Source organism: Dromiciops gliroides, chromosome 2 (assembly GCF_019393635.1).
Source record: "Dromiciops gliroides isolate mDroGli1 chromosome 2, mDroGli1.pri, whole genome shotgun sequence".
NCBI classification, from domain to species: domain Eukaryota; kingdom Metazoa; phylum Chordata; class Mammalia; order Microbiotheria; family Microbiotheriidae; genus Dromiciops; species Dromiciops gliroides.
The window spans coordinates 374,829,866-374,947,307 of record NC_057862.1 but is presented as its reverse complement, the minus strand read 5'-3'; the positions used below and the strand labels follow the sequence as shown (position 1 = coordinate 374,947,307).

Sequence of the window (117,442 nt, the reverse complement as noted above, 5' to 3'; positions counted from 1 at the left end):
GGTAGCTGCTAAATCAGTGATCATCCCTGCTCTACTCCTGGGGTCCAAAGACTCATGCTTTCAATATATAGCCTATGACCATTCTTCACCCCTTAGTGTAAAGCCCTAGGTCAAGGTACCCTCCTCATTCTGCCCTAGATCTGTGCCCTAAAACTAAGTGGTGAGGGGCAGCTAGGTGGCGCAATGGATAGAGCACTGGCCCTGGAGTCAGGAGTACCTGAGTTAAAATTCGGCCTCAGACACTTAACACTTACTAGCTGTGTGACCCTGGGCAAGTCACTTAACCCCAATTGCCTCACTAAAAACAAACAAACAAACAAACAAAAACTAAGTGGTAAACAAACAGACCTGCTGAATGACAACTGGTCCAGCACCCTGCATTGGTTTGGGGAGCCCTTGGTGCCACTTCCTGCCACAGTATATGACCCAGTCCTCTTTCAGTCTCTGGGCACTGGAATGCTCCACAGAGTTTCACTCCTGGCCAGACCTCAATCCCGGTGTTCACAGACCTTTCTTTCTGTCTCCTTATGCCAACCTTGGCTGTTTTTTTTTCCCTTGAATTTCCCTATCAGGATTTAATCTGTTCCATTTTCTAAATCTTTGTGGAGAGGTTGTGTTGGGGGAGTTTGGCTGAACTTCCTATGACTCTGCCATCTTGGCTACACCTTTTCTACAACTTGGCTCAATTTTGATGAGACATTTTATTTCCTGAAGGTCCTGACCTCTCACAAGCCTCTGGAGCATCAATTAAAGTTTAATTTTCTGGTAGTTTTCTGATCTGATTTCTAGCATTGCAACCCAGGGGCTAAGGAAGGACACTGTGTTCTCTTCTACAGACTTCAGTAATAACAGCTCACATTCCTGTGATGCTTTGCCGTTTTTTTGCAAAGAGTTTTCATTACAGTACCACTGGAAGATGAATAATAAAAGTGTTATCTCCATCTTACAGATGGGGAAGTTGGTTTAGAGAAAGGAAATGATGATTTACATGGCTTTAAAATGGTCAATCTAGGAATAAAACCCAGATCTCCTGACTCCCAGTCCAGTGCTCTTTCTACTGCACTGTGATGTTTACCATATCCTAAGATAATTCTCCACTCTAGAAAATGTGACAAAATCACACTAGTTTTCTAGGTCCTTAGAGCAGAGCAGGATGTTCTTCCAGGCAGGCAAATCCAAAATGGTTAAATTGTCTGCCTCTATTATTTGCACAGTGCATTTTCCAATACAGCTTGATGTTTGTGGAGAGCACTGGATGCGGTCAGGATAATGAGTTCAAAGCCTACTTCTGAAGCTTGCTTCCTGTTTTCTCATCTGTAAAACAGATTAGATAGCGACTGAGATCCCTCTAGGTCTGAGTGAAGGCTGTGTTCCCATCCCAGCTCTGATGGTTACTACCTGTTTGTGATTAGGTCATTGAAGTCATTTCATTTCTCTGGGCCTCAGTTTTCTTATCAGTAAAACGAGGGGAGTTGGACTAGATGAACTTTAAAGTCCTTCGCAGCTCTGTCTGTTGTTCCTCTATAATTCTAGCAGCAAGAAGGAGGCACACTAAGTAACTCTCATTAATTCTGCACCACCACCGCTATGCCACCTTTCCCCAGGGCTTTCACACCAAATATAGATCAAACAAAGGCTCTTCCCCAGAGGGGAGAACTAAGACTGATGTGTAAAAGTTATGGGAGTCAGACATCGCTATAAGAAGGAATTTCTAACAAGTTGTCTCACGAGGGAATGTGTGGTAGTAGTCACCTCTCTGTTACTGCAGGGTCTTCAAGGAGAAGCTGGATAACAGCTTCTGGGAAATGGAGAAAAGTCTCCTATTCAGGCATGAAATGGACTAGAGCCTTTCCAAATATCTCATTCTATAATTCAAGATCTATGCTGGGGGCGTGAGGGGGGCGGGGAATGGGGGTGGCGCAGTGGATAAAGCACTGGCCCTGGATTCAGGAGGACCTAAGTTCAAATGTGACCGTAGACACTTGACACTTACTAGCTGTGTGACCCTGGGCAAGTCACTTAACCCTCATTGCCCTGCAAATAAATAGATAGATAGATGGTTGGATGGATGGATGGATGAATAAATAAATAAATAAATGAAAATAAAGATCTATGCAGGGAGTTTTGAAGTCCCTGGCAATTCACATGCCCAATTTTCCCTATCACCTTTGACTAGGGGTGTGCTAACATCAGTTTGACCTGCCTTATGAAGGCCAATTGTTAAATTCTCAACATGAGCATCTACACGTGAGAAATCAGCAAAATCAGGGCTAAAAACACTATAAACCAGGGCAAGCTAGGTGGCGCAGTGGATAAAACACTGGACTTGGATTCAGGAGGACCTGAGTTCAAATCCAGCCTCAGACACTTGGCACCTACTAGCTGTGTGACCCTGGGCAAGTCACTTAACCCTCTTTGCCCTGCAATTGATAGATAGATAGATAGATGATAGAAAGAAATTAAAAAATAAAAATGCTATAAATCAGGACTTGGTTTACTGTTTTGTTGATTGTCCAGAGTTAAGAAAGTGATAGAGAAAATGTTAATAATGTGAATTAAAAGTATGTTCTGTGTACATTTTCCCCGGAAATGTTAAACAATTACCAACACACTGCTGCTTTCACCCCAATATTTTCACAGAACTATAGGACATCAGAACTACAAGTGACCATAGCTAACCCCCTTAATTTTGCAGAGAAGAAAACAAGCCAAGAGCAGAAGTGACTTGCTCAGGTCACCCAGTGAGTTGGTGGCAGAGCTGAAGGTGTTGCTACATCTCCTGGTATCAATGAGAGAAGCTTGGTTTTTTCCTACCTATTTGCTTTCCTTCTGTCATTCTTCCTCCATTATTCCCATGCTCTTCAGTTCACTGTTATTATCAAACTAGGCCCTCCTTTCCTGATGGGTTTCCCTTTTCAGGGCTATAAGCATTTTTTAGAAAGGGAGATAAGACAAAGCAATGCTTCAACTAAAGGAAGGAAAAGACAAGGGAGCAATTTCAAGTATCCTGCCTGTGAGACAGATGGGGCTTAACTGGAAGGAGGAGGTGAGCAGGGCTTGATTTATGGATGAACCTGTTCTGAGCTCTTGTCAGGTTTCTATGGCCTCCAAAACAGAACACTAAATCCTCTATTTTTTCTCTACTCTAGCCATAATAATTGGGAGGTAAGACTGAGACAAGGTCTTCCATCGAGGAAGGCCCTGACAATCTGGGCCCATCTCTCACAGTCCAGAAAGAGGCCAAAATCCCAAAGCTTTGTGCTGACCTCTCCCACCACTCCTAACCTGTGTAATGTTGTAGCTGTCTGATGAAAGAGTGACTCCCTCCTCAGCTCACTTCTTCCAACAAACAGGAAAAAAGGAAAAATGTTTGGGAAAGCACCATGGAGTCCAGATAGGTACAATGGGAAAGAAGTGGCAGAATTTGCCTGACATGCCCTGCACCCACCGAAACACATATCTCTGACTCAGTCACCACATCCCACATTAGTTCTTCAGTCCTTTTGGTTATACCTTGCCCTCTTCCAGCAATTCTTTTAAGATGCAAATCTCACTGGGAAGAAGAAGAAAAATGTATTTCCTCCATGATATCTAAAGCAGGCAGGTCAAGAGGAAAGAAAAGGAAGGGTCAACCTGAGGACACCATGATTCAGAAAGGTTAAATACAACATAGGTATTAAGTCACCATGCAAAGATCTGAACTGAGGTCCACTGACTCATAATCCAGGTCACTTTCCACTGCCCCATACATTCTTTCTCAATTAATACAGTTGGTTTCATCATTTATCCAAAAGCACAAAGAAATACCTGTAATGTCTATAACACATCATTGTCCAATGAGAGCCAGAACCTGGGAACATGTGCTTGAGGCTCCATGTAGATGACTAGTGAGCCTGCTTCTGGAAGGTCACGATGATGTGCAGGCACAAATATTCTCTGATTGTTTCCTGCCTGCTCACTGCACAGTGAATAAAAGACTTTCTGATTGGCTGCTGATCTAAAACAGAGAGTACAAGAAAGTATGCCTTCCCTTTCCTCTGGTCACAAGTTAATAAGGACAACTCTTTGTGCTCCAAAGGACTAGATAGGAGATGCCCTTCAATTTCCTAAGCAAGCCTGTGTCTAGGATGAGACCAGCTCCTGTTTGTGTTTACTCTGATGCACAGTTTTGTGAGATCTCAAAAAGTTGTGAAAGTGGGGCAGCTAGGTAGCACAGTGGATAAAGCATTGGCCTTGGATTCAGGAGGACCTGAGTTCAAATCGAGCCTCAGACACTTAACACTTGCTAGCTGTGTGACCCTGGGCAAGTCACTTAACCCTCATTGCCCCACAAAAAAACAAACAAACAAACCACAAACAAACAAAAAAGTCAAGAAAGTGTAGTCTGTGCAAGAATTTGCCAGCAGCCAAGCCCAGGGAGGAGAAACCATCAGCACCCAGGTCAGTAGTGGATTAAAGGAAGCAGTTCTAGAAGCAAGGGAGCAATTCATTCCATTGGTTTTCTCATATTTGGAAGGGAATTGGTGGGAGGAAGAATTTGTTACAACCACATTAAGCCTGAACCCACTGTCCTCAAAGACTGATGTGGTAGAGGACGGAATATGTCCTTGATTCTGGGGAAATGTTTTATTTATTTAGGTCTTTGCTCTATCTTTTCAGCAAATATCCTTCTATAAAAGCTAATTGATGTTAGTTGTTTAATTGATATTAAAGAGATATTGGGGCAGCTAAGTGGTTCAGTGGATAAAGCACCAGCCCTGGATTCAGGAGAACCTGAGTCAGACACTTGACACGTACTAGCTGTGTGACCCTGGGCAAGGCACTTAACCCTCATTGCCCAGCAAAAATAATAATAATGATATTAAAGATAAATTAACTGATAATTGATACTAAGAAATCACACCGGAATAAGGACTCAAGGTGATGTCATTAGAAAGACATCCCCAGCCCTTCAATGGTACCCCTGGAACCCTGAGGGAAAACAGTAGCCTTGCTCTGGGGACTCAACCAGCCAATAAAGGAGCTGGGGTTGGTAAAAGGACTCCCAGAGTTTATTCTCAAAACATATCATTTTGTCCAATAGTGCATATGATGAACACAAGCAAAATGAATGCAATGAAAATTTGAAAATAATTAAAATGTATGTGCCAGTTTATGTTGCAGAGAATGAAAAAGTAAAATAAAGTTATGAAGAATTTGATAAGATCCTTCAAAGTAAGTCTATATATGTATATACATACACATATTTACATATACATACACACACATATATAGATATTGGTTAGCTTCAATGAAAAGTGAGCTGGAAGGAATTAGTAAAAGCTCTATTGGACAATATAATTCAGGATTAAGAACTGAAAGAGGTCAAAGGCTTATAGACTACTCATAAAATTCATGTTTCCTTCAAGAAGACAACCAAAAAATGTTGAAGTGCTAAACATACCAAGCACTGAACTATAACACCAAAAAATGAAATGGACTTTCTTTTCTTTTCTTTTTTTGTGGGGCAATGAGAGTTAAGTGAATTGCCCAGGGTCACACAGCTAGTGTCAAGTATCTGAGGCTGGATTTGAACTCAGGTCCTCCTGAATCCAGGGCCAGTGCCTTATTCACTGCACCACCTAGCTGCCCCCTGGACTTTATTTTCACAAAAAAATTGGTGACTGCCAGCAGAGTCATTTCTGAATCAGCTTTCTGTGTAAAATCAGACCAAAGATCAAGACTGACACCCATTTAAAAGAAAGGATATTCAAAAACAAGAAGAAAAAGAAAAGAAATTATAAAAATAAGAAGATGCTGCAGACACCTCCATAAAGCTCCAACCCGATCTATTCAGAGGAAGTTTTGACTCCAAAAGATGGTCCTTCTTTTAATATCACCATTTCTTACACAAGCTTAACTAGTATAAAAGAAATCACTACAACAATTATGTGAAAAATAGTCCAGAAACTACTTCAGCTAACAAAATAATTGATCTCTTCCCAAGTGGAAAAATATGGCAGCCAAAGGCAATACCAATTTAGAATACAAATACATTGGTAAAATGTCATAGAGGAGGATTGTGAGAGATTATGAGCAGTATCATCTCAGAAACCAACTAAAGGTAGTAGAGTTTCAGAACATTGACTGCAGAAAATGAATCTACAGAAAGCTTGACAGGAGACCCAGCTAGGCCATATTATCCCAATAGGATTTATAGATAAAACTGGGAGAAGGGCATCACACAGAAGGAAAATGCAACATATTTGTTAATATTTATATAATGGGGCAACTAGGTGGCGCAGTGGATAGAGTACCAGCCCTGGATTCAGGAGTACCTGAGTTCAAATCTGGCCTCAGACATTTAACACTTACTAGCTGTGTGACTCTGGGCAAGTCACTTAACCCCAATTGCCTCCCTTAAAAAAAAATTTATATAATGACCTATTTCTTCATTGATGACAGTGGAGCTACCATATTTCAACTCTGATACTCAGTATCCTATATGAGGAAGTAGAAATGGCCATTCAAAAAGATGAAATCAAGAAAAGCAATTGGAGCAGACCTAATACACACAAAAGAAATCTGTTGTGAAGGTGATGCAATTTTGTGGTGGCTGTTCTTTTCATTTACATTGTTGTCATTATGTATATTGTTTACTTGGTTCTCTAATTATCTATTTGACCACTCCTCAGTCTCTCTTTTTTTTTTTTAGTGAGGCAATTGGGGTTAAGTGACTTGCCCAGGGTCACACAGCTAGTAAGTGTTAAGTGTCTGAGGCCATATTTGAACTCAGGTACTCCTGAATCCAGGGCCCGTGCTCTATCCACTGTGCCACCTAGCCGCCCTATGAAGGTGATGCAATTTTGAAAGTTCAAATGAATCAATTTTCAAGGTACTTGAAAAAAGGGATGAGTAATTTAATGAATGGGAAAAAATGATAGGCAGAATCATTGCCCCCCTCCTCACCAATAAAAGATGATTAAAGATATCAGCAAGTGCCCCATACTTTATTTTCACATCTTTATATAACAAAAATATAGGGTCTGGGGTCTGACTACCCACTCACTATTCACACTTAATTTATAGCCTGCCCTGATTCTCTCATTTACTTAAATCCTCCTAAGTTCTTTAGTAAACTATGGGTATATTCTGATAATTTATTTCTCATTAATAAACTTCAAATCTCTTTCTCCTCAGTTAATTAAATAAATAATAATTATTTGGCAAACTGGAGAAATGACCTATCTCAACAGTTATTACTTTTATCTGTAATTAACAAAATATTAAAATCAATAAACATATATAATTTATTACCAAACGAAAATAATCACAAAGCAGCAATAACTGTTTACTATACTTTGGGTATATTTTGAGATGACTGAGTCATCTCAAGCCCTCAGTGCAATAGTGGATGACTCCTCTGCTCTTATCTGGAAACTCAGGCTCTCAACATTCATTTCATTTTATATACTGATTAAAGTCTCTTAAGAATGTTCCTCATATTTCATCTCAAGATAGTAGTTAAAATGATCTATGGCAAATTGGAAGGAGTCCTGCTGAAAAAATGCTATCTACCTCCAGATCAAAAACTGATGAATGGGGCAGCTAGGTGGCGCAGTGGATAGAGCACCAGCTCTGGATTTAGGAGTACCTGAGTTCAAATACGGCCTCAGACACTTAACACTTACTAGCTGTGTGACCCTGGGCAAGTCACTTAACCCCAATTGCCTCATTAAAAAAAAAAAAACAACTGATGAACTCTGAGTACAAATTGAAGCATATTTTTTTCTCTTTATTTTTCTTGCTTTTTTTGACAACAAGGTTAATGTGGAAATGTATTTTGCATGACTTCATATAATGGTTATCATATTTCTCATCTTCTCAATGGATAGGGGAGAGGGAAGAGGGAGGGAGAGAAATTGGAACTGAAAATTTTAGAAAAGGAAAAAAAAGAGTTAAGTTATCTCTCCAGAAAAGAGCTGGAGTAGTCAGAAACAATCTTTCCAAAATATATTCCACTTGCCAGCTCCTCACAGACTCTTCATATAATTTCTTTACAAGACCACAGACAAAACATATCCAATAAGGGAAATGTTTCTCCTAACCTTCCTTTATCTCTTCTACAAATTCCTCTTAGTTCACAGACAAAATAAGCACTTTCTCGCTAACTCCACAGAGAGAAGCATTTAATAGTCAGACATTTCTCAAGTGGCCTCTAAACTGCCAGCCCAAACTGCTTTTCCCCATGCTGTATTTGCTTTTTCTTTGCTCTTAAAGAGACAGTCACCATCTCTATAGTGTCTTTAAGGGATGCATTCAAAACGGAGAGCTTTCTCATCTCTATAGAAGATGAGATTGAGCTACACATGTATGGATGAAAATATGAGAAGGAAATGACTAGGCTTTTTTGCACAAGGTTTTCTACTGCAGACTGCATCTTTTCATAATCACATGAATGTATCCAGAGTACAAGAACCTGATGTGTTTATTGTTTGTTGATTACCAAAAGATTATTTGATGCAATGATCAGTCTCGTCCTCCCCACCCGCCCCCACCCAGAACACATAATGAAAGACAATTCCCTTCTCTTGGTAGACCAGTGGAGCAGAAGGAACTTCAGTTTAAGATGATAATGTGAAGGATTATGGAAGATTTCAGATCTCCCACATACAGAGCTCTGCTCTTCCATTAGACTGTGTGCTAGCTACTCAAGGGTAGGAACTATCCTTTGTTTTTCTTTGTATCCCCAGTTATTGGCACATAGTATAATAGTAACTTAATAAATGTTTATTGAATGACTGACTCAACCCCGTTAAATATCTGAAATACATCCCAGACAGAGCAATGAAAAAGAAAACTGGAAATCAGAAATAAACTCCTCCATCCAGTCCAGAACTTTACCAAAAAAAAAAAAGATGGCCAGAAGTCAGTGGAAGTTAGGAAAGGGGTCACATCAGGGAAGCCAACACAAGCCCCAGTTAATGGGCCTGTAGCCAGCAGAAACTCTGAACAAGAACACTCCAGGGGGAGATCATAAGCCACCAAAAGCTCTGCTAATCAGGCCTGAAGCCAGATACCAGCCCTGACTTGTCAGAACAGAAGTGGAGAACACTGAGCAGGGAGCCAGGGCTGGACTGTCTACTCCTTAGAGCACTGGGAGTCACAACTGGAGCAGAGCCTTTCAGGAAGTCTGAGACCAGCTTATCTCTCCAACATTTGATTCAGGCCTATCAGACAAGAAAGGGAACCAACTTCTAAATGGGAACTGTGAAAGGAGAAGAAGACAGAGATGACCAAGAACAGCACTCACAGTGGATCACTAAGAGATTGTGACAGAAACCAGGGATGGGCTTAGTACCACCTACCCCATCTTGCATGAAAGTAGTAGCAATAGTCAGAATACACAGAGGAGCAGACCAAACAAAGCCTACTCCAAAAGTCCAGGAGTGCCAGAAGGGGCAAAGCTGGGCCCCGGCACAAAATTCCAAACCAAAAAGCAAAGCTTAGAATATGAGTAAACAAAAGATGCCAGTCACAACATGAAGAAGAGTGCAGGGGCTATGGAATACTGCACATTCTGTCATATGTGGTTGCTGTGGCAGTCTTTTTTTAAAATAACATTTTTTTAATCAGCCAAGATCTGCCTTCTCACTCTGCCACCCCAACTCTACTCCTACCCCATTGAGAACACAAATACAAAACCCCATTACAAACATGTATAATCAAAACAAATGGCCACATTGATAGTTGTTCAAAAAATTGTCTCATTTTGCACCCCAAGCCCTTCACTTTTCTATCAGGAGGTAGGTAGTATGTGTCATCACTAGTCTCCTGGAAGCCTAGTTGGTTATTATGTTGATAAGAGTTCAGCACAATAGCATTCCATTACATTTATATTCCATAACTTGTTCATTCATTCCCCAGTTTATGGGCAACCCCTCAGATTCACATTCTTTGCCATCTCAAAAAGATCTATAAATATTTTGGGGTATCTTTAGAGTTTGTTTTGCTTAGGATTAATCCCTCCCTTAGTCTACCCTCTCTCTAATTCCCCTCCCTCCTTCTTCTTCCCCTTCCTTCCTATTTTCCTCCTTAGTGAAATATATTTCTGTGCCCAATTGTAAGTGTGTGTATATTCTTTCTTCTTTTAACCAGTTCAGATAAGAGTGAGATTCAAGTGTCAACCACTCTACCCCACCTCCTCCTATAATTCGCATAGATGTCTGTTTTTGTACCACTATTATGTGAGATAATTTCCCCTAATCTTCCTTTCCCTTCCTTCCAATGTATTCTTCTTCTCTTCTCTTTTTATTCTTTTCTTAAGATCATTAAGACATGTCACAAAACCACTCCCAGGCTTTGTCTAATTGGACTTCATCTACTGGATTGTCACTGATGATTATAGGATTCAAGGGAAACACATGTCTCCTCCCCATATTTGAATGCAAGTAGTTTATCCTTGTTTAATTCTTTATCCTTGTTCATTCATGTTTACTTTTTTGTGTTTCTCTTTATTCCTGTGTTTGAACTTTAAAGTTTCTCTACAACTCTGGTCTTTTCATCAGAAATGCTTGAAGGTCCTCTATTTCATTATGCATCCATCTCCCCCCTGAGTATAAGTAGCTTTATACTCAGTTTTGCTGGGTAAGTTATAATTGGCTGTAATTCTTTGCCTTCTGGAATATTGTATTACAAGCTCTCTGCTCCTTTATGGTGGCAGCTGCTAAATCATATGTGATTCTGACTGTGGCTCCTCAATACTTGAATTCTTTCTTTCTGATTGCTTTCAGTACTCTTTCCTTAACCTAGAAGCTCTGTATTTAGACCATGATGTTCCCAGGAGTTTTTAATCTGGGGTTTTCTTTTAGGAAGTAACTGGTAGATTCTTCTATTTCCACTTTGGCCTCTGGTTATAAGAGCTCTGGGCATTTTCTTTTAAGATTTCTTGAAATAATATATCTGGGTTCTCTTTTTGTCATCATGTTCAGATAATGTGATGATTTTTTAAAAAATAATTTTGGGACAGAACCAAGATGGTAGAGGCAGCATCTTGGCTGAATTCTCTCAACATTCCCATCTAAATGACTACTAAAGTAACATTCAAATTGAATTTTGGATAAGCAGAGCAAGCAAAGGGTCAAGATGAGACATTTTTTCAGTCCAAGACAACTTAAAACCTCTGTAGGAGAGGTCTGTGACGCCAGAGTGATTGCCAGTCTGGAGTGTGCCAGTTGTGAGCTGCAGAGGCAGCTGTAATAGCAGCAGAGGCAGCTTTGGAAGCTCTCCATCCAGAAACAGTAAGGAATTGGCAACTGGTCAAAAAGAGATTACAAGTGACCCTGAGCTGACACTGAGCACAGGACCCTACTGTATTGCCCATATGCAGTGCTGGGTCCCAGTTCCAGGGGAGAGGGGAGCACTAGTGCTCAAGATAAGCACTAGCACTTCCAGCTAAAAGGGAGCAGGGGCCCTTACTGGATAAAAACCAGAATGCAGATCAGATCAGCCACCGCAACTTTCCCTTGGGAGCACCAAAAACTTGCAGACCCCCAGAACTAGCCCTGAAAACAGCAGCACAAAAAAGCCTGAAGCTTGGGGTCTTGCCTTCCCACCACACAGTAAACAGAGCCCAATTTTATTTTTTAAATAAATTTTTATTAATATTTTGGGTTTCTTAACATCACCAAAATTTCTCCCAGTATCCCCTTCCCCCTTCACAGAGAGCCATTCTCTATAACAAATATTTTTAAATTTTAATATTTTATTTTTCCCAATTACATGTAAAAACAATTTTAACATTTTTTTCAAATCTTGAGTTCCAAATTCTCTATCCCCATCCCACATTGAGAAGGCAAGTAATTTTACATAGCTTATACATGTGTAGTCATGAAAAACACATTTCCATGTAAGTCATGCTGTGAGAGAAAACATGGACAAAAAAAAAAACAAACAAGAAAAATAAAGTAAAGAAAAAGTAATTTTAATTTGCATTTAGGCTCTACCAGTTCTTTTTCTGGAGATGGACAGCACCTTTCATCATAAGTCTTTCAAAAATGTCTTGGATTATTACATTGCTGAGTTATTCATAGTAGAACATCATACTCCATTGCTGTTACTGTGGACAGTGTTCTCCTGGTTCTGCTCATTTCACTTTGCATCAGTTTACGTAAGTCTTTCCATATTTTTCTGAAAGTATCCTGCTCATCATTTATTATAGTACAACAGCACAATCATATACAGTTTGTTCAGCCATTCCCCAATTGATGGATATCTCCTCAATTTCCAATGCTTTGCTACAATTAAAAGAGCTGCTATAAATATTTTTGTGCAAATAGGTCCTTTTTCTTTTTGTTTTTTATTTGTTCGGGATACAGACTACTAGTGGTATTGCTTAGTCAAAGGGTATGCATGATTTTATAGCCCTCTGGGCATAGTTCTGAATTGCTCTTCAGAATGGTTGAATCAGTATACAGTTTAATAAACAGTGTATTAGTGATTTAATTTTCCCACATCTCCAACATTTGTCATTTTCTTTTTCTGGCAGATTAGCCAATCTGATAGGTTTATGGTGATAGCTCAGAGTTGTTTTAATGTGCATTTCTCTAATCAATGGTGACTTAGAGTATTTTTTTCATATGACTATTGATAGCTTTGATTATTTTGTCGGAAAACTGCCTCTTCATATCCTTTGACCATTGTCAGTTGAGAAATAGCAAAGCCCACTTTCAACATAAAGTTCAAGGTCAAAGAAAAATGGACAAACAACAAAAAAGAACCTGACCTTAAAAAGCTACTACTGTGGCAGGGAAGACAAAGATACAAACTCAGAAGAAGACAACAATGTTTTAAAAAAATAAGTTGTTATTGATATCTTCTGTTTCTTACATCATCATAGTTTTCCTAAATCTCTCTTTCTTTTCTCCACCCAGAGAATCATCCTATATAACAACCAGTATTTTTAAAGAGGAAAAAATTAGCACAACTGATCAATCTATAGAAAAAGTCCAAAGACTTGTGCAATATGTAGCACCTAGACACTTCCTACATCCACAGAGGGGTGGCTTGAGATATCTTTTCACATATTTTAATTTATTCTTGCTTGATTTTTATGATTTGTTACATTTATTTTTGTTTTTGGTTTATAGTTTTTCCATTTCCATTGTTGTAGTTATAACATATAGGGGTGGGGTTTTTGTGGTTCTGCTTATTTCATCATGTATCATTTTATATAGATCTTTCCATGATTCTCTGTATTCATTACACACATCATTTCTTATAGCACAATAATCTTCCATTACATTCATGTACCACAATTTGTCTGACCATTCCTCAATTGATGGGCATCTACTTTGTTTCTAATTCTGTGCTATCATAAAAAGTGCTACTATAAATATTTTGGTATATATTAGAATTTTATTCTTATTGATGACTTCCTTGGGATATAAGTGCAGTAATGAGATCCCTTATTCAAAAGGTATAGTCCAATAATAAAAAAAAAACAATTTAAGGTATAGTCCAATGATTCTTGAATTTTTTCTCCTCAATCTGTTTTCCAAGTTGGTTGATTCTGCTATTTTTTCAGTCTTTTGATTTTGTTTTAGTATTTCTTGTTGCTTCATGAAGTTATTGGCTTCTATTTGGTCCATTCTAATTTTCAGGAAGTTTATTGCTTGTGCAAGGGTCTCATACATCTTGTGCCAAACTGTTAGTTCCTTTTCTAATTCTTTTCCCATTGCTTTCATTTTTTTTCTAATTTTTCCCTCAAGAGCTCTCATTACATTTATAAGATCATGCTTAAACTCTTTTTTAAAAAAAAACAAACTCTTGCTTCTTCTTTTCCAGGAATTCTAGTTGAGTGTTGTGCCTAAGCTGTGTTTTTCTCTGAGGCATTGATTGTAGATGTTTTGGAGTCACTCTTTTTTTGTGTTTGTGTCTTAAACATCCCTGCCACCATAATGTCAATTGCTCGTTATGGCAGTGTTCTTTTTTTGTTTATCCATTCTTTCAGTCTGCTTCTGGATTTGGACTTGCTACAAGGGCTAAGCTCTGCCACCCTTCTGGAGAGAAGATCTAGGCCAGTCCTATTGCTACTTTTTTTTTGGGGGGGGGCATTGAGCATTTTGTTATTCCAGGATTGCATGGACAAGCTGGGGACCTGCAAGCTTTCAGTGCTTCCTAAGTGGTCTATTCCAGGGCAAAGTCTGGTTGTTGCCCTACTGGTTTGGGCTTTGCAAGTTCCTGACCTAGATTTGGATCTGAGCTAGAGTAGACTGCTCCTGTACTGCAGCTAGCTGGAAAGTTCTGTTGTCCAGGTCTGTTTTGTGTGTGTGTGTGTGTGTGTGTGTGTGTGTGTGTGTGTGTGTGTGTGTGTGTGTGTTTTAATTTTGCTGTGAGATACCTTAAATTTTAGTGGCAGAATTGTAGGATCACTTTTAGTCTGATTCATGCTCTCATAGTTCCTCTGCAGACTGGGCTAGATGCTAGAAATAAGACTCTACTCTGTGCCCGGGTCCTGAGCCACACTGCTGCTGCTGCTGTTGGCATCTGAACTTTCTCTTTTTTCAGTACATTGTCCAGGGCCTCCCTTCCTGGAATCTTGTTCAGTTGTTTCAGTAGTATCCAACTCTTTGTGACCTCATTTGGAGTTTTCTTGGCTAAAATAACAGAGTGGTTTGCTATTTCCTTCTACAGATCACTTTACATTTTAGGAAACTGAGGGAACCAGGTTGAAGTGATTTGCTCAGAATCACACAGATAATTTAAGTGTCTGAGGCTGCATTTGAACTCAGGTCTTCATGACTTTATGTCACTGCACCACCTAGCTATCTCTCCCCTTTCTGGAATACCACCTAAAATGCACTTATCCTTCTGATTCACCTGTGGGGGGGGAAAGCAGAACCAGGAATGAATTCTAGGGCCTTCATTTAAGAAAGAGGTTCATCACGGTCTTTTCCCCATTTCCCACCAGCTATACTGCTTTTGTGGGGTCATCACCAGTTGTCTTGACTTTTGCCTTGCCACTGGACTCTGTTGACTCTGGAGGAGAGAGTAAGGCCGATGACTGAACAAGCTCTGCCTCATTTAAATCCAATTCACTTGCAATTCACTGGTCCTCTTCAAGAACAAAGGAGGAACAACAATCTGTGAGTAGTAGTTGCCCTCCCCCTCTTCCTCCTCCCGCTTCTTCTCCCTTCATCACGTACGGTCCCTCTGTCCGTATGGGGAGTCAAATCCTTACATGTAAATGCCTTGTTCAGGGGAATATAATTTTGGTTGCTTATATTTTATAAGATATCTTGGGATTTCAGGCTAGAATTTTTTAAATTTCCAATTTATTTTATTTTTCAAAAAGCTAGGACAATTAACTCTTTGTCTTGCATAGTTTTCATTGGTGATTTCTTGAAATATAGCTCAGAAATTTAAGGTACAGTTTTCAAGTATTCTCTCCAACAAAGTGTCTTTCATGGAGCCAGCCCTGGTAGCAAGCATCTGGATGTTTGATGATACTGCTTCTTGGCATATGGAATAAAAGGGTCTGCTCTCCACTTCAGAACATGTACAGGATGGGGGCAGCTAGGTGACACAGTGGATAAAGTACCGGCCCTGGATTCAAGAGGACCTGAGTTCAAATCCGGCCTCAGACACTTGACACTTACTAGCTGTGTGACCCTGGGCAAGTCACTTAACCCTCATTGCCCCGCCCCGCTCAAAGATAATTAAAAAAAAAAAAGAACATGTACAGGTATTCTATAATTGTTTTCAGTACACTTACTGTGTCTTTTTTATTGGCTGTTGAACCAAAACTGGATGTATATGAAAAAACAACCATGTGTTCAACATGATCTCTGTCTCCTACTTGAATCTGAGTGAGGCAAGGACACTGCTGTAACCTTCTGGTGGGAAGAGGGGGAGTAGCAGTGGTTTACCAGCTGTCTGCCTTTCTTCCCATCTGGGGATGACACATGGCCATGAACATGGCTTCTCTTTCTTTCCTGCTCTTAGACTAAAGAGTATTAGAGAGGCAGCTAGGTGGCGCAGTGGATAGAGCACTGGCCCTGGAGTCAGGAGTACCTGAGTTCAAATCTGGCCTCAGACACTTAACACTTATTAGCTGTGTGACCCTGGGCAAGTCACTTAACCCCAATTGCCTCACTTAAAAAAAAAAAAAAAGAGTATTAGAGATGGAATGGATGAAGATGGGACCTTGTGAGTTTTGAAAGGCTAGGAAGGCCAACAGAGGTCCCCATGCCTAGAACACCTCTCCTCATCTCTTTCTGGTTTTCTTGGCTTCAGTTTAAAGTCCCTCCAACTGCAAGAAGCCTTTCCCAGTCTTCCTTCATTTTAGTGCTTTCCCTCTAAGTCTACTCTCAGTTTTCTTATCTGTATCTTGTTTGTACATCACTGTTTGTATGTTGCCTCTCCCATTAGACTGTGAGGTCCTTAAATGTAGGGACTGGTTTTTGCCTTTCTTTGTATCCCCATTGCTTAGCACAATGACTGGCACAGGGCAGAAATTTAATAAATGCTACTTGACTGACTGACCTACTAATGTTTGGAAGAGAGACATGTTTACCTAATGACTTATACTTAGGGGCCCCTAGTCCCTGGACTGACCTTGTGGATGGCTCCAGAGGGAGTGCATAAGACATCTGCCAAAGGAAGCCTAACTATGGTCTCAGCTCAGAAAAGCACTGATAGAAACAAACAATAGTTTGGAACTCATATTCATTGTCAAAATCATCGACAAGGCAATAGAATTCTGCTGAGAATTGGGGTGCAGGAAACAGAGAAGATAAGGGACTAATGGAAAGCCATTTGATAGTGAGTAGTAGAAAAACTGAGCAACTTGAAAGTCTCCAAGATAGTCTGGGAGAATGGTTAGAGTCCTACAAAGATAGCATATCACAACTACCTACTGGACAAGCCATAGTAAGTGGAAAAGGAGCAATGGAGAGCCAGCTAATCAGATTCTTAGGTAAAGAACCTGCTTACCAGGTGCAACAAGATTATCAGAGCTAGATCATGACTCAGAAGACAGTGAACTCAGATAAAAAAGAAACTGAGTTTTGGTAGTGTGAAATAGTAGGAAAAAACATTGGATTTTAAGTCAGAACACCTGAGTTCAAATCTCAATTCTTGAACAAGTCATTTTACCTCTGGCCTTCAGTTTTTTCACCTATAAAATGAGAAGATTGACTTAGATGCGCTCCATAGAGCTCTAGATCTACTATTCCATGATCCTTTGGCCTAACAGAGAGTCAGGGAAGTCAAGCAAGTATGCCAATGGGGGACACTTGTTTAGACTGGAAGAGGGCTAAACCTAGGGGCACTCCCTCTGGAGCCTAATACTCCAACTGTGAAGACGCCTGGGAACAGAGGGTAACCACCTATTGAGCTTGAAGGCAATGAGAATCTGCCTAGGTCATCCATCCACAAGGTCAGTCCAGGGACCAGGGGCCCCTAAGTCTATGAATGCTGATAGCCAGCCAAGATCATCCATGAACCCAAGAGGTACCTCTAAAAATATGGGGTTTATATAATGCAAGGAAAAGATATCTAAGGAACTGTCTCAAGAAAGAGGTGGGTTCCCTTAAAGACCTAAGGTCTTTAATCTAAAGCTTGTTCATTTGTTTGATATATTTGGGAAGAGGTTCTGTTTTTTCAGAAATGGTTTGACATGGATAGCTGATGAAGTCCCTTCTTCTTCTTCTTCTTCTTCTTCTTCTTCGCAGGGCAATGAGGGTTAAGTGACTTGCCCAGGGTAACACAGCTAGTAAGTGTCAAGTGTCTGAGGTCAGATTTGAACTCAGGTCCTTCTGAATCCAGGGCCAGCGCTCTATCCACTGTGCCACCTAGCTGCCCCTTTAATCATTTTATTAATAAAGTCTGGTTAGCAGTAAAATGAGGTCTATGGTGTCTCTCTCAGATGCCTAATGGTGGTGGAGTCACATTATAGGCCCTTCAAAGAGGAGGTGTTCTGAGTGATGCCTAATCACTTCTGATTTGGAGTTAGGGAGGCAGCTAGGTGGTACAGTGGATAGAGCGCTACAGGCCTGGATTCAAGAAGACCCGAGTTCAAAACCCAGCCTCAGACACTTGAAACTAGCTGTGTGACCCTGGGCAAGTCAGCTAACCCCAATTGCCTCACCAAAAAAAAAAAAAAAAAAAGAATAGAGCTTAATTTGGAGGTAGGTTGTTTTAAAATGAAGGACTCATATCAGACCACCCCCCAACCTAGGGCTAATTATTCATCTTCACCCTGGACCAAATTGTTATTGCCCTGACAAGAATTTAGAAGGGCCATTCTTATCTTATGAAGATTCCTAAAAATTTATAGCTGTGATCAGGGCCACAAAGAGTTGACTTTATCTTATAGGTTTATAGCCCTGACCAGGATGAAGGAGAGTTGACTTCATTTTATCAAGGACTTTGGAATGAGTGGAAGTCAGTATTATACCTCTAAGATATTAATTACAAAAATTATTTCTCACATCACCAAATACAGCCCTTTCATTTTTACAGATAAGGCAAGCAAAATCCAAAGAAATTGAATAATTTGCCCAGGGTAGTACAGAAATAAGTTTCTGAGGTGGGATTTGAACTCAGTTCTTCCTAATTCCCAATGCTTTATTTATCAACTACAGAGGTCAGCCCAATACCTAAACTCTTCCCCACTCCAGTTATCAGTGTCTGTCACATTTAGCAACTGATCCCATAGAGAAATACGCCCCCCCCAAACATTACCTGATAAGGAATAACTAGCTGTGTGATCTTCAGTAAGTTATTTACCTCTCTGGGACTCAGTTTCCTTCTCTGGAAGAGTGTTGCATTGAATGGCCTCTAAAGTTCTTTCCTACTCTAACATTGTTTGATTTAGGTGAGCAGAATCTAAGGTATCTTTTAGCTCTGACATTCTATGGTTGTTTCTGAGATTCCCTCATCATTGCCCTTTTATGTTTCTGTGGCTCTGCCACTGTCCAGAGGAATCTGCAAAAAGACCATTTATACCAGAGATTCTTAACCTGGGATCCATGAAATTATTTTAGGGGGTCCATAAAATAGGATGGAAAAAATTCACATCTTTATTTCAATATAGTTTCCTATGAAATCCTATGCATTTTATTTTTGACATTTAAAAACATTATTCAGAGGGGTCCATAGGCTTCACCAGACTGCCAAAGGGGTCCAAGACACAACAAAGATTAAGAGCCCCTGTTCTTCTGAGGTCATATTGAAGTATCATTTTCTCACTTTCCTTATTTTTCTTACTTTTTTGTGACATGGCTAATAGGTAAATGTATTTTTCATGATTACACATGTATAATTTATATCATATTGCTTGCCTTCTAAGTAGGTTGGGGAGAAAATTTGGAACTCAAAATTTTTTAAAAGAATGTTAAAAATAAATTAATACATTTTTTTAAAAGTACAAACTTGGACGCCAATTGACCAAGACATATTTGGAAAAAAAAGCCCCTGTTCTAAAGCCAAAGAAATAAAGCTTTAGTGGTGGAAATCAAGGAACTATAACAGTAATATAGGTAGTCTTTGGGACAAAGGGGTGCTTTACTCCAAAAGGTGGCAATTATAGAGTGGAAATAACACCAAAATCAAAAGACTAAGGCTTGAGTCCAAGCTCTTTAACTTAGTGTAAGAACTTAGGCAAATCCTTTTATTAGCTTCAAATTCTTCATCTGTAAATTGGGCATAATAATAAACCTTTATAGACCACAAGAGCAGGGAGGGACCTTAGAAATCATCTACTTCAGTGAAGAAACTAAAGTCTAGAGAAGAAAGTGATTTGCCTGCAGTCACAAAGCCTAGAAGGGGCAGGTGGGGTCTGAACCCAGATCTCTTTAGGTCCAGTGTTTCTTCTACTACCATGCTGCCTCCTTCCCTATCTCTCATTGAGTTATGAAAAGCAAATAAAATAATGGATGCAAAATACTTTGAAAACTCCACCAAGTAGCCTGATATAGCAGGGGCTCCTCATTGTCCCTCTTCCTCAAGAAAGATACAATTAAAGAGAATAAATCAGTGAGTCTATGGGTGAAGGCAGGAACATGTAAGCAAGTATACACCCTCCCCCCTTCCTATTATTTTGTCTTCCCAATGTGGCATTCCATCCTATCATCACCATGCTAACAATGGGGAAGGACACCTTATTGGCTGCTTGATTCTTGTCATTTGTTGCTTTCTGTGGCTGCCATGGCCCCTACAGCCAAAGTTAGGTTAAATGAAGGATGAACTAGGAAAAATCCTGGAGAGATGAGGTAGTGGAGATAGCATTGATGTAGCCAGGCTGATGTAGCCATGAAGGATTGTTTGTTATAGAAAAGCCCAGATTAGCAGATACTTTGAAACCCCTGCTGCTGGTGAGATAGGGCCAGGAAATAAATCCTAACTTCCCAGTATCAACTCATGCCACCCTTTTCTCCAATCATGAAAAATAGATCATGGAGGGGTCCAAGTCTGCAAATGCCTTCCTCTATTCCTTAAAGCAACTGGGGGAAAGTAGGAGTGGCAGTAGGAAGTGATTAGTCTTAGCAGTCCATGGTGTGGCTATTAACAAACTTAAGCTGTATTATACAGCAATAATCATCAAAACAATCTGGTACCAGCTACAACATAGAGTGGTGGATTAGTGAAATAGATAAGGTACACAATAAATTGTAGTTAAATGGCCATTGTAATTTAGTGTTTGATAAACCTAAAGATGCAAGCTTTTGGGACAAGGACTTACTACTTGACAAAAATTGCTGGAAAAATGGGAAAACAGGATGGCAGAAACTAAGTGCTGATTGACATCTCATACCATATACAAAGATAAGGTCAAAATGGGTACATGATTTAGACATAAAGGGTGATACCATAAGCAAATTAGAGGAGCATAGAATAGTTTACCTGTCAGATCTATGGATAAGGGAAGAATTTAGGACCAAACAAGATATAGATAGCATTATGGAATATAAAATGGATAATTCTGATTATATAAAATTTAAAAGGTTTTGCACAAATAAAATCAATGTAACCAAAATTAGAAAGAAAGAAGAAAACTGGGGGGGGGGGGGATTTTTACAGCAAGTATATCTAATAAAGGCCTCATTTCTCAAATATATAAAAAACAGAGTCAAATTTATAAGAATACAAGTCTTCCCAGTTGACAGGTAGCCAAAGAATTATAAAACAGGTAGTTTTAAGATGAAGAACTCAAAGCCATGTTTTTAAAATGCTCTAAATCACTATTGATTAGAGAAATGCACATTAAAACAACTCCAGGGGCAGCTAGGTGACACGGTAGATAAAGCACCAGTCCTAGATTCAGGAAGACCTGAGTTCAAATCTGGCCTCAGACACTTGACACTAGCTGTGTGACCCTGGGCAAGTAAGTCACTTAACCCCCATTGCCCGGCCCCAAAACAAAACAACTCTAAGGTACCACCTTACATCTATCAGATTGACTAATATGACAGAAAAGGAAAATAATCAATGTTGGAGGGAATGGGGAAACTAGGACACTTGGTGGAATTGTGAACTGATACAACCACTCTGGAGAACAATTTGGAATGATGCCCAGGGCTATAAAACTGTGCATACCCTTTAATCCAGCAATATTACTAGTAGGTCTGTATCCCAAAAAGATAAGAAAAATGGGGGGGAGAGAAGGGCGTCTTTGTACAAAAATATTTATAGCAGCTCTTTTTTAAAATTAAGGGGATGTCCATCAATTAGAAAATGACTAAACAAGTTGTGGTATATGATTGTAATGGAATATTATTGTGCCATAAGAAATAATGAGCAGGATGAAAAAAACTGGACTTACATGATGCAGAGTGAAGTATGCAGAACCAGGAAAACATTGGATATAGTACCAACAATATTGTACATTGAATAACTGTGAATGACTTAGCTATTCTCAGAAATACAATGATCCAAGACAATCCCAAAGGACTCACGATGAAAAATGCTATCCTCCTCCAGAGAAAGAACTAGAGTCTGAAAATAGTTTAAAGCACATTATTTTTTCACTTTCTTTCCTTTTTTATCGAGTTTTTTCCACAAAATGACTAATATGGAAATATGTTTTACATGATTGCAAATGTATAACCTATGTCAGATTGCTCCCCTTCTAAGAAAGAGGAAAGGGGAGGGAAGGAAGAATAGAATTTGAAACTCAAAACTTTCCATCTAAATGTTAGAAGTTGGTTTTATATGTAACTGGGGGAAAGGAAAAGATTTTTTTTTAAGTTAATTATTAAGGTGATAGGAAGTTTTTCTCTGGGTTTGCAGAAAGGAAGGCTAACATTACTTATGCAGTAACTCAAGGCTCACCAGTACATACTCTGACTACATTCACTGTCACATGAGTATAGTAGAAAGGTTTTGGGATTTGAGAGGCAAAAGACCTGTGTTCAAATCCAGACTCTGCCACTTACTAGCTGTATGACCTAAGACAATCATTTTACCTCTCTGGTCTTCTTTTGCCTTATGTTTAAAGGAACATAATCTTTGTACTTCCTATTTCATAAGGCTATCCTAAGGAAATCACTTTGAAAACGCTTCCCTCTCCCCTAACCCCCAGGGAATACATTTTACTGTACTTATCTACCTTTAAAGCTCTATAACCCAAGGTGAACCCAAACACTAGCTATTTCCAGAGGTTGGGACATCTGACCTATCAGGTTCCAAAGAGTAGGGCCCACTGTCCTCTACCAGAAATTTGCTGAGGCCTTATCACCCTTTTCAAAAAGCTCACTTAACCTTCTAGTGTTGAGACACCAGTGGTCCCAATCTTGACTCTTATTGCAACTAAACAGCCCCAGCTTCAGTAGAGCATTGAAAGAAATCTGAACATTATAGGAAATGTTCCACACCCATGGCTCTCCTAGCTCAACAAAGGAAGGAGGAAGCAGGGAAGGTGTCTTTTTCCTATCCCTTCTTTGGGCCATGCTTAATTCTTGTCATTCCCTCACAACATTCACTTTTGAACATTTTGGTGGTTGAAGTTCTTTTCCATCTATATTGTTTAGTCATTTGTATGTATTGTTTTCTTGGTTCTGCTTACTTTATTCTGTTCATGTAAGTCTGAGCTTCTCCATATTCATCACAGTAATAGTTTCTTAGTATTACTTAGCACAGTAATATTGTATTACATTCATGGTATGTAACATTTTGAAAATTGAAGTGCCTTTCCTCCTGTTTTCTCAGACACAAGAATCAGGCCCTTGAACCACTCAGAAGGCCTGAGAGAAGTCCTAGGGAAGGGGTTAAGCAGCAGTATAGCAGCTAACATTTCTATAGAGCTTACTATGTATCAGGAATTGTGCAAAGTCCTTTACAATTGTTATCTCATTTGATTCTTGCAAAAAGATGAGGAAACTGAAGCAAAACAGAGGTTAAATTGATTTGTCTGGGATCGACAAGCTAATAACTGTCTGAGGTTGGTTTGAACTCTGAGCTTCCTGACTCCAGGCCTAAGCTCTGTTTCAAGTCCTAGGCCTTGGAAGTGACTCCATGTTTGCCCTGAGTTGTTCTCGTTTGGCCTTCCTTCTCAAAGAAGACCATGATATTAGGAAACGATAACCATGACTTGCAGTGGATTGGATTTAAGTGAGAGAGAGGGCTGTACAAAGTCAGCAGCCTCAGTCTCTTCTCCTGAACCATCTGGATCCAGTGACAAGGATGGCTGGAGATGGCCCCGATGCAGTGGGGAGGCCTTAGACTTTTCAAGCTAAGGGTTTACCTAAGATACATTCAGAGTCTCCGAAGCTTCTTTGAACTTGGTCTCTGAAGTCTTTGAACTTGGATGGGGGTGGGGGGAGGTGGGGGATGTTTCTAAACTCCTGAACAAGTCCTAAAGCCCCTGGGATTCAGCCAGATTGGAGCTGATGATGGGGCTCATCAATGATCCGGAGAAAGCGGCCGCACAACCCTTACTAGGGCAGTGTCATCCCCAGTGGCCATTGCACCCAGGGTAAATCCTGTCCCTCTCTGGTCATCCCTTGTTGCAGGATGGGAAGCCAGTTAGGAAAAATTCCTGGAGAGATTTGCCCAAGTGATCCAGTGTGCCCCCTCTAAAGTTTTATGTATCATCATGCTCTTCCCTTCAGTTCTCACCACCCCTCCTCCGCCCGCAGCCCAGCATGTCCGTTCCTCTCTGCCCTTCTCTTTCTTCTTCCACTCCTCACCCCTCTCCCCTTCTGGTTCCCCCCCTCCCCCATACATACATACACACACATACACACATACACACACAATACACACACACCACACACACACACACACACACACCACACCCAACTTCTCTTTCCCTGTACGGTCCCTTCTCCCATCCCCCTTACCCTCTGCCCACCTCCACTGTCCCTTCCTCACTCGACTGTTACCGCCACCTCCATGTCTTTGGAAACCGCCAGGCAAGGCCTCAAGCCAAGCCAGCTCTATCTGGTAGATGACAGACGCTCCCTCGCCCCCCACCCCGCCCTACTGGCTCCGGCCCCGCCCGGTCCCCGGGGACGCCCGGGCAGCTGCTCCGAGGTGGTGACTAGAGTAACCCGAGGCGGAAACTGAAACTGGGGGAGGAAGGGCGACGGCCGTGGGACTGGGCTGGGGTAGGGGGAGGTGGGAGAGTGACGGCCCCTCCCAGCTCGGGCTCCTCCTTGGGCCCTGAGTCGGGAAATCTCAGTTTATCTTTGCGCTCCGCCTCCGCAGGCATTGTCACGCCGCGGCATCCCGCTGCCCCCGGAGCCCAGCTACTACTCGCTGCTCCTCTCCGCGCTCCTTCTCCGCTCCCTCGCTGCTCCTACTCCTGCCTGCCCGGCCCGCCCAGCCTCTCTCTCCTTTTATTTTGCCGCCACCTCCTCCGGGAAGTCCTCCCTAGCGGGGAGGCAAGCATGCAGAGCGCCTGCCAGACGGATGCGGCCCCTGGGGGGTCGGACTCTGGGGGCCGCAAGCTGGAGGGCCAGGTAAGACTGGGAGACCGAGACGTCCAACCCTCCTGGGCTTCCGCCCTTCTTCCCTCGCTACCCTGGCAGCTCAGCCTTGACAAGGAACTGCAGAGCGAGTCTTTCCCCTCTCTTCCCGCCCCATTGTGGTTGGAGGTGGGGGGACTGGCGAAGCGGGGAGATCTGGGGCACAGAGTACCCAGAGCAAGGCTGGGCAATGTCTTCTTTGAACTTACACCCTATCCCCAGGGGGCTTCCGAGGGGAGACGCGAGGTATCGCAGAAAGGTGACCCAGGGAGTTGGCGCCCAGAGAAGCAGGAAGCGCTGAGATACCCTCTCCAGGGGAGGCGGTGGGAAAGGGAGGGAAGGGAAGGGACGCATGTGCCTTAGCAATGGGCTGGCAACAGTAGCAAAATGAGATCCTGAAAATCAGCAGGTGGCGAAAGTATCTTAGAGGAAGGTGGCACTAGGGATGCCGCCTGTGACACCCCCTCCCCTTTGCCAGCTCCTAGAAGATTAAAACCTTCCACTACTCTTTGCGGCTTGCCCCATACCTACCCCGAGAAGATCTCAGCCCCCTAGCTGAGTCCCTTCCCCAGCTACATTTGAAAGGGGAGGAGAGGCAGTGGTGGAGACAGCCCCAGGATGCTCGGGTCCCTTTTTCATTCCCACTGCTGGATGGATAGAATAAAACTCTCATCTGATCAGGCTTCAGCTCCAGCGATCCAAACTGGGAATTCTGCATATTCCGGTGTCCTATGTCAATGGATTCCTGAAAAGATTGGTGTGGAAGGCCCAATGCTGGCAAATACAATTCTCCTTATGGTTCCCCCTCACCCCTCCCCAGCCCTAACGCGATTTGGCAGACAGGCAAACAAGACCGAGATTTCTATACTACCCATGCCAATAATAACGAGCATTTCCTATAGCCCATATAACTGTCCCTGATGGGATTAATTATCTATCTTGACAGATGAGGAAGTGCACCCACGGAGGGTAAGTGGCCAAGTTCACACAGGGAGAGAGTAGCAGAGCCAGTACTCCAGCCCAAGGCTCCAGATCAATAGTGCAGCCTCTCTCCAAAGAGCTGCCTGGGATTGGCTTCTGGTGGGACTATAGTCCCCAGGGAAGGCCTGGACCTGAAATGAATCAGAGGGCATGGATGGCCCCATCAGCCCTTTTCAACCTGATACTCCTTTCTATCTCCTCTGTTCCTTCTCCCCTTGAGGTCTTCAAAAATGTCTCAAAAATGTTCATCTCTCTCCACCTCCAGGAAGCCCCCTCAGACTAGGCCCAAGCCTTTCAGGGTTTCTTGGCTAAGTGACTCCCTTGGGTCTGCACTGCCTGACTTGACTTACCAGTAACACTGGCAGCTCCTCCAAAACTAGAGCCCAGTTTCTTTTTTCCTTTGTCTCCCACCACTCCTGGCTCCCCACAGTCTCCAGCACACAGCAAGTGACTCACCAGGCTTATATTATAATATTTATCCTGGGTATATATTTAACTTATTTATATATATATAATATTATGATATTCAGTCCATTATAACATAATAGGCTAATAAATGTCCTCATCGTGCCTCTGTTTAATGTTGCTGCAGGGAAGTTTGTGTATTCAAGTGCCATCAATTCAGTGTTTGTATATATGTGCACGGATGTGCATAGAGGTTTGTCCATAGACAGTAACATATATGTGTGTCTATGTTTGTGTCCTGTGTATATATCTGTTCAGCATCCTTGTGTATGTGTGTCCATGCATGTACATCTGTAATGTATAAGTATGTGCTTATGTGTTTTTCTGTATATATGAAGGAGGCTGAACAGTAGAGTGGAAAGAGGAGGAGGAGGAAGAATAACAAATTACATTTATATAGCACTTTAAGGTTTGTAAGACCTTTTACATTAAATATGGTGTTCAGTCATTTCAGTCGTGTCTGATTCTTCGTGACCCCATTTGGGGTTTTCTTAGCAAAGATACTGGAGGGGTTTGCCATTTCCTTTTCCAGCTCATTTGACAGCTGAGGAAACTGATGCAAACAGGGTTATGTGACTTGCCCAAGGTCACACAGCTAGTAAGTGTCGGAGGCTGGATTTGAATTCAAGTCTTCCTGACTCCAGGCCCAGCCTACTATCCACTGAGTCACCCAGCTGCCCCACATTAAAGATATACCTCATTCAGTCCTCACAGCAACTGTGACAGGTGGGTGTTATTATGATCCTTGTTTTGCAGATGCAGATGCTGAGGCTTAAAGAGCTGACTGACCTTTGCAGGGCCACACAGCTAGTTTGAGGTGGGATTTGAGCCCAACTTTCAAAGGTAGCAGCAGCACCACATCACCTACATCACACTGCCCCTGAGTGCATACTGGATGGGAAGTAAGAGGAGCTGGACTCTAATCCCTCCACTAGGTTCCGAGTAGGGCCTTTGGAAAATCACTTCTCCAAGCCTCACTTCTATCGTCCATTGGATTATATATATATATATATATATATTTTTCCTTTTTTTTTCTTTTTTGTGAGGCAATTGGGGTTAAGTGACTTGCCCAGGGTCACACAGCTATTAAGTATTAAGTGTCTGAGACCAGATTTAAACTCAGGTACTCCTGACTCCAGGGCCAGTGCTCTATCTACTGTGCCACCTAGCTGCCCCTAAAAATCTTTTTTTTTTAATTTGTTTGTTTTTTTGGTTGGTTTTTTGCAGAGCAATGAGGGTTAAGTGACTTGCCCAGGGTCACAGGGCAGTGCGTTATTCACTGAGCCACCTAGCTGCCCCGCAGATAAGATATAATTTAAATGAGCTTTTACAGTTCTCTCAAAGTTCTTTCCAGTACAAACAGTATGATTCTCTGTCCGTTTGATTCTGTGTTTGTGTGTTTATGTACACACAATATAGATCACGTCATAAATGTGTGTAACATACATATTCTACATTCTAAGGTAGAAGGGATGTTAGAGACCAACCACTTCATTTTACAGGTGGGGAAACTGAGGCTAAGAAAGCCTGAATAACTTTACTCAAGGTCAATACAGTAAATGGTAGGACTGGAAATTTAAACACAGGTGTCTTCTGTACAACACTGAGCTGCCTCTGTCTATGAGTGCTTTCAAGTTTATGTCCATGCATATCTGGGGGCCCTGTTGTGATATGTCGGTGAGCATGCATATGTAAGCTCTTGTGAGCACTCACAAAACAAGCTTGGCCTGGCCTGATGGGTATGAGCCAGGATTGGGTCATGGGAAACAGAAAAATGAGACACATGAGTCTTCTCAGCCACGTGTATGTGAGTGTGTAGTAAGGAGAGGTTGGAGTGGAGATGGCCGATTCAGGCCTACATCTTCCTCCTTATGAAACTGGGCTCACCCTCGGGGAGCTTGGCTGGGGTGCGGGGGGTAGGATCCTACTACACCATGCTCACACACACCAGCGTCGTTAGGGAAAGCAGAGCGGAGGGTGAGCTCCTGATCTGTGTGACAGCAGGCAGCTTCCCCCGGCCTCTGTGCTGCTGCCTCATAAAGGAAGCCCTTAAAAGGACTGGGGTGTGGCTTGGCCAGGGGACACTATCCCCTGAGCTGGCTGGGACTCTCTGTCACTGAGCTGTTGCCTTCTACAGGAAAGAGCCTCTGCCTCTTGACTTCCCTGGCTTCCTTCAAGTCCCAGACAAAATCCTACCTTGTATAGGAAGCCTTTCCTTTCCCCATTCCCCTTATTCCTAATGCTTCTCTCTTAGTGATCTCCAATTTCCCCTGTATGTAGCTTGTTTGTACACATAGTTATGTCGTCTCTCCCATTAGACTATGAGCTCCTTGAGAGCACGGGCTGACTTTTGCCTTTCCACGGCCAGCATATAACCATAACACCAAGGCCTGTTCATATTTACAACACAGGTTATGGTTCCAAAGTACCTTCCCATACATTTTCTTATAGGGCCCTTGCCCGCAGCAGCAGCAGCAGCAACAGCAGCACCTCCTGTGACAGAGGGAAGCAATTAGGATTCCCCTTTTACAGAAAAGAAAACAGAAGTCCAGAAAGTACAAGTGATTTTCCCAAGGTTATACAGTAAGTGGTAGTCATACAATCTTATAGTTAGAAGGGACTTCACTTCGGGAGTCCTCCCAGCTCTAGAGAATGACTTCACCTCCCAAATGAAGTGGGAATCCTCTCCCCCTCACCCCTGGCAAGTGTTCATACAGACTCTGCTTGAACAGCTCCAAAGACAGAGCAGTCAGCATGTGTCCCAAGCCAGCCATTTCCACTGTTGGACATCTCTGTAGTTCTTTACATTGAGCCAGTCTGCCCTCATCTTAGGAGCCCAGTGGTTCAGTTGTTTAAGTTTTGTTTGACTCTTTGTGACCCCATTTGGCTCACTCTAGAGTGGTTTGCCATTTCCTTCTCTGGCTCATTTTACAGGTGAGGAAATTGAGGCAAACAAGGTTAAGTGACTTGCCCAGGGTCACACAGCCAGGAAGTGTCTGAGGCTAAATTTGAATTCAGATCTTCCTGACTCTATCCACTATAGCACCTAGCTGCCCTTAGGAGCACAGAGTTAGGACCAAAAGAAACTTCAAAAGCCATATGGTCAGGAGGCAGCTAGGTGACACAGTGGATAGAGCACCAGCCCTGGATTCAGGAGGACCTGAGTTTAAATCTGGCCTCAGACACTTAACACTTACTAGCTATGTGACCCTGGGCAAGTCACTTAACCTACAATTGCCTCACTAAAAAAAAAAAACCAAAAAAAAAACCATATGGTCCAACAGCTTTATTTTAAGGAAGAAGAAATGGAGGTAGGTTTCCAGACTTCCTCAAGGTCACATGGATAATTAGCATCCAAGCTGGAATCTAAACCAAAGCCCTCAGCCTCCAGAGCCTGGGTTTTCTCCACTGTACTCTACTCTTTCCCCATTAGTTCTAGTCCCTGGGGCTGGGGAGGTGGGGATTACAGTTTATTTACCAAGTTAAGACAGAACTCCTCTTCCACATGTTCTCCCTAAGTCCTCGCGTCTCCAGGCTAAGCATCCCCAGTTTGTTCCTTGAGCTTGTGACGCATTTCCTTGTCTCACTTCCCCACCCCTCTCATTTTATCTGAATGGACACCAGCTTGTCAGTGTTCCTTTGAAAAGGTGGCCTGCAGAACTGGCCATAAGCCTCCAGGTGGCCCTTGCACAAGAACGGAAATCAAACCCAGGTCTGATCATGCCAGACTGCTCTCTCCATAGTACTGCACTATCTCTTACTGGCTACCTTGCTGGGCATTGGATATTACACTCTGGTTGGGGAAATAGAAGTCACATACATACAAAGATCGTTAAAAACACCAGACCTTGAGACATAGAGATAGTCAAGGCATACAGATAGTCAAGGGCGGGTTGTATGAGGCAGGCAGGCAGGTAGGAAGGAAGGATCCCTCCGAGGTAGGTTGATCAGGGAAGACTTCCTGGAGGGGATGGAGACTGTAATTGATTCTTGAAGGAGTGGTAGGAGCTAGACAGGAGAGACAGGGACACCCCAGGCCCATCATTAAAGACTAGGAGGGACTGTACATATTGGCAGGTAAGGACAAGAAGGTACCCTAGCTTGCTGGAACAAGTAGTCATTACAGGAATGAACCTGAGCCTTTTTTCAACATATGGGTTAAATTTGGGAATGGAGGAATGGTCCTCCCAACAATAGCCTTACATGCCTACAGTGTTTTTGCAGTGCAGACTGCTGTCCCCACAATGGCCTTGTATTGGAAGCAAGGTGGAAAGAACGCTGAATTCACAGTCACAGGAGCCGAGTCTCTACCATGGCTCTTGGATGGGTCACTTCTCTAGGCCTGTTTTTCTCTTGGTTAAAATAAGGCAGTTGGACATCTTCCGACTCTGTATCCTGGGATCCAATGATGCCATGTAGGTAGTACAAGTATCATCTCCACTGTACAGACAAGGAAACTGAGACTCACTGAGGAGAAATGAATTGCCCAGAATGACACAGTAAGTGGTGGGATTGAGACCAGGTCTCCTTACTCTTGGCTCAGCCTTACACATTTCCCTCTGAGGGTAAGAAAGGGAAACCTGGATTCCGGGGGCTCCAACAGGAGGGGCATCTCCAAGGTAAGGCGGGGGAGTTGATGATCAGATCCCTTTTCCCATGGTCTTGGGATACTCAAGCTAGAGGTTCAGTTGGGAGGAAGAAAGATTGAGATGGTGTCAGATATTGCCTCAAACAGATCTGGGGAGTAGAGAGGAGAGTTGTTCAACAGAGAGCAGTAGTCTTTGGGAGGGATAGGGTGAGAAAAAGGGACGTTGGTGGGTGGCAAATGTTCACTAATCTTCATGTTTGTTCCAGGGGAAAACCAAGGCTACCCACATCCGGAAGGATCTTGCTATGCCCTGCGAGGCATGGGGTGAAGAAAAGGGACATTGGTGGGTGGCAAATATCTATGTTCACTAATCTTCATGTTTGTGCCAGGGGAAACCAAGGCTACCCACATTCAGGAAGATCTGCTATGCCCTGGGAGGTGCCCCATACCAGCTGACTGGCAATGCCATTTCCTTCTTTCTGCAGATCTTCCTTTTGGACGTAGTACAGGTGAGGATCCCAAGGGGGAGGAAGAATGTGAATAAATAGTCCTTCTCTTCCATTTGGCACAATCAAAAACTCTATATCTTGAGGATGTTGAGTGTTGGCATCTTGTGGTGGGTTCCCAGGTGAACAGAAATTTAAAGAGTCCTGGGTGGGGAATCTAGAGACCTGGGTTCAAGTCCCAGCTCTGCCAATAACTCACTGCGTAATCTTTTCCCTTCTCTGGGCCTCAGTTTTTCCAGCTTCAAATTCTATGTTCTGTGTTCCAAAGACCCTTCCAGCTTTGACATTCCATGTACCTTTTTTGAATCATGGGCCCCTTTGACAATCTGGTAAAGCTTCCAGATGCCTTCTCAGAATGCATAAAATAAAATACACAGGATTCCAAAGGAAATCAATTATATTGAAATATAATTATTACAGTATTAAAGTTCCAAGTTCACAAACTTCTTGAAATCTGTGGATCCCAACCAAAGAACCTCAGTTCTAAGATCTCTCTCGATGCTAACATGCTCTATTATAAGGTCCCTGCCAGCTCAAGCATACAGTGTTCAAAGGTCTTCTCTTTTTCAGATATTCTGTGTCAAAGGTCTTTTCCAACTTTGAAGTTCTATGTTTCAGAGATTTGTCTGGTGGACAAGATAAGCTATGAATCAATCATGGGGAACCTTTAATTTGATTGTAGATGCAACTAGAGAGAGAATTAGATGGATCTGGTTCTTGCCTTTAAGTGGTATTGTGAGTGTCTTTGTGATGAAGCCAGGCTTACATTCAACCACAGACTGTTATAAGTGCCAGGGACCTTAGAGATCATCCAGTTCCACCACTCCCCATTTTATAGATGAAGAAACCAAGTGCTGGAAAAAGCAAGTGACTTGCCCAAAGTTACTCAATGAGTCAGCCAGTCAAAAAACATTTATTACAAGAACAAAAGTGAAAGCCTGTACTGGTCACAGTCTAATGAGGGAAACATGTAAACAACTAAGTATAAACTATATACAAGATAAATTGGAAACAATCAACAGAGGGAAGACACTAGAATAAAGGGGGATTGAGAAAGGCTTCCTATAGAAGGTAAGATTTTAGCTGGAACTTGAAGGAAGTCAGGGAAGCCAGAAGGTAGAGATGAGAAAGGAGAATGCTATAGGCATGGGGGATAGCCTGTGAAAACACCAAGAGTCAGAAGATGGAGTCTTTTGTGAAAGAACAGCGAATAGGCCAATATCCCTAGATCAGAGAGTACAGGGGGGAGAGGTGGGTCTAAAGGGTAAGAACACTGGAAAATGAGGAAAGAGGGCTTGGGTTATGAAGGGCTTTGAATGACAGAGGAGTTTATATTTTATCCTGGAGATGATAGGGAACCACTGGAGTTGATTGAGTAGGGGTGGGGAGTGACATAGCCAGACCTGTAATTTATTTTTTTATTTTATTTTGGGTTTTTGTTTTGTTTTGGGTTTTTTGGTGGTGCAATGAGGGTTAAGTGACTTGCCCAGGGTCACACAGCTAGTAAGTGTCAAGTGTCTGAGGCCGGATTTGAACTCAGGTCCTCCTGAATCCAGGGCCGGTGCTTTATCCACTGTACCACCTAGCTGCCCCCCAGACCTGCACTTTAGGAAATTCCATTTGATGGTTGAGTAAAGGATGGATGAACTGGAGTTAGTATAAACTTGTGTCATGTAGACCAATGAGCAGGTTATTATAATAGTCCAGGCATAACGTGATAAGGACCTGCATCAGGGTGGTGGCAATATCAGAGGACAAAAGGAGGGTTCTTTGAGAGATGTTACAAAGGCAAAATGGATAGGCCTTAGCAACAGACTGGATATGGTAGGGGCGGGGAGTGAGGAGTTAAGGATGACTACTAGGTTGTGAGCCTAGGTGACTGGAAGGATGGTAGTGCTCTCGATAGTAACAGAGAAGTTAGGAAGAGGGGAGGGTTTTAGGGGGAAATAATGAATTCAGTTTTGGACACATTGAATTTAAGATGCCTGCGGGACATCCAGTTGGAGATGTGACTCTGGAAGCCAGCAGAGAGGTTAGGCCTGCATAAGTAGTTCTGAGTATCATCAGCATAGAGGTGATAATTAAATCCGTGGGAGCTGATAAGATTGCCAAGTGAAATGGTATGTAAGGAAAGAGGACCCAGCACAGAACCCTGTAGGATACCCATAATTCATTGTGGATGTGACCTGGATGATTGATCCAGGAGATTCAAAAGGAGTGGTCAGATAGGTGGGAGAAGAACCAGGATAGAACTTTATCCTGAAAACCAAGAGGGAAGAGATTTTTTTTATTATTTCTGCATTAGTCATGTTGTGAAAGAAGAATCAGAACAGGGGCAGCTAGGAGGCACAGTGGATAGAGCACCAGCCCTGGAGGCAGGAGGCCCTGAGTTCAAGCCTGGCCTCAGACACTTGACACTTACTAGCTGTGTGACCCTGGGCAAGTCACTTAACCCTCATTGCCCTGCAAAAAAAAAAAAAAAGAGAGAGAGGTTTATTTGTTCATTTGTTTTGGGAGATGAGGTGGGAATGATGATGGTGATGCTAGAAAAAATAAAAATAGGAGACAGAGCTCAAAGAGGAGATAGTGACAGAAGATATCTGGATGAAATGAGATGAGGAGGAAGAGAGTAGAGGGAGCTCCTGGTAAGTAGACTCAACTTTTTTAGTAAAATAAGAGGCAATGTTCTCAGCTGAGAGGGGGACAGGGGAACCATGGGAAGATTGAAGAAAGATGAAAAGGTTTAGAAGAGTTGCTGGTAAGTGGGAAAGTGAGTCAAATAAGGAGCTGTAAAAGGATTGCCCTGCAGCAGTGAGGACCTGGTTGTGGTTATATAGCAAATTTATAGTCAGCATAGTTTCATGATTTTTTTCCAGCTATCTTTAGCAGAATATGTATAAGAACAAAGGCAGTATATGGTGGGGGTAACCTGAGACTGGGATTTGGCAGGGCAAGACCCAAGATGTGGTGAGGGGGCACCGGATTTAATAGAAAATGAAAGCATGTCCCTGAGGAATCAAGATAGGGAAGAGAGGAGAATGTAGCTAGTACAGGAGTGATGGGCTGAGGGAGAACTGAGGGGTCAAGGGATTGTCAGTAATAGCACAGATGAAGCATAGGGTTTGGTATCTGGATGCAGATAGAACCATACTGTTTCTGCTTTTTCCTTTTCCTTTTTTCTTTTTTGAGGTTTTTCCCTTTTGTTCTGATTCTTCTTTCACAACATGACTAATGCAGAGATATGTTTAATGTGATTGTACATATATAACCTCTATCAGATTGCTTGCTGTTTTGGGAAGGGGAGAGAGGAGGGAGGGACAAAATTTTGAAACTAGAAATCTTAGAAAAACAAATGCTGAAAACTATCTCTACATGTAACTAGAAAATAATAAAATACTTTTATGATTAAAAAAAAGAATAGGGTTTGGGGTTGCAAAGCAAAGGGAGAGGTGAAATGACAATAAATTGTGATGAGAGAAAAGAATTTCAGAGTTCATGAACACGGAAGTGGTGCATTTGTGGGTAATGGCAAGATCAAAGGTATGACCATCTTTGTTTTGACTCAGGTAGGGTGGAAGAGTAGGTTATGTGAAGTGAAAGACTCTGAGGTTAGAGAGTTTGAAGTAGTATCAATGTATATGTTGAGGAGCTATGAGGTTAGAATGTTTGAGGGAGTATTAGTATGTACACTGAAGTCCCATATTATGATAACAGGAGTTGAGGAGGAAAGAAAAATGAAAAGCCAAACTCATTGAGGAAAGAAGGGATGTGGCTTGGAGGTCAGTAGATAGCCCATTTTGAGTAGGTGGTGGATGTGGATTGAGTGAGCCTCAAAGGAGGAGAGGTAGTGGGGGAGAAGGGTGTGGATATGAACCTAGCACTACCCTGCTGGTACCTTTTTCATTTCTGATCCCTGAGGAATTCCTTGACAGTTTGTAATCACCCACAAACAACAGATACCCATCCTATGCAACTTCCAGACCCTTGGCACAATCTACAGTCCCAGATCTTCCCTGGTTGAGCAGGGACCTGTGATTTTTCAGGGGCTTTTGAGATCCATTAGCTCCTTTTTCTGGAAGGCAGCAAAAATCTTTCACTCTCACACTGGAGAAAGAAGCATTGGACCCTAATGGAGTGATGACTTCCTGCTACCAGCTCATGTCTGCATCCCCTCACTTTCTTCCTTCCCTGCAGTCCTTCCTGCTTCATTCCCATTTTTCTTCCTCCTTTTCCTCTCATCTTCTTCTCCTCTCTTCATTCCCATAATTCCCCCTCTTCCCTTTCCCCTTCCCTCCTCTTTTTCCCCTCTTTCCCTTTTCTCCTTCTTTCCCTCTGCTTCTTTCCTTTCCTTACTCTTCTCTCATGCTCCCTCTTTCTTCCCTCCTCCAATTCTCTCCTTCCTTTGTCCCAACATTTCTTAACTTGTGTGTGTGTGATGGACTCCTTTGGAAATCTAGTGAAACCTATGGACTCCACCTCAGAATCATGGGGTTTTGGTTTTTTTGGGTTTTTTGTGAGGCAGTTGTGGTTAAGTGACTTGCCCAGGGTCACCCAGCTAGTAAGTGTCAAGTGTCTGAGGCAAGATTTGAACTCAGGTCCTCCTGACTCCAGGGCTGGTACTCTATCCACTGTGCCACCTAGCTGCCCCCAGAATCATGTTTTAAAATAGTTGAAAATCTACATTTCACTTAGAGGTTAGAGAAATCAAAGCTTCAATCTGTATCCCCTACAAGTCCTAGAAATCTATTTATGGATCCCAGGATAGAATTCCTTTTCTGTCCCTTATGTTTTTCTCCTTCCCCTGGCCGTCTGTCCTTCCTCTGCCCTCTTCTTTTTTTGTTGTTTACTCTCTTTTACCTACCTTTCCTTTTCTATCTTCTTTTCTCCTCTTTTTCTCATTCCCCCCTCCCTTTCCCTGTCTTCCTCTCTCCTTTCTGCCCTCTCTAATCAAGCAATTTCCACAGCCCCTGTATGACTATCTTTACTTAGTACATCCAACTCCAAATTATCCAGAAGAATTTTTCCCACTTTGTGGATTTTTCCAGAAAAATACCTGCATTCTTTCCAAACTGACTGTCACTTTCTGTCTTAACAGCCTCCTCCCCCACCACACACTTCTCCAACACCAGCACAATCTGCCCGTGCTTAATGACAGAATTGTCATTTTTAGAGCTAGTCCAGCTTCTTCTTTCTTCTCCCTTCCTTCTCATACAATTAGAAGGAACCTTAGAATACAGAACATGAAGTGTCAAAGCTGGAGGAACCTTTGACTTAGAATGCAAGACCAGAAAGGAACTAGCTAGTCCAATTGTGTCCTTTCACAGATGGGGAAACCAGGGCTAGGAAGACAAAGGGAATTTAGGAGACAGTCAACTAGAAAGTCAGCAACAACCAGGAATAGAAACGAGATCTTTCTCTTCTCCCATTGCCTCTCCTTCCCATATCTCATCCCTCTAATTTGTATACCATTTGCACAACTAAGCTTTACAGAATGCTTTCACACAAGAGGGAAGAAAAGCAGGCTGTCATCTCCATCTTAAAGAAGGGAAAACTGAGGCTCAGACGACGACATGATCTACCTGTGATGACTCAGCAAGTCGAGGCCAGCTCTCTTCTCTTTTCCCAGGGGACTGTGTTGGTTGTCTTCCAGTAACTCAGCCCTGGTCCCTCTTTATTTCATTCCAGCTGGATCCTTTCTGGGCCTCCTCCGTTATCTTCATCGGCCGAGCATGGGATTCAGTATCTGATCCTCTTGTGGGTTTCCTGGTGAGCAGGAGCCCCCGGAGGAAGTGTGGCAAACTGATTCCATGGTGAGTGAGCTGGTTCCTGCGGGTTGGGAAAAGCAGGATTCCAGGTCCTTCCCTGCCGCTGAATGCTCGAGGATGAGTCATTCAACAAGCATTTATTAAGTGCCATCTGTGTGTGGGACACCAAGCTGGCCCCTGGTAGATACACAAAGTTTAGATGAGACTTAGGCCCTGCCTTCAATCTAGTAGGGGACTAAGACACAAACATGATAAAGACATGTTAAGTGTTTTGGAGATCTGCACACAGTGCTATGGTTATTGACCAGAAGAACTAGGGAGGACTTCCTGGAGGAGTTGGCATTTGAATTGGGCTTTAAAGGAAAAAAGAAGAATTAAGTAAGAAAAGTGGGAAGGGAGCATATTCCAATCAAAGGGGAACGACCAAAGGCTCAGGAGCACAGGGTGTATATAGGGGCAGAGAGTTTGGCTGGGGCATAGAGTATGGTTAAGGGAATGTTGTGAAATAACACATAATGGTACGGTGGCAACCAGTTTGTGGAAGGCGTTGAATGCCAGGCAAAGGAGCCTGAGCTTTAATTGGTAGACAGAAGAAAAAGAATAAAAGATTTTGAGCTCAGATGTGACACTATTTCAAAAAAAACTCAGTTAAACAAATATTTATTAAATGCCTATGTTCAAGACCTTGTCCTAGGTGATGAGACTAAAAACAGTACCTTCCCTCAAGGAGCTTATATTTTTTCAGAGGATATAACATAAAAGCAGATACATAAATACAAGATGAATTAAGGAAAGGAGAACATTTACGCTAGGGTGATCAGGAAGGAGGGTGGTCCATGAGCTGAGTCATGAGCAAAGCTACGGCTTCTAAGAGGCAGAGATGAGGCAGGAGTGTATCGGCCCAGCTTGTGCAGAGGCTTGGGACAAGTTGATGAGGTGTTGGGTTCAGGGGGCTTCCTAAATGAGCTGTGGAATCAAGGATGCCTACTCTGGGTTGGGTCCACGTTACTCTTCAACCACAGGAGGAGAGACTCAGACTTTCCCAAGAATATACAGTCTCACCAAGGAGGGGCATGGTAGGATGAAGCTACATGCTCAAACTGGGCCCCACTTGGGAGCTCTTGCCATCTTGTCCCTTGATTGATTCACCCGGGCCTTTGAGTCAGGAGAAATGAGTCCTAGTCATTAATTTATTCATTGGTTCAATAAATATTTATTAATCACCTATTGTAGACAGAATTCAGTACAGAATGCTAAGATGATGCAGATTTACATAGGACACAGGGTCATGATAGCCTAGTAGGGGGATAAATACAGTAGTACAGTTTCACTAGAACCCAGAGTATAAGAAGTACTGTGAGATAAGGCTAGAACGTATCACATGATAACTGCATGAGAAACAAACAAAGTTAAGCGTATTGTGAGGTCTGAAAGGAAAGTCTATTCCTGATTTAAAAGAACTTAAGAAGAGCTCATGGAATTGGTAGTATTTGAAGCAGACTTTAAAGAATTGAAACTGGACTTCAGTTTCCTCCTCTGTAAAATGAGGCATAGTTGCTAAAGCTCTGGACTTAGTCACAAAGACCTGAATTCAAATCCTGCCTCAGCCACTTACTACCTATGTGACCCTGGGCAAGTCACTTAACATTTCTCAACCTCATTTGTAAAATAGAAATAATTATCACAGCTACTTCATAGGGTTGTTGTCGAGATGAAATGAGATAATGTCTTAAAGCCCTATATAAATGCTAATTATTATTATTAATGAGAGGGTTAAACTAAATGATCTTTGAGATCTCTACCAGGTCAGAGAGTCTATGATTCTTTGGGTCTCAATTTTCTCACCTGTAAATTGGGGATAATAATACTGCTCACCCCACAGGACTTTTGTGAGGAACAAATGAGATAATAGAAGTAGAGTATTTTAAAACCACAGAAATGTAAGTGTAAGTTGTTTTAGTGCCAGTTGGGTTTCCATGAAGGGTATTTTTCTGGCCAAATTCCAAGAGATGTTCTAGTATGAAAACTCTCAAAGTCCCCTGACTCTGGATGGCATCTACATAAAGCCATCCCTGGACCTGAGGAACTTTGTGCTCAAAGTTAGGAAACCTAGACAGTGGCTTCTGGGGCTGGCTGCTTCCCTCCTTTGGATCTCAGCTGTCTTGTCTACAATCAATCAATCAGTATTTATTAAGCACTTTCTATGTGCCAGGCACCATGCTAAGCGGTGGGGTTACAAAAAGAGGCAAAAGACATTCCCTGCCCTCAAGGAGCTTACAATCTAATGAAAATTTACAAAATGAGGACAATAGTGTATTATCTGTCCCTGAGGCAGAGGGCTGGACCCCATCATCTCTTGAGGTCCCTTTTAGCTCTAAGAGCCATGATCTGAAGCATTCAAGTAAATGTGCTGGAAGACTTGTTTGGAGTGTTTTGTATATTACGTTTGGAAGAAGGACTGAAGGGCAACTCTTCCTATTTTGCCCTGAGAAAGTTCTCAAAAATGTCCAAATCTACATTTCTAATTGATTACACATAGGATGCTAAATTCACTCAAATCTTGCTTGCTTATTGAGCTCCCAGCATTCAGGAGCCTGAGTGGAAGAAATCTCCCAGAAGTTTGTTTTAGTAAATTCTAGAGAATGGATTGTTTTTCCAATGACTTGTTTTTAAATCCTTAAAGTGAAGACAATTTCAGCTGTTTGAGCTTCCACTTAGTTGGATTCTAGTTAACTGAGGTCCCTGTGCCAGGCTATGCCCCCCAAACACCCACCCATTCTGAGCTGAACAAATATCAGTCAGCCGTATCATAAGATTTTTCCCGTTCAGCTCACAGAACACAGCATAAGAAGTAGGAGGGCCCTTAGAACATAGAAAACTATAGCTAGTAGGGACCTTAGAACATAAAAGATTTCAGAACTACAAGGTCCTGGAATATAGAATGTCAAAAGTGGAAGGGACCGGGGCAGCTAGGTGGTGCAGTGGATAGAGCACCAGCCCTGGAGTCAGGAGGACCTGAGTTCAAATCCAGCCTCAGACACTTAACACTTAGTAGCTGTGTGACCCTGGGCAAGTCACTTAACCCCAATTGCCTCACTAAAAAAAAAATAAAATAAAATAAAAATAAAAGTGGAAGGGACCTTAGTTCATAAAGTATCAGAGCCATAAGGGGCCTTAGATCGTAGAATATGTGAGGTGAGAGGTCCCTTAGAAACCATCCAACATCTTCATTTAAATCAACTAAAAACAACAAATCAACAAGACTAAATAGCTACTGTGTATAGAGGAGTATACTAAGTGCTAGGGGAGATACACTTGACAGAGAATGAGATTGAGACCGAGAGAGGAGCAATGATTTCTCCGAGGTTACAAAGCAAGTTATTTTCCATGCCAGGACTAGCATCCAGGTCTCTTGACTTCTGTTCTAGGGTTCTGTACATGACCTTTGTGCCTTGCTTCCTGGGGATGCCTCCCCCCATTCTTTTTCTGTTTCACAGGGTTTTGGGCTCTACCCCCTTTGGTGTCTTGCTGTACTGCCTCCTCTGGTTCACACCCTCTGGCACCCTATCCACCTCCTGGAAGTTCTTCTGGTACCTGACCACCTACTGTTTCTTCCAGACATGTCTGAGTGTAAGGTAGCTCCAAGAGCTCTGGGGGTTGGGCATCACTTGGGATACTGGGGATGCTGAATTTAGACTAAAGTATGAATTGGGGCTGGGGTGGAGGGAAGGAGGGGGAGATTCAGAGCTTAGAGTGTGATCTAGTGCTAAGAACACCAGAAAGAAAGCCAGAATGAGAGTTGGGGCGGGGGGGGGGGGGGGAGGTCTAGATTCTGGTCCTATCTCTGTTGCCAGTTTACCACATGACCTTGGGTAAGTCATTTACACTTTTTGGGACTCAGGTCCCCTCATTTGTAATCAATCAGTCAAGAGACATTTATTAATCACCTACCATGTGCTGAGTGCTAGGGATTCAAAGGCAAAAATAAAACAGTCCCCACCCTGGAGGAATTTACATCCTTCTGAGGAAACAACATGTGCACATATAAGTTTAACTAAATAAATATAAAAAGTAAACTGTAAGATGATTTTGGATGGAAGGTGCTAGCAGCCAGAGGGCTCAAGAACCTCATGTAATAGGGGACACGTGAGCTCAACTTTGAAGGAAACCAGGACTTTTGAAAGGCAGAGGTGAAGAGAGAGCTCATTCCAGACATGAGGGAAGAAGTCAAGGATGTAGAGACAGAGTGTTGGGTGTGAAGGGACAGCAAGATAGCTACTTTGACTGCACTGGAGAGTACCTGGAGGAGAGTAACTTGTAAAGAGCCTAGGTTGGAGCCAGGTTGTAAAGAGCTTCAGGTGCCAAATGGAGGAACTTGTATTTGATCCCAGAGGAAAGAGATAATGAAGCCTCTGGAGTTTCTTGGCAGGAGGAGACTGACATGGTTGGACCTGTGCCTTCAAACCCTCACTTTGGCAGCTGTGTGGAGGGTGGATTGGAGAAGGGAGAGATGGAGCAGGGAGACCTATGAGAAAGTTATTGCAATAGACTGGACAAAAGGTAATGAGAGCATGAAGTAGGGTGACACCCATGTGACTAGAGAGAAGGGTTCAAGGAGCAGCTAGGTGGTGCAGTGGATAGAGCACCAGCCCTGGATTCAGTAGGACCTGAGTTCAAATCTGGCTTCAGACTCTTGACACTTACTAGCTGTGTGACCCTGAGCAAGTCACTTAACCCCAACTGCCTCACCAAAAAAAAAGAAAAAAGAGAAGGGTTCAGACACTAGCAGTGTTGTAAAAATAGGATGGAAAAGACTTGGTGACTGATTAGATATGTGGGTGCAGGAGACCCACAAGAGAGCATTCAGCAGCACTGGAAGGACCATGGTACCCCACACAGAAATCCTAGATTTCACAAGAGAAGTATGTTTGGGGGAGAAAATAATGAGTTTCATTTTGGACATATTGAGTTGGAGATGGGACATTCAGAATTTGAAATGTCCAATAGGTAGTTGGTGGAGTAGGACTGGAGCCCCAGAGAGAATCCAAAGCTGTATATAATAGAAGTGAGAGTCATCTATGTAAAGATGACAATTCAATTATGGTAGCTGAGGAGGCCCCCAAGAATGTAGTAAGAAGAGAAGAGCACCCAGAACAGAGCTTTAAGAACACCCATGCTTGGATGAGTGGATGGATGGATGGATGGATGGATGGGTGGATGGGTGGATGGATGGAGATGGATGATCTAGGAATGCAGACTAAGAAGGAGTCTCTAAACACTTGGAAGAACACCAAAAAAAACCCAGAAAATCTCTAGGAGGAGAGGGTCAAATGTTACAAAAGAGGTCAAGAAAGATGGAAGCTTTTAATTAGATGGTATCTAAGTTTCCTTCCAGCGCCACCATTCTGGGATAAAGAAGAGACTTGTAAGGGGAGGGAGGCAAGGTGAGGATGGGAAAGTGAAGAGGAAAAGGCTATCAGGACAGAAAGAAATTAATGGGCAAAAGGAGCAAACTACCACTGAATGATGGAGAGTTGTTTGTACTCGTTAACTGTATGTGTACTGGTAGTTTGGGGTCCTCTCCTGGCAGAGCATCCCAAAAAGAATCAGGGAGCATAGCTGTTCTGTGTCTGGAAGTATCTGTTTTTACATATGTGCTATGGGGCCTAGGGAAAGGGGAACAGGGCAAGAGGCATATGGCAGAGTTAGAGACCTGAGTACCCATGGGACCTTGCCTCTGCAGTGCTACCATGTGCCATACACTTCGATGACCATGTTCCTGGGAGGAAGCCAGAGTGACCGAGACTCTGCCACTGCCTACAGTAAGTGCCAACATCACCAGAAGGGGGATGGAGGGTGGACTGTGTTTTTCCCTATCTAGGATGGTCCTGAGCATCTCCTAAACAATGAGAGCCCCAGTGCTAACCACAATACTCCACCTCTATTATACTTTCTCCCCCAGTGGTCCCAAAGACCGGAGTGGGTGCCTCTTGAATTTACATAGAATTTTACTACAACCTTTGCTTAAAAAAAAAATAAACAAGGAAATCCTCATTCTTTATTACTGGAACTGAAATCAGGAGAACTGGGTTCAGATCCATGCTGTAGCTTTCACTCACTCTATGGCTTTGAGTAAGTAGTCATTCTCCCCCTCCCCAACCTCAGTTTTTCCATGGATAAAATGGTGATAATAATACTGATACCACCTACCTCATAGTCTTTTGCTTTGAGCAGATCGCTCCATCCCGATAAACCTGTTTCCTCATCTATCAGATGTTTGATGCCATTTGTCCTATCTGCCTGCCGGGGTTGTGGGGAATAAGCCTTATAACCTGAAAACAGTAAGGCACTAACTATACATCACAGAACATATTTTTCACCTGGGAAAACTGAGATTCTAAATTGTATTATTCCTGGAAAATACTGCATTTATTCCCATCCCTTTATATCCTGCCTCTATTCAGAACCGGCTGAGAGAAATCCCAAAGCCAAGTAAGCCCAGGACAACTCACTACAATTTGCTCAACATTTATTAAGCATATCTGATATGAGGACCTGCTACAAAGACCATGATAATAGCACTTGTTTATATAGCACCTTAACATTTACAGATGCTATGTACATTATCTCACTTAATCTTCACAACCCTTTGACATAGTCACTATTATTATATCCATTTCACAAAAGGAGAAACTGAGGCTCAGAGAGGTTAAGTGTCCCACCCAGGATCACCAGCAACATGGTCAGATTTGTGCTGTAGGATGGACTGGAGTGGAAAGAAACTTGCGGCAGACAAATCAACCAGCAGGCTATTGTAATAGTCTGGTTGTGAGGAGTAAGGGCCTGCACCAGGGTGGTGGCAGCATCAGAGGAGGGAAGGGGAGAGTATACAAGAAATGTTACAAAGATAAAATCAACAGCCCTTGACAAAAGTTTGGAAATGGGAGAAGATGCAGGGTGGTGAAAGGTAATGAGAAGGGGCAGCTAGGTGGCACAGTGGATAGAGCATCAGCCCTGGATTCAGGAGGACCTGAGTTCAAATCTGGCCTCAGACACTTGACACTTACTAGCTGTGTGACCTTGGGCAAGTCACTTAACCCCAATTGCCTCGCCAAAAAAGAAAAAAAGGTAATGAGAAGTCAAGGATGATGCCCAGGTTGTAAGCCTCGGTGATTTGAGAGAATGGTGGCACCCCCAGCAATAATAGTAACATAGTCTGAATGAATAATAGGATTTAAGGTAGTGAGGCAGAGGGGGAGATGGCATGGCAATAGAGTGTGATCAGATGAGAGAATTCCAGAGTTCATGAGCATGGAGGTGGTCTCTTTGTGGGTGATGGCAAAATCAAAGCTCTGACCATCTTTGCATGTGGCTGAGGTGGGTTAGAGGAGGTGGTCATGGGAAATGAGTAACCTTTGAGACTCAGGGTATTTGAAAAAGTATCAATATGTATATTGAAGTCCCACTGTATGAGGGCAGGAGTTGGGGGAGGGGCGGGAAGAGAAAGACTGTAAGCCAGGCACTGAAGTCATTGAAGAAGGAAGGGAAAGCATTCTTGAGTTCTGTAGGCAACAGAATCTGAAGATCTTCCTGACTCCAGGCCCAGTAGTCTTTCCACTACATCACCTAGCTGCTAGAATGGGAATATGGGCTTCTGCTCCCCTTGGGGACTACTACCAATAAGAATTATACACTCAGAGAACTTTAGACCTTAAAGACCCTTAGAGCAATGTCTGAGCTGGAGAACTTTAAAACATGGAATGTCAGAGCTGGAAAAGACCTTAGAACATAGTAGAGTTGGAAGGCATCTTGAAGACATAGAACAAGCTATTAGCCACCTCATTTTGTAGATGGGGAAACTATAATGCTTAGAGAGGAAACAGTTAATTGTCCAAGATAACACAGGAAGTGAGTGGCAGAGCTGGGATTAGAACCTAGGTCTCCTAGGCCTGGGCTTTTTACACCAGATGAAGTAGATTCTATAGAGAAAGTTAATGAGCCTATTCTAGGTTTTCCATATCTTTTGCAGGGGTGTCTGTGGTTAAAAGGGACTTATATATAGCCTATGATTCTATGGACTGAAGCAAGTGGGATGAGATCAGATTTTAGGATGACAGCAAGGCCCCCACAGCTCCCAAGCCCACTTGTAGCTTTGAGCAAAGAAAACACAAATTCTTTGAGTGGGAGCCTGAGTCACAAACAGAAGGCTCCCAAGCACAGCAATGACTCACAACTAGCTCACCTGAACCAGGGGCTGCACAGCCTCCCTAGAGCTGAGTGTGAGTCATGGAAGCCCACACCCTCCACAGATCCCATCTGTCTGATGGCTTGGCAGTGCCATCCCCACACCCCACCTCAAACCCAGAGCTACCAGGCACTCCTTGGAGCCTCATCCCTCACCCACACTCTGCACTCTGTTTACAGAGCCACAATGTCAGACCTTAGAACATAGAATGTCAGGACTTGGAGAGGCCTTAGAACATAGAGTGTCAGAGTGGGAAAGGCCTTAGAACATAGAATATTAGAACTGGGAAGAACCTTAGAACATAGAATGTCAGGACATGGAGAGGCCTTAGAACAGAGTGTCAGAGTGGGAAAGGCCTTAGAACATAGAATATTAGAACTGGAAAGAACCTTAGAACATAGAATGTCAGGACTTGGAGAAGCTTTAGAACATAGACTACTGGAACTGTGAGTGCCCTTCAAACACAGAGCGTCAGAGCTGGGCAGGCCCTTAGAACATAAATGTCAGAGCTTGGGAGGGTCAGTACAAGACAGTATCTGTAAAATGAAGAGTTTGGCCCACATGGTCTCTCTCCAGCTCTGGAATCCTAAGTAACATTCCTTCATCAATTTAAAGTCAAGGAGGAACACTAATGCATTGTTGGTGGAGCTGTGAACTGATCCAACCATTCTGGAGAGCAATTTGGAATTATGCCCAAAGGGCGATAAAGCTGTGCATACCCTTTGACCTAGCAATTCCACTTTCAGGTCTTTTTCCCAAAGAAATCATGGAAGGGGGAAAGGGACCCACATGTACAAAAATATTTATAGCTGCTCTTTACGTGGTAGGAAGGAATTGGAAGTTGAGGGGGTGCCCATCAATTGGGGAATGGCTGGACAAGTTGTGGTATATGAATACAATGGAATACTATTGTGCTGTAAGAAATGATGAGCAGGTAGGGCAGCTAGATGGCGCAGTGGATAGAGCACTGGCCCTTGAGTCAGGACTACCTGGGTTCAAATCCGGCCTCAGACACTTAACACTTACTAGCTGTGTGACCCTGGGCAAGTCACTTAACCCCAATTGCCTCACTAAAAAAAAAAAAAAAAAAGAAAGAAATGATGAGCAGGAGGAGTTCAGAGAAACCTGGAGGGTCTTACGTGAGCTGATGATGAGTGAGATGAGCAGAACCAGAAGAACATTGTACACAGTATCATCAACATTGAGTGTTGACCTACTGTGATGGACTATATTCTTCTCACCAATGCAATGGTACAGAAGAGTTCCAGGGAACTCATGATAGAAGAGGATCTCCAAATCCAAGAAAAAAAAAAAAAAAGAACTGTGGAGTATAGATGCTGATTGAACCATACTATTTCTTTTGTTTGGGGTGCTGTTGTTTTTTTTTTTTCTATTTTGAGGTTTTGCATCACTGCTCTGATTTTTTCTCTTGTAACAGGATTAATGCAGAGATAGGATTAATGTTATTATGTGTATATATATATATGTGTGTGTGTATATCTATATATCTATATATCTATGTATATAGATATATAGATATAACCTGTATCAGATTACCTGCTGTCTAGGGGAGGGGGGAGGGAGGGGAGGGAGGGAGAAAAATCTGAAATTGTAAAGCTTGTATAAACAAAAGTTGAGAACTATCTTTACATGTAACGGAAAAAATAAAATTCCTTATATGTAAAAAAAAAAAAATTCAAAGTCAAGGAGAGATAGAGCACCAGCCCTGGAGTCAGGACTACCTGAGTTCAAACCCAGCCTCTGACACTTAACACTTACTAGCTGTGTGACCCTGGGCAAGTCACTTAACCCCAATTTCCACACTAAAAAAAAAAAAAAATTTTAAATCAAGTCAAGGAGAGTTTCCTAAGCCCCCTCCACTCTATGCAGATTTGGGAGACTATCAGTCCCCATAAGATATCTCTTTCAGTCTTTGTTACAGGGAGATGGTTCCTTGGGTAGGGAGCAGGAGAGGCCTAATTGGAAATGGAAGTGATGTAAAACAAAAGACAGCAATATTTTGTTTTTAAAGAGAGAGGGTTGACTGGAGCACTTAGAAGTTAAATGACCTGCCATGGGTGATAAAGCCAGTCTGTGTCAGAGGTAGGATTTGAACCCATATCTTCTTGCCTTCAAGACAACTCTCCTTCCACCATGCCTCAATAATCACCATATAATACCTTTTCTTACAATAATAGCACATCTTTTTATAGCACTTTGCAATTTACAAAACATTTTGAAATGACATACTTCATTTAATCCTTTGGATAGCTCTGGAAAGGAGATAGAGCAAGAATTTTCATGACAGTTTCACAGATTTAAAAACAAAAACAAAGAAAAGGAAGCCCTGAGAGGGAAATTGGTTTGCCAAAAGTCACACAATTGATTAAGTGGCAAATCTGGTACTGAACCCAAGTTCCATGTCCAGTGCTGCCTATACTGTCTCACGGCATGGCTACCAACCTCACCTTTGCCACCAAATCACTGTGTGACCTTGGGCCTCCCCTTCCTCATCCATTAAATCAGGGTGTCGCTAGATCAGACTTTTACCTTCTCTCACTGATCCTGATTTTTTGGCCTTCTCTCCCTCCTTCCTGTCCCAGCTACCTTCACACACCCATTTCTTAGCCATCTCCAGGTTCCCAAGAGGCTGTTCCAGGGCCAGACTGGCCAGTCTGAGCTCTGGTGCTTCTGCCAGAGTCTGCTTGTTTCATTCTAAAGAACATGTCTGTTCTTCCCTCCCTCCAGGGTGCCCTGAAAGCTTGGCCCATAAGGACTTTTAGAGAGAAAAGTAGGAAAGTACTTTTGAAAGTAGGAGTTAGATGATATTATGAAGAAAGTCTTTTCCACTTCCAAATCGTATGGCCTCATAAGACACCCACTAAGGTCAAGCAGAAGGGTTAGTAAGGATCTAAGGCTAGGGCTCACTCACTTAGAAGGGTGTAGGGGGAGATTTGCTTCAATGGAACTGGGTTGGGGTACTGATAAAGGAAGCTCTATTTGGGGCCCCATTAACTCCAGTGTCTCCCACCCACAGGGATGGGGATGGAGGTCCTGAGTACCCTCGTTGGCACTAGCCTCCAGGGGCTGATTGTGGGCAAATATCATGCCAGCATGACTTTGAACTGCCAGGGGTTCAATGGATCCCTGTCTAATGAGACCATGGGCAACAACAGCACCTCCCCACTCACTGACACCTTGGAAAACACAGTGAGTACATGCTACCTACCTTCCAACAATGAGGAGATGAGTTCAGAGTGTAGAATGAGATATATTTTCAGGCATAACCAATGTGGGAATGTGTTTTGTTTGACTGTGCCTTTTTCATAAAAGAGTTTTGTTTATCTTTCAATGTTTGCATGTTGAGGTAGAGGAGGGGGACACACAGAGGGAAGCAGTACAGTAGCTAAAATGAAAAAAGAAAGAAAAAGAAAAGTAATTTTTAAAAAGGCCCATTGAAGCATTTTTGTAAATGTGTGGAAGAAAAGAGAAAGAAGGTCAGTAGGAAGACCAGGCAAGCAGGGTAGCTTTGAAAATAACACACTGAATTGGTTTTATACTCGGAAGCCATCTGTGTTATAGATTCATGACTGCATTGTTATCTTCTTTTTCTGTTCTAATTTGGTTTTGAAAATGTTGTTTGTCTTATTTGGTGTTTATTAAATTCAAAATTCTAAAGAAACCTCCCAAAAAACCTATAGTGAGTAATCAACAAGAGGTGCCAAAAAAAAAAAGAGGTGCCCAGTTCATCTTCTTCCACTTCTGATGGCTGATAGCCAGATGTTGGCCCCAGGACCTGGGAGAACTTGTCTCCCCCATTTTGTGCCCAGCATTGTACTTCATCATAACTTGGGAGACACCAGAGTGGAGAAGACTCAGTCCCTGCCCTGGAGAGAGCTTACATTCTAGCTACAGAAATAATATACACACAGGGCTGTGTGACCCTGGGCAAATTATTTAATCTCTGTTTGCCTCAGTTTCCTCATCTGTAAAATAAGGATAATAATAGCATCTACTTCCTAGGGTAGTGAGGATCAAATGAAATAATTGTAAAGCCCTTAACACTGAGCCTGGCACATCATAAGTGCTACATAAATCTTAGCTATTATCATTGTTAGTTTTTATTAATTGGAGAGGAATTAAAGAAGCTGAGTGTGTGGAGGGGAGGGGAGGAATAGAAAGAATATTGGGCCAAAAGTCAGAAGATGTGTATTTGACTCCAGAGCTTATCCCAACTCCCTGTGTTAGGGAAAACTCCTTACCTGTTCTGGACCCAAGTTTCCTCATCTATAAAATGAAGAGTTGGTGATAAATACACATAAGATCCCTTCCAGTTCTGCCTTCTTAGAACCTTCTGCCTCTGGTTCTCTGTGTTCTAAGAAACCTTCCATCTCTCAAGCTCTGCGTTTTGTGTTCCAAAGGACCCTTCCAGTTCTGATTTTCCATGTGTTATGTTCTGAGGTATAATTCACCTATGATAGAGGTTCTGTATTCCAAGGACTATACATAGTTTGGACATTCAGTATTCTATCATTATTCCAAGGTGTCTTCCTGTTCTTTAGTGATTCTTTGATGACATATGGTAATTGCTTGGGTACAGACTAGTGTAAGTCATTCAAGTATTGCCATTTTTCAGATAAGCAAACTGATGCTCCTAGAAGCTGAAGTGACTTTCACATTGTCACAGGCACAACTCAGGTCTTTGGATTTCAGGTTGTAGGTATCCTGCCTGTCCTGGGCTTCTCAGGGATAACTTTTTATCAGAGGTCAGAATGGATGTGCCCATTGAAAGTTTAGATAAGGTGGGTAGCTGAAAAGGGAGAAATCATTGGGTTTGGTGGTCAGGGAAGGCTGTATTTGAATTGATGGCACATGAAGGGCCTTGAAGGATGGGTAGAATATAAAGATGATGATAAGTTTGGTGGTGAGTACAACAACAGCAAAAATGCAAGGTAGGAACAAACCTGGAGCCTGCAAGAGCAGTGAGGGGAGCTAACTGGCAGGTACCTGTCCTTTATTCTGCAGCGCATGGCATATCTGACGGCAGCCATGGTCATCGGTTCCCTCTACTGCTTCTCCTGTGCAGTCCTTGTCCTTGGGGTGAAGGAGCAACATGGTGAGAGCACTGTGTGGGGAGGAGGGGTCAGGCTGTGCCAACTGGAAGGTGTGGGACACTGGTAGTATGACTTTGGGCAAGTCACGTCCTCTCTTTTCCTCCTTGGCAAAATGAGGAAGCTGGACTAGATGACCACTAAGATCCCTTCTATTTCTGGCCTTCTGGGATTCTGTGAGAACCTGTTTCCTGAACCCCAGTCCAAAGTTCTTTCCCCCATATTTCACCCACCTGCTTCATGCCATAGGACAGAGGCTTCAGAGCACCATGGGACCTCCAGACCTCCCCAGCTGGACTAGCCTGGCCTGACCCCTCCAGGCAGAGTCCACATCTAGGCACCAGACTGTGAAACAGACAAGATTTACCTCTTGCTTGTCTGCCTACCCCACCAGGGTAGATCCCCTTCTTTCTCCAAGCTCCCTCTCCTCCAGGCTCCAGAAACCATTGGTTGCCTCTCCTTCCAAAAGCATGCCCAAGAAAGGATCTTACTCATTTATACTGATAGATAACTTAAGAACCCCCTTCCAGGAAGTTTGCATTTTAGTAAGAATTTAGCCTTTAGCCAAAGGGGTGGAAATCCCCAGCAATCTGACATGAGATGCTCCAGTGGGCCCTGACAGCTAACTGAGCCAGGGGTGTCTGAAATCTGCGGGCACTCTGAGCACAGACATGTCAAGGAGGCCCAGGTAATTGAAGCCAGAACCAAACAAGTCTATGAGCATAGAAAGGGGGAGGAGTCTGGCCCTGGAACAAAGTCCCAAATCAGGAACTGAGGCTGGAGATCTGAATCAACAAGAGACTCAGAGCACTCTGAAGAATGACGCAGGCCCATGAAGGGGGTGTTGAGAGGCAGCAGCAAGCCTTGCCCACAACCACCTGTCACTGTTCTTCTGGGTTCATGGGTTTGTGTGGGGTTTTCTTGCTGAATCCTATTGTCCCTTGGCCATCTGATAAGGTCTTAGGGTGGGAACTGCCCACTTGAGGGAATTTCATGTAATTTAACAGACCTTTATCAAATGGAAGATGTGTGCAGGGCCCTGTCCTTATTAGGGGGAAAAAAAAAGATAGTAAAGGGGCATAACCCCTGCCATCAAGAAGATATCAATAGAGAAGGAAATAAGTAAGAACCACCAGGTGGTGCAGTGGATAAAGCACCAGGCATGGAGTCAGGAGGACGTGAATTCAAATCCAGCCTCAGATACTTAGCAGCTCTGTGACCCTGGGCAAGTCACTTAAACCTGTTTGTCTTAGTTTCCCCGACTGTAAAATAAGCTGGAGAAGAAGACAGCAAGCCACTCCAGTATCTCAACCAAATCGAGTCACAAAGCGTTGGACATGACTGAACAACAACAACAATAAAATGATTCAAGGTCAGATATGATCAGACTAAAAAAGAAATGCAGATTAAAGATTGTAGGAGAGTTGGAGGAAGGTTCTTTATTTTCCTACCCTAACTCAAGCTGAATGGCTTTCTAAGCCCTTGTCTTCCTGGATTGCCAATCTCCCTTCTCTGTTAAATTCTAGCTTCCTGCTCCTTTTCTTCTCATTTGTCATTTTTTCCTATCTTCTTCTCCTCCTCTAACCATCCTCCCTTCTCCTCTCTCTCAGACTTCAGGGTCCCATGCCTCTTAGATGGGTGACCCTATCTTTTCCTTCTTTCACCACCATCTGTCACTTTTTGTTAGGACTTTAGTCAGGAAGCCCTTGGAGACTCTACAATTCAATTAAAAGAAACATTTATTAAGTGCCTACTGAATACTGGGGATATAAAAATTTTAAATAGCATGATCCCTAACTTCAAGGAGTTTATAATCTAATAATAGGTCACAAGACACACATAGACAAATAAGTATGATACAAGACAGAGTGTGATCGAGAAAAAGAGCTTAGGAAAAAAAAGTAGGGAATAGAGAGCTCACAGGTAAACTCAGTCAGAAAGGCTAACAGCCCCCTGGTTACTTGGGGCCAACTTGTGCCTGTGAGTACAAAGACCAGCCCATGGCTGAGTCAGCCCCCTTACCTGACTCCTTCCATTGCAGGGCCACTCAGCATCCTGGACCAATCCAGACTCCCATTTGTGTACAGCCTGTTCACCATCATGGGCCACAGACCTTACACTCTCCTTCTAAGTGGATTCCTTTTTGTCTCCATGGCTTTCCAGGTAAAAGGCCAGGGTCTGCTGAGACTGAACAATTGCCTTCCAAGGAGTCCTAGGGATCAGGAAGGATCAACTCTGACTGAACCCAGAGTGAGGGGAGTTTGAAAGAAGCTTGGTTTGGTGGAATAGTGGGTTTGGACTCTGAAGACCTGGGTTCAAGTCCCAATTTTGCCAATTACTACGTTTGTGACCTTAGTCAAATCACTGCATATCTCTGGTTCTGAATTTCCTCATCTTTAAGATTGTCTCTAAAGTCTAACATCTCTAAATCCTATATGGAGTGGAAAGTACTAGAACTGAACCCTAGAGTCCAATTCTACTTTACTATCTACCCCCCTTTCACCCCATCCCATGCCACAGCTGGATTTCATTGTGCCATAGTAGAAAAAGCCCAGGAGACTTGAGTTCTCCTCCTAGTTAAGCCAACAATTCATTTTGTCACCATCAACAAATCACTTCTTCTATAAAACAAGGGACTGGGCTAGATGCTAATGAAAACTATTTTATAGCAATTTAAGGTTTCCTCATAACAGTCTTACCAGGTAGAATGTTTTCTTCTCTGATTTATAGTTGGGGTAACTGAAGCTCAGAGGGGTAGGGTGATTTGCTGAAGGTTACCCAGCTATAAAAGTCAGAGATGGGCATTGATGCCAAGTCCAAATACTATGCCCTTCTTGCTACATGATACTTACTGCCCCCTCAGTTTCTAAGTTCCTCTTCAGAGACTCCATGGAATCCATTAAGAAGGAGATCCAGGGGCAGCTAGGTGGCGCAGTGGATCTAGCACTGGCCCTGGATTCAGGAGGACCTGAGTTCAAATAGTACCTCACACACTTGACACTTACTAGCTGTGTGACCCTGGGCAAGTCACTTAACCCTTATTGCCTTGCCAAAAAAAAGGAAAAAAGAGATCTAGCCAACCCCAAACACTTAACTTCCCCCATTAGCCCCTCTAGCCCTGAAAGCAATTGGATCTACCTAAAGACCATCTCCCTTCTCTCCCACAGATGGCCCAGGGGATCTTCGCCTTCTTCTGCACCCATGCCGCTGGTCTCGCTGGGAGCTTCCAGTACTTGGTGCTCATACTACTGGTACAAAGTTTTTTGTCATTTTGGGGAGAAACTGGGTGGGCTTCATCCCCCATTGCCTGGATCCCAGCTAGGGATTTCCAGAAGGGTCCGGGCTGAAAAGGAGATTCACATGCTCTCAGAGGACCTACTCTCAGTCACTCCTGAGAGCTCTCTGGGGTGTAATCACAAATGACTTTTATATTTCACTTTAAAAGTTGACAAAGCACTTTTGGTACATTAGAGAAGCAGTGTGTCTTTGAAAGTGTAATGGACAATTCCAGTTCATATGGCTATGGGAAAGGTCATACAGCATCCTGGCTCTCCCACATGGACTCCAGTAAAGATGTAAAAATAGCACGAGACTGAATGATGATCAAGAAATCCAAAAAGAAACTACAGTAAGTGCCTTCACCCAACCTGAACTGTACAAAAAGACAGCCAGAAGCCTGTAGGAGCCTTCCACCAGGGAAACTAACACTAATGTGAGTAGACGTGCCAGAAACTTACTAGCACTCGGACTAAAGACATTTCCAGGGGCACCTGAATAAATGAGAAAGCATTTATTAAGTGCTTACTACGTGCAAAGCACTGGGGATACAAATCTAGTAAGGCCTAGTAAGACAAGGCCTTTTATGTGAAGCCTGCAGCACTCTATACCCAGGGGGCAAGAATGAGTAGTTCAATGTGCCTCTGAATCTTGCATCACTATAACTGTGGATCAGGGACAAAAGCAGGCAGAATGCTGACCACTAAGTGGCAGAAGAGGGGGTGGGGGATGGGTACAGTAGTGTATAGAAGCCTATTGTGATCAGATATCCCAGAGAGTCTTGAGGTCCTCGGTAGGGGATGACAAGAAGCCTGGAATACTTGAACAGGGAAATGCCAAGGGGGTTGAAAACCCACAGACCTGTGGCTATGACTCCCTGGAAAGCTGGAAGTATACAACAATCTGATGTGAGATATTCTAGAGGGTCCCGAAGACCTCCATGCTCTGAACACAGATGATTCCTGGCAGATCATCTTGAAACTTGTCAGTATTCTATACATGGGCATACTGGAAAGACAAAAGAAGCTAAGGGTTGGAACCTGGTAACTGAGGTCAGGATCAAACAGGGCCTGACCATCCCATCTAAAAGTACAAAGTGGGGCAGACAGCTAGGTGGCACAGTGGATAAAACACTGGCCCTGGATTCAGGAGGACCTGAGTTCAAATCCGGCCTCAGACACTTGACACTTACTAGCTGTGTGACTCTGGGCAAGTCACTTAACCCCCATTGCCCCGCAAAAACAAACAAACAAACAAACAAACAAAAACCAAAGTGAGGCAGAATCTGACAAAAGATTGAATATCATTCTAAGGTGGAGGGGAAGAGGTTTAATAAAATAGAAGACATTCTAGTATTCCTGATGAAAAGACCAGAGCTGGGTAGACACTTTGAAATGCACACATAGGAGGCAAAAGAAGCCTAGAAAGGTAAATACATTTGAGCAATTGAAAGGTACTATATTATGATGAAATGCTTACATTCTCATAGGACGAATAGACGCAAGTAGCTTCCCTGGGAGTTAAATAAGACAGATGGCCCGGAGGTGGTTGTATTCAGTTTTGATGGTCTGAGGGAAAGGAAAAAAGGGAGGCAGAAGGAAATATACTAGAGAAGAAATGAAGAAAAAGGAATAGAACTTTCTCTTTCTCATAATTAGAATTCTTGAAAAGAATATTCAGACATGGAGAAAGGAGATGGGAAAAGTGGACATGGCATGAACTTAATGCTTATCTAAGCCAGAAAAAGGAGAGCTCAACCAATAGACAGACACACAGAGTAAAGTAAAGATAGTAAAGACAGGGAGATGGGGGAAGGACTATGCAACTTATGGGAGAGGGGAGAGTCAAAGAAGGAATAGCCACGAACAAAATAAACACTGGAGTTCTTATCATAAAAGAGGGATTGACAGGAAAGAAAGGACAGGAAAGAATTAGTTATTAGAGTCTGGGCAAGAGGAAGAAGAGAGAGGTGCTCTGGTAAGGCAGTAGGTCACTTCAGTTACACAGATCATTGGGGCTGATCATATTCCCTCTCTTTCATCTCTTTGTAAAGAGGAGAAAGGGGGCAAAGAGAGCAAAAATAATATGATGTGATGAAGAGAAATATACAATTAACAGCTATAAGTCCTTCCTAACGTATTCCTCAGTAAAGAATTACACTTTCATACACAGTCCAATTAGGATTAAAATGGTCTTTTATTTGACCCTAGAGAAAGTGACTGAGGAAGTCACCCCACCCCCAACCTCCCACCCCCCCATCCCCCCTCACTCCTGCCCCCAGGGGGAAGGTGGTTTAGAAACTTCCTCCTCCCCAACTGAAGAAAGGCAAAAGCTTTTATAGAGAATAGATAGGGTATCCACCTGAAAGTGGAAAGTTCCTTTTCGGGGTAGGGTAGGGAAAGCTTGGATGTTTGTCATATTCCTGAGAGTAGAGGGGGATTTTTTTTTAATGATGGCCCTTACTTCTGGGGTCATCTCTGTCTCCTAGCTCCAGTCAGGTAGTAGCCACATTTAAGTGACTTTCCTGCTATAGAATTTTATCTCCCCTTACTTCTTAGGTGTGTCTGTTCTGATATCTAGTTAGTCGATCAAACTAAACTTTAATGGTCCCTTGATTCCTTGATATGTCTGTTCTGTTATTTGGTCATCTTTGGTTTTGCTTCTCACAGGAGAAACTTCTCCTGACTTATGCCAAGCCCCAAGTCAAACATGAACATGAATGGGAATATCTCACCCATAAAATGGAAGGGAATAGAATAAGTTCAGAAAGCAAAATCCAACAATATGGTTTTTTACATGCAGGAAAAAAAAACAAAACCCAAAGCTTGAAACAAAAACATTCACACAAAATTAAAGAGGAGCTGGAGCAGAAGTTAATATGGGGGGGTGGGGCAGGAGTAGCAATTATAATCTCAGTCAAGGCAACGATATAAATATACATGGTTAAAATAAACAGAGAAACTCCATAATGCCTAAAGGCAGCAGATACAAATACATAATATCAACACTTAAAATATATACACTGAATAGCATAGCATCTAAGTCCTTAAGTAAAAAGTGAAAATGGGAGAAATCGACAGTAAAACTCTTAATAGTTGGGGACATCAATGTAACCTTTGAAACCTAGATAAATCTAACAAAAAAGAAATCAAGATAGAAGTTAAAAACCTTAATAGAATTTTAGAAATGATAGCGCTTCTGGAATGACTGCATTGGAACAGTAGGAGTATACAAATTTTCAACTCTGCATGCCACACTTACAAAAACTGACCATGTGGGGGCAGCTAAGTGGCAGTGGAGTAGTAGTACCAGCCCTGGATTCAGGAGGACCTGAGTTCAAAATCCGACCTCAGACACTTAAAACAATTACTAGCTGTGTGACCCTAGGCAAGTCACTTAACCCCCAATTGCCTCACCAAAAAAAACCCACAAAAAAAAAAACTCGACGTGTGCATAAAAAACTTCATAAACAAATTCACAAAAGCAAAAAATATTAAAACCACAGCATTTGCTGACTATAATGCAATAAAAATCCTAATCAATAAAGAGACTTTCAAGAAAATATTTAAATTTAAATGGAGACTAAATTATTTTATGCTAAAGAATCAATGGGATCGAGAAAAATTCATAGCGAAACAATAGATAATTTCATCAAAGAAAATGATGATGAGACAACTATACTAAATACTCTAGGATGCAGCCAAAAATCATTAAGGGAAACATTTTTCTCTATAAGCTTTTGATCAACAAAAAAGGTATATAACAGATCCATGAGTTGGGCCTGCAACTAAAAAAAATAAAACTCAAAAATTAACAAACTCAAAATTCTGAAAGTCAAAAAGATTAAGTTGAAAGCAAAATAACTGAATTGATAAAGTAAAACTAGGAGCTTTTAAAAAAACTAATAAAAGTTAAGGTATATAACTAATCTGATTTTTAAAGAAATAATAGAAAACCACATTGCAAATATCAAACATGAAAAGAATTGAAGAGGAAATAATTCAGACACAGTTTTTCACTATATTATTTGCCAAAAAAATATTGATAAGTGAAATGTAGAAATGTTTACAAAAATATTAAATATCCAGATTAATAAAACAAGAAGTAGAGACTTTAAATAGCCCAATGTCAGTTTTTAAAACACTGGTTATTTATGGCTTATAAATGAACTTCCCAAGAAAAAACCCCAAGGACCAAATGGTTTTAAAAGCAAATTCTATAAGCATTTATATAGTACCCACTATGTGCCAGACGTGCTATATGCTTTTACATATATTTCACTTGATCCTCAAAACAGCCCTGCAAAGTAAGTACTATCATTATCCCCATTTTACAGTTGAGGAAACTGAGCCAGAGGTTAGGTGATTTGCCCAGAGTCACACAGCTAATAAATGGCTAAGCTGGATTTTAACCCAGATTTTAGGGACTTCAGACCCAGGGTTCTGTCTACCATCCCACCACTGACTTCTCATTTGGTAATATGTTAATTATACTGTTATTTAAATATTTCCAGATAGCCATTAATGGTTCATGTTTATATATTATATATTCCTGATGGTATCCAACATAATGCCTTGCACAGAGTAGGAGGCAAAAGAAAGAAAAGAGAAAGGGATAAAGAAAAAAAATCAAAAGGAGATGGGAGGAAAAAAGAAGATGATGTTTTTGAGGAATAGTTTATTTTCAAATTAGGATACTAGCTGTAGTAGCATTCGGTTTTTAGTTTTTTTTCCCCTTCCATCAAAGTTTTATATTCCCTGTGATCATTAACACTGGTTGATACTAACTTGAGTGGTGTTTTATTCTTGAAAATATAAATTATTTATGTAATTATATAACTTTTTCATTAAAAACATAACCATTGGGGAAGTTAGGTGGTGCAATGGATAGAGAACCGCTCCTGGAGTCAGGAGGACCTGAGTTCAAATTTGACCTCAGACACTTGACATTCACTAGCTGTGTGACCCTGGGCAAGTCACTTAACCCCAATTGCCTCACACAAAAAAATACTATTCATCCCTAAAAAAAGCAAATTTTATCAAAGATTCAAATAACAATTTTTCAATATTGTGTAAACTATTTGTAAAAATAGACAAAGGAAGGGATCTACCAAATTCCTTCTATGATCCTCGGACACCTTAGAGAAATGAACATAAAACAACTACAGACGTGTTTCCACTTCACACACATCAGATTGTTCAAAGATAACCAAAAAGCAAAGTGACAGTTGTTTGAAGAGGATGTAAGAATCAGCAAATCTAAGCCGTGTTTTATGGCAACTCGTGGATTGCTCCCAGCCTTCCAAAATTAATTTGAAATATGCCCTAAATAGTACGACCAAATAGGTAATGATGCCCTTTATTGACCTAGTTAATCACCACTACTCAGCATATATTCCTGAAGGAGATAAAGGAAAGGCATGAAGGGACCTATTAGGTAATAAATGTATGTGTGTTTATATATTTATATTTATAGCAGCTCCTTCCTTTGTAGCAAGACCTGGAAACTGGAAGAGTACATACCCAATTCGCCGGACTAGGTGGATAATTATGCGTCCATGAATATGATGGAATACTATTTGTGCCTGTAAAAAAAATTAACAAAAGGATTTAGAGAAACTTTGGAAGACTGTATGAATTAATACAGAATGAAGTAAGCAGAGCCAGGAGAACAATTCTATACATGACTACAACATTGTAAAGAAAAAAAACTACTTTGAAAAATTTAAGAACAATGATCAATGAAATGATCAACCATGAACCCAGAGGATGGATGATACAATCTCCTAACAAGAAAGGTGACTAGAGGTACAGAATGAGATACACATTTTTTTGACATAGCTAGTGTGTGTGTGTGTGTGTGTGTATGTGTGTATTTGTATGTATGCATATATATACATATGTGTATATATATATATGTAGGGACTGGGTAGATAAATTATGGTCCATGAATATGATGGAATATTATTGTGCTATTAAAAATATACATATATTTTTCTTTGCTCTTGATTTATGTTTCCTTTTTTTTTTTTAGTGAGGGCAATTGGGGGTAAATGACTTGCCCAGGGTCACACAGCTAGTAAGTGTCAAGTGTCTGAGGCTGGATTTGAACTCAGGTCCTCCTGAATCCAGGGCTGGGTACTCTATCCACTGCGCCACCTAGCTGCCCCCCCATAAACCTCTCTTAAAATAAAGAAACATAGGGGCATGCTAGGTGGCGCAGTGGATAGAGTACCAGCCCTGGATTCAGGGAGGACCTGAGTTCAAATCCAGCCTCAGACACTTGACACTTACTAGCTGTGTGACCCTGGGCAAGTCACTTAATCCTCATTGCCCATGCAAATAAAAAGAGAGAGAGAGGTTTATTTTGTTCATTTGTTTTGGGAGATGCGGGTGGAATGATGATAGTGATGCTAGAAAAAAATTAAAACTAAAAGTATCACTGAAACATTTTTTTAAATTCTGAGAGTATGGGGGCAGCTAGGTGGCGCAGTGGATAAAGCACCGGCCCTGGATTCAGGAGGACGTGGAGTTCAAATCCAGCCTCAGACACTATGAGTCCTACTCCTATGTGAGCCCTTGGCAAGTCAACTTAACCCTGACTGCCCTGCAAAAACAAAACAAAACAAAACAAAAACAATTCCGAAAATAGAAAGAAGTTCATAGGAAGATTTAGTCAAACAGGACATCTTTGAAACCAGTGTGTTGAATGTATTTACTTCTAAAAATACATGGTTTACATAACAGAGAGGGGACAAAGAAAGTACAGTGGACCAGACCTCAGGATACCTGAGTTTTGGTCTTTGCTTGAACTCTAGTTATACATGAGCCCTGGATTAGTTCTTTTTCTCTGGGCTTCCATTTCATCAATTATGAAACATAAATAATGATACAGAACCTACACTAACAGGGTTGTAAGAAAAGTACTTTGTATGCTTTAAAGTGTTACATAAATTTGAGTTATTAATATTGTTAATAATCATTTTAAAAAACATTTCTACTTACTTTCTACCCATCCTTGAAGATCCAGATCTAATCTGCCTTCTCCATGAAGCCTTCCCCATTTTCATCCCACCCAATCCTCTATCTCCCAGCTTGAAATGATCCCTCCCTCATTTAACCTCTGAGAACTTTGTGCTCCTTTTCTATACTTATTGTAACTAATTTGTAGTATAGTTGCCTGTGGGGGAAGCAGGGGTTGGTCAGAGACTTCCTGGAGGAAATGGGACTGAGCTGGACTTTAATGGATCATTAAGGGCAGCTAGGTGGTGCAGTGGATAGAGCACTGGCCCCTGGAGTCAGGAGTACCTGAGTTCAAATCTGGCCTCAGACACTTAACACTTACTACTGTGTGACCCTGGGCAAGTCACTTAACCCCAATTGCCTCACTAAAAAAAAATTTTAAAAAAGGGGAAAAAATGGAGCATTAAGTTCTTGTTTTTCAGAGCAGAGATCTTCTGATTCAAGGGGAGAGTCTGATACATCCCAGTACCTTTTGTCACCTAGGCCAGGGATCACTTAGGCCCTGCCTGGTCTTTATTTTCTCTTTTCTCCTCTCCTCCCATCCCTTATTCTAGTCTTCCACCCCTCCCCTTCTTTTCTTTTCCTTTGTTGTTTAACTACTAAATGTCATGTTTCAATATGTTTAATGAAAATCTAACATTTTAAATGTTAACATTTGTAAAATAGCTGCCCAGGCCTCCAAGTATCTCAAATATTCTATTATTGTAAACCTGCAAAGAATAAAGAAATAGCCTCTCTCTTCTTCATTTTTATGACATGGGTCCTTTTCTGGTTTTCTTCCTACATCTGACCTCTAATTCCCTGGATTACTATCCATGGCATGCCTCCTCTTCCTCCTTTTTCTTCATCCTCTTCTTCTCCTTCTCTTCCTCCTCCTCTTCTTGTTCTTGTTCTTCTTCCTTCCCTCACCACCCCATATGCCATAGACTCACCAGGGACACATATGAAGGCATTGCTTCATGGCAGCTAAGGCCCCCCTTTTCTCCTTTAGGTCAATGAGGCAGCAGTTTGAAATTAAGCCAGCACTTCAGAAGAAGTGCTAGACTGAGAGTCAAGAGACTGGAGTTCTAATCCCAGCTTTGCTGTATTAACTCACTTACTATGTGACCTGATCTGTGACAACCTATTTTCTAAGGTCCCCCCCTCCAGCTCTGACCTCCTCCTGTTCTGGTCCTAAGTGCCAGTACTAACTCTTGCCCATTCTGTTTCCTCCCTCAGGTGGTAGCCTCCCTCTCTATTCCATTCTGGCAGTGGTTCCTGGTGAAGTTTGGGAAGAAAACTGCAGTTTTTGTTGGGCTTTCAGTAAGTCTGCCAGACTTTCCTGACTAATTCTCTTAATTCCACTGGGGCCTTGCCTGCTGACCTTCTCCTGTGGTGCTTCTGGCCAACACTCCATATACCCCGCAAGAAGGGGAGAGGAAACGGGGGGGCTGGGGGGGGGTCGCAGATTGTGGGGAAGGAACCAACACTCAGCTGGCTTTCTGTGACCTGGTCCTTTGGCTCCTCCATTCCCAGAATCTTAATACTTCAGGGATCCTTCCTGTATGGAGAACTGCCACTTTCAGTTTCACAGGCATAGAGAATCAAGACTCGAGGAGGAAGATTTAAGAATTATCTAGAGGGACAGCTAGGTGGAACGGTGGATAGAGCAACGGCCCTGGATTCAGGAGGACCTGAGTTCAAATCCAGACTCATACACTTAACACTTACTAGCTGTGTGACCCTGGGCAAGTCACTTAACCCCAATTGCCTCACTTAAAAAAAAAAGAATTATTTATTCCAGTGTCTTCAGCTTGCCCATGGTCACATAACAAGTGACAGAGCAAGAAGAAGAACCTTCTCACTTCCCTTTAGTCACAGGAAGAAACCTTGGCTTAGGAAACAGTTATAGGATCACAGGCTAACATAACATATTTCTATATGAGTGGCTAGCATTTAATAAACAGCACTTTAAGGTCACAAAGTGCTCTATGCTATCTAATTTTATCTTCACCACAACCTTGGGAGGTAGGGTGTATTATTATTCTCATATTTACAGATGAGGAAACAGAGGCAGACATAGGTTAAATGACTTGCCTGGTCTAGGGTTCACACAGCTAGTGTCTGAGGCTGGGTTTGAACTCAGGATTTCCTCACTCCAGGTCCACCTGTGCCATCCAGCAGTCTCAGTAGGACTTTAGGTTTGCAAAAAAACATCTCCCCATAAACCCCCTGGGAAGCAGGTAGAGCAGGACAGCATTATTTGTGTTTTAGAAGTGAGGAACCTGGGGGCAGCTAGGTGGTGCAGTGGATAGAGCACCAGCCCTGGATTCAGGAGTACCTGAGTTCAAATCCGGCCTCAGACACTTGGCACTTACTAGCTGTGTGACCCTGGGCAAGTCACTTAACCCTCATTGCCCCACTTAAAAAAAAAAAAGAAGAAGAAGAAGTGAGGAACCTGAAGCTTGGAGATGAGCAAATGAATGACAGAATGATCCATAGCAAACACATGTCAGAACCTGGATTCAAACCGGAGTCTTCTGATCAGGAAGGGACCTTGGACATCATAGGATTGTAGAGTCAGAGCCAGAAGGTCATATAGTTCAACTTCCTTATTTTACAGAAGAAGAGATTGAAGTCAAGAGAAGTCAGCTAGGAAGTAAGCAACAAACAGAGCTGGGATTCCAACCCAGAACCTCTGCCTCTAGACGGACTGCCCTTTCCAATGTTCCCCACTGCCTGCCGGCTAGTTTGCCTGGGATCACACCTGGTGGCAGAGGAGAGAAAAGGAGCCAGTTCTTCCCTCCCCCTTCCTCCCCATTTTCAGTGATGCTATTCCCTTGAACTCCCTTCGCTGCCTTCCATCTCACTCTCCCCTACTCTACTGACTTTGATCTCCAGCTCATCATCCCTGCCTTCATTATTCTCGTCCAAGTGACACACAACTTCCTCACCTTTGCTCTCACCATGATCCTGGTGGGCTGCAGCACAGCCGTGCTCTTCTTGTTGCCATGGTGAGTATGGGCTCCTGCCAAGATTGTTCCTAGTCTTCAAAAGGAGATGGGAGTTGGGGGGGGGGGGGCGTGGCAGGGAGGATAGGAGGAAAGGAAACTTTTGTACCAGACTCAGGATCAGGGCTGGATCAAGAAAGATTCATTGAAGTTGAATTGAAAATGTTCTGGGGTCACAAAACATTAGAGGTGAAAAGGGCTCTAGGAATATAAAACAGAAGACCAGAGCTAGAAGAGATCCTAGAATATCGAACATCAAACTAGAAGTGATCTGAGAGATCATCTGGACCAGTGGTTTTTAACCTGGGGTCCATGAAGTTGGTTTTTAAAAGTAGTTTAACAACTGTATATTAACATAATTGGTTTCTGTCAAATATTTTATTTTATTCATTTAAAACATTATTTTTGAGAAGGAGTCTACAGGCCTCAGCAGATCCCCAAAAGGGAAAATATTAAGAACCACTGGTCTAGGCTGACCTCCTCATTTTGAAGAAGAGGAAATTGAGTCCCAAGAAGGTCAAGTGGACAGCCTTGGATCACATAGACAGCCTTGGCAACACAAAAAACACCTTTTTGTATAGGGTGGGAAGGGGATATATTAGTAAGAGTGCACTACTAATTGACCTCTGGTAGTCATGTCTAAGAGCTATCTCTGCCAGTAGTAAGTCTAACCAGTTCTGACCTCTTTAAGGCAAGGGAAGTACCCTTGGGGCCTGGAGAGAGGGGAAGATGTCTGGGAAGGAACTATTACCATGGAAACACTTATGGCTACTAAGAGACCTTCATCACTCTTGTACCACTCTCTTCCTATTAAGGCTGCTGCTTACATCCTAACATAAGCCAGAGTGGGCCCTGAACTGGGAATCAGAAGAACTGGCTTTGGATTCTGGCTTTGCCACAGATCCTCTTTGTGACCTTTCCCTGAGACATAGTCTTCTCATCTGTAAGAGGAAAGGGTTAAAAGAGGTGATCTCTGGGGTTCCATCCATTGACAACACTACATGATCCTAAATTCTAGTTTGCAAGTGGGGAAACTGAGATGAGGGAAGGTGAAGCATGAGGGCATATCATAGTCTTCCTACTCTTTCCATGAAAACACATTGCCTTTGAGGGCAGGGGAGGACTTGTCAGACTTCTTTGACACTTCCCAGGTTAAAAATGGAGGACCCGTTGGGTAGGTATTAGAGAATTGAGGGCTAGGAAAGCCCTTAAAACTCATCTTTTCCAACCTTCTCATTTTGAAGCAGATGAAACTGAGACCTAGAAAAGGGAGATGACCTGCTAATGAGTCATGCCACCCAGCAAGTGCATCATCTCCATATCTCTGCCTTCCCTTCCCTAGGTCCATGCTCCCAGACGCCATGGATGATTTCCAGCTAAAGAACCCCAGCTGCCAGAACCTGGAAGCGTTCTTCTACTCTTTCTACATCTTTGTCAACAAGTTTGGAGGCGGTCTGGCCCTGGGGATCTCTACCATGAGTCTACAGTAGGACTTGCTTTACTCTTCCTGTTTGTGGTTGATTAACAAGGGCATCCTTGGTTCTCTCTGTGAAGCAGCTGCTTTAGAATCCTCTCCTTACCTCAGTAGAGGACTACATTTGGTTGGCAAGCCCTGGGAGCACTGAGAGAGAGTTCAGTAACTCTTGTAAGGGGATTTACTGACGCATTTGTGGCTTTGGGGTGTGAGGTTTGGGGACTTTCCCTATAATGAATGAAAGCTTTAGGATGTTCCTAGAAAAAATGGAAGGTCTAAGCTTTCCTAATGATGGCCCTGAGAGGTTTTTACTGTAGATGTGAAAGGCCTGGACCTGTCACTAGGGGCTATTAGGGGTTAGGGTATCCCTGAGAGAGTTTCAGTACCCATGGATGTTCCTTGGAGAAGGTAAGACCTAGGCTGGTCCTAAAGGTTACAAGGTATGGCCCGAGCCACACTGTCTGTTTTTATCCTGATGACAGCTACTCAAGGTGGTCATCCAGGGTCACCTTGAATGGGAAAATAAAGGGAGGAGATGTCACCAAAGAGGGAATGTAGCCTGGGTGGGGTGGAAGTGAGAAGGGCTTTAGGAAAATGCTAAGGCAGCTAGGTGGCGCAGTGGATAGAGCACTGGTCCTGGAGTCAGGAGTACCTGAGTTCAAATCTGGCCTCAGACACTTAACACTTACTAGCTGTGTGACCCTGGGCAAGTCACTTAACCCCAATTGCCTCACTTAAAAAAAAAAAGGAAAATGCTGGGATGCAAGAGCATTACTTTAAAAACAACAACAGTCTTGTCTTGGTGCCAGTGGTGGAGGGGGTGGGGGGAAAGGGTTAATGCAAGTTCTGACTCTGACCACTTCCTCCTATCCCACCCCCACCCCAGAATTATTGCCGTGCATCAGATAGCATGGAAGTTGGTCCACAGGGATGGCCTTTAGCATAATATCCATAACTATCCTTTGTGTATTTAGCTTTGCAGGCTACCAAGCTGGGAACTGTGAGCCAAACCCTATGGTCAAACTGATTCTCCGAGTGCTCATGGCCCCCGTTCCTATCACCTTGTTGATCATTGGCCTGACCATCTTCTGCTTCTACCCCATCGATGAGGAAAAGAGGAAGGAGAACAGAGCAAAGATGGAGGCAGCCAAGTGAGTCCCCAAGGTTCTAAACAAAAGGAAAGGTCTATCTAATCTTACATAGGCAGCCTGGTATAGTGGAAAGAGAATATTCTTGGACTCCAAGTCGGGGAAGAGGATATAAAATTCACAATATACAGTAGCTTCTATTTCTAGAGTACTTTATAGTCTCCAAAACTGAAGCAGACAGAGTACAGAGTATTACAGATGGCAAAACTAAGGTCCAGAAACAGGAAATAACCTGTCTACCTTCGTACAGCTGGCAAACTGCAGAGCCAGGACTTAAATATTGGTCTCCTATTTCCAAGGCCAGAGCTCTTTGTCCTGCACAGTGCTCTCTCACCACACATGCAAAAAATAATCTCCATTCTAGAGAAAACATCTAATTCAGTTCTGGGTTGGATGGTACTGACAGTAAGAGTTGTGAGAAGAAAGAATTTGGGAAAGAAAGAAAGAGAAATATGAACTGGAGAAATCCCAGAGGGCTTCCCAGAGTAGGTAGACTTTGCCATCTTCTTCAGATTCATTAAGCACCTACCTACTATGTGCCAGGCTAAGCACTTGTGCTAAGCACTTTGCAAATATTATCTCATTTGATCCTCACAACAATCCTGGGAGGTAGGTGCTGTTATTATCCCCATTTTACAGTTGAGGAAACTGAGACAAACAGAGGTTAAGTGACTTGCCCAGGGTCACATAGCTAGTAAGTATCTGAGACTGGATTTGAATTCAGATCTTCCTGACTCCAAGATCAATGCTCTATCCAGTATACCAATATTGGATTGGAGCTTTAGGGAGGAGTTATAGACTTGGAAGTCATTTGTATAAAAGTTATAATTAAAGTCATGAAAGTGGATAAAATCACCAAGGAAAACAGTGTAGGGAGAAAAGAGAAGACAGCCCAGAATAGTCTGGGGAGATACTCACATTTAACAGTAAAGTAAGAAACAGAAAAAAGAGACAGAGAAGAGGAAGTAAGAGAAAAGAAAATAACCACAAGAGTTGTTGTTGTTTGTCCTTCCTTCTCAAAGAGTACCCATGACTTGCAGTGAATTGGATTTAAGTGAGGGAGGGTTGTGCAGTCACCAGCCTCACTCTCTTCTCCATCTCCAGAACCATCTGGGTCCAGTGGCATGATATATATCAGGAGAACTAGAGATGGTCCCAATACAGTGGGGAGACCTTGGTCTTTTTTAAGCTAAGGTCTTTTCCAGGTCTCAGTTTTCCTGAAAAATGCCCTTTCAGTGATTAAGGCTAGGTAAGAAATGAGGCAAAGATTGGTCTACTTTACCTAGTGGAAACGAATGAATGAATGAATGAATGAATGAATGAATGAATGAATGAATGAATGAACGAATGAATGAACGAATGAACTAAGAAATGAGGGAGGGAGAGAGAGAGAGGGAGGAAAGAAGAAAGAAAAGAAGGAAGGAAGGAAGAAAAAAGAAAAGGAAGAAAGGAAACGGAAGGAAGGAGAGATTTCTGGCCAAAACAGAAGCAATTGTTATTTACAGTCACTCTGAGTCATCAAGAGGCCAAACAATGACCAATAAGGCTTAGGCTGGGACGTATTGTTGGCTAATCTGAGAGATTTGGGGTTAGGGGGTGGTCCTTAAAAAAATCGAGGCCTATAAATCCACTTCTTGTGAGTTTTAAGATAAACAACCATGAGTATGTTAGCAAGAAAGGAGAGGGCACTGAACCTGATGCGATCCAAGCACCTACTATGAGAAAGCACTGCACTAGGCAGTGGGAATACAAATAAAAAAAGGGAAAAACTCCTCAAGGACCTTACATTCTACTGGTGGGGTGATAGACCCACCAGATATGATACAGATGCATAAATACCAGATAGGGTGAAAAGGGAGAAAGCATTTAACAACAAGCTCAGGAAAGGGTTTGAGTAGGAGGTAGGACCTGAGCTGCTGAACTTTGAAGAAAGCTAGGGATTCTTGGATGCAGAATTGAGGAGGCAGCACATTCCAGCCATGTGGTATTCTCATGTCTGTGCAAAGGAATGGAGATAGAAGATAGATTGTTGAGTCTGAGAAGCGGCTAGTGGCCAATTTGTTTCAATAAGGATGGTGCTGTCCACAGTGTCAATGGCTGCCCAAAGGTCAAGAAAGATGAAAACAGGAAAAAGGTGCCCATTAAATTTGGTGATAAGGAGAGAATAGTTACAACATAGTAGAGGGATGGAAGCCAAATTCCAGGGGGTTGAGGAGGGGGTGGTGAGGAAGTGGAGGAATTTGGTAGTAAAGGGAAGGGGGGGAGGGGTGGGCAATAAATTAAAAGAATGACTAGATCAAGGAAAGGCATTGTTTAAGGCTAGAGGAGACCTAGCTAGGCAATGCAGTGGATAGAGCTCCAGGCCTGGAGTCAGAAAGACGCATCTTCATGAGTTCAAATCTGACTTCAGACACTTACTGGCTGTGTGACCCTGGGCAAGTCACTTAACCCTGTTTGCCTCCGTTTCCTCATCTGTAAAATGAGCTGGAAAGGAAAACAGTAAACCACTCCAGTATCTTAAAAGCCCTGGCCCTGGATTCAGGAAGAAAATGGAGATGAGAGATCTATAACAACCAGGAGCCTGAACTTGAAGGAGCACCATCCTGGGGCAGAGCAGAGTCCACTTCTAGGAAGGAAGAAGCTCTCTGATTACTGTCCAGTCCCATCTCTGATGGCTGCTTTGAATGTCATTTGCGTCTAACCTCTCCCTGGAAACTCTTCTTCTTCCTACAGGGATCCATTATGCCAGCAGTTGTGATCCCAGGAGCTAGTTGCAAAAGGAGCCAAGTTCCACTTTGCATGAGCATGAGGATGGTGGTACAGTTGGAGGAACAATAAACATCTGGTGGGGCCTTTTCCTTGCAGCTCTTCCAGGGAAGGTTCCTGTTTAGTCAGTCAGCAAGCTGTGTCAGTCAATTGAGGATATGTGCCAGACTCAGAGGGAAGAAGAATACACTCGGAGGAACTCCAGGATATCTCCTTGCATCCTTCCTGGTTGAAAACATGACCTCAACTGTCAACCCTGGACAGAACCTTAGAGATCATCTGATCCAAACCTCTTCTGTAAGGAGGAAGGAACAAAGGCCCAGAGAGGGCAACTGATTTATCCAGAGCCACACAAGCAGGGCTAGCACCCAAGTCTCTTGACGCCCAAGTCTTATGTTCTTTCCAGAACACTACATTGCTTCTCCTTGAATCTCTGGCTCACTGGGGGTAAATGCAACTTTTGGGGTATATTGACATAAAAGAGGTTGTCATGCTTCCTTTATTGCAGACAACAGAGAGCAAGCATGGTTTTAGACCCATTCTCAGGAGGCCCAAGACAACCAAAGCCATCCTGAATGCTTACCTCTTTGACAGGGCTAGGTCTACAAGCCCAACCTCTTCTACAAAGATTCACCTTTATATAGTAATTAAAAGTTGGGGACACTAAAGGAAGCTGAGGTTCAGAGGACTAAGAGGATTTGCCTGTCACACAGGGAATAAGAGACAGAGCTGGGATTAAAACCATGGTCCTCTGTCTTTAAGCCTTGAGCTCCTTCCACTTAATTTCTCTTTGCCTCAGTTTCATCATCTATAAAATAGGGATCAGTAATAGGGATCCTTATCTGTAAAATGGGGCAACTAGGTGGCACAGTGGTTAGAGTTGTTGGGCCTGTAGTTAGGAAGACTCATCTTCATGAGTTCAAATCTGGCCTCAGACACTTACTGGCTGAGTGATCCTGGGCAAGTCACTTAACCCTGTTTGCCTCAGTTTCCTCATCTGTAAAATGAGCTGGAAAAGAAAATGGCAAGCCACTCCAGTATCTTTGCTAAGAAAACCCCAAATGGAGTCACAAAGAGTCAGACATGACTGAAACTGAACAAGCTGTTTCCACTGAACGCAGCTATCTCTCTATTCCATCAAAAGGCTGTGGCAAAATTCCAGGGGCATTCCAAACTGTGAGCTCCTAGCATTTAATGCTGAACACTTCTATCCCCATTACCCAAAGGACTACAGGGCCCTTTCTTATATTTCCTTTTTTTTTCTTTTTAACTTTAATTTTGTTTTTTCAGTTAGCAAAACTTTTCTCTCCTTCCCATTGGAAAAGAAAAAGAAAAACAAACCCATTGGAACAAATATCTATAGTCAAGCAAAACAAATTCCTACATTATCCTTGTTAAATAGATAGATAGACAGATAGACAGACAGATATAGATAGAGAGATAGATCTCAATATGTACTGAGTCCATTACCTCTGTATCAGGAGGTAGGTAGCATACTTTATTATCTGTCCTTTGGAATTGTGGCTGATCATTGTGTTGAACAGAGAGTTCTTAAGTCTTTCAAAGGCATACACACTAACAGAAAATATCTCATGTAAGGGTGGTGCTACATTGGGGATCACGGAGACAGACATCCATTCAGCAGGAAGGGGGTGCTCCAGTGTGAAAGTGCTCCTGCTGGAGGGAAAGGTGTGCTCCAAAGTGGTCTCCTGAGAGTAGGGTTCCTATAGTCTGATTTGGGGTGGTCCCCCTGGAGTTGGCCAATATGTATATCAGGGGTCAGGGCAAAATATTTGGGGGTTTCTTGTCAAGGAGAAAAAAAACAAGCTAGTGGTAGACAAAATATCATTTGGGGCACATAGGTGTACTAACCTTCAAAAAATATTGTTGTCAGTATTTCTCCATGAGTATGTTCTATAAGTTTATAGCCTCTCTTAAGAGGAGACCATCAGGATAGAGCACTGGCCCTGGATTCAGGAAGACCTGAGTTCAAACCTGGCCTCAGACACTTGACACTTACTAGCTGTGTGACCCTGGGCAAGTCACTTAACCCCAACTGCCTCACCAAAAAAAAGAAAAGAAAAAAAGAGGAGACCATCATAATGATCTCAAGACCATCAGACCTAATCTTATAACAATGGTTTTCATGCATAAATTCTATAAACTACAGCCCCCTTTAAGGGGAGACTGGAATAGTGGTCTTAAGACCACCACACCCAATCTTATAAAAGACACTTATCAGACCTACTTGTCACAGATTTTCCCCCATTACCTACTTCCCTTATAATTTTAGGTACATTGGTTTTGTTTATGCAAAAACTTTTTATGTTATCATCTGTGTTCCTCTCTATCCCTCATTTAGTCATGAATTCTTCCTGTATCCAGTTCTGAAAGGTACTGAAAAGTAATTAATTCCTTGCTTTTCAAATCTGTTTAGAATGTCACCCTGTATGTCTGGGTCATGTATCCATTTGGAGCTTATCTTAGTATAAAGTGTAACATGTTGGTCTAGACCTAGTTTTTGCCATGCTGCTTTCCAGTTTTCCTAGCAGTTCTTGTTGAATACTGAGTTCTTAGCCCAGTAGGTGGTATCTTTGGGTTTATCAAACACTTACCTCATAGGTTAGTGGAAGTTTGGGGGGGTGGGGGGTTGCTTCTAATCTGTTCCACTAATTGACTTCTCTATTTCTTGGCCAGTACCAAATAGCTTTGATGATTACTGCTTTGTAATATAGTTTAAGATCTGTTTCTGCTAGGCCCCCTTCCTTCCCACTTTTTTTTTTCATTGTTTCCCTTGAGATTCTTGACCTTTTGTTCTTCCAGATGAATTTCATCATTTAGAGGGCCTTTTCTTAAGGGCTGTGGTCTTGGGAAGACTGCTCTGGCCCTTTTCTTGTCCCCTCTTCAGAATCTACTTATCTTTCTTTCTTTCTTTTTTTCGGGGCAATGGGGGTTAAGTGACTTGCCTAGGGTCACACAGCTAGTGTCAAGTGTCTGAGGTTGGATTTGAACTCAGGTCCTCCTGAATCTAGGGCCAGTGCTTTGTCCACTGTACCACCTAGCTGCCCCTAATCAGGTCCCTTTAAAAGTCTCATTTTATTTGCTAGTTCCATCTTGCTTTACTACCAGTCCAGCCCTCTCTCTCTTCAAGCTCCAAAAAAATAAGGTTCTCTCTGGTTCTCGTTTTCTATAGCCTGACGATCACCATGGATGGCTATTGCTCTTCCTGGTCCTTGTTGCCCCCCAAATCGCCTGTTCTGTATTTTAACTATTTAATTCTTGGTTTACTTTTTACAAACATTTCACAGAATCATAAAATCAGGAAGGGACCTTTAAAGTCATCTACACTAGCTCAAACTCACAGGATATTTGAGCTAGAAGAAAGTTTAGAAAATAAAATATTAATGCTGAAAAAGACATTAGAGATAATTTAAACCAAGTTAGGGACTGAAGCCCAGAAAAGAGGAATAATTTACCAACAGTCACACAACTAGTCAATAGCTAAACCAGCCTAATGCCTAGTTCATGACCTTTCAGGAGATCCTGTGTATTTATCTTAAAAGGATCACTCCTTAATTATCCTTTTTATAGATTATCTGTGAGAAGCCTTTAATCCCAGGTTGGCTTCTGCCTGCCATAAAGAGTATACTCCTGTCCATTGGCATATTCCTGACCATCTATACCCTCCCCCATGCTTATAGCAACACAATCTCTTCATCTCTGCTAGGCATATGCAAAATAAATTTGTACCCCTCAAAATCAAAATATCATACAAATCAGATTCAATCATTTAACAAATATTTATGGAGTATTTATCCTACATAAGCCCTTATGCTGGGAACTGTCAGGGATATAAAGATGTATGACATGATCCCTGCCATTACTGAATTTACAATCTACTAAGGGGGATACAATCTGCAAAATAAAGGGATTAGGTTTGATGACCTCTAAACTCTATCATTCTATGTTTTCTGTTCTAAGACTTGTTTTAGCTCTGGCATCCTATGTTCTATTTTCTAAGGTACCTTCCAGCTCCATTAAAAAATACATGAGTGGATAGAGCACCGGCCCTGGAGTCAGGAGGACCTGAGTTCAAATCCGGCCTCAGACACTTAACACTTACTAGCTGTGTGACCCTAAGCAAGTCACTTAACCCCAATTGCCTCACTAAAAAAAAAAAAAATGAAATGAATTTAAATTACAAGAGTCCTTCTAGCTCTTACATGCTATATTCTAAAGTCAAAGTATTGTGGGATTTAGGGGCAGCTAGGTGGTGTAGTAGATAAAGCACTGGCCTTGGAGTCAGGAGGACCTGAGTTCAAATCCAGATTCAGACACTTGACACTTACTAGCTATGTGACCCTGGGCAAGTCACTTAACCCTCATTGCCCCACAAAAAAATTTTTTAAAAAAAGATGTTGACAAAGTGTTGTGGGATTTAAAGCTGGAAGGATCTTAATAATCATCTAACTAGCCCCCTCATTTCATAGAGAAGGAAACTGGGGCCTACAGAAATCCCTTCCAGATCTAGCATCATATGAGTATTTCTATAAGTATTTAATGAGTAAAAAAGTAATTATAGGGGGCAGCTAGGTGGCGCAGTGGATAAAGCACTGGCCCTGGATTCAGGAGGACCTGAGTTCAAATCCAGCCTCAGACACTTGACACATACTAGCTGTGTGACCCTGGGCAAGTCACTTAACCCCTGATGCCCCACCAAAAAAACCCCAAAAAACCCAAAAACAAAACCAAAAAAAAGTAATTATACTACCAAGCATAATATAATGGTTTTATGAGAGTGATAGAATGTACCACTATCACTTCCACCTGGGGGAAAGATTCCTTGGAGAGTTCAAATTGGCTAGGAATTAGGTGGTGCAGAGGAGGGATGGCATGAGCAAAGCTGTGGAAAGTGGGAAGTTATAATGTGTGTCATAGTTAAGGTTCTTGATTGCAGGATTCAAAACATTTCATCTCCCAGATTATTTAAAAGATACAACTTGTTCTTAAATTTCCTGGCAAACCTTTCTTCTAGTATATCTTTTTCCTGAGTCTAAAACTTTCATTTCCCAGATCTTTGGAACAGGGGGTATATATAAAACAAGACTGAGATTCTTGGGTTCCTTTGATCATTAGTTATTCACATTCATCAACATGCATAATTTACTAATTTATCAGATAACTGGGTCTGTATCTTCAACATCTTTCAGATCTAAAGGGGACTAGAGACTAATTCAGCTCCTTCATTTTTCAGAAAGGAGAACAAATCCAGAAAAGAGAAGTGACTTGATCAAAGACATATGGCCAGCAAATGGCATATCTAAAACAAGAACAAAGACCTACTAACTTCCAGACTAATCCTCTTGTCTCTACCCCTACATGTTTAGTAGAAGAATGATTTGAAACTTTTTTTAGACAATAGTTCTTCCCTCTCCAGGATAGCAAGAAAAATAAAATTCCAGAATGTTAGCACTAAAAGGGAACTTAGAGATCATTTAATCTCATAGCATTTTCCACTTAATTCATAGACAAAGATACTTTGGCACAGAAGTTTAAAACATACAGATACTAACGAGTCAAGTTTAAAAACCTGAGTTTTAACATTTCCAAATCCTGTGTTCCAAACCAATAAGCCACACTTCCTTTAAAGACAAGTACACAGATAAATTACAATATAAAGTAGCAAATGATAAAGATAGTGGTATGAGGAAGAATTCTCTGCTTTGAGGAAGAAATGATCCAGGGGGCAGCTAGGTGGCGCAGTGGATAGAGTACTGGCCCTGGATTCAGGAGGACCTGAGTTCAAATCCTGCCTCAGACACTTAATACTTACTAGCTGTGTGACCCTGGGCAAGTCACTTAATCCCAATTGCCTCACCCCCCCCCAAAAAAATTGAAAAAAAAAAAGAAATGATCCAGCTCAGGGGATCAGAGAAGGTGATGGGAAGGAAGTGGCACCCAAGCTGGGCTTTGAATGAAGGAAAAACATGGCCTGGGTTACCACAAGCATGTTCCATCTCTTCTGGTGAGAGCTGCCATGCCACTATTATATGTGTCAAATGGAAAGCTTGCGAGTTGTGACCGAGAACCCCATCTAGCTTACCTGTACATCTTCCAGGTTCTCTAGTGCATGCCAACTACAACATGCTTTTATCAGTTTGCATAAACACAAGCTGCTTTCCCATGCCAGACTTGCCCATGGCAAGGGGATGGTTCATATTGTTTTAGGTAGTTCTCTGTGCATCTTTCCAAGTTGGAAGAAGGCCTCCCAAGCTTTGCAAGATTAACATTTTTGTCTCACGTGGTACTGGTTAGCATAGCATGTGACTTCCCCAAATTGTAAACTGTGGACAATGTTCTCTGTCTGGTCTGAATGAAAGTTTAGTTGATACTAGAAATCTTATTTCTGTCAATGTTGGGTTGAACTGTGACACTGCTAGTTTTGTACCTGAATTTCTGAATTGCAAAACTGGTTTCATAAAATGTGGAAAATAAATACGTTTTTATATCAGTCATGGATTGATACCCTTCTCCATTAAATCTCCTAGGAGAACCCATTACTCATGGATAGAGTCACATGGTTGTCAGTGTCCCTCCTAAAACATGGAACCAAGAACTGAACACAATACACTCCAGATTTCAGTCTGTTCAGGACAGATTATAGCATACAGGACTGTCACCTCCCTTTCACTGAACAATAGACATCCATGAATGCAGCCTAAAGTCTCCATTTGTTTTTTTGCCTGCCTAGACATACTGTTGATTCATTTTATTTGCCTGCTGATTCCTCTCCACTGTCAGAATAGAGCCAAAGAACAAATCACCCACACTCACTATTTACTGGTCAAATCAAGTGGCTTATTAAGGGAAAAATGCAAGGCAGGAAATGTGTTAATGAGCCACACAGTCACCCTCAGGTCCCAGAAATCCTAAATTCTGGAATGCACAGCAGAATCAATATAATTGAAGCATCTGGCAGCCAGCAGATGGCCAAGCATTATTTAGAACCCATGGTCCTGGTTGACCCAAGAGCCAATCATGGTTGTAGATTTTTAACATAAATTCTAAATAGCACAGATCCACACAAAAGCTACTCATGGGACCAAGGAATGACCCAATGAGGATCAAGCACTGAAGCCAGACCAACAGTGGACAAATTATTTGGTTGATCAGGAAAAGGGTAATATCTAATTATCATTGAATGGATGAAAAATTGGACCTATGCAAACATAGAGAGAAACAAGTCAGAGAATCACAGATTTGGAGCTGAAACCTTCTGAATATTCTTGTTATCAGCTTTCCAGAAACCCAGACTTAAAACTTCATTTTCATCCTTGACTCTTCACTCACCCCACAGAGCCAACTTGTTGCCAGATCTTATTGTTTCTACTGTCACATCCTTCCCATATGTCTCCTGCTCTCAGATCACATAGTTACCACCTCAGTTCAAGATCTCATCACTTCTCACCCGGATTACTGAGTTAGCTTTCATATTGCTCTCCCATTCCAATCTACCTTCCACTCAGCTGCCAAAGTGATTTTTCTAAAGCATAGGTATGACTTCCTAGTCCAACATCTTCATTTTATATGTAAGAAAACTGAGGCCTAAGGCAAACAGGAAATGGAGGAGGTAAGATCTAAACATAGGTCCTCTTGACTCCAGTCAATAATCCTTCCACAGTATCATATCCATAGCTTTATGTTATGGGCCCTGGGTACCTCAGAAGTTTTCTGGGGCAAATCAAAGAACCTTCTCCTTGAGAAACTAAACCAAAGGACAGACACACCTAAAGAGATAAGTGGCACCAGATAAAGACTGAGTTAGCTCTGGGACCACCCTTTATTCCAGTCTCCCCCACCCCTCAGGGAGATAAGATTAGGTGTAGCTGCTGCCTTTGTGGCATGAAGGGGAGAGAGATGGCTTAAGAGATCTGGAGCTGCCCCTCACCCAACTTCCCCCAGCCACCACCAGTGGGGGATGGTCCTCCCCCAATAAGGGAACTTTCCATAGTCAGATGATTGCCCCATCAGACCACCATCAGTCCTCCGTAAAAGTATCTGTCTGTCTCCTGCTCGTGGAGAAAGGTATCTCAGAAGCCACGCCTCTGTGCTATGCCTTCTCCCCATGAGAAAAAGTCCAAGGACTTCTCTCTTGGTTTCCTTTCCCTAGCACCTAAATAAAATATTTTATTCTAATTGAATGTGTGTGCAAGAGGATATAATTCTTTAAAGAGGAATCCCTAAAAACCCCTACCCCAAACCCCATCTATTTTCCCCATAACACTTTGGAATAGGGGGTGTATATAAAGCAAGACTGAGATTCTTGGGTTCCTTAGATCATTAATCACCTAAAGCACAGAGTCAGTAGCTGGGATGGACCCTAAAGATTATTTAACCCTAACCCTTTATTTTACAAATGAGAACATTGAAGTTGAGTGATTTCCCCAAGGTCATACAGTAATCAGAGGCAGAACTGGGATTGCCTGTGATAGTTAAATGATTTGTCTAACTGCAGTCATTTGCTAAAACTCTAGTTCTGATGTGGGATGGATTTAGGGTCAAATTGATCATGAGTCTTCCCAAAAGAATTAGAAGACTCAGTGACTCAGTTTCCCAAGTTTTATTGCAATACTGTAAGTGACCACAGGGAGGGCACCATGGAGGTGTCTCTCAAATAGGGAAGGAAAAGACAGTTATTTTTATAGTTTGGATAAATTATCAGTCTCATTATAATGATCTCCACCTTAGGGAGGTACAGGGGAGGGCTTATCCTAATTTGGAGTTCCTGGGGGCTTGAGCCAACCCCTGAGGTGGGTACCTTTTTCCATAGAGGTGTGTTTTGGGGGTTTACCTGTTATAAGGTGAATCTGGGGACAAATTTGGCCTTTTCTGTGCATGTCACCTTTTCATTCCCATGCCTATTTTCAAAATATTTTCATTTATCAATTAGAATTTCTATACCCTGTCTATGTATCATTGTTATAGTTAAAGTCTCTATGACCCGCCTCTTTATGTTCTTGTTATAAATGGTGATTAATGTGGGTAAGGAGAACCCAGGCCCTGACTTGTATTAATGAAGACTCAAGTCTTAAGTTATCTATTAACTGGGGTCTGAATCCCTCTTAGTGCTCAGATCTAAATTAGAACTTGGGTCTTGGGTTTTTCTCTTAACCCCTTTTTTGCCTCCTACATCAGTTCTACTCTTTAATTTTCCAGAAGATAAGATGGAGGTCCAGAGAAAGGAAGGAGTTTGCCTATACTGTGAATATTGTGCATTGCATTCGTTTTCCAAGGGACCTGATGAGTTGTCTGCATGGACTGAGAATGAGTTTTAGTTTACTGGAGTGAGTGACCAGAAGGTCTGAGATGACATAAACATCTTGGACAGCACATTCTGACCTGTAGAATGTGCACTGAACTGGCATTTACAGTCACATCAGGACTCATTCTTTGAAACTGCTGCCATCCACTGAGAAGACACACAGGATATTGTCTGCTTTGGAGGGTTGGAAACCAAGCCATATTTTCAGGTTTGGGAGTTTCCTATCCATTGGCTGTTAGAATAAAATAGAAAGAACTGGTTTTCAGTTTCTACTAGACAGCTATGTCCATTAGAACATAATCTGTTATGATAAATAGTCTTTTTTCTTGAAGCCCTCAAGTGCACCTGGATCCACTTTCTAGGGCTGGTGTAATATTAGGGGTTTGGTAAAGACTACCCTCCCCAGCCCCTACCAATTCTTTCCCAACTATCATGGCCTATTGCACCAACCAATTTTTTCCTCATAAAAATTCAAAGTATTAATCTGTTTTTTTGTTTTTGTTTTTTTTTTGCAGGGCAATTGGGGTTAAGTGACTTGCCCAAGGTCACACAGCTAGTAAGTGTCAAGTGTCTGAGGCTGAAATGAACTCAGGAACTCCTGAGTCCAGGGCCGGTGCTTTATCCACTGTGCCACCTAGCCGCCCCCAAAGTATTAATCTGGATGAGAAATGTAGATTTTACTGTCCTAGACAGTATTAAGTCAATAAACATTTATTAAGTGTCTATTAAACACCATGCACTGTGCTAAGCACGAGGGATTCAAAGAAGGAAATGCTATAAGGACTCAAGGAGCTCACAGTTTATTGGGGGAGACAACATGTAAAAAACTATGTAAAAACACACTATATACAAAATAAATTGGAGATAATCAACAGAGGGAAGGCACTAGAAATAAGGTCAGAAAAGGCTTCCCTTATAGAAGGTGAGATGTTAGCTGAGACTTGTAGGAAGCCAGCCTAGTTAGGAGGCAGAGATTAGGGGGCAGAGCATTCCAGGCTTGGGGGACAACCAATGAAAATGCCCAGAGTGGGGAGACGGAGTGTTTTGCTCTCAAGAGCATCAAGCAAGCTAGTGTCAAGTAGGGAGAGAGGGGTGAGGAGGAAGATAATCAGGTCCAATGTAAGATGTAAAAACTCAAGAGACATGGGGGGAGGAGGGAAGGAGGGGAGGGAAATGAGGTCATGAAGGGCTTTGAAGGCCAAAAAGAGGATTTTATATTTGGTCCTGGAGGTGATTCAGAGTCACTGGAGTTTATTGCATAAGTGAGTGACATGGTCAGACCTGTGTTTTAGGTAAGATCACTGACAGCTGAGTGGAAGATGGACTGGAATGAAAACAGACTTGCACCCAGGCAGACCAACCAGCCAGCTATTGCAATAATCCAAATTTGAGATGATAAGGACCTGCACCAGAGTAGTGGCAGCATCAGAGGAGAGAACATGGACTCTATGCAAGAGATGTTACAAAGAGAAAATCGACAAGCCTTGGCAACAGATTGGATATGGGGTTATGAGATTGTGAGGAGCCTACAGATTGACGCCTAAATTTTGAGCCTGGGTGACTGGGAGAATAGTGCTGTCCTCTGCAGTAATAGGGAAGTTAGGAAAAGGAGAGTGTCTTTCCCATTACCCCAACAGCTCCTTTTCATTATTATACTTAGTAGATGCATGTCACACTTCATTGGTGAATAGAGGAAACTTTGGTGGGATATTTGATTTTTTTGAACCTTTCTGGAAAAACACCTTACCTCTAATAGCAATCCCCTAAATTTCCCCAAGTTATTGTCATTTTCAATATATTTTAATTTTAAATCACAGCTTCTACCTCTTCAATTGCTCCATTAAACTGAAGGTTCCTGTGCTAATAGTTGTTCTTAAAGTAGAAAGGGAATCTCCTACTTTAGGGTTTGGTTTTTTTTTTACTTCATCTGAGTCTTAGAGGCCCCCAACTCTCCAGATCACATAGGACCTCAGGCAGTCCACTTCGGTTCAATTTACATTTATTAAGGGACTCCTGTGTGAAGGTCACTTTGCTGGGTGCAGAAGGGAGATACCAAGTTTAGATAAGACAGGGTCCTTCTATCCTAACTCACTTAATAGCCTCACTGAGAAACAACATGGTGCCTGGGAATTAGAGACCCGAGTTTGCATTCCACCTCAGCTGCTTACTTTGCTGAAGTCAATATCCCTATCTCAGCTTCAGTTTCCTAATTTTTATATGTAGCAGATAATATTTCAAACGGTGGTTGCGTAGATAGAGTAAGATAATGGATGCGAAAGAATGTAAATTTCACACAAATGTGAAACATTGATATTCCCAAAGCTATGAAGAAGGAGGTAGAAAGGTGATCTCTAAATACAATAAATAAGTGTTTAGCATTCTTGGCCACAGGAGAGGAAGGAGCTCTAAAAACAGTAGTTATTTATTTACTAAGCAGCAAGCTCTGGGCTAGCAGAGGCTACTCCCAGACTAATCTTTCTAAAACACAGTTTTCATTCACCATGTAAGCAGCCATTTCCAAGCTTAAGAACCTAAAATGTTCCCCTTACTACCACATCAAGGTGAAAGTTACTTTGAGGCCTTCAGTAGTTTGACACCACCCCAGTAGGGATAAAAATGATTTATATTTTTAGGTGAGGCCACTAGGTGGTGGAGTAGAGTGTCATACCTGGACTCAGGAAGATTGAAGTTCAACTCTGGACTTGGACATTCACTAGCTGTTGTGACTAAGCAAGTCATATGACTGCTGCTTGCCTCAGCTTCCTCATCTGTTATATGGAGAATATCACCGCCCTCACTAGATGGAGCAGTGGATAGAGGGCCTGGCCTGCAGTTAGGAAGACCTGAGTTCAAATCTGGTCTCAGACACTTCCTAGCTGTGTGACCCTGGGCAAGTCACTTCTCCCTGCTTACCTCAATTTCCTCATCTGTAAAATGAACTGAAGAAGGAAATGGGCAAACCACTCCAGAGTCTTTGTCAAGAAAACATCAAATGGGGGCAGCTAGGTGGCGCAGTGGATAGAGCACCGGCCCTGGATTCAGGAGGACCTGAGTTCAAATTCGGCCTCAGACACTTAACACTTACTAGCTGTGTGACCTTGGACAAGTCACTCAACCCCAATTGCCTCATCAAAAAAAAAAATTTGAAAAGCATAATAAATCTTTAAAAAAAAAAGAAAACACCAAATGGGTTCATGAAGAATAGGACAAAACTGAAGAACTACAACAACATAATTTAGTAACATCTACCTCATGGGGTTGTCATGAGGATCAAATGAGATAATATCTGTAAAGTACATAGCACAGTACCTAGCATATAGTAGGCACTTAGTATTTTTTCCCTCCCTCATCTGAGCACCAAAGTAATCTTAGAGTACAACATTAAGAAATGGATGCCTGGAATTTAGTCACCTTGTCTTGTAATCTTATGTTTGATAATAATCATTCCTCCCTTAGCCATGGAAATGACTCTCATAATAGTGGAAAGAGCACTGGATTTGGACTTAGAAGACATACTAAGTATTTACTGCCTCTGCTACTTATAATCTGTGGAAACATAGGAAGTCTCTTTCCTTCTATTTTACAAAGTGAAAGAGTTGTACTAAGTCATTTCTAATTCACTTTCAAGTTCTAAATGCTATGAAAGGCTATGCTACCAGGGCACAAGCCCTCGTACAGCCTAAATGGAAAAGATTACAAGACAAGGTGACTAAATTCCAGGCATCCACTAGAATACCTGTTGAGCTAAAGTAGGAGAAGCTCTTTACCAAAAGGTTTTCCATTAGTGATGAATTGTTTTTGACTGCAAAAATTTAACAGGATGGGGGGCAGCTAGGTGGTGTAATGCATAAAGCACCAGCCCTGGATTCAGGAGTACCTGAGTTCAAATCCAGCCTCAGACACTTGACTAACTAGCTGTGTGACCCTGGGCAAGTCACTTAAACCTCATTGCCCTGCCCCTCCCCCCAAAAAAATTAACAGGATATTTAACCTGGAGAAGAGGGAATAGAATATAAGCAAAAGGAACAAGTCAACTAATTAAAAGACTATTGTATGGAAGAGGGATTAGAACTGTTCTGCTTGGTCCAAGACAGAAAAAACTAGGTGCAACTGGTGGAAGTTACAAAGGGGTAGATTTTTGACCCCATGAAAACAAGAAGTGTCCAAAAATGGAACAGGCTACCTCAAGAAATCCCCTCCCCTCTCCCATCACTGAATGTTTTCCAGCAAGGAAGAGGTGACCACTTGTTAGGCATGTTGTCGTGGGGAGTGCTGTTCAGATCCTGGTAAGATTACATGCTTGAGGGTCCCTCATGACAGATTCTACGATTCTGTAAGGTGTGGGCGGAGTGTGATCTGCCTTTCGAGAAGATGCACTCACACAGTGAAATACATTTTTGGATCTTTCAATACTTTAATAATTATTATTAATATTATGGGTAAAATTGCAAATGATTTGTAAAGTTTAAGAAAAAATAAAGAGGCTTAAAGTAATTTAGAGGTTATAAAAAATAATTATCCCATCCTGATGAAAAAAGACATTTCTGTACATCCCACTGAGCAAAACAGAATAGCAAGTTAAGAGGAGACCCAAGATGGCGGCCCCCATGGGAGAAAGTCAAGAGTGGGGGAACATGTGTCACGCACGGGTCATTTGCCTCCGTCGCAGCAGCGGGACTCGGCGCGCTGTAGCGCCTGCTGAAGCCAGAGAACTCGGCGTGCCTACGTGCGCGCGCGTCGGTGTCTGCGTGAGTCCTTCAGTGGTCCGAGAGTGCGCACATGCGCCGTAGCTTTCTCCCTCTAACAGTTCCTCCCATCCTTCCTCATCTCGTGGGAGGGTGTTCTGGGCGGAGGTGGAAGGAGGGGGAAGGGTGGAAGGGTGCGGCAGCGTGGCGGCGTGCAGGGCGGGGGCGCGCATGCGCGCTGATGCGCCGAGGCGGGTGCAGCGCGGGGCAGGGGGGGTAGTGGTGAAAAGCTGCCTGGGCCAGTGCGCGAGCCAGTCTGTCCTTCTGCCCGCCGGGAGCAGCGCGTGAGGCCGTGTCCGCTGATAGACCCGCCCGGCTCCTTCCTCGATTCGGCTCGTGCCCGTGCCCCGCGGAGCAGCGACCCCCGACCCTGCTTAAGGCCGGCCGGGATGGGAGTGCAGGTGGAGACTATCTCCCCCGGAGACGGTGAGTAGCCCGGGCTGGGGCAGGTCCCCCCTCACCCCTCTCCCTCCGCCTGCCCCTCGCTCACCCTATCTATCCCCTCTGTCTCCTCAGGGCGCACCTTCCCCAAGCGCGGCCAGACCTGCGTGGTGCACTACACGGGTGAGTGCGGGCCCCTGCGCCCGGCGGGGGAGGGGGAGGTCTGTAGGTGGTTTAAGGGCCTGAGGGAGGGCGAAGGGGGCTTTGTGAGGGGAGCCCGGGAGGATCCTGAGGGGATTGGGGGGGCGGGGATGCCCTGGGGTAAAGCTTATGGGCGAGGGAGGGGGTGTCTGTGGGGGCGGAATGGGGCCCTTGGGGCAGCCGGTGGATGAATGGGGCTCTGTGGGAGGGGCCTGGAAAAGGGGTATGCGTGTGAGGCTGAAATGAGTCTTTGTGGGCGAGATTTATGGGTTGGGGGTGTCTGGGGTTTGGTGAATGGGGGCCCCTGGAATTAGAGTGCTGAAGGGATTCTGGCATCTACCAATGACTCCTTGCAGATCGAGATCTGTTTGGGATTTATTTTTTGTTGGTTTTTTTTTTCCTTCTCCTATTTCTTTAGATCTAGTCTCCACCTGTACTTGGTCCCCTGAAGGGAATGAGGCGGGAGGGGGAAAGTGCGTTCTGTCTCTACCACCGCCCACCCACCCGTTAACAATTAACATTTGTGTATCTGAAAGGCTTTAGATTCTTACCAAGTAGTTCTTGGAAAAATAAAGTTCTCTATCCCATTGGAAATACTGCTAGCTTTCCATCCATGGTGCTGACCCATATATGGTGATCCTGGCCTGATTTGGCTCTTCCTATCATAAAATGTGGTGTGCAGTCTAAATGGGTCAGTGGTGTGTCCTTTACTTAATGCCTTGTTGTATCTTTCTGTGCTGCCACATATATATATATATATATATATATATATATATATATATATATATATATATATATATCATAGTTTCCATTGAATTCCAAGGTTTCCCAGTAAAGAATAAAACTTTAATGAGGAAATTTTAACAGAGAGGTACTTTATTCCCTATGAGGATTCAGAATTTTTTGTGTTGTCTCAAAAATAGCAGTGACCATTTTGCAAATTGTTTTGCAACTCTCCTTTTCCCCTTGCTACCTCCTGCTCCTGAATAACTGATAACTCTTCCCCCCTCCATTCTCCCTTTCTAAAGAAATAAGGATGGTGGGGAGCGGTCTCTTGATCAGTGGGCCTCAAGCTGCCTCTTTCCAAGTCTTAGTGCTTGAGTTCTTTTCCGGCACTGCACTGGGTGGGTCTATTTCCTTGGGGGCCTTAGAGTGTTTTCCCATCCAAGCCTCTTTAGTCATGGATTAGCTTCCTACAGAGGAAGTGAGATGGGATTTGCTCTTTCTCCTTGTTTCTCTGTTTTGCTGTTTCCAAATCAAAATTTTACTGTACCATCGAGTTTGAACCACAGCCACTTGGCACTCAGCCCCTGAAGGTGGAGACTTCATCTGTCAGATCAGAAGATCACTCTAATGGTCTCTCTAATCTCATTTGATTGAATCCTGGTGTGACATCTCTCTCTCTCTCTCAGTCTCTATACTGTTGCTTCCAAATCTGCACTACCTGAAATTCATCTGCTAGTGTTCAAGTCACTATATCCAAATAATAATTTTGTATTATGTTATTTTTTAATACTACGTTGATTTCACCATATGCAGCAGTTAAACTGTTTGGTGAGGAAAACTTATTACTTTGCTCCTATTTGATTTTCTGAGGCAGAAAAAGAATACTAATATTTTCAGTTCCTTAGATTGAGAGAGAGAGAGCAGGATGGGTGTAGCTACAATTACTTAGATATGAATAATTGGGTATCCTCCCCCATCTTATCAGGAAATAGTTGGCAATAATAGTAATTCTTATAGAGGAAGCTCTTCTAACTCCTGTCCAGGATTTTGAGCAGATTCATTTGTTTGGGGGCAGGGAGGGAATGACTTGTGGTATCAGAATGAAGAAATGTTTCCCTTTTCTGTTTTTTCTTTACCTGGAAGTGGACTTTAGAAGAAAAAAAACTAGAACCTAATCAGAATATCTGAAAGGAAACTATTTCAGAAATTTTCAATGAGGAAAATGTGCTTTGTGTTCCATACTTTTACTTTTCCTATACATGGTGCTAAATTAAAAATTTTTCATCTCCTAAGAAACCATTGCAGAATCACCAAATTTGAGAATTACAAAGAATATTAGAGCTCATTTACCAAACATTTTTAATTTTTGCAGATGAGGAAAGTGTGTCCCAGAGAGGTTGTTTGACTTAAGATTACACAAAAAATTAGTGGCAAAAAAATGACTAGAACCTAGTCATCTTGTTTTCAGTTCAGTAGTCTTTCTACTATAATACGCTATCAAATAATGCCAGCTGTTTTTACCCATTGACTTGTGTCCCAAGTCTTATCTACTAGACACATAGGTCAATATTGATATAAGGAATATAGTAGGAGATGTTTGTTCTGTCAGGATAAGAGGAAGCATAAATGTGGGTATAACCAAATTTCACTAATGCCCTATTTGAAATGGCACCACATGTATGTAGCATTTTCATAAGAGAACAGATTGCTACAGGACCTAGAATACCATCAGATCCCTACTGTGTCTTTTCTCTGTAGCTGTATTTTCCTCCTGGGTTGTACTCACCCCCACATCCACAGAATAAAAACCAAAACTGCTCAGCAGTAAGACCCCAATGTGTGTATGTACACGAATACAAAAGCTTTCTTTTTATTCCATTTTTGATAAGCTATACAAAAACACAGCAGTTATAAGCCATCTCTGCCTCATGCACACTAGAATAAGCTGTTCTTGCTTTCTCAATGGGCATTGTTCCAATGGTTATTTACCACCAGCCTCACAGGAATAACCTGTTTAAGACTTGTGTCTTTTTAAGCTTGAGGATGGGGGTGGAAGGGTGGGGTAGGGGAGATTACTGTCTGATGTGAATGTTTTATACTATTCATTGGTGGTGGAGAAATTATGGTGGGATGTGGAGATTATACATGTTCTTATACACTTCTTGGAACAAAAAAACTCTACGAAGTTCTTGTACATAATTGCTGGCAGGAAATCTACATGCTCCTCAAGGAAAATACAGAATGGATGAAATGTTGAATATAGTTTCAAGCCACTTCAGCCTCTTTTTGAAGTACCCTGAGGGAGAGTTAAAACCACTTCTCTACCAGGCACATTGTAGCATCCCCAAATATCACAGTGCCTGGCACCTAGTTAACATTTAATAAATACTTACTGACTGAACAGGCATTTACAGTTTAGTTTAGGAGGAGGTAAAACTATAACATACTAAGTGCCTTGAGCCCTAAATAGGTTATCTCCCCATCTGCATTATTAGAAGAGTCTCTAACCCTCACACTTGAACATGTTCTGACATATTGTGCTTTTTGTTCACAAAAACTAGTCTGCCATTATGAGAGCAGTATAGAGTTGATGTATTTTTTTTTTATCATTTCATAAAGCAACCATTTTTTATTTGTTGTGCAGTGCAAATCCTTCTAACTTCATGGAGAGCGCTGACTATGATATTCAGAAGACCTAGGTTCAAATCCTACCTGGGATGTTTACTTTGGGACCTTGGGCAAGTTACTTAACTTCTTTGGACCTCAGTTTCTTCATCAGTGAAAGGGAATGGGACCAGATGGGCCACTGAGGTCTCTTTCAGCTCTAGATCTGTGATCCTGTGACATTTCTGCCCCCCTCATTGCCTAAGTTAAATAATCTATGACCTTAATTGCATTAAGTAGAATATGAAGTAATTGTTAGTAACACTGACATCCCCTGAAAATGCAACTATCTTTTTCTCCTGTCTTTCACATATACAACACTGTCTTTGTTTTTCTGCTCTCTTCCTGTTCTCCTTCAAATCCAAGAGCACAAGCACTTAAAATAATTGGTGAATTCTTACTAAGGCCCATAGAGGTGAGGCAATGGCCCACACAGTGAGTTAGTGTTCTAGCTAGAACAAGAATCCAGGTTTCCTGATATTTTTTTTCCTCCTCTTAAGTCAGAGAAGTTGTGATTTGACCAATTACAGTACTAGAATTGGAGCTAGAATCTGATTAATAAATCTACATAAAGTGTTACTAGATATTGTTAGATGCTATCTTAGCTTTGGGGGTGAGGGGATGGTCACTAGTCTATGAACTCTGTGACAAAACTTGTTGGGACCTAGACAGCCCTTGCACCTAGGCCAGTATTTTGGAATGATCTTTGTTATACTTAAAGTTGGAGAGGGGGAGGTCTCCAATATTCTACACCCAAAATCTTTAGGCATTCCTTTGGCTTTTTGAGTTTTATTAGTTCTTGTCTACTGAACACCAAATGGTAACTATCAACCAAGGCATCCATCCTAGTATGATTTTGCCAGTCTACATATAGTTATATTCTTGAATCACAATGTTACCAGTCTTCTGTATCATTCTTCCATGAGGTAGCAGGTTTCTAACTGATATTTTAATTACTTTCAGTGAGAAGATGAGTTTTCTTAGAGCAGAGGTTCTTAACTTTTTTGTGTCAGTCTAGTGAAGCCTTATAGACCCATTCTTGGAACGTTTTTAAATGCATAAAATGCATAGGATTACAAAGAAAATATTGTTTAAAACGTGTTCACAGAACCCAGCTTAAGATCTTCTGAGTTTAGAAATTTTGTTTTATTTCAGAAGGGTTAGAGGTTTTGTTTAATTCACAAGCTCAATAGGTTGCAGCATTGTTCTTATATTGGAATGCTGAGAATTTTTTAGTGGTTTCCATACCAACCTGGCTTTTCATGACTTGGAGGTAGATACTTTACCATACCAACCTGGTTGTTTAATCTGAGTAAGAAACCAATCTTTCCTTGTCTTTGGAGGATAGAATCACTATGCAGAGCAGATAGATGTCCAGTCTTGGAACCATTGAGACTTAAGTATTGACTTTCAATTATACTGCTTGTGTAATCATGGACAAGTCAAATCTCAGTGCCTCAAGCAACTCTCTTAAGACCCTAAGTTGTAGAACAGTTGTCAGTCGGCAACATTATCACATAGGAGTTCCCTTCACAGATAAAATCATAGGTAAGCTTTTTTAAAATCCCTATCTTTTAGCCGTCAGCCACAATTTCCTCCCACCTAACCTTTTACCGGAGCAACCCACTGAAATACTTCGTTTTTGTGTGGCTAAATACGTACTTCATCAGTATGGATAGTCCCCTCCTACCATCATAGATGATTTTCATAGGTGTCACTGGGCCGACAAATTCTGTATAATGGAGCAAACCTGGGGATGAGTTTTTGCAAATTTAGCTGAGCTGGTTCTTGGATGACAGGCATCCAGATAATACACAAATGAGTCAAGAGATTGTGATCTACTGGTATGGCCTTCAAGAATCTTGGGTCTCTTCTATTGAGATATAGGATTAAGATGTTAGTTGGTGCTGGGAGGGGAGCCATTGTGGCCAAATTTACTGTTAATGTTTACCTTTTTATTTTTTCTCCTTCCTTTGTTTAGTTCCTGGTAAGGGTGCTTCTAAGCCACAAAGTAGACATACATTGTAAGGAGGGAGAAGCAATAAAGAGCTCAGATGTTGGAAAGAACTACTAAAATAATTATCTGTATTTTAAAAGCACAAATCTTGGATTCAGATATCCTCTGCAAGTCTAAATGCCTCTTCTAAGGGTACAAAGAGGATTGACAATATCTTGCATTAAGACTATCTGTTCTTTAAAAGGCCATCATATATCATCTTGTTTTAGTACCTACAGAAACTATTATAAATTAGGGGCCCTTAAAGCATCTCTGCATTGCAGTAGGTGACTTATACACTATGCATACCTCTCAAAATACGCAATCTCAGCAAAGGTATGATGTTTGTCTTGCAGTTCACTTTTCAGAGATACCTCCTTTTATTTGGCTTGTATGTGTGTTTTTCAAGTTGGGGAATGATTTTAATGTTTGAGAAACTGGAGAATGGTTCATTCAGAGGGCAAATGTTTTAGATCATCCTACTTCGCTAGTCCTAGTAATGGGGGGGGGGTGCTATGCCTGGGAGCTTTAGGCAAACTTGCGTGTTCTATCATAAGCCTCTGGTGCAGGCTGCCAACTGTGGCAAAGACCTGGCAAGTATATGCTGTCTGTAGTCCTAGAAGCAGAGCCAAATACTATTGAGATAATGTTTGCTATCAGATCTCTGAGATCTCTAAGCTAAGGACAAGGTTGTCTTTTCCCAAATGCTTCCTGTAAATATGCAGGGTTTTTTCCATTAGTAGTAAAGTATGCAGATAGTAATCTTTGTCAGATGGGGAAATGTGTTAATGGAGTTAAAACACCAAAAGTTACATAGCTATATTTTTTAATATGAATAATGATTTATGTTTGTAGTATTTTTTGTTGTTCCGTTCTGTTTGACTCTTCATGAACCCATTTGGGATTTTCTTGGCAAAGATACTAGAGTGATTTGCCATTTTACAGATGAGGAAACTGAGGCAAACAGTGACTTGCTTGGGGTCACATAGCTAGTAAGTGTCTAAGGCCAGATTGAACTCAGGAAAATGGCATGGGGCCATGAGTTTAGAGCTGTGTAAAAAAAAAAAAGTATACAGATTTAGGCCAACTCCTTCATTTTACAAATAAGGAAAACCGAGGCCCAGAAAGATTGTAGCTTACCAAGAGTCACAAAACTAATGAATGACATTGATAGAATTTGAGCCTAGGCCCTCTGACTCTAAATGCAGTGTTATTTCTACTAACTATATCATGCTGCCTTCTGAGATAAACACAAGGAAGTCACCTCTACTTTGAGAAAGTAATAGTATGGCCAAGATGGCAGAAGAAAGACGGTAACTTTCCAGACCTCTCCCCATGATCTTTCCAAATAGCTCCAAATAATGCCATAAGAGAAAGCAATAGTGTTTGGATTATTGTACTTTTAAGCAATACATGTTTTAATGCTTAGTCAAAGAGAAGGATGCTTTAAGAGACTAATAAAGCTACAAATGCCTAGGATTTAAAAGAAAGGTATAAATTATCACCTAGAAGCCATATAGGATGAAAGATACATTTTATGTATGTATATGTATATATATATATATTACACATACGCATGCATACATACACACACAGAAGAAGATAATCTGATAGAAATGAATTGAATTGTGTAGACAGCTATCTTATAGCTGTTTAACAAGTACCTACAAAAACTTTCCCTTTTTTCTGATAGGGTAATTTTTACTATGAGATAGCTATAGTTTTTAATATAACCACTTTGGTTTTAAGTAAAAGAAAACCCCTTGTTTTTCTTAAATGCAGAAATCCTTTCTTTCATTTAATTTATGAGATTATGTTGGAATTAGAGGAAATTTCTCCATGTACTGGGATGAAAATGAAATTTAATGCCATTGAAAACTGCTTTTCTAAGTAACACCTTTTTTCTTAGTCCTGTCTACTAAACATATCTTATTTTCTGTAGTTTGAACAAAGTAACACTAGCACTATGTAACCATTTCCTCAAGTGAAATCCTGGCCTAGTTAGCCCACTTCCTTTTGGTTTCTTCTCTTTGCCAGTATCTCATGATACATAGTTAAGTCATAAAGAAGAGGGGATTACGGTTTTAGAGAAAGAGATTGGGTCCCTTCCCCTTCACTCCCTAGGGGACATGAGTAAAATGTCTTCCCCACCAGAACAGCTGAACCAACGTTAGGAGAGAACAAGAACAGGTTTCTATCAGCTGCTTGGTGGTGATACTGAACTTTGGGCTTCTTTTTAACAGTGCTGTTTGTGACCTTTGTCCTTTCCCTAGATTGCTTTCCACTTTTAGTCTAAAATCCTATTTTTCTCTTTAGTTTTCGATGATTTAGAAATAGAAGCTCTCCATTGAGCATTAGGTTATGTATTATAGGAGTGAACTTCACCGTTCCCAGAATTCCACTAACCATATAAGGGAAGATGGTGATGCCCAACCAGTCTTTTTAAAAAATGAAGTTTATTTTAATAAAATATAACAATATATTTACTTAGTATCTATAGCATGTTGAGGATTTTGCTAAGTTCTCTATAATGGGATGTAGAATTATAAGGAGTAGTTTTTGATGTTAGATTGCTTACAACATAGTCAAAAAGAGAAACTTGAAATGTGTAGAGCAGTAAAGCATATAATTAATATTCTGCACTTGTATAGCTACATCTAGAATGTCGTGTTTGGGTGCCATATTATATGAAGAATATTCACACGTCCAGAATAAGGTGTCCAGGATGGAAAGCATTCTAGCAGCTACCACAAATAAATGGTTGAAGGAGTGATCGGTGTCTTCAGTAGTTAAAACTATCCAAGTAAGTAATGAGTCACTGAAGGTCTTCAAAGAGAGAGAGCTAAGGATTATTTGAGATCCTCAAGGAGAGAAATTAGCCCGAGATGATCACTTGGAAATATAAATAGTATTTATGTTTCAGGTAGGCATTGAAGTAGATAGCCTGGAGGTGATTTAAACGGTAAGATTCTATGTTACCTTTTTTTCCCCCATAAAAGTATTTTATTGTTGTCTTTTTTTTTTTTTGCGGGGCAATGAGGGTTAAGTGACTTGCCCAGGGTCACACAGCTAGTAAGTGTCAAGTGTCTGAGGTTGGATTTGAACTCAGGTCCTCCTGAATCCAGGGCTGATGCTTTATCCACTGCACCACCTAGCTGCCCCATGTTGTCTTTTTTTAAAGCACAAAATCAGCAAATTAATTCATCAGAAATTCACACGGTAATTGAAGTAATGAATTTTCTTACTGAGGCTTTAGCAAAAAGTAGCTAAAATTTCCCTTGTAGTGATTATTGGTGTCAGAACAGTGACTGGTAATGCTTCATTTATGTTTCCTTCATAGTATGTATATGGTTTCTCTAGTGATATATGGAATTAACTTACATCTGGTTAGTCTATTAGAAGGCACTCTCTAGAACAAGGATTCCTTACTCGTAGCTTGATAACAATTGCTGGAAGAGCCCCTATTATATTTCCTTCCATTTCATCAACAAATTTTTGGAATCTACTTAAGGATTTGCAGAATTCTTTAATAAGGTTTGCTGTATGTATTTGATGAATCAAATATCTGGTCTTACATATTTTCTAAACCTTTTCTCCTTGTAAATTTCCCACTCCAGCCAGACTTGCCTGTTAACATAACTTCAATACAGTCTTCTTTATATACAGGAAATGCCTCCTTCTTCTTTACATATATCCATATCTTTCCTTTTATTTTAGAGTTACCTTAGTTTCTTTTCCCCTCATAAGAACCTTCTTAACCACTGTCATCCACTGATCTCTCTCCTATGATTGTACAGGCACTCATTTTTCATTTTCATACCACCTTGTACAAATTTGTCCTTATTACTTAATTCTTGATCATGTCTTTCAGGTAGTCCAATAATTCTTAAATTATTTCCTTGACCTATTTTCCAGGTGAGTTGTTTTTCCAATGAGAAAGTTCACAATCTTTTTTTTTTTTTCATTCTCTTGATTTGGTTTTATTGGTTCTTTTTTCCTTTCTTCTTCTTTTTTTTTTTTTTTAAGGGCAATGAGGGTTAAGTGACTTGCCCAGAGTCACACAGCTAGTGTCAAGTGTTCGAGGCCAGATTTGAACTCAGGTCCTCCTGAATCCAGGGCCGGTGCTTTATCCACTGCGCTACCTAGCTGCCCCAGTTTTATTGTTTCTAATTTTTAAGGAATTGTTTTATTGAATTTTTGTACTTCCTTTTAATCTTTCTGTCACCTAAGTAACTTTCTCTAGACAGATTCTTTTTTGTTATTTCCTCATTTTCCCAGCCTATTTCTTGACCTTTAACTTAATGTTGAAGTTGAACTCTGCTCCAGGGGTGGAGAGAACACTGTCCCAAGTTTCACATTTTCTGTGTTGCTGTTTTCAGAGTGAATTCTGGAGGTCTTAAGTTTTCAGTTCTTCCAAGGCTGTGATCTAAGGAGAGGTGTCATCACTGCTCTCCTGGCCTGGTTCTGGTCTGTGAGCCACTACAAGTACTTCTTTCTATCCTAGAACTGTGACCAGGATCCCTGCTCCCCTGCAGCTGTACACTGTAGCCCTGAGACTCTGACCCAAAACTGTGTATGGGCAATGCTGCAGAGTCCTGAACCCAGGTCCAGAAAGTGTCCCCTGTAGTCTCTTGACCAGTTGTCCAACCCCTTTACCATCTCTGGGCTAAGAATTCTGGAAGTTGTATTGCTAGGGTTTCAGTCACTCCGGTGTCTGCTCCCCTCCCTCCCTGAACCCAGTGAGACAAACCCTTCCTACTGACCTTCTGAGTTATCTTGAGCTAGAAATTGTTTCATCCTGTCCAGTTGGTTCTGCTGTTCCAGAATTAGTTTGGAGGTGTTATTTAAAGTTTGGAAGGGAATGTGGGAGAGCTCAAATGAGTGCCATCTTGGTTCTGCCCCCTTAATACTTAATTCTTGAACTGTAACTTTGAATGTGTCTTTCTTGCCTTCCTTTAAGGTAAGGGACATATTTTTTTATTCCCCTTGTGGGGACCAATTTTTAATTGGGGAGTGTTAGCTAAGCGGCTCGCCACAATATTGGGGCAAGGAAGGAGACTGGCAGCCTCCCTTGAAACAGAACAGGATTTATTTTAACAAGAACGAACTTAAAAAAAAAAAAAACAACACAAACAGGATCAGTAGGATCAAAGGAAAGGAAATAAAATGGGGAAAGGGAAATTATATAACCTGGAAAATACCACCACCCAGGAATCAGCTGAGAATACACAGCAGAGCTCCTGTCGCCTTCCAGCTTACAGCGAGAATGCCGGACCAAAAAAAAAAACCTCCCTTCTCCCAGTACCCTCACAGAGTCCCCAGCCAATTGGATGGCTACTCTTGACAGTCACATGACTGTCCTCACTAGGCTTCCAATCATAATTTTGCCAGGCTCATGTAGGCGTGGGCGAGTGGTGATGACCTGAGGTGCCAGCGCCATGGCAACGGCTACAGCCAGTGGGTAGATCACCATGCGGTTTGCAGAGCCCCAGGCCCATGCGGGCCGAGGCATAAAAACCTCAAATAATAATTAATTCTTTACACCCTACAACTTCAAGTGTAGGTTGCTCTAGTTGCAGGCAAGGTACTCAGTAAAGATCTGCTAAATAAATTATAAACCCAGAAATGTACTAAAGTTTTAGATGCTCAGTTCTTGAATTCATAGAATGTTAGATCTGAGAGTGACCTTAGAATGTACAATTTTAGAATCAAGAATCATAGACTGAGTCTTGCCTGGAAGAGGCTTTAAAGATGATCTTGTTCAGCCTGCTTTCTGAAATCTCTTAAACAGTACTTTCAGTGTGTTTTATTAAGCTGTAATTGGTTATAAGATGCGTTACTCTGATATGTTTCCATTTTAGTTTTGCCATGTCTCATGTTGTAAGACTTTCAAGAACAAGAGACATCACTTCTGTTTTCCTTCTAACACCTTGCAAGACTGGGTATTTTACTTTGTGTGTACTGGCTTAAGATTTATATTCAGGTGCTAGTTGTGATGGATTTGCATAGTAGAATAGTTCACTTTGCAATAAAACTAAAATAATAATGTTGTGGGGCAGCCAGGTGGCATAGTGGACAGAACACTGACCCTATAGTCAGGAGGGAAAGTCACTTAATCCCAATTGCCTCAAAACATCCTGGGCCATCTCCAGTTATCCTGATGTATATCTTCCCACTGGACCCAGGTGGCTCTGGAAGAGACAGTGAGGCTGGTGACTTTGCATAGCGCTCACTGCAAGTCATGACATCACCCTGATGGTCCTCTTCAAGAACAAAGGACAGACAACAACAACAAATTAAAATGTGTTTTTATTCGTTTTCTTGGAGCTCATTTATGAATTAGACCCCTCTTTGATACCTTTTAAAATATTGAGTATCTAACTATTTAGCTGGGTTCAACCCACAGAATTCAGGCAAAACTTTCTAAATCATACTCCACACAGTATGCCCAGCTAATTCAGATTCTGTTGACACAGAAATGAGCTAAAAGGCAGGGAGTGTCACATCCCATTCTCGGTGTACAACTCTGGGAACCATTAATAGATGGTGCCTCTGATAGGTGACTGTCCATCGTTTGCAAGAGGACTGGAGATTTGATACTATGCCCTATTTTTAGATGTCTGGGTTCTTTTATTTGTTCCTTTATCTAAAAGTGATAGTGAGTCTTGGCAAATAGATGCTGTACCCTTGGGACTTCATGTGCTAATTTAATTCAGTTTTGAGTTAGGAGTCATTGGCTATGAATTTACTTTGGGTGAACTTTTTTCTTTTCTCTCCTTGTATTACTTGTCCATTTATTTGCATATGCTTCAGGCTTTAGTGATCAGAACTCCCAGTGGGATGCTGCTATTTATCGTTTTTTTTTTCCATTACTCCTAGTACTCCATTAGCAGAATCATCCATATTCTCATCTCTGGCTTCCCTCACTTCCTATTTTGTTAAGGTCCAGACTTTCTGGCTACTGTGATAAAGCATTAGATTGATTTTTAACATTTTTTCCCCCCTACACCTTTTTAGAAGTGCTCTGTGTGGTAGGTAAGTGATGGTGGTGGTAATAGCAGTATTTTCCTTCATCTCAACACAAATTTGTGGTAGTCTCATGTGTTCCTGGGAACCTAATTACAGCATATGACTTTTAAGAGGTGCATTAGTATATCTGTTTTAGTATTCTCAGAAATATTGTCATCTGAGAACCATGTTGGGTTTTTTCTGAAATAAATTAGCATGTATAGTACTGTTAATAATTATACTTCAAAGATGATTGGGGTGGGGAAGAACTTATTATTCCGCTTTTTAATGATCTCTTTGAGGGTGGGAATTTTTTTCAGAAATCTGTTTGCTCTGATTAGCTAGCATCAGATCCTGGAGGAGTTGGTTTTGCTTTTTTTTTTTTTTTGCTTGAATTTCTTCTGAACTCTGTTGTTTTTGAATTTGCTTTCTCAGAGTTCTCTCTAATTGGAAATTAAATTCTGTTTCTTTGAGACAATTATTCTTTGTGATAAGTTGAGTTCCCGAGAATCTCTTCTTAGGAGAGAGGATCCCAATAATAATTGGGATCCTTTGCATAGTATTTCACAGTTATTAGAGATCAAGAAATCATGGTGAACTCTCTTATTTTACAGCTGAAGATAAGAGACTTAGACAAGGGAAGTGACTTTAAGGTCATTCAATTAGTCATGAACCGAGGTGGATTTGAACTCAAGTTTTCTGACTCTGTCTAGTGCTTTTTCCATTATAAGATGCTCCCTGGTGAAGTTTATCACTTAATCTTTTCTATCTTCAAGAAAAATTCATTTTCCCTACTAAATAAAATAAGTAAGAGAAGTAGGGCACAAACAGGTTTTATTGTTTCTCTGAATAGGTCCAGGGTTAGTTCCTACTTTCCCCCAAAAAAATTTCTAGGAATTTAAAGTAGCCACAAGTTAGGATGCTTTGTTACATTAGTAAGGTACCATTGGTGAAAGTCTAGGTTACATTTTGCTTTGCATTATCCCACAGTGCTGAATGGGCTTTCTTCTTTGTTGTGTGGAGAAATAACCTGGTATGGTAAAGGAAGTTGGATAGATTGCTTATTCAGTAAGTTTTGTAGTAATAAAAAGTCTCCTGAATGGTAAATGCGTGCAGGTAGAGAATCTAATTGTTCTTCTGGTTCAGATATCACTTCAAAAGAGACATTTTACCATTTCCCTGAAACTTTTTATCATCAGGCTTCTGACCAAGTGAATACTGATGGGACAGTTTCTAGATATAGTATGGGGGGGGGGCAGGGCAATGAGGGTTAAGTGACTTGCCCAGGGTCACACAGCTAATAAGTGTCATGTGTCTGAGGCCAGATTTGAACTCAGGTCCTCCTGAATCCAGGGCTGGTGCTTTATCCACTGCATTACCTAGCTGCCCCTCTAGATATAGTATTGAATGGAAGGTCCCTCTTCTTTACTATATTCTCTTGTGTCGAAGGATAGGGCACAGTGATTAGCACAGAGAAGCATCTGAAATATCCCTGGGGAAAAGTCTTCTAGTAAGCTTCCATTCTTCTATATTAAAGACTGATAAAAGTCAACAAATCAAGTCAGCAAGCTTTTATTAAGTACTTACTATGTGGCAGACACTGTGCTAAGGATCAAATTACAAAGAAAGCCAAGTCCCCTTGCCTTGAGGAGCTTGCATTCGAATAGGGGAAGACAACAAACACATAAAGAGAAGTGAAATGGTAGAAGGTAGTACCAAAGGGGCATGTCTGGAGTGTCATAAGCAGGGCTGAGAAAGGAATGAAAATTGGCTCTCCTGAATCTTTCCTTTAAATGGTGGTTCTGGGAGGAACTTAACAATGAGAGAAGTAAGCAGAGGGATGGTACAGGTTGGGAAGGCAGCTGAGGTTATCACAACAGTCATTGTAAAGTAGATGATGTTTTACTATTCCCATTTTGCAGATGAAACTTGGGTTCAAAGAGAAAGTGTTGCCTAACACTCTAAGACCAGAAGCAGAATTTTAACCCAATAAACAGTAACCTGTCTATTGTACTTGATTTATCTTGCTTGGTCAATATTTCCTAAATAACACATATGCCTTGCTTTTTAGGAATGCTTGAAGATGGGAAAAAGTTTGATTCCTCCCGTGACAGAAATAAGCCCTTCAAGTTTGTGATGGGCAAGCAGGAGGTGATTCGAGGCTGGGAAGAAGGAGTTGCCCAGGTGTGTTTATGTTCGTGTGTGTGTGTGTGTGTGTGTGTGTGTGTGTGTGTTTATGTTTTTATTAATTTTTTTGTAATAAAGTTTTTTTATTTTTTTTCCCGTTACATGTAAAGATAGTTCTCAACTTTTGTTTATACAAGCTTTCCAATTTCAGATTTTTCTCCCTTCCTCCCCCCTCCCCAAGACAGCAGGTAATCTGATATATATATACATGCATAATAACATTAAACATTTCTGCGTAGTCATGTTATAAGAGAAAAATCAGAGCAATGATGAAAAATCTCAAAATAGAAAAACAACAGCACCAAAGACAAAAGAAATAGTGTGGTTCATTCAGCATCTATTCTCCACAGTTCTTTTTTTTTCCTGGATTTGGAGATCCTCTTCTGTCATGAGTTCCCTGGAACTCTTCTGTACCATTGCATTGGTGAGAAGAATATAGTCCATCACAGTAGATCAGTGTGTTTATGTTCTTGATGTTGTTCCTAAACATACAATGTCTTTAACTCTTCTGAAGACTACAACCACAGCAAAAGGCCTTTCCTTTTAAAATTTGTATGGGTCGGGGCAGCTAGGTGGCGCAGCGGATAAAGCACCGGCCCTGGATTCAGGAGTACCTGAGTTCAAATCCGGCCTCAGACACTTGACACTTACTAGCTGTGTGACCCTGGGCAAGTCACTTAACCCCCATTGCCCTGCAAAAAAAAAAATTTGTATGGATCTTCCTTTCCTATGGTGTTGTGCCCAGTAAGTGTTGGGACTCAACACTGGATAGCAGCAAGCTCATGATCTTAATTAGGATATATCTTTTGATCCTCAGGAATGTTTGCATGTGCTTTCTTGGCTTGTTGATCCTGATCTGACTTTAGTAGCCTATGGTCTAAGATGTTAGTATTCAGATTTACTCAGTAAAGAGTTAAAATCTACTTACCCAAAGAAATGAAGAATTAGCTAGGAAAGAGAGGAGGTCATAGGTTCAAATTTTTAGAGCTAGAGGGAACTTCAGAGCCAATCTAGTCTAACTAACTTCATTTTATGGGCCAGAAGTTCAGACTTGGGGAATCATTTGTCATGGGTCTTATTTTTTATTTTCCAAGTATATACATAAAACTCTATTTCTCCTAAACCATGTTGCTAATTAATCTTAAAATATAGTGCTCTAGATTCTTAATATGAAGGATTTTTAGGAAAACTTGGCCAAGAATCATGCTACATGAAATGATGGAGAAGGATTGTGATTTGCAGCTGTGAAATCATAGATGAACCAAAGTATAATGAGCTTAACTTCCAAGAATCTTTAAACTTTTCACGTTTTTTTCTACTCTTATCTAGGGAGAATCTTAGACAATTTCCCTTCTTGAGCTTTACTTAATTCTTTTAATTATTCATTTGACTTTAGTCATGCTCCACAAAATCCTTCTCCAGTTTCTCATGACAGAGAGATGACCCTGGATGCTTGAAGACTATGCCAGTGGAATAATAGTTCTGGCAAATTTTTACCATTCAATAAAGGCTTCAAGTATACCCCTGACAGTAGACTGAGTTCTGGCTGATTGTGGACAGGCATATTATACACAAGGCCAAACCACTTGGTGGCTTTTCTCCCCCTGTAGCAATCCATAAAATTTTGATCATTTCTTATGTGTACATACAATTTTGCTCTTCCTTTGTAATTAAGGTCTGACATTCCCTTTCTGTTGTGATGTGATTCACTACCAGTCATCTCTTATGTCTATAGTGAATCATAGAATCATAGATTTGGAGCTGAATGGGACCTTGGGGACATCATGTCCACCCCCCTCATTTTACAGGTGAGGAAAAAGAGGTTGTGACTCTAGCCCAGGGCCACACAGCTATACAAATCTTTGAGACAGGATTTGAAATTGTCTTCCAGCACTCTACCCACCCACCTCCCAATAGAATATAGACATGGAGCAATATTGTGGTGTGATAGAACAGATTCTGGACTTGGAGTCAGAAGATCTGTTTTAATCATAGCCCACAGTTTTGTGACTCTGGACAAGTAACCTGACCTCTTTCAGTTTCCACCTTCCCATTATACTCTAACGGGAGTATGATAGTTGTACTAATTACCTTTCCGGGTTGTGAAGAAATCCACTTTCCCATGTGTTTCCACTATTGTCACAGGGTATGTAGTGTGTAATACTATTTCATTACTACTTATAATCTTTGGTTTGGAATATCTCAAAGTGATAGTGCTGGAGGAGATACCAGGATTGCAACTCACAGAAATTTGGGGACAATTATAATATTGTCTCTAATAATTATAAGGAAAGGGCAGATCCAAGGTCATTGGATTGAAGTTGCAAGAGACAAATTTAGGCTTGGTGTTGGGGAAGAAACTTCTTCACAATTAGAGCTGTCAAAAAATGGAATAGGAAGGGTTGCTTCTCACTGGAAGGCTTTAAGCAGAAGCTGAAAGACATCCTGTTGGGTTATATTATACATACTTGGGGTCCTTTTGCATTGGGATTGCTGCTGAGATCCTTTCCAACTCTAAAATTCTTTGATTCTACTTCATAAAGGAGGGATGGAGGAAGAAAAGAACTGAGACTGATCATGATTGTGAAGCCACACTTTCAACTCTAATTTCCTTCTTCTCTACCTATACTAGTTAATAGTTTTATTAAACTCTTCTACACAGTGTCTCTTTAAGGCTAAATGGGGAAGATAGTTTCAGATCTCTACTTGAGCAAGATTCTTGGGAACTTCATTGCTTTTTGACATTGCATGCCTGTTACTCCTTTCCTGATTAGAGTAAGATTTTAGCTTCTGTCAGAAGCAAGAACTCTGTTCAAATTAGTAACTAAGTTATAGAGATAAAGCTTCAGTCTAGTTCTTCCTCAAATTTGGTAAGGGGGCTTGCAATAGAGATAATGTGGGACTTCCAGTGCCAAGATGGCGGACTGAGGATGTAACCCTCTGAAGCTTTCCCAGATTTCTTCTCCAAACTAATATATATAAAACTACCTCTGAATCATTCCAGAGCAGGGAAGCAGCCTACCACTCTGTCAGGAAAGGTCTGTCTTACCTGGGTGGGAGGAAAGTTAGGTCCAAGAGAAGCAGAAGCTTCTGGGCTCACAGCAGGAAGACTAAAGCAGGGCTCCGAGCTTGAGGCAGTCCACCAGTGAGGCCCTACCCACCTGCACACCAGCAGCCCCCTAGCCAAGTGAGCAGTCTGGGCAGCATAGCAGGGACTCTCACCAGGCACCCCATACCTAGCACAGACTATCAGGGACCAGTAGTTGACAACTACTGTTGACCAGTAGTGAAACCCTGCCCAAGACTGGTCAACAGCAAGGTCCCACCCCTGGGGCTTACCAGCAGAAAGACTCTTTTTTTCCAAAGCAAATCAGCAACAGGGGACTCTAACCCTCCAGCAGATCTGTAACAAAATTATCCTTCCAGGGATTGCTAGCACAGTGACTCTTCTTACCATAGCAACTCAGCAGCAGGGCCCCCACACTTGGAAGATTTATAATAAAATTACTCCTCTAGGGCCTGCTAACAGAGAGGCCCTGTTAACAGAGCAACCCAGCAGTAGAGCACCACTTCTGGGCAGAGCAGCAACAAGATCACTCCTCCAGAAAGACTTTTACAATCCAGCAGCAGGATACCACCCCTAGAGAAGGCCCGCCCACACCCAGGGGAGGCCAGAAGGGAGGACTAATCTCCCATTACCAGTTAGAAGAAAAGCTTACTCTACAGAGAAAGCAAGTGTCTAAGTCCTGAAGCCCAGTGAAAGCCACCAATAAGACCCAGTCAGAGCTTCTGCACAAAAACTTGGGACAATGCAGGAATAGCACCAACTCTCACATAAAAACACATAAATAAGCAAAAAAACCCAAGCTGGACTAAAAAGAAACACGCTTGACTATTGAGAGTTAATTATGGTGATAGGGAATATCAAGGCATAAACTTAGAGCAAGACAGTAGCAAAAATGGCTACTGGTGAAGCTTCAAACAAAAATGTAAATTGGTCTCAGGCCTAAAAAGAATTCCTAGAAGAGCTTAAGAAGGACTTTAAAAAGCAAATTAAGGGGGCAGCTAGGTGGTGTAGTGGATAAAACACTGGCCTTGGATTCAGGAGGACCTGAGTTCAAATCTGGCCTCAGACACTTGACGCTTACCAGCTGTGTGACCTTGGGCAAGTCACTTAACCCTCATTGCCCCACAAAATTTTTTTAAAAAAAGAAAGAAAGCAGAGAAGTAAAAGAAAAATTGGGGGAAAGAAATGAAAGTAACGTAAGAGAACCATGAAAAAGATATGCAAAAATTTACTGAGGAAAATAACTGCCTAAAAAAGAATTAGCTGAATGGAAAAAGAAGTATAAACGGTCACTGAAGAAAATAATTGTTTAAAAATTAGAATTGGACAAATGGAAACTAATGACTGAGACCTTAAGATATAATAAAACAAAAGTAAAAAAAAAATAGAAGAAAATGTGAAATTTCTCATTTGAAAAACAACTAACCTAGAAAATAGATCCAGGAAAGATAATATAAAAATTATTGGGCTACCTGAAAGCCATGATTTAAAAACAAACCTTAGACAATATCTTTCAAGAAATTATCAGCAGCAGCTAGGTGGCTCAGTGGATAAACCACCAGCCCTGGATTCAGGAGGACCTGAGTTCAAATCTGGCCTCAGACACTTGACACTTACTAGTTGTGTGATCCTGGGCAAGTCACTTAACCCTTATTGCCCCACAAAAAAGAAATTATCGAAGAAAAATGACATGATATATTAGAACCAGAGGGCAAAAGAGAAATTGAAAGAATTCACTGATCACCACCTGAAAGGTATCCCAAAATGAAAACTCTCAGGGACATCATAGCCAAATTTCAGAGCTCACAGATCAAGGAGAAAGTATTGCAAGCAGCCAAAAAGAAACAGTTCAAATATAGTAGAGCTACAGTCAGAATTACATAGGATTTGGCAGCTTCCACATTACAGAACTGCAGGGCTTGGAATATGATATAATGAAAGGCAGAGTTCAGTTTACAACCAAGAATCACCAACCCAGAAAAATTGAATGTAATCTTTCAGGGGAAAAAATAGATATTTAATGAAATAGAGGACTTTCAGGCATTTCTGATTTAAAGGCCAGTGTTGAATAAAAAACTTGACCTCCAAATACAAGACTTTAAGGGAAACATAAAAAGGTTAAAAAAAAACAAGAAAGAAAAACTATAAGAAACTCAACAAGGTTAAACTCTTTATATTTCTATATGACAAGATAATTTTAAGAGCAGTTAGGAGTATATGTAGACAGGATGTGGTTATAAGGTGACATTGATGGGATAACCCCCCAAAAACAAAGGGGTAAGAAAGAAATCGCATGGAAGAAGGAGGGGGGAAATTGTCCCACAAAAAAGGCACGAATGAACTATTATAATGGAGGGAAAGACAGCGGTGGGGAGGTGGCAGGCAAAGATTAAACCTTATTCAGCAAAGTTGGCTCAAAGAGCCATATACACTCAGTTGGATATAGAATTCTATCTTGCCCTATAAGGAAGTTAAAAAAAGGGGACAGGGACAATAGAAGGGGGAGGGGGGACTGATACAAGGGAGGGGATATTGGGGAAGGTGGTGATCATAAGTAAAACACTTGTGAGGAGGGGTAAGAATGGGGAGGATAAACAGGTGGAAAATAGCATGGAGGGAAATAAACAGTCATCATAACTATAAATGTGATTGAGTTGAAGTCACTCATTAAATGGAAGCAGATAGCAGAGTGGATTAAAAACCAAAATCCTACAATATGTTGTTTACAAGAAACACATTTGAAGCAGAGATAAACACAGGGTAAATATAAGGGGCTAGAATAGAATGTATTATGCTTCAGCTAAAGCAAAGAAAGCAGGGGTAGCAATCATGATCTCAGAGCAAAAGCAAAAATAGATCTGGTTAAGAGATAAAGAAGGAAACTAAACTATCTTGCTGAAAGGTTTAAAGACAATGACAATGATGAGACAATATATCAAAATTTATGGGACGCAGCCAAAGCAGTATTTATGGGAAAATTTATATCCCTAACTGCTTACATCAATAAAATAGAGAAAAAGCAGATCAATGAATTAGGCATGCAACTAAAAAAAAAACTAGAAAATGAACAAATTGAAAATCCCCAACTAAACACCAAATTGGAAATCATGAAAAATCAAAGGAGAGATTAATAAAATTGAAAGTAAGAAAACCATTGAATTAATAAATAAAACTAGAAGATGGTTTTATGGGGAAAAAAACAATAAAATAGATAAAACCATTGGTTAATTTGATAAAAAAAGGAAAGAAAATCATGTTGCTAGTATTAAGAGAAAATTAAATCCCAATGCTGTATAAATTATTTGAGAAAATAAGTGGAGTCCTACTAAATTCCTTTTATGAAGCAAATATGGTGCTGATACCCAAACCTGAAAGAAGAGCCAAAACAAAAAAAAATTATAGACTAATCTCCCTAATGAATATTGCAGAAAATTTTTTAAATAAAATACTAGCAAAAAGATAACAGCAATACATCACAAAGATCATACAGTATTTTATACCAGGAATTCAGAGCTGCTTCAGTATTAGGAAAACTATCAGCATAATTGACCATAACAATAACAGAACCAACAGAAATCATAGAATTATCTCAATAGATGCAGAAAAGGCCTTTGACAAAACACAGCACCCTTTCCTATTAAAAACATTAGAGAGGGGCATCTGGGTGGGCACAGTGGGTAAAGCACCGGCCCTGGATTCAGGAGGACCTGAGTTCAAATCCGGCCTCAGACACTTGACACTTACTAGCTGTGTGACCCTGGGCAAGTCACATAACCCTCATTGCTCCACAAAAAATAAATAAATAAATGAAACCACTAGAGAGCATAGGAATAAAAGGAGCTTACCTTAAAATGATAAGTACTATTTATCTAAAACCATCAACAAGCATTATCTGTAATGAGAATAAACTAGAAGCCTTCCCAATATGATTAGGGTGAAGCAAGGGTGCCCATTATCACCTCTATTATTTAATATTGTCCTAGAAATAGTAGTAAGAGAAAAAAAATAGAGGAATTAGAATAAGTAATGAGGAAACAAAACTATCACTCTTTACAGATTATATGATGTTATACTTAGAAAACCCTAGAGAATCAACTAAAAAACTACTTGAAATTATTAATAACTTTAGCAAAATTGCAGGATATGAAATAAACCCACATAAATCATCAGCATTTCTATATATTATCAACAAAGTCCAGCAACAACAGGTAGAAAGATAAATTCCATTTAAAATAACTGTGGACATTATAAAATACTTGGGAGTCTACATGCCAAGACAAACCCAGGAACTATATGACCAGAATTATAAAACACTTCACACAGATAAAGTCAGATCTAAACAATTGGGAAAATACTAATTGCTCATGGGTAGGCCAAGAAAACATAATAAAAATGGCAGTCCTACCTAAGTTAATTTATTTAGTACTATACCAATCAAACTATCAAAAAAATGTTTTATAGAGCTAGAAAATGTAATAACAAGTCATCTGGAAAAACAAAAGCTAAAAGACATCAAAGGAATCAATGAAAAAATAAAAACCATGAAAAAGGGTGGTCTAGCAGTACCAGATCTCAAATTGTATTATAAAGTGGTAATTATCCGAACAACCTGTTCCTGGCTAAAAAACAGAGGTGGATCAGTGGAATAGAATAGGTAGAAATTATACTGTAGTAAATAACTAGTAATTAGTATATGAAAAACCCAAATATCCAAGCTTTTAGAACAAAAACTCATTTGATGAAAACTGCTGGGAAAACTATATGGCAGAAACTAGATATAGACTGACATTTCACACTGTATACTAAAATAAGGTCAAAATGGGTATGTGATTTATACATAAAGGGTGATACCTTAAGCAAATTGAGAGCATGGAATCATTTATCTGTCAGATTTATGGACAGAGGAAGAATTTAGGACCAAAGAAGACCAAAAGAGCAAAGAGCAAAACAAAATGTAAAATAGATCATTTAAATTAGAGTTTTTGCACAAACAAAACTAATGTAACCAATATTATAAGGGAAGCAGAAAACTGGAAAAGAATTTTTGAAACAAGTATCTCTGATAAAGGCCTCATTTCTCAATTATATAGAGAACTGAGTCAAATTTATAAAAATGCAAGTCATTTCCCAATTGATAATGGTCAAAGGATATGAACAGGCAGTTTTCAGACAAATCAAATCTATCTGTAGTCATATGAAAAAATGTTATAGATCAAATGCGAGTTAAATTAAAGCAACTCTGAGGTATCACTTCATACCTATCAGGGTGGCAAATGTAAAGATAATGTGCTAGGAGCAGGGTGAGAATTTTACAGATCTAATGTCCATGCCACCTAGATTAGGTAGGCAGGTTAGCCATGAGGTAATTACTGGGGAGCTATGTACAAAATTGCATTGGCAGTAGGTGTCCTGAATCAAGTAACTAAGCAGGCAGTGCTGTGATTCAAGGAAGAAGCTTCATGCTATTGGTGGAAGCCAAGTCTGGAATATTGGGAGACCAGTTCAGCATAAAAAGTAGCGTGAGTGAGAAATCATTTGGACCAGCAAGCAAAGTAGGGACTGGACAGTTGCTGAATTGATAGTTATATTTTCTCTATGGGCTCTGGTGGGTTTGCTGCTTTTGCCCCTTCATTGCCTGAAAGGTGACATCGGGTCTTGAACGTATAGTAAAAACCCAATATTTGTAATCATTATACACATGATATTTAAATAATTACCTTTTCTAGTAGTAACAAAGTCTCTTTTCTATAGTGATAACTCTCTTTACCAAAAAGAACAGCCTAGGAAGATACAAAATCTTCTATATTCTGAAAACAAGGAAATCCTGGCATTCAGTTATCTAAAAATGGCCTACAGCATGATTTAATTTAACTTCGTACTGTAATTTGAAAAAACAGCCAGATTTTTGTTCACAAGGTACATAGGTCTGGTCATTGAAAACTGCAGGTCAAAAAGTGCTGGTGTCTGTCTTCGATAAGTAGTTGTCTTAGTAGCATTAAGGTACTGTTTATTAAACTTTCTAGGGCTACAAGAGAACATCAGGGCCAGGTAGACTGCCTTCTTTGTTATATAGAGAAAGAAACTGGCCCCTAATAGCCAGTTGGTTTATCTGGACTCGTAATGATAACTCTTGTTCTTTCTTTTTTCATAGATGAGTGTGGGGCAGAGAGCAAAAATGACCATCTCTCCAGACTATGCTTATGGTACCACTGGTCACCCAGGCATCATTCCACCAAATGCTACTCTCATCTTTGATGTGGAACTTATAAAATTGGAATGACAGGAATGATTTCTTCCCCTAGCTCCCTGTTTCTTGAGTAAGTGAAATGGAGTATTTGATTTAGAGTTATTAAACTTTCTTCTCCCTCCTTCCATGTTTCCCCTTTCCTTCTTTCACCATGGTGTGATTAAGTGACTTATTCAAGTCATACAACCAGTTTGTGGCAGAATTGGAACTAAAGCCACTAATCTGCTGTTTTTTGTACTATACCAACACTAAAGTTAGACTCACCAACCTAGAGTAGTGATACTTTTTTATATACACACTAAAGTATACAGTTTCAATCATGTAAAATGACGAAAAACCTGTCTATTTCCCATCTTATCAGACTTCAAGTTTGTGGGGGTTTTACCCATATTGATTCTATCAGCTTTGGCCCTGAAGTCCTAAAACCTATAGCTCTAATTCCCGTAAAACTTGTACTTCATACAACTAATTTGCTTATTTTGCTTAATTTGCTTATGTCAATGACTTTGAGCAAAACTGGATCTGAAAAATTAATCCAGCAAGACATCCCTGGACAAAATTATGACCTGTGCCATCTTATTTTTTTTAATTGTAATTTGTTTTTATTTTCTTCTTAATGTTTATTCCTTTAACAAAAAGGAATTTCCCTTCCTGAGCCACATTAGATAACCTGTAATATATACTCTTTCCTTTCTCAAGTAGCATGAACTGGTGATGTGATGGAAAGAACTTTGTATTTGAATATAGTTTTCTGGACTAGGTTCATTGAAAGGGAAAGAACTGTTTTCATCTGATAGTTTAAATTTCATTCCACTTATTACTCATGTGATCTTGAGAAAGTCAGTTCTCTTCTTTGATCCTCAATTTCCTCATGCCTAAATTGGGGGATTAAAATAGATGATCTCTGAGGAACTTTCCAGCTCAGAGTAGTGTCATATTTAAGTGAATCCTGGTTCCTGACACCAGCTGTCCAACTGTGGCAAATCACTGGCCTTTTTTGAGCTTCAGCACTCTCAGCTATCAAGTAGGGAGAAGAAACTAAGAAACTTGTCCTGCTGACCAGGGATGTTTTGAAGAAAGGACTTTGTAATTTGGAAAGTAAACTACTTGTAACTTAAAGGGCTATGTAGATATATATTATGCTCATGAGTTTATGCTGGGAAAAAAACTGTGAACAGAGAATCAAAAGATTTAAGTTCTAACTTCTGCCATACCATTAACTGATTTGGAGACCTCTTTCGGGAACTTTCCCATAAAAAAGGGGTTAGACTTAAGTGAATCCTTGAAGGACCCTTCCAGTTCTGATATCCTGTGGTTCTGTGGCTTCACGAACTAAGAGCTAGTTGGTTACCTGACTTTCCAGTGAATAGCTGGCCAGACCAAGTGGTTGTTGATTCCTTTTCCAAGTCATTGTTAGAGAAGGACTTAGGGTGTTGTTTATTCCCTGTTATCTTCACACTGACATTTTGTGTATTGATAGGACTCTGGCTTTTCTGTTTCCAATAGATTTGACACATGGAGGAGTCCAGAGTCTCAGCTTCAAGAAGAAGAAGAATGCACATGAATTTCTATGGAGCTTTTCCCTGATATTCCACTACATTCATTGTATAAACATATACCCCGATTGAATGTGTTATCACTTGGCTTTGCTTCCAACTCCTCCTCCTTGTACATGTGTTGTCTCTAAACTATACACCGTAAACCTCAACTTGTTAAGGCATTCATCTTTTTGTTTTTGTTTTTGGGGTCTAGATTTAAATTGAAATCTTTTGGGTATAGATTTAAGATTAAGTGTATGATCAAGCATTAACAGCACACAGATGGGTTAACCTTAGAATAGGAATTATTTGGACAGAGAAAATCTTTGTCCCTTTTATTTTTTTTGGATGAAATTTATCTATTATGTATTAAAAAGGATTTTTTCTTTCTTTTTTTTTTTTTTTTTTTTTGCTGCTGCTGCTGTAAAGCCATAGCAGATCGAGGAGCTCTTGAGGGTTGACATATTCTCCATGTCAAATGATTTCCTTGGAGCATATCAGTCACCCTGTCCAAAATGAAGGTGGGGAAGGAGAAGCTGCTTCAACCACCCAACCCTCCTTCCCCTCCCCCCTCTTAACCTCTGCCTTTTGAAAGCAGATATTTTCAATGCAGTGTTGGACACGCCGCTTGGTGTCTTATCTACAGGACAACTTGGGTCAATATAAACCTACTTTGTTGATGCCTGACTTTTTTTCCCCATCCTGTGGTTTTCTAATGGATTTGGAGGACTTTTTTAATCTCCAGTAGCCATCAAAGCTCCACAACTACCTAAATTCCAAGAACTTGAATTGATTGTTAAATTGAAGGTGCTGTTTGTAGAAATTTTCAACACAATGAAAGCCCAGTCATTGTCACAGGAAATCCTTGCGTGTTCTCTACAAAAAAAAAAAATAAAACAAAAACACAAAAAAAAACAACAAAAAAAAAACTGATGCTGGTCATCACAGCTTCAACATCTCCTGTTTTTGATGCTCAGCTCCCCTACTGCTGATACCCCTACCTTCCTTCTCTCCCACTCCCACCCTTTTGCTGTCCTGTGTAGTGATTTGGTAAGAGAAACTGCCACCACCCACTCTCCCTCCACCACATATGAGTTTCAAGTTTTATTATTGCAATAAAATGCTTTATGCTGGCTTTTCTCAACTCTGTGTATTGGGTGTTCTTTTACACTCCTCCTCCCTGCCATTTGGTACATTGCTAACTTAGCACGCTAGAGCAGAAACTCTGGGGGAGGGAGGTTTTACAGTTCTCTCCAACCGAAGTCGAGTTAAATAAGAGATGACAGCAATGAAATGTCTTAACTGAAACTTGGTGGGTTTTGTTGTTTTTTTTTTTGGAGAGTTTATGATAGGTTTGCCTCCGGATCTTCACTTGGGTTATATTTTATGTGGTATAGAGACACTGATAGTGTGAGTGTTTAGGCTGTTTGGCTTCTGACAAATGCCGGTGACAACTTGACCTGTAGTTGACTTCCTGAAAGCCTTTGGAATGGGGTCATAGTATGAGCCAATCCTTTTGGCATTGGTGGAAGTTTCCTTGCTGATGCCATCACTTTATAATATAACCTATGTCTGGAATATCCTCTTACCATTCAAACACAGCTTCAGGCTACCTCTGTGTAGCAGTCCCTTTACCTCTCCCCATTTAAAAGTGAATCCTCTTCCTCAATTGATACCCTTTTAGGAATTTACATATTAGTTTCTCTTATGCTTATCTGTACCTGCCTTATGGCCCCTTCTGGACTGTAAACTCCATGAAGTTACGGGCTTCTTTATCACTAAGCACTGTGTGCAGTACATTAAATGTTGAATTATGATTGCTGGTTCCATCAAATTTATTTACTCCTTCCCAAGATAAGGAACAATCTCATCTAGGTTCTTTATGAATTCTGACCTCAGAAGAGAGGGAGAGGGTAAAGACAGGGATGTCCAAATAATCTGAGCAGTTATATTCCATGATTTCAATAGCATAGATGGTATTTGTGAATGATTATTCTGAAATCTAGACAACTGAAAGACTACAATTACCAGATCTTTTGTCCATTTTTCATTGTAAAGGGATTTAGTGAAGTAGAATAGTAAGAAAGTATTAATGGAACACTTGCCTCAAATGTTTCACACTACTTTTTTTTTTTTTTTTGTGGGGCTATGGGGGTTAAGTGACTTGCCCAGGGTCACACAGCTAGCAAGTGTCAAGTGTCTGAGGCCGGGTTTGAACTCAGGTACTCCTGAATCCAGGGCTGGTGCTCTATCCACTGCGCCACCTAGCTGCCCCTCACACTACTTTTAATGAGTACCCCAAATCTCTGCTAATCGCAGGGTTTTGTGCATGGTGGATACTTAAGGGCTGATTTTGATTTGAGGTGGATGTTCAACATTAAGAATCTGGGTGGGGAGCAGCTAGGCGGCACAGTGGATAAAGCACCGGCCCTGGAGTCAGGAGGACCTGAGTGCAAATCCGGCCTCAGACATTTAACACTTACTAGCTGTGTGACCCTGGGCAAGTCACTTAACCCCAAATGCCTCACTTTAAAAAAAAAAAAGGAATCTAGGGGGATAGTGTACAGTAGAAAACTTTGGAAAGTCAGAAGACCTGACTGGATGCTGTTCCATTAGCAAGTCACTTTTAGAAGTTGTTTCTTAATCTATAAATTCAGTAGCCTTTGCTGTCTTACTGGATTACTGAAAAAATGAAATTAACTTGTGAAATCATAGCTCCTAGTTCTTAGTGGATTTATAATTTATGCAATTCTAATTCACAGGAATCCTCTGAGGGAGGTAATATAATTTTACATTACCACATGTTTGTATTAGTTGGTGAATGGTTGTGGGCCAGACATGTAGTGGTAAGGAAAGAACCTTAAGGGCCCCACACAGTAATCACAATCATACCTAAATCCAGAGTTTCTTTTCACTGCAGACATTATTAATAACTCATACAAGGATCACTTCCTCCCCCACCCCCAAAATTAAGTGTCCTAAACTCCGGCTACCTCACAAATGTGCAGCTAACATTCTTGAGCCTATAAGCAATTAAGAGAATTCAAGAATTAAGCTGAATGCAAAGTAGCCTGTGTGGGGCCACCAAGACAAAATGAAACAGTCTCTATCACAAAGGACCTTAAAACTTCTGCTAAGGGGGCAGCTAGGTGGTGCAGTGGGTAGAGCACTGGCCCTGGAGTCAAGAGAACCTGAGTTCAAATCCGGCCTCAGACACTTAACACTTACTAGCTGTGTGACCCTGGACAAGTCATTTAACCCCAATTGCCTCAAAAAAACCCAATTCTGCTAAGAATAAAATATGTGAGGGGGCAGCTAGGTGGTGAAGTGGATAAAGCACCAGCCCTGGATTTAGGAGGACCTGAGTTGAAATCCGGATTCAGACACTTGACACTTACTAGCTGTGTGACCATGGGCAAGTCACTTAACCCTCATTGCCCTGCCAAAAATTTTTAAAAGAAAAAGAATAAAATAAGTGCAAATGTATAAATTGCTAGGTGATTTTTGGAGAGGTGAGAGTATTTCAGGCAGTGGTATGCAACCTGTACAAAAACAGTTTGAGTTGCAAAGTCAATTTTAGGGGAAAGCTAATAGACTAGATTAATCCTGACTTGCAATATTACCCTGGGTATAATTGTGAATAGGGAGTCTAGCATCCAATTTTTTTTTTTGAGACAATTGGGTTAAGTGACTTGCTAGGATCACACAGCTAGTAAGTGTCAAGTGTCTGAGGCTGCATTTGAACTCGGGTACTCTAGACTCCAGGGCCGATGCTCTATCTAGCTGCCCCTAGCAACCAATTTTTAAAAATTTATTTTTAACTTTATTTTGTTAAGATTTTGGTTTCCAAATTCTTTCCAGCCCCTCCCCACACACACTGGGAAGGCAAGCAATATGATATCAATTATATATGTGATATAATACAAAATATTTAAATATTAGCCATGTTGCAGGAAAAATCAAGTGAAAGAAATTATATTTCATTCTACACTTAGATTAAAAATCAGTTCTCGGGGACAGCTAGGTGGTGCAGTGGAATAAAGCACTGGCCCTGGATTCAGGAGTACTGAGTTCAAATCTAGCCTCAGACACTTAACACTTCCTAGCTGTGTGCCCGGGCAGTCACCTTAACCCCCATTGGCCTGACCAAAAAAAAAAATTAAATAAAAAAAAATCAGGTCTTTCTCTGGAGGTGGATAGCATTTTTCATCATGAGACCTTTGAAATTTTCTTGGATCATTGTATTGATCAGTAACTAAGTCTTTTCACAGTTGATCATCCTAAAAATAAGCAGCCAGGTCTATGATGAGCCTTACCTTCCTGGTGTACCTCTACAGTTACTCAAGTCTTATGGCATCTAATGATTGAGGCCTCCCCTAGGCAGGCAAAGATCTTGGGATCACTAGAGTAGTTATATTCTGAAAAAAAAAAAACCCACAAAAAAAACTGCATATTGTCTCAGTGTCAAGTGTGGAATACAGCAAATATACCAATCAGTAATACCGTACAAAGACTGACAACCCTGAACACCCTATAAGTTCTTTGTTTTCTTTTTTTTTTTTTTTTTTTAGTGAGGCAATTGGGTTAAGTGACTTGCCAGGTCACACAGCTAGTAAGTGTTAAGTGTCTGAGGCCGGATTTGAACTCAGGTACTCCTGAATCCAGGGCCGGTGCTCTATCCACTGCGCCATCTAGCTGCCCCTTACCTATAGTTTCTTAAAGGCTTTCTGAGTCATCAATATTTTTAGAATGTGTTCAATAGAGTTTTGATATTTAACATTATTTATTAAGTCATTGTGATTTAGTATAAAGCATGGGAGTCAGACTTTAGTTCTAACTAACTCAATCACTAACTAGCTATGTAGTTTGGGTATGCCATGTCACTTCCTGGCTTCATTTTGCCTTACTTAAAAGCAATTCACTTACAAGTCAAGACATTACCTACCCGATTCATTGGTCCCTCTTTGTGAAGGAAGGACAGATGACAATCTTTTCCTATCCATAGTATCTAAAGCCCTAACCTTGATGTTTTATTTTCTAGGTCTCCTTCCAATTCTAACATTTCATGTTCTAAGGTCCTTTACAATGGTCCCAAATCTTTGAAAATTGGTCATTCATGTGGTTTTTTTCTTTTTTAAAATTTCTTTCTTTTTTGTTTTTGTTTTCTTATTGTGAACTGGGTCATCAACAAATATAAGACAACAAGACACAAAGAACAGGAAAGAAGATTCCATCAAACAAACAAACTTCTGTTCCAGGTTTTTTTTTGTTTGTTGTTTTTTGGGTTTTTTTTTTTTTTTTGCTTTGAATAGAATTTTATTTTCCAAATATATGTAAAAACAAAAATAATTTTTTTTTTTGCAGGGCAATGAAGGTTAAGTGACTTCCCCAGGGTCACACAGCTAGTTAAAGTGTCAAGTGTCTGAGGCTGGATTTGAACTCAGAGAGTCCTGAATCAAGGACCAATGCTTTATCCATGGCGCCACTAGCTGCCCCTAAAACAAATTTTAACATCAATTTTTTAAAACTGTGTTCCAACTTCTCTTCCTCCCTCTATTCCTACCCCCCACCCACAAGACTCAAGCAAATCAAAATAAGTATACATGATTAGTCATGGAAAAATTCCCATATTAGCTAGTTGTGAGAGAAAATAGTAAAAAAAAAAAAAACCCAAAACTTCAGATTAAGAAATTGTCAAAGAGGAAAGAAAAAAACACTTTTTTAATGTGTTTCCATCTGTTTTCAGATACTATCAGTTCTTTCTCTGAAGATGGGCTGCAAATCTTCATAAGTCCTTCAGGGTTATATTGGATCATTGCCTTGCTGAAAATAACCACATGCTTCCCAGCAGATCATCCCCCTCTATTGCTGTTATTTTGTATACAGTACATTTCACTCTGCTTCAGTTCATGTAGGTCTTTCTAGGTTTTTCTGATAGTATCCTGTTCATCATAACTATGTATATAGTACTTAAGCTTGACAGAGAATTTTCTTCATAAAAACCCAGCAAAGTTATTTTCCGGGTTTTTTAAAGAAATATGTAAAGCTTAATGAGCTACTAACAAAATTATTCATGTCCACTTTTGTATGATGACCTTGGATGCTGTAGAAATGAATTCATTGAGTTGGACTTGATGACCTGTCAATCAGTCAACAAGCAATCATTAAGCACTTACTATATACTAAGCACCTATGCTAAGCACTCTGGATACAAAAAATAGCAAAACCTCTCCCTATCCTTAAGGAGCTCATGTGCCAGTAGGGAAGGACAACATGTGAACTATCAGCTACATACAAGTTATAAACAAAATAGATGGAAGATAATCTAAGAGAGGAAGGCACCAGAAATCGAAGGGGGCCAGAAAGGTCTCCAGTAGAACAGAAATGAGTTGTGACAAAACCAGGTAAACTAAGAGGCAGAGGTGAGGCAGCAAAGCATTCCAGGCATGGGGCACAGCCAGTACAGAGAACTGAGGCAGGATAATGTCATGAGAAATGAAAAACTAGTAGGCAGTGTGCATACATGGAAGGGGGTAAGGACTGTGAAGGAAGAAAAGGACCAGGTTATGAAGAGATTTAATGCCAGAAACCCCTTTCTATATGATCTTGGAACTAATAAGGAACATCTCAGGAGTTAGCAGTGAACAGGACAGGGAAAGTAAAGAGCAGGCCTATAGCCTATGTTCTGAGCAGAACCAGTACACAGTAAAATTAATATTGTGTCAAAAATCAACTGTGAAAGACTGCAGCTACTCTGATCACATACACAGTGATCCACAGCAATTCCAAAGTTCTCATGATGAAAAATACTATCCACCTCGCAGAGAGAAAATTAATGAATTCAGTGCAGATTGAAGCATATTTTCATTGACTTTATTTTCTTGCCTTTGGGGGGTGGGGCGGGGCAAGGAATGGAGGCAGAAATTTAGAATTGGAAATTTTAAAAATACTTTAAAGGGGGAAAAAAGAAAAATCACTTTGGCAGTGGAATATGAAAAGTAATTAGATTGGGATGGGGAGAGCATTGAGGTAGAAAAGAAGACTATTTTAAAAGGCTATTGTGGGGCAGCTAGGTGGTATAGTGGATAGAGCACGGCCCTGGATTCTGGAGGACCTGAGTTCAAATCTGGCCTCTGACACTTAACACTTACTAGCTGTGTGACCCTGGGCAAGTCAATTAATCCCAATTGCCACGCACCACAAAAATTTTTTTAAAAGGCTATTGCAATTATACCTTTGTCCGGAACTCAAGAGTGTGGGACTCCTCCTCATTGCTTGAGATGGATGCCTGCCCTGTGTGAGGGCAGGGCAGAGCTGTCAAGAGCAGGAGAGCTCCAGCCTTTTTCAGTCTCCAAGACTTCAAGCTTTCAAGCCATTCCAGGTGCTTCAGCTTGATTAGGAGGCCAACCCCACTTGAGGTTGCGGAAGGAAAAGACTCTGGGAAGAAGCCATGTGAAGGGGGCTGGCAGTCTCTCTCATGTCCCTATCCCTAGCTCACTACACTAGATACTTCAGTAATTTCCCCTTGGGTAAGATTTGGAACTCTCTCTCTCTCTCTCTTTATTGAGGTGAGTTATCTTACTCCAATGAAAGACCTCCTTCTTGGGGACAGCTGGGTGCCGCAGTGAATAAAGCACTGGTCCTGGAGTCTGGAGGACTTGAGTTCAAATCTGGCCTCAGACACCTGACATGGGCAAGTCACTTAACCCCCATTGCCCCGCAAAAACAAAACAAAACACCTTCACGTCATATTGTCTGGTATATGTAAAAGAATTAATTATTAATAATTATATCTAATTTGGAAAAATGTAATTTTGTACTAATGAAAAATTATAATTATATGAAAATGATAAGTTTAGAAAAATTATAATTGGGCCGTAAGTCCCATCTGGGTCACCATTAAAAGGAAAGAATATTTTTTATGACTAGCCTAATTGGGGGACTAAATCTATGGATAACGAATTTGGGACTGTTGACTAACTGGCTATCTGTGTTTAATTTAATATGGGCTGTTTATAAAGTTCCACCACACTGCTCTACTCCCAAACTGATAAGCAAAATATTAAGAAGCCT

General features: G+C 41.3%; 2 protein-coding genes across 2 annotated transcripts; both read left to right on the top strand.

The window, feature by feature from the left end:
- Positions 1-24,613: 24,613 nt before the first annotated feature.
- LOC122739307 (sodium-dependent lysophosphatidylcholine symporter 1-like) lies at positions 24,614-70,171 on the top strand. Its single transcript, XM_043981101.1, has 14 exons — positions 24,614-24,944; positions 31,374-31,493; positions 37,176-37,300; positions 40,753-40,885; positions 42,999-43,077; positions 48,538-48,710; positions 50,526-50,616; positions 52,653-52,774; positions 53,779-53,862; positions 62,128-62,211; positions 63,790-63,902; positions 65,242-65,385; positions 66,348-66,524; positions 69,255-70,171. The coding sequence occupies exons 1-14, from the start codon at positions 24,873-24,875 to the stop codon at positions 69,277-69,279; spliced, it is 1,542 nt and encodes a 513-aa protein (XP_043837036.1). The 5' UTR covers positions 24,614-24,872; the 3' UTR covers positions 69,280-70,171.
- A 13,364-nt stretch (positions 70,172-83,535) lies between these two features.
- FKBP1A (FKBP prolyl isomerase 1A) lies at positions 83,536-110,513 on the top strand. Its single transcript, XM_043985462.1, has 5 exons — positions 83,536-83,780; positions 83,871-83,918; positions 98,402-98,514; positions 107,736-107,901; positions 109,338-110,513. Exons 1-4 carry the CDS (start codon positions 83,744-83,746, stop codon positions 107,862-107,864), a joined length of 327 nt encoding a protein of 108 aa, XP_043841397.1. The 5' UTR covers positions 83,536-83,743; the 3' UTR covers positions 107,865-107,901; positions 109,338-110,513.
- The last annotated feature ends 6,929 nt before the right edge of the window (positions 110,514-117,442 follow it).

Bases quoted from the DNA above. Each gene is read 5' to 3' on its own strand.
- FKBP1A (XM_043985462.1), top strand. From the start codon at position 83,744: ATGGGAGTGCAGGTGGAGACTATCTCCCCCGGAGACG. The intron at 83,919-98,401 runs GTGAGTGCGGGC...CTTGCTTTTTAG, and splicing joins CTGCGTGGTGCACTACACGG to GAATGCTTGAAGATGGGAAA. The intron at 98,515-107,735 runs GTGTGTTTATGT...CTTTTTTCATAG, and splicing joins GGGAAGAAGGAGTTGCCCAG to ATGAGTGTGGGGCAGAGAGC.
- LOC122739307 (XM_043981101.1), top strand. From the start codon at position 24,873: ATGCAGAGCGCCTGCCAGACGGATGCGGCCCCTGGGGGGTCGGACTCT. The intron at 40,886-42,998 runs GTAAGGTAGCTC...TTGCCTCTGCAG, and splicing joins TCTTCCAGACATGTCTGAGT to TGCTACCATGTGCCATACAC. The intron at 43,078-48,537 runs GTAAGTGCCAAC...TCCCACCCACAG, and splicing joins AGACTCTGCCACTGCCTACA to GGATGGGGATGGAGGTCCTG.